General features: G+C 37.7%; 13 protein-coding genes, 1 long non-coding RNA gene, 3 other non-coding genes and 6 pseudogenes across 38 annotated transcripts; 10 read left to right on the plus strand and 13 right to left on the minus strand.

Annotated features, from left to right (window-relative positions):
• Nucleotides 1–1,231: 1,231 nt before the first annotated feature.
• On the minus strand, nucleotides 1,232–5,243 carry LOC148694008 (ABC transporter B family member 15-like; annotated as a pseudogene). The gene is made up of 5 exons (XR_015966652.1): nucleotides 5,220–5,243; nucleotides 4,668–4,999; nucleotides 4,133–4,581; nucleotides 3,731–4,020; nucleotides 1,232–2,055 (listed from the first exon to the last, which is right to left on the minus strand). The product of XR_015966652.1 is annotated as an ABC transporter B family member 15-like (transcript).
• LOC137740900 (ABC transporter B family member 15-like) lies at nucleotides 5,205–13,562 on the minus strand. The gene is made up of 9 exons (XM_068480705.2): nucleotides 13,244–13,562; nucleotides 13,063–13,120; nucleotides 12,788–12,966; nucleotides 11,448–11,905; nucleotides 10,216–10,762; nucleotides 8,665–9,552; nucleotides 7,633–8,103; nucleotides 6,670–6,949; nucleotides 5,205–5,968 (listed from the first exon to the last, which is right to left on the minus strand). Exons 1-9 carry the CDS (start codon nucleotides 13,496–13,498, stop codon nucleotides 5,349–5,351), a joined length of 3,756 nt encoding a protein of 1,251 aa, XP_068336806.2. The 5' UTR covers nucleotides 13,499–13,562; the 3' UTR covers nucleotides 5,205–5,348.
• A 2,455-nt stretch (nucleotides 13,563–16,017) lies between these two features.
• LOC137739285 (spindle assembly checkpoint component) lies at nucleotides 16,018–18,407 on the plus strand. Of its 2 annotated transcripts, none has more exons than XM_088700777.1 (8): nucleotides 16,018–16,132; nucleotides 16,324–16,493; nucleotides 16,579–16,641; nucleotides 16,736–16,755; nucleotides 16,866–16,910; nucleotides 17,239–17,312; nucleotides 17,506–17,642; nucleotides 17,742–18,407. In XM_088700777.1, exons 1-8 carry the CDS (start codon nucleotides 16,060–16,062, stop codon nucleotides 17,859–17,861), a joined length of 702 nt encoding a protein of 233 aa, XP_088556903.1. In that variant the 5' UTR covers nucleotides 16,018–16,059; the 3' UTR covers nucleotides 17,862–18,407. The 2 variants fall into 2 exon arrangements, with proteins under 2 accessions (XP_088556903.1, XP_088556904.1); XM_088700778.1 differs by having other exon boundaries at nucleotides 17,239–17,300.
• A 69-nt stretch (nucleotides 18,408–18,476) lies between these two features.
• On the minus strand, nucleotides 18,477–21,380 carry LOC137740392 (type I inositol polyphosphate 5-phosphatase 4). Of its 3 annotated transcripts, none has more exons than XM_068480268.2 (8): nucleotides 21,245–21,380; nucleotides 20,870–21,096; nucleotides 20,661–20,751; nucleotides 20,459–20,569; nucleotides 19,759–20,340; nucleotides 19,210–19,473; nucleotides 18,898–19,087; nucleotides 18,477–18,780 (listed from the first exon to the last, which is right to left on the minus strand). In XM_068480268.2, exons 2-8 carry the CDS (start codon nucleotides 20,934–20,936, stop codon nucleotides 18,655–18,657), a joined length of 1,431 nt encoding a protein of 476 aa, XP_068336369.2. In that variant the 5' UTR covers nucleotides 20,937–21,096; nucleotides 21,245–21,380; the 3' UTR covers nucleotides 18,477–18,654. The 3 variants fall into 3 exon arrangements, with proteins under 3 accessions (XP_068336369.2, XP_068336371.2, XP_068336370.2); XM_068480270.2 differs by having other exon boundaries at nucleotides 20,661–20,794; XM_068480269.2 differs by lacking the exon at nucleotides 21,245–21,380 and adding an exon at nucleotides 21,185–21,243.
• Nucleotides 21,381–24,164: 2,784 nt separating this feature from the next.
• LOC137739286 (uncharacterized) lies at nucleotides 24,165–25,128 on the minus strand. The gene has a single exon (XM_068478839.2). The coding sequence runs from the start codon at nucleotides 24,833–24,835 to the stop codon at nucleotides 24,353–24,355; it is 483 nt and encodes a 160-aa protein (XP_068334940.2). The 5' UTR covers nucleotides 24,836–25,128; the 3' UTR covers nucleotides 24,165–24,352.
• Nucleotides 25,129–27,023: 1,895 nt separating this feature from the next.
• LOC137740299 (uncharacterized) lies at nucleotides 27,024–30,980 on the minus strand. The gene is made up of 4 exons (XM_068480159.2): nucleotides 30,822–30,980; nucleotides 30,506–30,682; nucleotides 27,894–29,576; nucleotides 27,024–27,322 (listed from the first exon to the last, which is right to left on the minus strand). The coding sequence occupies exons 1-4, from the start codon at nucleotides 30,837–30,839 to the stop codon at nucleotides 27,290–27,292; spliced, it is 1,911 nt and encodes a 636-aa protein (XP_068336260.2). The 5' UTR covers nucleotides 30,840–30,980; the 3' UTR covers nucleotides 27,024–27,289.
• A 1,416-nt stretch (nucleotides 30,981–32,396) lies between these two features.
• LOC137739804 (inactive LRR receptor-like serine/threonine-protein kinase BIR2 pseudogene) lies at nucleotides 32,397–34,885 on the plus strand (annotated as a pseudogene). The gene has a single exon (XR_015966398.1). The product of XR_015966398.1 is annotated as an inactive LRR receptor-like serine/threonine-protein kinase BIR2 pseudogene (transcript).
• A 2,856-nt stretch (nucleotides 34,886–37,741) lies between these two features.
• LOC148694009 (uncharacterized) lies at nucleotides 37,742–38,915 on the minus strand. The gene is made up of 2 exons (XR_015966399.1): nucleotides 38,775–38,915; nucleotides 37,742–37,859 (listed from the first exon to the last, which is right to left on the minus strand). It is a non-coding gene; the product is annotated as an uncharacterized LOC148694009 (long non-coding RNA).
• Nucleotides 38,916–41,156: 2,241 nt separating this feature from the next.
• On the minus strand, nucleotides 41,157–45,408 carry LOC137739660 (uncharacterized). Of its 3 annotated transcripts, XM_088699735.1 has the most exons (11): nucleotides 45,175–45,368; nucleotides 44,964–45,061; nucleotides 44,755–44,850; nucleotides 44,457–44,561; nucleotides 44,269–44,373; nucleotides 43,824–43,962; nucleotides 43,495–43,607; nucleotides 43,360–43,416; nucleotides 43,012–43,225; nucleotides 42,739–42,837; nucleotides 41,157–41,300 (listed from the first exon to the last, which is right to left on the minus strand). In XM_088699735.1, the coding sequence occupies exons 1-9, from the start codon at nucleotides 45,314–45,316 to the stop codon at nucleotides 43,115–43,117; spliced, it is 966 nt and encodes a 321-aa protein (XP_088555861.1). In that variant the 5' UTR covers nucleotides 45,317–45,368; the 3' UTR covers nucleotides 41,157–41,300; nucleotides 42,739–42,837; nucleotides 43,012–43,114. The 3 variants fall into 3 exon arrangements, with proteins under 3 accessions (XP_088555861.1, XP_068335415.1, XP_088555862.1); XM_068479314.2 differs by lacking the exon at nucleotides 41,157–41,300 and having other exon boundaries at nucleotides 42,679–42,837; nucleotides 45,175–45,408; XM_088699736.1 differs by lacking the exons at nucleotides 41,157–41,300; nucleotides 44,755–44,850 and having other exon boundaries at nucleotides 42,679–42,837; nucleotides 45,175–45,369.
• Nucleotides 45,409–45,777: 369 nt separating this feature from the next.
• LOC137739100 (uncharacterized) lies at nucleotides 45,778–49,410 on the plus strand. 2 transcript variants are annotated; one of them, XR_015966325.1, is made up of 10 exons: nucleotides 45,778–46,230; nucleotides 46,311–46,391; nucleotides 46,555–46,905; nucleotides 47,013–47,148; nucleotides 47,247–47,409; nucleotides 47,606–47,734; nucleotides 47,866–48,060; nucleotides 48,158–48,280; nucleotides 48,376–48,788; nucleotides 48,864–49,410. XR_015966325.1 is itself a non-coding variant. In XM_068478590.2 (9 exons), exons 1-9 carry the CDS (start codon nucleotides 46,080–46,082, stop codon nucleotides 48,484–48,486), a joined length of 1,440 nt encoding a protein of 479 aa, XP_068334691.2. In that variant the 5' UTR covers nucleotides 45,778–46,079; the 3' UTR covers nucleotides 48,487–49,410. The 2 variants fall into 2 exon arrangements, 1 of the variants encoding a protein (XP_068334691.2); XM_068478590.2 differs by having other exon boundaries at nucleotides 48,376–49,410.
• A 695-nt stretch (nucleotides 49,411–50,105) lies between these two features.
• LOC137739103 (transcription factor MYB35-like) lies at nucleotides 50,106–52,326 on the minus strand. The gene is made up of 3 exons (XM_088699645.1): nucleotides 52,060–52,326; nucleotides 51,813–51,950; nucleotides 50,106–50,995 (listed from the first exon to the last, which is right to left on the minus strand). Exons 1-3 carry the CDS (start codon nucleotides 52,182–52,184, stop codon nucleotides 50,185–50,187), a joined length of 1,074 nt encoding a protein of 357 aa, XP_088555771.1. The 5' UTR covers nucleotides 52,185–52,326; the 3' UTR covers nucleotides 50,106–50,184.
• Nucleotides 52,327–52,644: 318 nt separating this feature from the next.
• LOC137739102 (putative prolyl 4-hydroxylase 7) lies at nucleotides 52,645–55,715 on the minus strand. The gene is made up of 8 exons (XM_068478591.2): nucleotides 55,394–55,715; nucleotides 55,211–55,297; nucleotides 55,027–55,084; nucleotides 54,787–54,891; nucleotides 53,957–54,014; nucleotides 53,685–53,860; nucleotides 53,529–53,589; nucleotides 52,645–53,280 (listed from the first exon to the last, which is right to left on the minus strand). Exons 1-8 carry the CDS (start codon nucleotides 55,495–55,497, stop codon nucleotides 52,970–52,972), a joined length of 960 nt encoding a protein of 319 aa, XP_068334692.2. The 5' UTR covers nucleotides 55,498–55,715; the 3' UTR covers nucleotides 52,645–52,969.
• A 1,534-nt stretch (nucleotides 55,716–57,249) lies between these two features.
• On the minus strand, nucleotides 57,250–59,432 carry LOC137739099 (glycerol-3-phosphate acyltransferase RAM2 pseudogene; annotated as a pseudogene). The gene has a single exon (XR_015966219.1). The product of XR_015966219.1 is annotated as a glycerol-3-phosphate acyltransferase RAM2 pseudogene (transcript).
• Nucleotides 59,433–65,849: 6,417 nt separating this feature from the next.
• LOC137739214 (Protein kinase superfamily protein) lies at nucleotides 65,850–69,041 on the minus strand. The gene is made up of 2 exons (XM_068478762.2): nucleotides 67,914–69,041; nucleotides 65,850–66,810 (listed from the first exon to the last, which is right to left on the minus strand). Exons 1-2 carry the CDS (start codon nucleotides 68,585–68,587, stop codon nucleotides 65,937–65,939), a joined length of 1,548 nt encoding a protein of 515 aa, XP_068334863.2. The 5' UTR covers nucleotides 68,588–69,041; the 3' UTR covers nucleotides 65,850–65,936.
• A 1,590-nt stretch (nucleotides 69,042–70,631) lies between these two features.
• Nucleotides 70,632–71,838, plus strand: LOC137739215 (thaumatin-like protein). The gene is made up of 2 exons (XM_068478763.2): nucleotides 70,632–70,771; nucleotides 71,010–71,838. The coding sequence occupies exons 1-2, from the start codon at nucleotides 70,708–70,710 to the stop codon at nucleotides 71,726–71,728; spliced, it is 783 nt and encodes a 260-aa protein (XP_068334864.2). The 5' UTR covers nucleotides 70,632–70,707; the 3' UTR covers nucleotides 71,729–71,838.
• A 765-nt stretch (nucleotides 71,839–72,603) lies between these two features.
• On the plus strand, nucleotides 72,604–72,689 carry LOC137741221 (small nucleolar RNA Z199). Its single transcript, XR_011069250.2, has one exon. It is a non-coding gene; the product is annotated as a small nucleolar RNA Z199 (small nucleolar RNA).
• A 241-nt stretch (nucleotides 72,690–72,930) lies between these two features.
• Nucleotides 72,931–73,043, plus strand: LOC137741228 (small nucleolar RNA R64/Z200 family). The gene has a single exon (XR_011069256.2). It is a non-coding gene; the product is annotated as a small nucleolar RNA R64/Z200 family (small nucleolar RNA).
• Nucleotides 73,044–73,132: 89 nt separating this feature from the next.
• On the plus strand, nucleotides 73,133–73,258 carry LOC137741198 (small nucleolar RNA SNORD14). Its single transcript, XR_011069228.2, has one exon. It is a non-coding gene; the product is annotated as a small nucleolar RNA SNORD14 (small nucleolar RNA).
• Nucleotides 73,259–76,313: 3,055 nt separating this feature from the next.
• LOC137739213 (AAA-ATPase At3g28580) lies at nucleotides 76,314–78,365 on the plus strand. The gene has a single exon (XM_068478761.2). The coding sequence runs from the start codon at nucleotides 76,657–76,659 to the stop codon at nucleotides 78,232–78,234; it is 1,578 nt and encodes a 525-aa protein (XP_068334862.2). The 5' UTR covers nucleotides 76,314–76,656; the 3' UTR covers nucleotides 78,235–78,365.
• A 4,762-nt stretch (nucleotides 78,366–83,127) lies between these two features.
• LOC137740942 (AAA-ATPase At3g28580 pseudogene) lies at nucleotides 83,128–84,005 on the plus strand (annotated as a pseudogene).
• Nucleotides 84,006–85,978: 1,973 nt separating this feature from the next.
• LOC148694010 (uncharacterized) lies at nucleotides 85,979–89,473 on the minus strand. 11 transcript variants are annotated; one of them, XM_088700794.1, is made up of 7 exons: nucleotides 88,964–89,472; nucleotides 87,886–88,125; nucleotides 87,655–87,750; nucleotides 87,167–87,217; nucleotides 86,835–86,941; nucleotides 86,506–86,564; nucleotides 85,979–86,146 (listed from the first exon to the last, which is right to left on the minus strand). In XM_088700794.1, the coding sequence occupies exons 4-7, from the start codon at nucleotides 87,173–87,175 to the stop codon at nucleotides 85,986–85,988; spliced, it is 336 nt and encodes a 111-aa protein (XP_088556920.1). In that variant the 5' UTR covers nucleotides 87,176–87,217; nucleotides 87,655–87,750; nucleotides 87,886–88,125; nucleotides 88,964–89,472; the 3' UTR covers nucleotides 85,979–85,985. The 11 variants fall into 11 exon arrangements, 8 of the variants coding, with proteins under 8 accessions (XP_088556920.1, XP_088556919.1, XP_088556918.1 ...); XM_088700793.1 differs by lacking the exon at nucleotides 87,655–87,750 and having other exon boundaries at nucleotides 88,964–89,471; XM_088700792.1 differs by lacking the exon at nucleotides 87,655–87,750 and having other exon boundaries at nucleotides 87,167–87,233; nucleotides 88,964–89,471.
• A 3,188-nt stretch (nucleotides 89,474–92,661) lies between these two features.
• LOC137738661 (AAA-ATPase At3g28580 pseudogene) lies at nucleotides 92,662–94,454 on the plus strand (annotated as a pseudogene). The gene has a single exon (XR_015966296.1). The product of XR_015966296.1 is annotated as an AAA-ATPase At3g28580 pseudogene (transcript).
• Nucleotides 94,455–111,235: 16,781 nt separating this feature from the next.
• On the minus strand, nucleotides 111,236–114,853 carry LOC137739287 (beta-glucuronosyltransferase GlcAT14B-like; annotated as a pseudogene). Its single transcript, XR_015966919.1, has 4 exons — nucleotides 114,053–114,853; nucleotides 113,804–113,879; nucleotides 113,546–113,661; nucleotides 111,236–112,215 (listed from the first exon to the last, which is right to left on the minus strand). The product of XR_015966919.1 is annotated as a beta-glucuronosyltransferase GlcAT14B-like (transcript).
• Nucleotides 114,854–116,810: the final 1,957 nt, after the last annotated feature.

A 116,810-nucleotide genomic window follows, 5' to 3' on the forward strand; every position in this document is an offset into this window, starting at 1 on the left:
TAAAAATTAAGAACACTTCTGCATAAGAATGGGGAACATATATATGTGATATCCAAAGGCGCCACTGAAGCCACATTCCTAATAATTATCTCCTTTTTGTAGTCAAAATTTCACGCAGAACTAATTGAGGTTAAGGAGAGTCGATTGGTCATCAAATAATTGAAGACCTTTGGTTCGAATTGTTGGATTCCACATCAGCATTGCATGGAGAGTTCATTTCATCCAGATTGCATTCATTCATTCATTCATTCTGTCATATCAGTTAAAATCATGGACTCAAAGATTGACATACAAGATGAACAATTGAAGAAAGATCGATCGCATTTGGAATTCACGATCCTTATCGAAAGTGCAGTACATTAATTTGCAATGAAATAAGTGCGGGGTGGCCGGGTGGGTGGGTGGGTGTCCTTTAAGTTTGAGACAGTGTCTTAATACTGAAAAAACACAGAGCATATCAATACCTAACAAACCAAAAAAGAAGCATTTATTTGGCTTGCAGGCAACTTTACTCGTACGCCATACACTTGACAAAGTCATTCACCTCTTCTTTAGACAGTGCATGCATCGATTTTGTCTCCGGCTTTCTTTGGAAATAAACTTTCTTCGTTCTTTGTGAGCTTTAATTTCACCGGGCCTTTCATCAACTTCGCCACTGTATGTGAAAGCTTCAATTTCACCATGCGTATTCCATGCAATTGCATATATAAACTAATCGGATTGTTGTAATGAATAAACACACTTAATTCTCTCGTATGGAGAGGAGGGACGGGGTGGGGTGGGTTAGAGTGGTTTAAGTTTCCGTAATGGGTAATTCATTTTCTTCTTCGAATAAATGATTGTATATATACTAAGGGGGTAGAGGAGAGAGCTAAACCTTACAATTGGCTCGCCATAATAATGTGGTTCAACTTCGCCTTAAGCACAAATTTTCATTTGTTCTTTCAACAAACCTTTGAATATATATAGGTTTATTTATTTCAATACCAAACGAGGCCTAGAAGACGTACTTTGGATGAACTTTTCAATACCCTTTTTTCATTCCTCGAAACATGTATACAAGCATGGAGAACTTCAAAGACGGAAAAATATGAGCCAAACTGGCTCTTTAATATTCTAGTGAATGATGTCAACATTCGATTTGTATATTTAATGAAATTTCTTTTTGTTTCGAAAAATAAAGAAAAATACTCCTATTAGTAATGAAAAGTAAAGTGACAAGTTTATTAGAGCACACTTTATTGTAATTTCTCTTGCTTTTTCTACAATTTCTCCTATAGTTACATAATAATTTATTCCTTTTTATACATGTTTATTATGATTGGCCTGCACTACAACAATTTAATCACAACTTGTGATCAATACACCAATCCAATATTGCACAAACTCATTGTTTTCTTTTGTTGAAAGCACACAAAACTCATGTAACCACACCAACTAATAAGCTTTTTGGTAGCTAGTCAGCTAGGCTTCCGCAGTCTTGGGGATGTTGACCAAGCAGTAATAAGACCCTGCGGGCCCCTTGGCCAGCAGAGAAGAGTGGGACCCCTTCAGCATCGCACTTCTGTATGGTACTCAATATGTGCGCCGCCACCACGCTAGTCCTCCCCACCCTCAGTCTCTCAAGCGCCTCTTGCACCACCTTCTCTGATTGGCAGTCGAGCGCGCTGGTAGCCTCATCCAACAGCAATACCGTTGGATTTCTTAGTACTGCTCGGGCTATTGCTATCCATTGCTTTTGTCCCCCGGATAGCTGCACTCCTTTGTCCCCTCACGACGTGTTGTATCCGTGCCTTAACCCGCTGATGAAATCGTGAGCGTTGGCCGCCTTGGCCACCTCCACGATCTCCATCTCGTCGACCTTATCGTCGGAAGATCCGTATGCAATGTTGTCTTTTATGGTTCCGGCAAATAGCGTTGGTTCCTGGCTGACCAATGCAATCTGTCTCTTCAATGACCTAAGGTTGTATGATCTCAAATCTCGACCGTCCATTTCCAATAAACCTTTGATTGGATCGTAGAATCTCTCGATTAATCCAATGATGGTCGATTTACCTGTAGGAAGTTTTGTTTAGGTCACAAAACATTTAATGGAAATAAAAAAAAAAAAAAATTTCTTGTTTAACATACCTTATATCTATAATATTATCAAGGACATGGGTGTATTAAAAATAAATATTAAAGAGAGGGAAAAGACATTGTTGACTCTAAAAATTACAAAACCTACGTGCGCGCGCAGGCCGAGTAACTAATAAGCTAACTACGTCCTTCGGTTGAATGCGGGGCGTGCCAACTCGTCGGCCAAGCTTGGCCGAGGAGTAAAATTTGTTGATGTCGCGTTGAGCGCGTCGTTGACTTCTCTATCTTGCGATTGCGACCGAGGAAGGAACACTCTCGGTCTCTGGGTTCTATAGCCTGAAGACAAGGCTACTAATTTTGCGAAGTTCAATATCAAATTCAGCTCTTAGGTGCCGAATGTAGTAACCTGGTAACATCTCACTTTGCCCAGAAGGCTAATGAGATGACCTCTGCCAATAAGGTTTCGAAAATCCTTCTCGACCGAGACTTGGATAGATAACCAGCCGGCCTCGATGCAGTGCTGTTTATCCAAACTGAAGGTGTTTCGAGAACGGCTGATTCTACGGCAACAGTGCTGTTTATCCAAACTGAAGATGTTCGCCGGTTGCCTTCACAGTGCTGTTTATCCAAACTGAAGATGTGTTGGCGAGAAAAAGAAAATAAAAAAATCTCAAGATGTTTTGAGAGGTTTTGCGCAGGACAGTTGTGTGTTGAATTGGAGGTCCCCCTAATGTTGCACAATGTCTTGTATTTATAAGGACGAGTACGTGGTTCTATATGTGATTCTCGTGGAACATCCGTAGCTGGCCACAATTTGAATCTCTCGAAGATAAGTACTTCATACAAATAAAAACTCTTGATAACCATCCCAATAGCCGTTTAACAGTGACCCATCCTCATTGGCTATTGGATTTGATGGAATCAGACCAATTTGCATGCACATGAAACTCTTTCTATAGCATCTTCCTGAGGAACCATGCAATGTTAGGGCCCATGTTTGCATCCAAGTGCATGCATCGTCAAAATTTAAACACTTTAGCCCATGCCGTGCTTGCCCCTGAAGAATATGCTAATTATTAGCATAAAATTATGTGCTAATAATCATCCCAACTCGGAATATGCCGCACCATTATCTTTTTGTGATCATCAGATATCACCATTAACCAAAAGATAACCTTCACGCATGGTTAACCGACTCCAAGCATACGTCTAAATGCCAAGAATCCCCAATCAAATTGAACTGCATACGCGCTTCCAAGTTGGAGATATAATTTGTATCCTATTTATCACGTATAAACGATCCGCTGGATATAGCCAATATTAGGCTTAGATAATCCAATATATATTATGAGATAATATTATGATTAAAACCACAATATTATTCCTTAATAATAATTGAAAATTATCTCAACCACTTTATCATCCAACGGTCTAGAACTTTACTCATCTAACGGCCTTGATTGTAAGGGCCGATAGCGTAAATTTAGGTCCAAACAGACATGAAAGGGAAAATATAATGAGTTGAAGAGGAAAACTAAATAGAAAAAGGTAAATTTAATTGCTAACCTTCGATCTAAAACTAAACATAAAAAGGTAATTTAATTGATTCCTAATAAACAAAATAATTTTTGGCATAAGACAAAGTACTTACCTGATCCACTTTGACCCACCAACGCCGTAGATTTTTCTGCTTCAATTTTGAATGAGAAGTCTTGGAAGATCATCACATTCGGCCTAGTTGGGTATGCAAAATAAACATGACAAAATTGGATCATGCTCCTTATCTTTTCCACTTGGGAGTTCTCAGGAACTTGGGACTCAATTTTTGTGGCCCTGTCCAGAATACTAAATATCGAACCGATTTCATACAAACCAATGGCAAGGTCCGACGTCATCCGACGTCATACTTCCAGCATCGGCAATGGTTCGACCGGTCGTCACCTGAAAGAGGAAATTAGGTCTTTAGAATTGTAAATAAACCATCATATTTTTGTTCAAAAATGCTGCCTACTAGTACCGTTTCGTATTATGATCTAGTGGTATTAGCACTTACTAAAATGAGGATGGTTTGAAACACTGCCCTTGATGCGACGTGGCCGTTAGAGACGAGCATGCCACCCCACAAAAAGCTCATGCCCCAGTTGAGGTCGATGATGCTATGGGCAAACCCTAACACAATGCCTGTGTACCATGATCGATTGATGTTCTCTCTACGCGGGCCCACTCGTGTCTTTTCCAGCATCTTGAGAATTCTGTTTTGGGCGAGAAAGCAGTGATGGTCCAGTGATTCGCAACTGCTTCGGCCGCAAGCTTGGAGCTTTCCTCTTGGGCTTCCACGGCTCTGGTGGAGGTCGTTTTGAGCAGGACTCGCTTTGCATAAAAGCTCGCAATCACTAGTGGTTGTACGGCTATTATGACGATTGCAAGCTTCCATGCGATTATTAGACCCAATGTCCATGCTATGGCTACGCTTGTGAATATCGCAATCACTAAAGATCTCACCTGCCAATCATCAAAGCATGATCATTTTTTCATAAAATTGTCAAAAATATTTATGAAACAGTTTACTATGTTATGTTATTACCTACCATTTTAGCGTCTTTGGTCAGCCTAGAGCAAATGGCACCAGTAGAATTGTGATCCTCCTCAAACCATCCGACTTCAAAAGTGAGTATCTTGGAAAGCAACCTCCCTCTAATCCGATTAGTTAAGCACTCCCCCACGTACGCAAAATTGTAATGCTCGACGGTATTAATCCCTATTGTAAAAACGGACAGTCCAATAAAAATTAACGCAAAGGTTCTTATTGTCTTTAACCTCGTCATAATCCGTCACAAAAAACACAGACAACATGCCCCCTGGATGAATCCAAACACCGGTTGAATTGCTCCGAACAACCCGCACTCAAACACCCCAAAACCTGTATTTAATGAAATTTTCTATTGTTTGAAAAAATTAAGAAACTAGTAATGAAGACTAAAGTGATAAGTTTTTAAGAACAAACTTTATTGTAATTTCTCTTGTTTTTTCTACAATTTATTTTTTTATAATAAAAAAACAATTGATTTCTTTTTATATACATTAAGTATAATTGACCTGCACTACAACAATTTATTAGTCTCAAATTTTGATAAGTGTACCAATCCAAGATTGCACAAACTCATGGTTTTTTTTTATTTTTTTTTATTTTTTATTATTTTTATTTTTTGTTGAAAGCACACGAAACTCAAGTAACCACACCAACTAATAAGCTTTTGGCAGCTAGTCAGCTATGGTTCCGTCGTCGGGAGGTTGACCAAGCAGTGATAAGCCCCCGCTGGCCCCTTAGCCAGCAGAGAAGAGTGGGACCCCTTCTCCACCACCTTCCCCTTTTCCAGCACAACTATGACTTCGCACTTCTGTACGGTACTCAATCTGTGCGCCACCACGACGCTAGTCCTCCCCGCCCTCAGCCTCTCGAGCGCCTCCTGCACCACCTTCTCTGATTGGCTGTCGAGCGCGCTGGTGGCCTCGTCCAATAGCAACACCGCTGGATTTCTTAGTACTGCCCGGGCTATTGCTATCCGTTGCTTTTGTCCCCCTGATAGCTGCACTCCTTTGTCCCCGCACGACGTGTCGTATCCGTCCTTTAACCCGCTGATGAAATCATGAGCGTTGGCTGCTTTGGCCGCCTCCACTATCTCCGCCTCGTCGACGTTATTGTTGGACGATCCATATGCAATGTTGTCTTTTATGGTTCCGGCAAATAACATTGGCTCTTGGCTTACCAATGCAATATGTTTCCTCAATGATCTAAGGTTGTATGACCTTAAATCTCGACCGTCCATTTCCAATACACCTTTGATTGGATCGTAGAATCTCTCGATTAATCCAATGATGGTCGATTTACCTGCAGGAAGTTTTGTTTGGGAAACTTTTAATAATGGAACAAATATATTCCTCGTTTGACATAGCATATATCTATAATATTATTAGGCCTAATTGGATTAATAGTCTTCGTGATAATAAGGTAGTTGGAAGATAGGCGCTGTGGTGAAAAAAAAAAGATTTAAGCCTTTGTGTTAAAGTTTGTTATGATTTATGCCCAAGATTGAAAATTTCGTAGATTTTCTGTTAATTATTAGCATGTGAGCCACACCTAAAACAGAACACTCCATACACATATTAAGCTAAAACGGGCATCTCTATTAGTTGTTAACACGTGAGGCTGGCTCATGTGCTAATAACTAATAGAAAGTTGACAAAATTTTTAATTTTGGGCATAAATCCTAACAGACTTTACCACAGGAACTTAAATTCTAGTTTTTTTTTTTTACCACATGAGCTATCTTCCAATTACCTTATCATCACGAAAATTATTAATCCAATTAAACCATATTAATAATGAGGGGTGCACTAAAAAGAAATATTAAAGAGAGTAGAAAGACATAAACGCAAAACAGAGTGATCAGTTGAAGAGGAACACTAAATAGAGAAAAAAAAAGTAATTTAATTGTTAACTTTCATCTAAAACTAAACATAAAAAAAAAGGTAATTTAATTGATTCCAAATATTAAAAATATTTTTTGGCATAAGATAAAGTACTTATACCTGATCCACTTTGTCCCACCAAAGCCGTAGATTTTTCTGCTTCAATTTTGAACGAGAAGTCTTGCAAGATCATCACATTCGGCCTAGTTGGGTATGCAAAATAAACATGACAAAATTGGATCATGCCCCTTATCTTTTCCACTTGGGAGTTCTCAGGAACTTGGGGCTCAATTTTTGTCGTCCGGTCCAGAACACTGAAAATCGAACTGATTGCGTACAAACCAATGGCAAGGTCCGACGTCATACTTCCAGCATCGGCAATAGTTCGGCCAGTTGTTACCTAAATAGGATATTAGGTTTTGGTCGCAACTCCTCAGAATTGTAAAGAAATCATCATATTTTAATTTGTTTGAAAGTGCTTTTAAAATGACTAAAAACGTTTCTAGAGAAAATGTTTTTAAATTTGAAATGTACTTAAAATGCTTCATGCAGGAAACGCCAATTAAAATATTTCCAAAAACATTTTCACCAAAAACACTTTTAATTATTTTTTAGCACTTCACATGAGCCCATTGTTAGTATATGTCACAAGTAAACCGTTTATTACACTTTTCAATAACTTAACATTTTCCCCTTTAAAAAGAAAACAAAGGTGACACACATTTTGTAATGTCTTAGCCTACTACTAATACTATAACTTTTTTACTGTAAAATTATTATTCAATATGATGCTAAACAAAACTTTCATGATTACTACAAATGATGAAAGAATTACCATTTAACTTTAATCTAAGCTAATGGAAAAAAAAAATAATTTAATTGCTGCCTACTAGTGTTATTCAATATTATGATCTAGTGATATTGCTCTACCTTTGTAAGTGAGTGGTCTTATGCTAGAATCTCGTAAATGATTACTGCACAACTAATTATCTCTCCAACCATTTAATGTAAATATATTATTGTACAAAAAATTAAGGTCTACTACTTATACTATTTTTTGACCTAAAAGAAATTAGCACTTACCAAAATGACGACGGTTTGAAACGCTGCTCTTGATGTGACGTGGCCGTTAGAGATGAGCATGCCACCCCACAGAAAGCTCAAGCCCCAATTGAGGAGGGTGATGCTCTGCGCAAACCCTAGCCCAATGCCTGCGTACCATGACCATTTGATGTTCTCTCTACGTGGGCCCACTCGCGTCTTTTGCAACATCTTGAGAATTTTGTTTTGGGCGGAGAAGGCTGTGATGGTGCGGTGGTTGGCGACTGCTTCGGCCGCAAGCTTGGAGCTTTCCTCTTGGGCTTCGACGGCTTTGGTGGAGGTCGTTTTGAGTAGCACTCGCTTTGCATAAAAGCTCGCAATCAGTATTGGTTGTACGGCTATCATGACGATTGCAAGCTTCCATGCGATTATTAGACCCATTGCCCATGCTATGGCTACGCCTGCGAATGTTTGTACAAGAAAGCCCACTCTGTCACCCCCTAAAGATCCCACCTGCCAATTGCCAAACTATGGTTATTCTACAGATTAATCTTTCTACAGAACTAACACATTTTTTTATTTCTATTTTTTTTAGCGAAGAACGAATTGTGGATAGGCTGTTGATAATGTGTTATTATCAGTATCACCAACAAAACCTCGCAATATATTACCAATGCATTTTTAACAGATAGATATCATAGTTAAAAGTAAATAAACAACGGATAAAATTTCTGATAGATTGGGGTAATGAAAGTATTGTTTTGTATGCAAAGATTGGTGATATGCAGTTTATATTCTATTGATATTTTGCTAATATCAACATAACATAGATAATGTATATGCATTATTATATAAAATTGAGCTAAAAGGAACGAATGGTAATTTTCACATTCTAATTTCGGGTTGCATTATATTTTTTAGTCTTTTAATTTTCTTTAGAATTATTCATTTATAGAGCTAAAAACAAGATGAGAAGTGTAGAAAGAGGCACGACAAAAAAAAAATGATCATTTTTTAAGAAAAGTTGTTAATAAATATTTGTCGAACAATGTAGTATGTTATGTTATTACGTACCATTTCAGCATCTTTGGCCAGTCTAGAGCAAATGGCACCACTAGAATTTTGATCCTCCTCAAACCATCCGACTTCAAAAGTGAGTATCTTGGAAAGCAACCTCCCTTTAATCCGATTAGTCAAGCACTCCCCCATGTATGCAAAATTGTAATGCTCGACGATATTAATCCCCATTGTAAAAACGGACAGTCCAAAAAACATTAACGCAAGGGTTCTTATTCTCTCTTTAACCTCGTCATAATCCGTCGCGAAAAACACAGACACGGTGGCGCCTTGGATAAATCCGTACAGCGGTTGGACTGCTCCGAACAGAACCGCACTCAAACACCCCAAAACTGCTTGCTTCCACTCTGGCTGACAAATCGGCAACAATCTCCAAAACGACGAAGTGTGTTTGGACTGGTTAGTCATGCTATTTGGACATTCTCGGGCACTGCTAGTACTATCAAATGCAGCGACCCTGGGACTCGAGTCCGGTTGATCAGCCAATAATAAAGGACTAGTACTAGTACTGTTGCAATGAAAGGACATACTTGCGGTGCATTCTTCTGGATTTTTTATCGTTTGTTGGAGACGGACAAATGAGGAGTAGAGGCTGTTTTGGCTTTGAACCAGCTCTTCGTGTGAGCCAAGTTCTATGACATTACCGGTTTGCATGACTGCAATAATGTCAGCGTTTCGGATTGTGGACAAGCGGTGTGCGATGACTATTGTTGTTCTGCCCACGGCTGCCTTGTGGAGGGCCTCTTGGACGAGCCTTTCGGATTCTAAGTCCAATGCGCTGGTGGCTTCGTCGAGAAGGAGGATTCTGGGTTTCTTTATTACTGCTCTTGCAATGGCTATTCTCTGCTTCTGTCCGCCTGAGAGTTGCATGCCTCTCTCACCAACCTGCAGTTCATATCTTTTGAATTTTTACCAATTTACTATAAGGTGATTGTAAGTCTTTGTGAGTATATAACTAGTGTAAATAGTTGTTTTAGGGGTAAATTATGTCGATTATACATCAATGTCACTCATTCAGGAAAAACTTTGATAAGTAATGTCCTTTGTAGTTATATTTTTATCAATTGCAGTCCAAATTAAACCATCAGTCTAAATTCCAAGAGCAAATATATCATTTTGAGCCTAATTCAAGAATCTGACAGGCTTCAATGCCTTAAAACTATTTTTAATCACCCTCGAACGTGCGAAAACTAAACAAATTTGGATACATGGTTCGGTTTGGATTGATAAGAAACATACATATGAAGTATGGTCAAGAGTTTTTCCATCACAAGAGTAACATCTACATATCACCCATCTCACAAGAGAAAGATCTTCATTCCAGACACCCGTATACAAGCACACGGTGTTTTGTGTGTGCAGTTGGACGTGGGGAAGAGTGGAAGAGTGGAAAAGTAGAACACCAAATTGCAGCGACTAGGGTGTTTTGTGTGTGTAGTAAGACGGTCACGATGATCCAGTTGTGCAGACCCCAAATTTCTCTCCCTCAAATGAGTGATTTGTGCAATTTCACGTTGTTTTAATTTCTAGTAGGGAATGTTAATTTACCTGAGTATCGTATCCTTGAGGCAGTTGACATATGAAATCATGGGCATTGCTAGCTTTGGCAGCCTCAATCACTTCCTCTATTCCACCATCCTCCTCCTCCTTCCCAAAAAGCACGTTCTCCTTAATGCTGGTTGAGAAAAGAGAAGGCTCTTGGCTCACTACTGCCATTTGTGACCTAAGCCACTTGAGCCGCAACTCATTAATGGCAATTCCATCCAGAACAACCTCTCCCTCAAGTGGGTCATATAATCTTTGCAGCAAAGATATCACTGTGGATTTTCCTGAGCCACTCGAACCTACCAAGGCAACAGTCTTTCCTGCTGGTATGGTGAGGCAAAATTTGTTGAGGATGATGCTATCTGGCCTTGATGGATAGGCAAATTTGACACCCTTAAACTCTACTTCTCCTGAAATATTTTCTAAAACTTTGCCTCCCATGTTGTCTGAATCGATGTTGGGGACTAGTTTTATGGCCTCCATTATTCTCTCACCAGCTGAGCATGCTTCAGCAATGTACTTCAGGTTGGATAGTGCAGCTCCCATTGCTCTGTTCACCAAAAACAAATTAGTATGTACAAAAAACCGGTTAGAATTTATTCTCTACATCATAATTTTGTTGTGTGGGAAGAGGAGGGTGGGTGGGGGGTTTGAGAAACAGGTATGCTCAATGTGAATACTGAAAAATACCGTTGTACGTTAAATCACCTAATAGGTCATTTGTAGTTGTTCCTACTTTGAAAAATTCGTTACATAACATAAAATAGTTCTGTTGATTCTAAAAATTACAGAGACTTCTTGACGTGTAGGTGGAAATAACTAGAAGCTAACTACGTCCTTTGGTGGCTTGTGGTGAAATGCGTTGTTGACTTCTGAATTGAGCGACTTCAACTGAGGAAGAAACGATTTGGCCTGACTTCTATAACCTGAAGATAAGGTTATACATCATTGTGAAGTTTGAAAATGGTTCCGCTGTCTGTCTGTTGAGCTCTAAAAATGATACCTCATTTCGCCGAGAAGGCTAATGAAGTGACCTCTTTAGGCGAAAGAATTAAATACTCTTTGTCGACTGAGACTTGAGATAATTAGTAAGCCACAGACTCGGGAGAGTCCCCGTCTATTCAGTTGGCCGAGACTCCTAAACCAAACTGATTCTACAACTCTGGCCCTGTCTATTAGTAAGCCACATGAAATGATTCATATTATCATCATAAACTGAGGAGAAATTTGCTTACAATCCGCCGTTGACGATCGAGAAGCCGACTGCGAAAACAGTCCCACCTAAGGCACCGTGGTAAATAACCATTCTGCTACCGGAGTAGGACATGACAGCCCAAATGGAGAAAGCAATGCCGGAGCTGCCAATAGCCAAGCCTTTAACCAAACCTTCCTTTAACCCCAGCTTTGTCGTCCCGTGCAGAGCTGCACAAAATTGCGCTATAGTCTTGTTCTCTCCAACGAACGCATAAACAGTTCTAATGGAAGATACTGCCTGCTCGGCTATTGTCCCGGCCTTAATGTTCTCTTCTCTTCTCTTCCTCGTTAATCCGGTTAAAGTTCTTCCGCAAATCCAACCTGGGACAACCAGAAGCAATGCGAAAGGGAGTCCCACCATAGCCAGTTCCCACAGCAGTACAAATGCCACCATGTAACCCGCGATGAATGTTGACACTTTGCTTAAAAAATCTGGCACCTGGTCATTCATATTTTAGAAATTGGACTTTGGACTGTACCAATTTCATATACTGCGTGCGTGCGTGTGTAATTCTCTAGACAGGACGTCAACTTGAATTTGTAATTGTATTGGTTAGTCCAATTAATTTCAATTCAACAAATACAAAGCCTTTAATTTTTTTACATTAAAGATTCGAAACTATATTTATATAATAATATTAGTTGATCATATTCTCTGTTTCTTGCCTATATACAATTTTTTACCTTTGCTTGTAGACTATTATTTTGGTTAATTTTTCATTTCCCTCTATTATATCATTCAATGAAGAAGAGAAAAAGATTTCTTGTATCCAAATTAGCACAAAAAAACTTCAAATTCTCTCGTGTCTAATGTTGTTACAAAAATGTTCTCTTGCTCACCATGAGATATGAAATACATGATCACTCACCATTGAATTTGATATCAAGAATGAAGAATAAATGGATATGCTGTTAATGTTTTATTTTCAAGTCTTGATATAGTTGTCCATGCACAAAGAAGAATAAATGCATGGTCACTCACCTTTGAATTTGATACCTAGGTGCCCCAAAGAACGACAGTTTAATACTAAGGAGACTAAATTTTTTAGAACTAAAGGACATGGAATGTTGATGATTTGTTTATTACTTAAGTGTTGATAAATGTGCTTATTCATATTAGCGACACATCATTTAATTTACAAATTTTATCTCCAAATTTGATCTCCTTAGCATTACTCTATATATGAACGGTTTCATTTATAGATAGTTGCCCATATATATTATGTCCATTTTAGTATGAAGTGTGACCATGCTAACATGAATTTCTGACTTTGTGATTGTATATAATTAGAATTTAGAAAATAGGTTTGTAGGATCAAACCTTTTCACCAAGCACGTCTTGGATGACCTGAATGTCGTTTGAGATGCTTGTGATGACCTCGGCTGTGCTTGTTACATGCAAATCAAAGTAACCTACATCTTGCCTTAACACTGCTTTCAAATACCTGCTTCTCATTCTTGCAGTTTGTCTCTCCCCTGTTCTTGTCCAACAATAACCCTCTAAAACAATCACAATTACACAAAAAATTATTCAAAACAAAACAAAAACCATAAGACTCGTTTGACGCTTAAGATTGGATCGCTCGGATTGATTACCTAAGAAACAAGCAACCCACGACGCCAAAGCTAAGTAAACGAAAGCGAGTATTCCGTCCTGCATGAGGCCATTGAGATCAGAAACCAACGTTACAAACTTGATATTGGATTTTCAGTACTGGTTTTTCAGTGTTTGTGTTTATGCTTGTGTGGGGGGAGAGAGAGAGAGAGAGAGAGAGACCTTATTGATATAACGGTGCAAAATATGTGCGTCGAAATCTGAGGCTCCATGTTTGTCCGCTCTCCCCATAAGGTTAAACAACCTGCTAGAGAGAACGGCAAGCAACCGCGAGGTCAATCCATCAAAAATGGCTCCGAGCAACCCTAGAGTCATCAACAACATGTCCACTCCATCTGCATGCGCGAAAATGGAGCGTATCGACCCGTTTTTCTTCTTCTTCTTTTCTCCATTACTACTCTTCTCTACACTACTCATTTTTTTCTGAGTCTCTCTCGGAGATGATGACAAGCAGTAGTAATTAGTAACGCAAAAATAAACCTGCTGGCCTGCTTGTTTATAATGGCCACTGGATAGCATCCGTCTCCTGCTTTATTGGTAGTTGGCTTATAGTGCACACTAACAAATAATCCAACAATTTATAAAGTGATTTGGATAGAAAAGTCCGGAAATTATTTGTTCAAGTTGGTGGAACATAGTACTTAATGCATGTAGTGTCACATTTTGTTGTTATTCAGACGGAAGAAAATTGGAATTGAGTCCAAATTAGTCTTATGGAGTCTCGCTCCAACAAAAGAGATTGTAAAAGACAATATGTTGGTCTCATATTCAATTCAATTTAATACGAAATATGTATTGTTCATTTCTTTTTTTAAGTGGAATTTAAAACATTTTATTTTTTTCATGTGAGGAGTGACATTGAGAATAATAGGGATGTGAATTTGCAAAATTTAGCATATTCGAATCCACATTTACAAAGGCAAATGTTATTCTATGGTTCTAGTGTGTGTGTGTCTATATATATATATATAAAGCAAAGTTTATACAAAAGTTAAAATATCTACAAGGACTCAACTCAGGGATTAAACATTTCCATTGGATTATTGTTAAAAGTATAATTTGGTATCTTATAGTGGGAGACGAACTAAAAAAGTTTCAAGACATACAAGACACTCAGTTTAGCATCATTGTGCGCCACCAATTAATCTATCTTTTAATAATGCATCTCGAATAAGTTAATAACATTAACTCCATGTTTACTTCAATGGAATATGATTCTCTTCCTTCAAATTTTTTTCCTCTCTAATCCTCTTATTAAATAGTCAAGATTAAACACGTGAACATGTTGTGTTAACTCCAACTTAGATTCCTGTTTGTATCACTTCCTTAGCTAGGATTGGATTAGCTAGGATTATAATACCATGTTTGATGTGCTGAAGGACTAATTTAAATGAGACTATAAGTGACTTATGTGGATTACGGGTAGGTGGTCTAATTTAGTCCTACGCGGAAGGGTGTTGAAAACAAGACTATAATTTTTTTTTTTCTTTCAACAGTCGTTATTATCTACGCTAAGGGGAGGGGGTAGGCTCAGCCTCACAATAAGCTAACAATAATGTAGTTCAAATTCGCCTTTGGCGAGAATCGAACCTAAGTTTTTAGTACTACGGTCTAGTGGTATTCCTCTTCATTTGTAAGTGAGAGGTTTTAAGTTCGATTTTCATCAAAGCGAGTTTGAACCACATTATTGTTAACCCATTGTGAGATTATTCTCACGCCTCCTCTTAGTATAAATAATATCGTTTATTAAAATAAATAAACAAATAAACGAGATACTCCTAATTTGTAGGCAATCCATATGGATTCCTAAAGAATAGGACTTCCACTACTTGTTTACAAATAACTAAACATCAATAATTAATAAATCAACGGTATGCTCGACAGACATCTCTCACACTTTATGTGAAGACTAATTGCTTCACTAACCATGAGCACGAATTTCGATTGGATAAACGTGGTTGAGTTGACAGCCAACTAAATAGACGAGGTTTTCCAAAGTAACCATGAAAATGACCGATTGGATGGAAAGGCATTTTCCTAAGTCTTTGGTTGCCTATTTATCTTAAGTCTCAGCCGGCAAAGAGTCTTCGATTTTTTCACTGAAAGATGTTTCTTTATCAGCTTTTTCGTGAAGAGTGAGTCTATGTTTAGTCACTCTCAAGTCATCTTTAGAGTTCAGTACGCAAACGTTCGAACCACTTTTACAATAAAGACAATCATCTCCTTTGAGTATTTTTGTTCATACAGCTTGATATCGATTCGACAAGCCTACATTCTCACCAATTTAATCTAGGCTACCGAACCTGGTGCAAATGATTCATAAACTTCATAGCGATTTGTATAACATTGTCTTCAAGTTATAAAACCCAAGGCGAAGAGTATTCCTTATTCGTCCGATGTCGCTCAATTCAAAATTTAGTAGTGCGTTTCACCACATTCACGTTATTCGTTCAGCCGATATGGGCAACGAATTGGCACACGCTCGCATCAATATTCAAGCCACCGAAAAAACGCATTTAACTCCTAATTATTTCGGCTTGGAGGTCCCATGAGCTTTGGTATTTTTAGGACCAAGAAAGCTATAATGAAAATAATTTTCCTCCCCATCTATATTCAATTTCACTTGCCAAAAATTTCTTTATTAACTCAATCTTAATATAGAAAATATTTTGTGAGAAATTCAAACAAAAGCGTAGTTTAGTAAACAATATTAATAACTTGAAGGGGCGGATACATGAGCAAATACGACCTTTGTTGAAAATTGAATACGACCTTCTATTTCCAAGTGTTGGTACTGGGCCTTTTTGGGCCTGACCCATAAAAAATGAAAAAGGGAAGTGGGCCTAGTCTTGGGCTTAAAGAAACAAATATGAATTTATGATCCCTCATACAATAAGAACATCCGCGGTCGGGTATGGTCTGAGACTGTTGAGCACTACATATTTGCAGAAGAAGCGCGAAAAAGAAGCACACAAGTCATGGCGGGAAGCGACGCTCGGAAGCAGCTTCTGAACCTAATTCACGATTTCGCATCCGAAAAGTCGCACGGAGGTACAGTTCTTACCTGCACACTTTTTCCCGTTCTGCATTCGCTACTCTGTTTGGTTCCTGAGAAAATGTAGAGGAAAAGGAAAATTTGAAAAATCAATTTTCACCTGGAAACGAACAAATAGAGTTCCGATTTCTTTGATTTTCAAAATTCAGCTAAAGGACTTTGCATGTGCATGATTTGAGAAATGCAGAGCGAAGAGTGGTAAGTTTGAGGAAGCGAATCGAAGAGCTCGGATCCGAGCTGGAAATTGCAAATGCGGAGCTCGAAGAAGCCAAGCGCACCAAGGAAACCGCCGAGCAAGAGGTCAAAGGCTATGAAGTCGAATTGGCGATGAACGAAGCAACGGTTCAAACGCTGAAGGTTTGTTTGTTATTTTTGCGCATTGTTTGGATTGAGTGATTTTGTTCTTAATTTGATTAGGTTCCGATCGGATTTTCAAATTCAGTTGAGGATTTCTCATACGCAAGACGAGATTTCCGCCGTCGGATCTGAAGTAGAAGCTCTTAAGGTAATTGAAGTTTCAGTTTCTTGTAATTTTGTTAGCTAAAATCTTTGATTACTGATTCTAATTTTATGCTGTTTTTGTTTGGATCATGCAAAAGTACGAAGAAGCTGCGTCGAGGTATGAAATTTTCATCTCAATTGTTTTTTCAATTATTTTCCACGTCTATTTTTCTTTTCGAAAATTCTAATTGCTTTCCTTCGACTTATTTTCCATAACTATTTACGCAGAGACAAGTTTATAAGCGAAATGTTTGAGATCAACGCTAAGATAAGGTTAGCCTCATTTCAAAAGCAAAATGTTGTACTTGTATGCTCCATTTAATGCATATCTTAAAGGAGAAGAGAAGGCATTTTCGTATTCTTGACAGACATATTACCGAATTTTGCTTTGATCAATACTGACATTTTATACAACTTGAACGACCGCGACCAAGCTGCAGTTTGTAACAAGTTCACAGATAATTTGGAATACTCGACATACTTATGTGCCCCGTTTATAGTATACTTTCACGTGATTGATGCGAGTCATATTTCAAAAGTGTTCAGTGCCTTCCTGCAGTTACTGAATTACTACTGTACTTGTTAAAATCTATGAATGTAGAAAGTTCCAAGAGTCAATTGCTGGCCATATTCATGAGGAAGAGTACTGTGGAAGTGCAGAAGGTGATGGCCTACGTACGTTTTGCCATTAACCTGTAGAATTGATCTCTTGACATAATTCAATTTGTTGAATCTTCTATTTGTTATGGACTAAACTCCTCCGTCTCTCTTTTAATCTTCAAAACAAATATTTCTTGTAAGAGGAACAAAATGATTCCGTAATGTAGTGTGGGTAGCAACTAAAATAAAATTGCAATTTTTGTTCCAGAAGAAGATCCCAAGCTAGGAGAGGAGGAGGTTACTGAAGGTGACTTAAGAGAACTTGAGGATATGCTTGGTGGTGTGGTGTCTCAGACAACCAAAGCGGAAGAAGAATACAAAGCTGAACAGAATACTCAAAAGCAGGTGAAGAAATCGGTCTTGGAAACATTACGAATGGGTCTTTACGGTTCGCTACAAGCTTAGCTTAAGTAATTGGATTGTATGGCACTTCTGCCTCTGCAGGTCCAGCAGGCGCTGGGTGATTGTGAAAGGAAGGTGTTCTTGATGGAGGAGACGTTCAAGGCAACGAAAGAAGTGCATGATTTGACAAGATATCCTTTTCAAGAATGCATTGGTTACTGAAATTATTCAATGCTTAAGCAAAAAATATATTATTCCTCCGGACCATCGAGAAAATTTGAATGCAAAGAAAACTAGGCATCCGATATGGCAATTATTTATTGATCATAGGTGAATGATTTTAAAGCATTCCCAATGCTTATAAATGATTATGAGAATAGTCAAATGCACTTCGTAGGCCGTTTGAATGTTTCATCATTTGAAAACTGCCATAATTGAATGCAACCCTATCCACAAGGGCTATTTGTACAAGCTTCTTGGACAGCTTTCTTCCGAAGTGAATGCCTGTTTTAGTCATGAAGTCTAGAATTTAATTTGCTATGCTGGATTTTAAGGTCTAGTATGTCGTAAATACCATATTTGTGAGCATGACCTACATAAGTTTTGCCTTTGACGGGAAACAAGCAGAGTTCAGAATTGGAACAGATCTGTGCTACCATTGGTGAGACGTTGCAGAGCAGATGCGTGTGTCCCAGTTGTCATTTTGACAACGTGGACGTCCTGGGTGGATTAATTCAGTCAAGTGAGGCAAATTAATTTTTTGTAAGTAATCTACTTCACTTAACTACACTTTATATGTTCGTTGTACCTAACATGTAATGTACTGCAAATGAGAACTTGTAGAACTATAAATCTATATGCAATTTAGCAATGACCACAGTTTGCCTCTGAGTTTTTTAAGGTTCCATGCTGCTGAATTTAAACAATTGAAATTAAACGCCTATAACTATATCATAGATAATTGCTTACTACACTACATTGGAGAGCATGCATCCAACAACACACTTGCCAAATGCTAGCTGCAACCACTGTCATCTATTTGTTCTATACAACTTCCATTTTGTGTTGGTGATTCTTCGAAATCCTTTACGATCAATGATAAAAATGTAGAACTGGCCTCTTCATCACAGTTGCTCTGCACCTGCATTGATAAATTTCTTCTTATTATTCCAACAACAAAAAGCTTCATCTTCTTACAAAACTCAAATTGAACTTGACATATAGTTTACTGAACTTGACCTTGTTAGAGAGAACTTACAATTTCTTTAGGAGTTGGTATGGCGGGAAGAATGGTATGCATTGAAACCATTCTTGGATTAGTAGACTGCACTACGTCTACCTGTGTTGAGAATAGGGCAGAGACGGGCCGATGGTCTGAGAACTTACTTTCACTACGGAAATAAGAGAGCTGCGTCACCCCTTTTCCATACCACAGAATTCTGTCACACCTGCCACCATAATTAAATTACGTCTTTAGTTTTTATGTAGCAGAAGAAAGTTAAGGTATTTGTTGATCAAGGCTCATGGGAGGCCTATCGGGGGGTAGACAACTGATTCCCGTGGTTCTTACCATGCTGGAGTCCTTTGCTTCTCTCCTGATCTGCCTGGAAGCCCACCTGAATAGCGATTGCAATTTGATGAAGAATACTTATAGGTAGGTGCAAATTCTAAAGCTCCCTCCTTCCAACCCTGAAATACCCCACCATATTCTCGTTCCCTACGAAGTTGATCAAATTCTTGCAACGCTGTCCAGTCTAGTTTCTTTATCATCTGCCTGGCTGAATTGTCCTCCAAGTATAGCCTATAGTTGAGATCCCCGAACCAGAAAATCCGACTGTTTCACAACAGAAAAATTAGCAGTTAAGGATGACTTCTTCCATTCTTTGATAATTTTGACTCATTCGGTTAATTGGGTCATCCAGATACCTTATTGGTTTTAAAATCTGGTTAAATTTTGACAGACTCCTGTGAGTATTGAGTTTTGGTTACGTTAAAGCATACTACTAGTTGTCAAAGCTGTCCTATTAATATCAGTTTTAGGAACTCTTGTAATTATTGGGTTGAATAACGAATAACTGGAAAATTTTACTGCTACATTTCTACTGGGAGGAACACGTACTTGTGTCCTAAGATGGTGAGAGGATGACGAATATCGTCGTCTGAAGAGGATCGAGGGAAAGCCGTTCGCTTAAAAATCTCTGCGACTTGATGATTCCTTCTACCTTCATCTCCTTTCTTCTCTCCAGAAGCTAAATGGGCAACAACAAAGCAAAAACTAGTTCTCTCGATTGTCATGCTAACTGAAACCGAACCTTTGTTTCCCAAATAACCCATGATGCCACAGGCCACGGAACAAACTTTAACATTTGAAATGTTATGTTTTCTGACCAATTCACTTTTCATCCATACACTAATGAAGACTCCAACCATCTTCTTGCTTGCAATTAGCTTGTACTTACTCACACTCTTTGGCTTTTCTTGTAGGGTTCTTGATTGCTCCCTCGTGATTTCAGGTTCGAGTTCAGAAACTTGCACATAATTGTAGTTCTCACTAGAAATTGGATGAACAATGGGCGTCGACCAAGGGCATCCGAATTTTTCGTTGAGAGTTTTCCCTATCAGCAGGTTCCAGTTTCTTGCTTCGGTTGGGTCTTCCACTCCTATCACATTTCGGGTCTTCAAAGGTACGATCTCCTGAAATCTGCAAGCGAAATATCCGAGTTGTGATATCCATGCTACTTTCTCATATTAGTCAGATAAAAAATCAAGGAAATATGAACACTATATGTAATGTTGAGTTCCAAGTTTATATAACATACCCGAGAACATACATGTCTGCCGCGTCCTTAAGATTCAACCACTCATCCAAATCTACTGCCAAGCTCCCTCTGGGAGACCTTCCAGCAACGTTCCAAGTTCCCACAAAGATTCTAAAACATACGAAAATGGTTATCAGACGAAGGACTATAAGATCATACACTTTCCTGTTGCTTCTTTCTTCCATAAATCGAAAAAAATTACCTCAACTCACTAGTTGAAGTGCATGGATCCATCTCCATGGACTGAAAGAGAATATCATCCAAGTAATCTGCGCTTTCATCTTCGCCCCCATCTGGAGAAAAATTCAGTAAACTTCAGTCCGGATTGAACTTACTCTGTGGACAGAAGAAGAATAAGAACGCGAATAAGAAAGAAGTCGGTATCAAATCCATAGTTAGAAGAAACAAAACCTGAAACTTGACTCAGTTGATAGGATTCAGCTCTCTTATGCTTTCTCTTGAACCACTTTCTAAACATTCTTCCCCTAACTCTCCGGTCTTCGTATGTCCATACATCAACTACAAAATAGGTAGAGCACTAGAGGATCGCCGTTGTGAAACTCCGTAATACTCCTGCGCCTTGCTGATCAGATGAAAGCTGTTCCCCTCCTACCATGGCGGCCTCTAGCCGCATTGCTCTGGACACAAAAACAAAACGCGGGTTTAGCTGTAAGAACATCGTATAGCCCGCCGTGTTCGGAAGCGATTCAAAGCATAGGAACAGACAAGCGCAAGAAGCTGAGAGAAAATACGGATCCGGCGGCAAACACAAGAGAGAAAACATACCGTGCGTGTGAAGGCAGAGATGGTTAAGAATTAGGATAAGTAGGGGAGGGTTAAAAGCACAATGGCTCTTTCATTTGGTTTGATTATTCGGGTTGGTTAGGTTGGTGGTTGTCACGTTCGTGTCGTGGGATTTCTACGTGACAAGATTGTAACATGTCCAAGTCAAATAATTAAAAAGCCAGGTTATAGGCTTACAGCATTGGGTACACCTACGAGGGGTCCAAAGTCCAATCAACAAGCTAGAATATCTTTGTACATATCTGCCCCTATAGGCTTCTTAGACTACACTAATTCTGCATTAACTAGCTAAATGGTGTATCTTCCATTAATTAATCACAAGTTGAACTATGTGGCTGGTTGTCAGTTGTTGATACAAGTCTCACGACCTATCAATAACTTGTTGGACTATATGAGTTGGTCTGGAAAACAAGTCGTGTTTGTCATTTTTGTGTTATACTTGTTATCTTAACGAGTCGTGTCAAACTCATTATCTTAACGAGGCCTAAACAGGTGATCCGATAACGATCCAATTTCTTTATGGATCGTGTTATTTCATGTCAGGTTGACAGGTTATGCAAGAAATTTTCATGTCTAATGTCTATATCTGACAAACGATGTCTCATTGGGTTCTTACCCGATAACAACCTAACTCGTTAATTAATCGTGAGAGAAATTAACAGGTATATATATGAGTGACTGTCAATCATGGATGAAGGTGAATTTCATGACTCACCAATCGTCGATGAGAGTGAGGCCGACGATGTCACATCCCGGCCCGAGGTGGATCACTTCCCGGGCCCGCTCCACCACCGTAGCACGATATTGTCCGCTTTGGGTCCCGATCACGCCCTCACGGTTTTGTTTCTGGGAACTCACACCAGAACTTCCCAGTGGGTCACCCATCCTGGGAATGCTCTCGCGCACTACTCGCTTAACTTCGGAGTTCCAAAGGAACCCGAAGTCAGTGAGCTCCCAAAAGGCCTCGTGCTAGGTAGGGATGAGAATATACATTTAAGGATCACTCCCCTGAGCTACGTGGGATGTTACAGACGATTCATCAACCACTGAGCTCTTTCGGTTTATATGTGATAAGTTGTTGTCCCAACTCCTAGTAAGGATTAATGGCCAAAAAAAAAACTCCAAAATGAAGATCATCTCACCATCGGTCCATGTGGGAGCATAGATATGGGGTCCAAAGTAGTAATGACGCCAGTGACTTGTACGTTTGGATTTATTGTACAAGCACATGAAGTCTACAGCATGCAAAAATAGGTTAGACAGGTGGTATGAATGAGTACGGCGATCAGTAAAAATAGCTTAGCTTCAAAGTTTGAAACTTTCAATATAACTATATAAAACCTGAAGGCAGATTGTCTGCCATCCTGTTTGTGTATCATTCATATCCTTTCCTAATTTATGCTGTCACAGTTAAACTACGTTAATATTTTATATTTCTATTACTTTTTGTCTTATTATTTCTATAAAAAATAAATATAAAATGTTTACATAACTTAATCGTGACCGCACAAAATAAGAGACGAAGGAAAGTACAAACAATCTGCCTCCAAACAAAAGTTACATTTTTCGTCGGTTGTGCAGGCTGGCCTAGAGTTAAAATCTTCTGCACTTTGACCTTTTGTGGCCTCAGTGTACCTTGCAGATTTGAACTGGCGGATCGGAATTAATTTGATCCACACTTATCCTTTGGAAGCTGGATTTTGACGTATTTTAATTAAATTCTTCTTGTTTTCATGGGTTTGAGACATTCTGGCGGGAGAAGTGTATGCGATTATAGTCTTTGCAGATAGCTTTCTACCTCAAACTATAATGAGATGCTTACTCCTCAACCTTCCTTCCTTGGGGACCATTTGATTCCTTTTCCAATCATTACTCGTAAAATGACGATCTTACCCTCCCATTCTAGCACCCATCTTCATAGGAATTGAAGAACAATACTTAGCTACTCAAAGATGAGTATGAACTTTTACTTAAAATTTCTTAAAAATGTTCGTTGTCAATTTATAGAATTTCGTGTTTATAATCAGAACCGTTCATGTTATAAATCACCCTATAAAGATTGTATTTGCAAAAAATCAATTAAAACTAAGATCGTTTAGTCATCAAACTATTTAAAAACAAACCAACGGTATTTGTAAAAGCATTACGAATTGTCTATGTATTTGCTACAATAAATTGACTAAACGACCTTAGTTTTAATTTATTTTTGCAGAGATGATCTTTACAGTATGATTCATAGTATGAACGATTCTGATCATAAGCACAAAGCTCTGTGATTAAAACATTAAGAGTTTCAAGTAAGAGTTTCTACTCATCTTTGAGTAGTTAAGTATTGTTCGGAATTGAATACCTTGTCAAGTGTTTGGAAGTTTGTTTGGGTGGGAAAATTAACCTTGTTAATTTATTTGATATTGTTGCATCGCATATATGGCAGGCTCGGGTTTGTATCTATATTTCTTTTCATGTAATCTCTTACATGAGAAAACGTTTTCATTACGTGAAAAAAGAGAGAGATACTATAATATACGCCCAAATAGATGCAAGTCTCTCTACAACGTTATAATTCAAAAGGTACATACAAATTTCCGTCTCACTTAGTCACACAATGTTCATAATGAATTCCATATTGATGGACGAAAGGACATTGCATGTGTTTATAAGTAAATTAGACTACTCCTAAATTGTCAATTGGTTTTATAGTAGAACCTCAACTTTTTTCATAATATTAAAGCAGGTTGTCCCTCGTGTGAAACTCAACTGCCACACGTGCTCCACATCCCCCCTTGTGTTATCCACGTGTTAGGCTTGAAAATTCACACATGTACTGATGAAACATGTTGAGAATGAACACTACATTGATGGGAGGAAGGTTCTTGCACCCATATTGTCATACACATTGATAGGAGGAAAAATCTTGCATTCATATTACCAATTGATTTTATAATGAAATCTCAACTTTCTTCGTATATGAGGCCCTAAACCCCTATTATTACACTCTAAACAACTCCTTCCAACATCACTAACTAAAACATATTACAAGTTTAAAAATCAGAATGCTGGTTTTTTAAACCCTTAACCCTACAACCTTAATCAGTTTCTTGCATCGGAAACCAAATGCTGCCGGAACATAAAGATGAAGGCTTCCACTCTCTCATTCAAATCCTCCTTCGACAGCTTCCTAACCTCCTCGTCCTCCGTATCGTCTTCAACCCGCTCTTGCTCGCTCTCGCCGCCGCCACTCGGCGATCTCTTGCACACTTCATTCTCACATACCTTAACTCGTTCAACTATTTGAGAAGCTGATGGGCATCGATATTCTCTTCTTTTTGCTCCTTCATTTCTTTTGAATCCTTCGGCATTGTTTTTGCATTCGCGATTTCGATCAGTATTCAACGTCCCGGAAGAAATGGAGGTGAAAACAATGGCTAGGAGGACAAGGTTGAGCAGAAGGAAAACCCACGCCCGCCATTGCTCCATGAGAAACACCATTAACATAAAACGTTTCAAACATGCCATCAACACAGCTGCTCCTGCTGTGAACAAAACTGTGTTTACTCTCCCACTCTCTCTCATCTTCTCGATATGATATCAATGTGTTTGGTTTTCTCAGATGTTACAAATTGTGATATCATCTGTTTGGTCTGGTTTATATATACTAGGGGCAGCGGGTGGGGGGATGGGATTTATCCGTGGGATTTTGGGTTGCTGAGCAGGAGAGGATTTTGTGGGATTTGTGAGTGCGCTTCACCTTTTCAAGGGGCAGCTGTGATGATCAGAGAGACGTGACTTAAGCTTGCTTGGGGAGGGGAGACATCTAGACATATATTCACTGAAGCCTGCAGTCCATGTTCTTCCCTTCAGCAACCTGCATTGCAACCATATGATGAGTTCTCCAATTTGGATTTAGTCTTCTAGCTGGTTGTGAAAATATTCTTACGTGTAATCATTCTATCACTAGAGCAATTTATATGAAACGGGTTTACCGTCACTGCCACATGGCGTCTTTTGTCCAATAATACATTGACATGTGCACCGCTACGTAGCATACTGATCTAATGATACATTGCTGTGTGGGGAAAAACTGACACATGACAATGTATTATTGGATAAATAACACCACGTAACGGTGAACATGTTTCATATAAGTTTTTCTCCTGTTTCTCTATTACGTGAGGAGTAAGTATGATAGAGGATATCCTCAATTACACTCAAATGTTTTCTTGACTTTGGAAACTTAGCTTGCTAAATTCTCTTAATATATGTTCAATATGAGTGTTGTCATAGTCATGCAGGAATATATTCTGGACAATTTCTCGACCTTAGATTTAACCATGCAAGTTTTTTTATATTTGGTTTTAAAGACATTCTTACACGTAATCAAATATGTTCATCACTCCATCTCACCCGTTACATAATTTAAAGTAATGAATGAGATTGTGTGACAAAATATTCTGTTAAACCAAAAAAAATTCTCTTAATTTTGGCGCTGGATTAAATTCCAGCCAGCCAAAACAAAAGTCATTACTTTTGGGATTATCAAGGTCGATCTTCTCCTTGCTTGTATGAAAATGGAAGAAAATTATCTCTACTAATTAATAAAATTCTCTTTGTCAATCAAGAAAAAATGAAAAGACAAATTAGCATTTTATCACACAAAAATAAAATAAAATAATGGGCAATAATGTAATTTCACTTGTTCAAACTTTACTTTTTTTTTTTTTATTGAAACCTCATCTCCAGGTGATGTTAAAATATCTTAACTATTAAAAAAAAAAAAAAAACAAAAAACCTCTGACTCCTCCCACATTCTCTCTCTCTCTCTCCTTCTCATTTTCTAAAAAAATATGTTCATACACATAAAGTGGGTAGACAAATACTAGTTTGATTTAAGTTAATTAAAGCTTAGGTTAGGCGAAATTCTAGAGAAGTAGTAAGGAAAGGCACATGCCTTTTTACTCGAATCGGAAGTTGGAACTCGGAAAAGCGGGCCTTGCCGCGTAAAGGAGGGGCAACGAAATTATAAAACGTGAAGGTCGAAAAAGCACGCCTGTTTGCTTCATCATAAAAAAAAACGACCCCACATCGCACCGTAATATACATCACCACCACCGTCACCGTCACCGCCGTCAGCGGCAGCAGCTGTCAGCACCAGAGAATCATTCTTTTGGTTCTTTTGGGTTCCTGCGTTTTTTCAAATTTTCATAGAAAGAAGAGATTTCAATCTACAGGTCTACAAGAATCTCTCGTCCAATCAATATTCAGTCTTGATATTGTCGCGTGTTTTTAAAAGTACATTCAAACGCAAGTGCCGGCGTTAATATGGTCCAACCAACCAAACCGCTCAATCTGAACCTGATTTGGTCTGGACATAAAAATAAAAAATAAAAAAAACATGAACTATCTAAAACCAGACACTGAAGTGCATCGGTTTTTAGATTGAACCTGATTTCAGCTTAACGAGCTGAAATGCAAAAATCAGCTCGTTAAGCTGTGGGCAGACATTTGGTAGCGAATTGCATCGGTTTTTAGATTGAACCCTTTGCGGACCAAAACAGAAGAAAAAAGAATCAAGTAAACAAGAAATGGCCCAAACTTTCAGAAACTAGACACTGAAGTGGTTATCATTCTAAACTGCTCTAATTTTCCGAGGGGATTGAATCGGATGCAAGCAGGCGGACACACTATCTTTAACCAAACTGATCTAACTCACATGATGACTTGTTCGAGCAGCTTCCTGTGCTACGAGAATGAGATACAAAACATTCTAAGCGTCAGCTTGCAATATGCTTACTGAAAATCACAGACGATAAATGTTTGGAGGCATCTTGGAAGAAGTTTTGAGAGGAATTGGATTTGTAAAAATAGTATTGAAAAACTGAGAATTAATGGACATTACTGCAGATTTTATAAATCTCTCTTGCCCCCCCTCTCTCTCTTTCCCTCTTTCTCCCCTGATGCTATGCAGCCAATTGTCTGTCAAATTTTTGTCAAAAAACATCCTTCGAAAACTACCTCTGATCGTGGTTCTTAATCCCATCTCTTCCCAGACAATGATATGAGCTGCCAACAAATGAAAGATTAAGAGAGATCAATGACCCCGTAGCAGTAACTTAACAAGCATATAGATTATAGAGTGTAGTCCCCAAAAATAAAGATTTCACAGACAAACCATATATCAAAGCATAAATAAGTTTGGAGGCAACAGCGGCTAAGTTCCCGTATTTAGCAATCTTGTTATAGTTCTCGCCCTGGGGATTAAAGCTCTACAATATACTTCAGGTCATTTCAACCAAAGATCCCGAGTTTCAATGGAACATTACAATATCCAATTGTATTTGTTTTGCTCTGTGAAATTTAACAAATATGCGTGAATTGTAACACATTTCATGATTCATGGTTGCCTAATTGACCTACTTTCCTCCCCAACCTAAGTAAACTTTTCCCAAACACAGTGCACAGTGACCTGTCGAGCAACCTAAGTAAACTTTTCCCAAACACAGTGCACAGTGACCTACTTTCCTCCCCAACCTATTGGCGTGCTCATACAATTCACGGATATGAAAAATAAGGTCAAGTTATCTCAGTTTTCAATTCAAATTTGGAATGAAGAAAAGGATTGTTGGCAACCAACCTGTCGAGCAACCTGAGCCAGTCGCCGGCTGTCCCTAGATAATTCATCTGTCGTTTGTGGCTGTTGTGCAACACGTTCTTTCTCTTCCATCCTCCTCTTAGCAGTGATCTCTTCACCAGGGTTCCTTGAAGAATTCTTGCGCTTCCTCTGGAAAGTGTACTTGAGAAGTCTGCTGTTGTCCACATGACTAGGAGATCCATTTGATTTTTCTGATGCTCTGACGTCTTTTAATTCAGAACTCATCAATAATGCACTTGCATCTTTTAATTCAGATTTCATCGATGATGCATTCACATGTTCTAGTTCAGAATTCATCAATGACACTTTGACAGTTTTTAACTCGGAGTTCATTAGTGATACATCAACAGAACAAAGGTCGAGTTCAGAACTTGGGGCCTCTGAATTCTCAATACCATCACTTTCCGTCATCAACACAGGCACATCTATCAACTCCATGTCCTTGTCTGCTGCATCCTGGACAGTTCCAGATTTATTCATCCCCTTCATGCTCACCGCGACACTAGCTGACCCTGATATAGGATCCACATCATTTCTCATTAATCTCAACCCACGATCCAGACGGGGCAATGGCTTCATCTTAGCCGCATTTTCAGTTGTGATTGGTTGATCTTCCCAAGATTTCACACCACCATAAAGTAAATACGCAAAAGTCCTGCAGCGGGACAGAACAGAAGATGGCTGATCAGTAGTCGTGAGTGAGGTTGTAATGTCATCCTTACTTTTCATTTTCCTTTTTCTTTTTCCCTTCGGAATATTCTTAACTCTGTCCATGAAATAGCAGCTACTATGCTGCAAACTTTCTTCCAACCCACTGGAAGTTCCTTTCATGTCTACATTCTTGGTCTCGATAGAGGGCAGGATGCAAGCTTCTTTTTGAGAACTATCATTTCCATTGACCGAACATACTCTACAACGAGAAGGAACAGAAGTTTGTTGGTGAGATTTCATGAGCTCACTAGGACGATATCGGCCCGAGGTTTTGGCTTTCCCAAATCCAGTCTGCCTTCTTCGTAATGTGTGCACTTTAGCATTCCTTTTGGTCTCTTCCAAAGATGGGCCATTAACTACTTCCACGCTGTTGTCGCTAAAAGAGGGTGAATCACACTTTTCTTCCTCCTTGTCATTTGCTTTGATGACCAACTCATTCTTCTCATGGCAAATGCTATTGTCTACATATCCAGAGGGCAACGGTTTATCATCAAGTAAGTTTCTTTCAAAAGCACGAATTCTCTGTGTGCATCCATTTCTGAGCAGCTCAGGCTCCTTGGGTCTCATGATTATTGAGGCAAGGTCAGAGTCAGGTGCAAAAAATTTATCCAAATCAGAAACACTTCGTTTCATTTCATTACAGCACTTATGCTCAATACCTCTATTTACTTCGATGTTCTTCGGGCCAGAAGTTGGAATAGTTTCATGTTCTGAAGCTAAAGAAGATAGTATGATGGGCTCAGGTATCGGATTGTAGGAAAATGATGCATCTTCAATCGTCATTTGTTCGTCCAAAGGCTTCACTTGGTTGTTATTTACCCTCTCCAATTCACTCCATACTTGTTTCAACTCTGATCTCAGATCAGTTATGATATCCTCCGCTTCTTGGAGCTGCGCTTCAAGCTCTTCAATCTTTCTTTGTTGGCTCAAAGAAGTTATCTCTGCTTCACTTGTCTGCGTCAATTGAAATGTCCACTAAGTAAGAGCACTTAAAGTAAATACAATGAGTGAGTGATCAGTATAAATTCCATAACATATACAAAAAACTCTTGCATCACTCAATTTGCACGTGGGTATATTACATTGAGAATCTATAGAACCTTCAAGCAATACCAGACGACGCAAGTATAAACGACCAAACATCACAAGGAGTAAACCCTGCAAATTTAGACAAGGCATAATGGATGCATCACAGGAGTTTCAAAATGTGTAGATTGATTAAACATCAACAAAGAGCTTACTCCTAAACGACGAAGTTGACAGTCGAACAAGTAGTTAGCACTTGGGAAATACTATCTAGCTTTTTGGAAAATTTAATTGCTTGAACAGAAGATGCAAAGGGATTTCTTGCTTTTTGAAACGTGAAGCTTCTTCAAAGTTAAAAATACCCGAAAAAGGCTTTTTCATAGCAACGAATTGCAATTACTCTCAAATCAAAACACTCACGTTCCATCCAAATTAGATTACAAAGATTCTCGTCAAAGTTCAGTATACCTAAAGATTAACAAAGAGCCTTCGCTTTTGGAAATAGAAAACTGCTTTTACAGCACACAAAAAGACACCCAATTTCGAAATAAATGTTCACCAAAATTTCGAAAGTGAAGCATCATCTAAGTTCAATAGAACAGAAAATGGCTTCTTTCGCGAAAACGAATCGCAATTACAACCTCCAGAATTCCAACACATTCACATTCCATCGAAACAAAATCACAAAGATTCAAGATTGATGATTCCATTTGGTTTTGACAAATGAAAAAAAAACCCTCTTTCCAACCAAGAACAGGAATCCGATCATCAAAACTAGTAAAAAAAAAAAAACTTTAAACTTCAAGGATGCAAAATTCAGAAGGGAAAAAAAAAAGAATAAAAAGAAAGAAGCAAACCTTGGAATCGAGCATTTGCTTTAAGCGGCAAAGCACGCGAAGCGCCTCGTCTTTCGTAAATTGCAGATCGTGCTGGTACCGGAGAGCCTTGCGCTCCGATGCCATTACTCTCGCCGCCGCCTCTTTCGCCGTGTTCAGAATTATCTCCGCGTACGCCTTCTTCAGAGCCTCCATTTTCTGCATCATCATCATCATCACCCACAAACCAAAGTAAATCAGCACCGGATTTTACAATATAAGATGAAAAGATTTGAAATTTGAGGCGGCGATGGCAGCGGCGCCGCCAGTAGTGGTGGAAGGTGGTTGGGAATTTCACCTGCGCCTCGTCGTCCATTTTCTCTTGGGGGCCAACTAACTAGTGAGAGTAGTGAAAGAGTAGGCGAGAGAGAGAGAGAGAGAGAGAGAGAGAGAGAGAAGGGGGGAGGTTTTCGGTTGTTACTTGTTAAGCTGTGCCTGTATGGCGTGTGCCCCTGTCAGTTAGGTCTTGGGGGTTAGTTTGGTCATTTCACCCGTTTAGGCGCGCAAGGAGGGAAAATTGTGGGGCCCACTGATGGCATAAAGCTGTTTCCGACAGTTTAATACGACGCGGGTCGCGGTTCTTCTGTAAACGCGCGGTCAAGGTCACGTCTCCGCTGGAGTGTTACTGGGCTTCTATTGGGCCTCGTTTTCGTTATTTATTGGGCTTTGATGTCAAAGTATATTTTGGGCCAGGAAAGATTCAACTCGCATTCATACGATAGGAGTCGGTTAGATATCGCCAAATTTGTTTTCGAGATCTTCGATCGAAAGAGTGTGAAATTATGAATTAGGATTATCTTACTTTAAATGTTTTTATTTCTTGAATGTTAAAAGTTAATAAAGAAATGTAAGCGCACGTATTAGTTTCGGCCAATAAAATCTTCTTCTTTTTTCCGAATATTGACACCGAGATTGACAGTAAGTCAATTTCTTCTCATGTCGGTGATATTTTCACGATATTGTCAATATTACATAATAATTTCAATAGCTTGATATTAGTTTTTGTTTTACAAGATAATTTGGTAGAGTAATTCAATTTATATGGATAAGAATGCAAAGGGCTAACACATTATCGATGTATACATATATGATATCAACGGTAAACGAAATAAGAATAAAATAAACGCAAGTAGTTATAATATGAAACAAATTTGATTGAAAAAAAGCACATGAAACAAAAATAAAGATATGACCAAAATAGAAGGGAAACAAATTTGACAAATGGAGCGATACTAAGATAAATTCCATCCTATCAATGAAAAAAAATTTCAATACGTCGAGAACACGACCTAAGACACTGAATGTCATTTGACTAAAAAAAAGCACATGAAACAAAAATAAAGATATGACCAAAATAGAAGGGAAACAAATTTGACAAATGGAGCGATACTAAGATAAATTCCATTCTATCAATGAAAAAAAATCTCAATGCATCGAGAACACGGCCTAAGACACTGAATGTCATAATATAAATTTTTTTTAAGTGTCATTTTAAACAATGTCCAAAGTATGTGCTCATATTCCGAACACATTAAAAAATAGGGAACTTTAACTAAATGTTTCCGGTACTGTTTATTTTAATGAAAAACCATATTTTTACACTAAAAACTCAATCCTGATACCATGCACTCTACCCTTTATTTTATCATTACCGTTAAAATTCAAAATTTTTAAACCTTTTTATTAATTTTCTTAAAAAATATCTCTCAATCTACAAGCTAGTGGCAGTCAAAGTCAATGATGCATATTCCCAAACCCTGATTGGCTGGGCACTAAGGGACAAATCAATACAGAAGAATAAAACACACATTAATTAGAAACTAATTGGAAGTTAGTTAAATAATTGAAAGAAGTATCATATTCGGTTCATTATGTAGTTTAGTAGGCAGCCCCTTTTGGTCAAATAATCCCTCAATTAAAGTTAATTAAATTAAACACCTGCCAACTAAACCAAGATTAAAACTTTATCAGAATTTTCAACACTCAATTTTCAGTCACACATTTCGCAGAGATTCGTCCAATTCAACCCTAAATTTTCCATGCCACTATTTGCCTGGAATGTAGTGGTAAATTGGTAATTTCCGACTTTCAGACAGGGCGCAGAGAAGTCAATGGCCCTCGCTTTCTCTACAAGCCTACCTTCTTCTTCCCCACAGATTACGCGCAAATTTGACTAAAAAGTCCGGACCTTTGAGCATTTCAGACCTCAAGGAGCAGAACCCACAATCTGTTACCTGCTGAATTGGCCGGATATGGATTCCCGTACAGCCAGGATTTGGATTCCGGTGTTGTTTTTGAGCTGTGTGAGCACCTATTTCTGCTCTTGCGCCGCCGTGGTCGAAGACGACTTGAGGTGCCTTCGGGGGCTGAAGCAGTCGCTGCATGATCCGCTCGAGAAGCTGGCGTCTTGGGATTTCCGGAACACCACCGTAGGAGTCGTCTGCAAGTTCGTCGGCGTCACCTGCTGGAACGATAAGGAGAATCGGATTGTCAAACTGGAGCTCCGAGAGATGGAGCTCACCGGCGCGGTTCCCAAGGAGATAGAGTACTGCGCCAGCCTCACGAGTCTGGATCTCGGCAGCAACGATATTTCCGGGTCGATTCCGCCGGATATTTGCGATTGGTTGCCCTTTTTGGTGACCCTGGATTTGTCCGGGAACGACTTCTCCGGCCCGATCCCGCCGGGCCTACAGCACTGTAAGTATCTGAACAATCTGATCCTTTCAGATAATAAGCTTACGGGTCCGATTCCCTATGAATTCTCTAGCTTGGGTAGGCTTAAGAGGTTTTCGGTGGCGAATAATAAGTTGAAGGGAGCTATCCCCTCGTTTCTCGACGATTTTGATAAGGCGGATTTTGCCGGGAACAGCGGGCTTTGCGGCGGGCCTCTCGGGTCCAAGTGTGGTGGCTTGAGCAAAAAGAGTCTTGCTATTATAATTGCTGCCGGAGTTTTTGGCGCGGCTGCGTCTTTGCTGGCGGCTTTGGGGCTGTGGTGGTGGTACCATTTGAGGCTGAGTAAGCAGCGGAGGACGGGAGGCTTTGGTGTTGCGAGGGAAGATTGGGCTGAAAAGTTGAGAGCTCATAGGCTTACTCAAGTTTCCTTGTTTCAGAAGCCACTTGTGAAGGTTAAGTTGGCGGACTTGATGGCGGCTACCAATAATTTTAGCCCCGAAAATGAGATCATTTCGACTAGGACGGGGACTACTTACAAGGCCCTGCTGCCTGATGGGTCGGCGCTGGCCATTAAGCGGCTTAGTGCTTGTAAGCTCGCTGAGAAGCAGTTCCGGTTGGAGATGAACCGGTTAGGACAGCTTAGGCATCCGAATTTGACCCCCCTTTTGGGTTTCTGCATTGTGGAGGAGGAAAAGCTTTTGGTATATAAGTACTTGTCGAGTGGGACTTTGCATTCGTTGTTGCACGGAAGCGGTGAGGGATTGGATTGGCCGACTAGGTTTAGGATCGGTTTGGGTGCTGCCAGGGGACTTGCTTGGCTTCACCACGGTTGCCAACCTCCGATTATGCATCAGAACATATGCTCCAATGTGATCCTCCTCGACGAGGATTTTGATGCTAGGATAATGGACTTTGGATTGGCAACGCTCACGGCTTCTGATCCTAAGGAGAGCAGTTTCGTCAACGGAGACTTGGGAGAGCTCGGTTATGTAGCTCCAGAGTATCCGAGTACTCTGGTTGCTTCACTGAAAGGGGACGTTTATGGACTTGGAATTGTGCTTCTGGAGCTGGCGACCGGGCAAAAGCCTCTCGAAGTCAGCACGGCTGATGAAGGTTATAAGGGCAATGTTGTGGATTGGGTGAATCATCTAGATAATTCTGGTCGAACCAAGGATGCCATCGATAAAGCTCTCATCGGAAAAGGGCATGACGAGGAAATTTTGCAGTTTCTGAAGATTGCTAGTAGTTGTGTGATTTCTCGGCCTAAGGACAGGTGGTCTATGTACCAGGTTTACCATGCATTGAAGAGTATGAGCAAAGAACACAGTTTCAGGGAACAAGATGACGAGTTTCCATTGCTCTTTCGCAAGCCAGATACTGAATAAGGATACAGAATTCCGTATTCAGGTAAGTTTTATTATAAGGTTCATATATGTAAATGGTACTATGGTACGATGTGATCTCTATTTTAATTAGCCGGTTTTTCCTTATTTTTTAGTTAGCTGTATAATACAATAAACATCCTAAGGTCCTGCATCCCACGAAACTATTTGTTTTAAATCCAGTGATGTTTGCAATATGCTTTCCAGTTTTTCGCCATAGAAAGTTGGAATTAAAGATCGAAAAATGGAAGTTCCAGTGTAATATATTATATGCAAACAGTTAAATCCTTGCATTTTATCTGCTCAATCTGTTTCTTTTACTGCTTGACACAACGAAAATATTTCAGAACGTCTAAGTTTATCTGAATCGTGCTGGACTCGATAGACTACTGTGACCTTCACATTCTCGTTGTTCAGATTTAAACAAGATTTTGTGTCGCGTGCTGATTCTACCGTTTTCAACTTCTTACGACCTCCTTTGCATATTAACTGTGTTCATGATTTAAACAAGATTTTGTTTTCACTCTTAAAGACTGTTGATGATCAATTTATGTATTCGCAAAAAGAGTTGTGGATAGCTTAGAGGCCTGAACTACAACTCATAGAACTGATGCCGACCTGGGTGCTAGGCTAGAACCAAAGAAACAGCGCAGCTGGACCCATTCGATACAGACCGAGCCTTTCTACTTCTTGTTTAGACATGCTCATTAGGAGCTGGATTCAGTGATGAAAATATCCAAAGTGGTAACACATTACCAATTGGTGTCCACTTCCGAGTTCTTATACATCACTTTAAATGCCGACTGGTACAGGAGCAACATGGGGTTTGTAGATTGATGGTTTCCGTACAATTATTTAGGTAGATCAGCATCGAGCAGGAGAAGAACCCGGCTGTACATGTTGCACACAACCGGGATATGCTAGTTCTTTCTTGTTAAGCAGCGATAGAAACTCGTAGAAAAATCGTTCATGCCCCCGAACTTACAAGGTTAGAAATAGAGGTGTTGAGTGTAGTTATACAACAGCTGGAATCACAAAACACAGTGGGAAAGAAATAGTCTGAGGCACTGAATACAGTAGTCTAATCTGATCCTTTCATACCACTAAGAATTTAAGTTGTGTGCGGCAGGCAGTCCAAGTCTAATCCGTAGACTTAGGCCACTGCTACTATCACCACATTCAGCACGGCACCACCTTGATTTCAACTTTCATCATTGACAAATAGTAGCATGAGATGAGTTGGGCCATTATACTTTCTAATTGACCAATGTCATCACTAGTAATTCTCGAGTGCTTGGCTAGATGTGAGTAACTGGTCGATCGACACTATATAACCGAACGACCAACCCTCACATCCAGCAACAATCCTGCAAGATTTGTCATGCATAGTGCCATTACCACTTTTGTGTATGTTCATTACAAGTACGGTTATTTAGCCGTACAAAACTGATTATATCAACGACTCTTTAATACAGGTGGATCTTGCAATAGTAAATGCCCCCACCTCTATATTTGAAAGAGTGCAGACAATGTCGTTAGTTTTGTCTGTCTAAGTAGTGTTAATTTGAGTGGAATAGTTTGAGGGGAAAAAATCTTCTTTTTACTGCCTTGATTCTTTAAAGCAAAGCAAAGGGAAGGGAACGGGCACTGCACGGGAGGGGAATCTGTGTCCCATGCAACAAGCAAAAGAGACTTTGGACCCAGTCTTCCTTCTCCCTCTCTCGAATCAATCAAAATCAAACGACAAAAGGAAGCAAAAGTTAAAGCAAAATTCCACATTTTTTAGCTCCTTCGTTTTCACTTTTGCAATTCAGATCGTCTTTGGATCTCGCAGTCCGGAACCAACGAACAGAGTAATCGAGACCGTTTTTAATAGACAGAGATTTGGACTCTTGATTTGTATGACAAGTGGAATAGACTAATAGCCAGGAGGATCCTCGACAGATCCTCTTTGTGAGGATCCTGGGGATCCTCCAATCATAGTCATTCATCGTATATCGTGTGGTCAGAAATCAATGTAAATTTTTATTTAAAATTGAATATAAACAATACCTAATATAAGATGAACAAATGTAATTGAAAGATTCTCAGAAACCTTACAAAAAAAGATCCAGTAAGGATCCTCTCTCCTCTGGAACCATAGGATTTGAACAAGTGATCTGGATTGCACGACCCGTCGGCTCTAGCCACGAGATCCCCAGAGGGACTCGATTATTCACTTTGCATATTCATCATCTCTTTGAATTCAACTCGATGCGTTTCTTTCTACTTTCTCTTTTTTCCCTTTTCTTTTTTAAATCAATTTTTTTTTTAATTTTTATTGGTGGGTTATGCTTTATGTTCTACCCACCTTTTTTGGATACAATCGAAGTTAAAGGAGGGGATTCGATTCGAAGCCCAAATATCAGATACATCGATGAACGCTCTTAAACAAGTTCAGGCCCCGCGCGTTCAACTTTTTTCTTTTTAAACATGAATTTGGAAAAAAAAAATTAAAATTAAAATGAAACGGCAACATTATCACAAACACTATTCAAGGATTCTAACCTTTATTGAGAGGGAACTGCTTTACTTGGGAAACACAAACGACAAAAGCCACTTGAAGAAAGAGGAGAGAGAGGAATGATGAATGAGTCATACAAGTAACAAGCCCACTCCTCTCCAATACTCCAATACGTACAGTGCCAGATCACAGGATGAGTGAGATATTCACGAGTGACATCAACATATATTGTATGGGGGACCGAGGCTTCAACAGGCTAACTCTCACATCGTGTGGAACCAGAATAGGATTTTCCTCGGGCGGTGTTCCAATTTTCTTATAGTATATCGACTTGGTCTGTTTTTTTTTCAATACAAAAGCAAAATCCACTCCATAAACTTGTCTCCAAAACATTTTAAGCAAATACCATCGAGATACATTTCAAAAGTTGTTTCTATCTTTCTCAAGATTCTTGAACGTGTATAGTTTGTTTGAGATAAAGCTTTGGCTTCTTTCCATGCCCACGAACAACTTTACCGTGAGTCTGCAACAATGCTCGGAACTTGGAAATCGATCAAACTAGTGAGCTTAAGCTTATTCTTCTCCGAAAAAATCTAGTAACTAATCACTCCACAAGTCCTAATTCCTACGGGCGGGGAAAATGATAACTAACTGAAGGGTAAAAAATGCAGACTGCAGATATATAATTAACTTATTGTACATGCCTGCTGCCAAGTTCTGATGCTTCAAAACTCCGCATGTCTAGGCTCGCGTAGGTGGTTGTCTAGTCTTCACTACTCTGTATACACAAAAAAGAAAGCACTAAAAAGATGAGGCGAGCAAATGGTATGGAAATTGGGAAAACATGCCGATTATGAAGAGTTTAATACTATGCCGCTGCGCTCAGTTTTGCACCAAGCCTTCCTAAGATTAAAATTAATACCCCAATTTTAATCTCGAATTCATATGGGGCAAAAAGAGTAGATCGACACTGTAAATATATTAACAAAACTATCAAAAGAAAAAGGAGAAGCTAGTTCTTTATGTTCCCTCCCACAACAAAAAGTTGTCAAGTTCTTTCTCCAAGGCCTTTATACGCGTTCCTTATAAAAATAAGAGAAAGCTTGGTATATAAAGAAGCTTTAAATAAAGAGGGAGACAATCCTCAATTTCCATATAAAATATACCAACAAACAAAGAAAGAAACAGGGATGCATTTCTTTATACAACCCCACCCACCCACCCCCCAAAACAACACCACAAAAAAAAAAAAAAAAAAAAAACCAATATTTCAGGATGATACCAAAGCCAGTGAGCCACTTGTAGGCAAAGAAAGTTCACGGTCGCGTCTCCGAAAACCAGAGACCGAATATATGAAATGAAATTTATGGAAACAATATATTCTCTTTCCAATTACTGTGATTTGGCTTTTCTCTATATTGGTTTTCTTTCTTTTGGATCTTTCTGTAGGAAAGGACTTACCTACACCCAGGGATGCCATTTTAGCGTCCCAGACCAATGATACAATGCCACGAGTTTTAAATTCCTCACATTGCGTTGTATTATTGATCTGGGGTGTAGGGAAGTCTCTCTCTCCTGTCTCAGTATGCATGTCCCCTCCCTCATAATTAAGCAGCTTTTAAGTATGCAGCAGTAAATTATAGTGCTACAGAGAAATATACTAGTAAAAATTGATAAAGGAAAATATAAGTACCTGTTATGAATGGGATCGGGTCCATTTGGCACTCTTCTTTTGCTCACGTAAATAAAGGTGGAATCCCAGACAACAGCATGCTTCTCTCTTCCAATCAACTTCCAATGCTTGAAGATTTCGGTGGATGAAACTGTAACAGCTGGTTTTTCGGCACTGCGGTTTACAAGAATTCCAGCAAGGAAAAACCAGAAGACACCCAAAAGCAGAATAGCTCCAAACATAGCTCTTAAAACCTTCCTGCCACTTGCCATTATATATCTCTCCTCAGCCCCCTGCGGCTTTAAGTTTTACCTACTGGCTTTTCCACCAAGCCTAATGGCCGGTCATTTGAAACCAAGATAAAGAATGTACCCAAAGACCAATGCTTGTGGCGAGAATACAAAGATGAACTCTCAGAAAAGCAAGCACAAACAGAAAACAGAGAGAGAGAGAGAGAGAGAGAGAGAGAGAGAGCAAAAAGAACAACAGAATTGAACAAATGATTAGGTGATCTTTAACTTGGCGGGTAGAGTTGTTGGTTCTATTTAAAGTCTCATACAGGAAGGTGCTCTATGAGAGGTATTTCTGTGAGTGAGAGAGAGAAAGAGAATAAATGGATAATAATAAACAGAAAAGTTCATTATTCCTTTTCTGTGTTGAATGGGTCCATTTATGCCCTCTTTCTCTGCTTTGGTTTGTGTATTTTCATGCAGCTAATAGGGGACCCCACTGTCCTCCTAATCCTTGCGTACTCCCAAGTTTCTAAAAGACATAGAGCCTGGAGCTACCCTATCATATAACATTCGGGACTGAGGAAGTTGGAACCCCCTCTTTACTGGTTTGTTTGTTCCCCTCCCTACCGGAAAATTCTAGGATTCAATTGCTGGACCACGTAACCTGTCCGACCCTCCCCACAACAGAGCGGGACCCCCTGTATTTGGTCCCACCCAACCCCACGCTGGTTATACACCTTTGAGTCAGCTACCCTATACACTAGCTTCCCGCGAGCTCCTCCCTCCCCACCTATGATGAATACTTGGCTCCAGAGAACAAGCTACCCCCTGATTTCTGAACTGAATTAAACTAAACCCTAACGCCCTCACCCACATTATATAAACGACTTCACCCAAACAACAGAAACTAAATGATATTTATAATAATAATAATACTAATAAACAGAAATGCGTCAGGCTAAAACTTTGGCTACGGTTGAGAGTTTCCTTGCTTCGTAAGGATCTCAACATATGCTTGTCTGTAATAAAGTAGAAATAATTAACAATAAAAAGTAAGGTCATATGCTACTTTTCATTCAAATAAAGACAATAGCAAATTGGATTGGCACTAAGTTTCAGATCAATGTATTCTGGACTTGATAATGTACCAGTCTTAGTCGACTAGACAATTTTCCAAATATGCCCTCAAAATGAGGTGAAATCTCCAAACAGGTTTTAAAAGTCCCACCAAAAAGAAGCTAAATGCTTTAGAACTATCAATTAAGCCATCAAGTATGCAATTACTTTAATGCAATCGATTCATTAGAGGACTATAAGGTATATCTGTCCCCTAATCAGTTGCAACACTACTCGACATCAGTCGGTCACATGAATATATGATAAACGATGTATCACAAAAGTGTACGCTACTTACTCCTTAAGCGTCTTCAAGTAAGGATGATCTCGTAACAGTTTGAACTAGTTTCATTCAAATGCATGTGGATGTGCAAAATTTGAAAGCTTATAGAGGAATAAGAGTTGAATAAAGAGATGTGAGCACATAATTAATCTACTAAGTTCAGTAACAAAGATACAAACTGGAGAGGCAAACACAAGTACATCTCTAAAATCTACCTTCTTATTAATCATAACACCAGAAGGGTATAATAGGGGATTACCCATCAGACTCGTCAATGTCGGCAACAACCATAGCATTATAAGAAATACAACCAGAGAGTGACAGTTAAAGGACGTGCCATTGCAATCCAAGTGGGGGGACCAGACACAAATCCGTAAACATAACACTAAGTGTCGCAAATAATCGAGGAATCAGAAACATCGATACCTGAAAAAAACCTGGTGGTGTTTTTACGAAATCTGACGATTATACCATATATGATTGAACAAATATCCATGGTCACTACTTACAGAAACTGATGTGTACTAAAGCTTGGCAGCTTGCCCGACGGACAATATAAATTTAGTGACAGATAAAGAAATGCTACCAGTAATGTTACCTATCTAATAGTATTTAATTATTAGCTTTAACTACTTTATGTTCAAAGTTCTCCATGTTACTTTCAAGGCTAGAGATATGTATTACATCAACAAATTCTTAATCCATGGCTCCATTGAAAGAACTATGGTTCAAACCAACATGTGGGGGCAACTCTTTCAATCATATGAGATATACGGTCCACCAAAAGGTCCCAACTCTTTCTTCTTAAATAAGTACATGTGGAGACTATAGTTTATTAATTAACTGGGTTCCAACAACAACAATTTACCTTTTTGGGTCCCAACTTCCACTTAGCCCAATTAGTTTCTCACAGTTCTGAAGAGAGAAGGGAGAGGGGAAATGGGGCAAACATTAGCTATGAAATATCATCAGTTCAACGAAATGCAGATAGCTCCTGATATGAAGCAGCAATGCAGATGCTATTCAAAATTTCAAACCACATCTAAATCATTCGCAAAAAAGTTAATCAACTTTCAGATGTTGTGAGATGCCCACTTAATGCTAACTGCCCTTTCCTCAACAAAGATTGGAGTATAAGTAGCAAAACCTAGAACATGAAACACATAATCACCAATCACAAACCTGAAAGAACTCAATTCTCTTGCCAGAAAGTAAAAGGAAAAAATGAATACTGAACTTGACTTGAATTTTAGACATTTATCTACCCGATTCTACAAATATATCCAGTCAGAAAATGTTTGTTCTTTGTGATGCACCATATGCGAGCGAGTGTAAGTGAGCTAATCAATTTGACATACAAATGAGATTAACAAGTCACAATGAATCCAAACATCAAGCCCTCATCCCACAATGAAGACATGAACCTAGTTCAAAGTTAGTATTTCTGTCCAAAATGAGTGTACCCTACATGTCTGATATAACGCCTTACTGATTTCTACTAGTTTTCCCCCTCCCTATGCAATGTCTTTGTGCTTTCAAACTTGCAATTACAAAACTCAAAGTATTTATTAACGCCCACCATTCATCATTTGATCAAAATTCACCTCTCTTTATGAAATTTGTACTTTTACATACAGTCACCTCTATTAGGTGAACATATATTGTGCTTTCAAGGGCCCAGTTTGATTCTCTGATACTAAAACCAACAGAATCAAGTCAAAAGTATTTCCTTTACCTTAGATCTTAGAAGCATAAAACATTTAGTGGGGTCAACCAATTTGATACTAGATGCTATGCGCTCTTCTATACCTCCGTTACCGGCCTTGAATGGAGTAAGACCACACACCAATATGAATAAGATAATGCCACCATCACATCAGCCAAAAAAAAAAAATAAAGGAAACCAATTTTTGAAGAATTTCTAAAGGAACTGTTATGCTACAAATCAACTACATTTTGGGAATGATAAGAGAAGACGATAGTATAGGTAGATCAAGAGTTAGGCTATGAAGCACTTGTATACATAAATCTTGCGATCAAAATGAAAAGAATTTTCATATAGTTATAAAACAAAATTTATAACTATAGCATTGGAAGATCAGGACATGACTATGTAGCACATATATATCCTGCATACATAAGAAAAGACTTCACAAATATGGCAGGTATTGATATGGACCAATTTTGGTGCCATTATTTCATGCAAAACCAAATGATAAGCTGGTCATAAGACCTAATAATTTGAGCAACTCAGATATTGGGAGTTGATAAATACTTAAGGAATAACTCTACCTACACAGTTAACTTTCCAATAAAAGAAATATATATACAAAGTTAGTTGCAGATTTCTTACATTCTTGACAAAACTCAGCTTTAACATAATAAAGTTTAACTCAATTTCAACAGTAGTTGATCATCCAGGAAACTATAATTTATCACCGAAGTCTTTGACCTGCAATATATAGGTCCAAAAATCAGAGAGATGTAACAATATGGACATATACATAATAGTAACATATATGGGACCATGTGGAAAACACAACTCATATATACTGCCCGTGAAACAGCAACTTACAATGCAAGTTCATTAAAGCTGATGCAGCATGACTCAAAGTTACAAGCTCACCTTCTCGACATGGCATTAGAGAATGTGCAATTGCATCATCTGAAAAATCATCACAGTTTCAGATTTCAGTTTCCATGATCCCCCTCCCATAGATAGACTTCCTTCAAATTTCTACTGCTGCTCCTCGAAGTGACTTTTCTTTCTTCTTCTTCTTCTGGGCCCACTTGGGTCCATAAATAGCCAAGTGTGTCCTGCCAAACCGTCGATCGGTTATCTGCAGTTTCATATGAAACCATTAGCAATTAAACCCATCCCAAACATTCTACAGTTATAAGGTCCGGATAGCTATCACTATCTCACATTTCATAATGCTTTATCCATTGTAAAACTGCTGATAGTTTACATTACCTTCACAAGGCATCCACATGAATCCAGCATGTCAGTCCTTAGTGGGTACTCAACTACCTAGACCATGAATTTGGAAGATTAGTGAAGAACTGGCAAAAATATAAGCAATAACAGAAATAGAAAATCACAACTTACTATAAAGGTATCTTCTCCAACTAGATCTGAACTTGATATTTGATCCATCAGTACTGCATAGTCAACTTCCATATACGGTGGGGTAACGCTAATGTAATCAAATGGTTCTTTACCTGCAGGAAATTGATTTTATTTTGTAATGACTGGATACAAAAGGAGAATGAAAGATGGTATATATGTTGTAAGAAATATGACGATAACGAATCTAAGATTATAACAATGTTTGTGCACAATGAGGTCTCTTCTAATCAGCACTTAAACCTTTGTCTATGGTTACCACACACACACACACAGAGAGCAAGATAGAAAGAGAGATTATTAGCACATACCTGCAAGTTTCTGTGCACGTTCCATGAATTTTTCAACACGAACAGTATGTATAACTGACATATTAAGAAACCCAGTCCATTCCAAATTTGGACGTAAAACATCTGAAACGACCCATGGATCCATCTCAACAAAATGTACCTGGAATTTGTAATTGTCGAAAGTGGGAAATTCATCAAGATGTAAGTTCTTGACCCAAAGACACAAAAGATATAATATGCTACGAAGTACAACAAAAACAGAAAATAAATGAATTGCAAAAGAAAAAAATTCATAGGAAAATCCACATTCAAACCCCAACTTCACCTAAAATTAGAAGACTGCTTTAGACTGTCGTAGGTCCAGATATGAATTGAGAACTCACTAAAGTACATACATAAGTCTATTGTATTAAACATTGAACAATTTTGTAGTACCAAGAGATATGAACTAATTTATGAATGGTACCTCGGAGCATCCTCGGCTAATAGCTTCAATTCCAACTGATCCAGTACCACTGTACAAGTCTAACCAACGGCCAGGCCTCAAAGATGCAGGACAACCACCAGCAGCCTAAGATTTGCAGCACAAATATTAATTTACAAGCACAAATGTTGAATACAAGCACATATGTCGTAGGCACAACACTTACTTACCTGCAGGATATCAAAGGCTGCACCTTTCACAACCTCCATCATCGGGCGCACATCCATACCTTTTGGACTTAGCAACTTCATTCTCCGCGCCTTTCCTCCAAGCACCTACATTGGCCGAAAACATTAGCCGCAATTTTAGACTGAAGAAATATTACTGTAATTGGTATTTCACTATTTCCAACTGCCAAACATGTTATTGTATACCTCCGTTTCGCTAATCAACAAGTAGCAGCTAAATGTGTTCTTAACTTGCATTAAATTAAGAAGGAAAGACACAAAATTTGGAGAAATTGAATACAGTAAGCAACTTATGGGTTGTTCGAGCGGCCTTAGGCTCCTTTGGTGTAATTTCAACGCCCCGTCCAGACTCTTTCAGCTTTTTCTTCCTCTTTCCCTAACGTTCCAATTCCCAAACGTAAATATACATATATACATACATATATATATATATATCACCAATCATAATCAAACAGATTAAAGGAAGAGAGAGAGAGAGAGAGAGGGTACGTTTGGAGAGGGCTCAGGAGATAAGGCTTCGTCGGGGTTGAAACCGTACTGCTCCATCAACACTCTCTTGGCCTCACTCCACGACTCTTTCTCCGACTCTGCAACCATCAACACAAAAAAAAAAAAAAAAAAAAAAAACCTTCAAATGTCTAATAAAAACGACGAAATTTCAATCGAATGAACCGAGTCGTATAAAAACGACGAGGTTTACTGGAAGCGAGGACGACGGCAGGTGATTGCCGTCGATTGTTGCAGAAATTGATGCGAGGAAGAGTGGAAGAAGGTGAGACAAATTCCGTAGCTGTTATCTTCATTCGGAATGGAGAGAGGATCGGAGAAGATGAAACCGCCATTGCCGCCCTGAGCTCAGAGCTCCAACTCAAGCTGTAGACTGTAGAGTGAAAGCTTCTCACTTTGTTATCTTTTTCTTTCTATTGGGCTGAATACGAGCTGGGCCTATATATGTGGGCTTTTATTATCGAATCATTACAAATCAGAAAAAGGGTAGATGGGCCTACAATTTTGGTCGGCTAGCCCAACAACCAGACCCTTCCTCGAACCCGGTGCCTTGTTAACGCGTCCACACGTGTCCGAATCTATCCACCAATAACGTCACCAAACGGGATCTCGCAAACTGAGACACGTCACTATACACTAACACATAGAACACGTGGTGTCCAGCCATCACAATCACGATCACCCCGCCACGCGGCATTCCCTCAGCCGTCAATTTCATGCGTGTGAAGACCGCTTCACAGAAACTGGAAAACAATTTCATTGCGTTATAAATATCGATAGTACATCGCGTCATCGCGTGTTTTTATTAGAATAATAATTAATTTTATTTTTGAAATTATTAACTTTTTAACTCGGCTGTATAATGACACGTCCGTATAGCGGTGACACTGAAAAATCACTAAACAGGACTCGCCCACCAACTCTGCCCAGTTCCGAAGCCGCAAGCGAGAGAGAAAGAGGCGTCGAATCTTGATTAATTAATTAATTAGTTAAGTATTTAATTTTTAATTAATCGATCGATCAGAGAGTGGAGGAGCAGTAGCCGAAGCACAAGCTGCCCAATCCGATTGGAGAGCGAGGGAATTTAGTTTTGGGGAAATGGGGGCTTGTGCTTCGAGGCCGAAGGGCTGCAGTTTCGGATTCAAGAAGAAGAAGAAGAATGACGGCGGCGCCCGCCGCCGGAGGCGAGTCATTCCCCGGCGCGTTTCGTCGGCCTCCGATCGCTCTCACTCCGTTCATACACTCCAAGGTTTTTAATTTACTCTTTTGATTCGTTGGGTTTTCTTTTTTCTTTTTATTTTATTTAATTGGACGAGTTCTGACCGGCAGGAAGTATGGATGCATCGTTTTTTGATGCGAATTCGGCGATCGAGTCGGAGCGAGATGACGAATTTTACAGTGTTCATGATGGTATTTTCATTTCTAAATTTTCAGTAATTTTTTTTTCCGATTTTTTTAAATAATTGCGTAGGAATTTGGCCTGAATTTTGTAGTTAAAGCGAGTTTGTGCAAGAGTAGTTGTAGGAAGTGAATGGTGGAGTTGAAAAGTGGGTTGCTTTGTATTGGTTTGCAGATGTGATGTCATTAAACGAGTCGGAAAGTGCATCCACATTGAGTGTGTCGTCACCGAGAGGTCTTTCTCGGCTGGCACTGAAACCGCCGCCGTTGCATTCCACCTCCGCTGTGTCTGCGGAGGTGACCGTGGATGAAATTGGCGGAGGGGACAAGATGCAGGGACTGGATCATTGTGGGATTCTTCAAAATTCTTGCTTGCCTTGTCTTCCTTCCACTTCCAATAGCCCGTTGGGCGACAAAAGAATAACCCCGGCCGCGCCAAGTTTGAGGAGGAAAGTCCTTTCCTTTAAATGGAGGGAAGGGCATTCTGCTAGTGCTGCAGCTGCAGCTGATTCCACCCCCCCATTACGTGAGTTTTGACCGTATACTTGCCGTTTTGTTAGTGTTGTGATGTTAAATCGTGCTACTTAACAATGTGGACTGGCAGCTGATCTTAATCTTCTGTGTTTGTGTTAGTTTCCCCCAGATCGCTTGCGAAAAGACCACTTGCCGGTTCTACAATTCCGTACTGTCCCGTTGAGAAGAGAATTCCAGATTGTTGGTCACCTCTTGAGCCAAACACATTCAAAGTCCGGGGTAAAAATTATCTTAGGTGAGAGCTTAGTACTTTTGATAGAATTGATCGATTTCTTTTTTCTTGGAACAATCTGTCTGATTTGTGTGTGTATCAACTCTTCATTTGCTTGACAGGGATAAAAAGAAAGAAATTGCTCCGAGTTGCGCTGCATTTTATCCTTTTGCCGCTGATATTTTCTTATCTCAGAAAAAGATTGATCACATTGCTCGTTTTGTGGAACTTCCAGTTGTGAGTACCACCGGAGACGTCCCTTCTATTCTTGTTGTAAATGTTCAGGTGCCTATTCTTCAAAAATTATCCTGAACTTTGTACCTCTTATTTTGTTTCGCTTTAGATAATAATAATGTTCCATGCTGAACCTGTTGGTATTTTCATAATCTGTTCGTCCTCTAGGTTTGGAAATCCTTTTTTTCTTATGCTAAACAGTCTTCATAATTTTTCCCTAATTCTATGTGAATCTTCTATGCTACAGATACCACTTTATCCAGCCAATTTTTTTCAAGGCGATAGTGATGGAGAAGGAATGAACTTGGTTATGTACTATAAGATTTCTGAAACTTATTCCAAAGAGCTTCCCCCTCATTTCCGAGAAAGTATCACTGTAAGCTGCATGAAACTCTAGATGTGTCCGGTTCCTGATTATCGCATAGTAGACTCAAGACTCGCTCATCGTGTTGATTTAGTATGTATAGCTTATTAATTATTTTGTGTCCTTGGTTAATTCCGTGACAGAGACTAATCAATGACGAAGTGGAGAGAGTTAGAGGATTCCCTGTTGATACAATTGCACCCTTCAGGGAAAGATTGAAAATTTTGGGCCGAGTGGCAAATTTGGAGGATCTTCATTTAAGCACAGCCGAGAAGAAGCTAATGAATGCTTACAATGAAAAACCTGTTCTTTCACGTCCTCAACATGAATTTTACTTGGTAATTTTTGGTTTCGATTCTCCACCTACATAATTATCGGAAAACACACCATATATCCCCATTTAACTTTTCTTTCCCGTCCATCATACTCATACAGGGAGAAAACTACTTCGAGATCGATTTGGATATGCACAGATTCAGCTACATCTCTAGAAAAGGTATTGAAGCGTTTCACGAAAGAATGAAGCTGTCAGTATTGGATTTTGGTCTCACAATTCAGGTAAACAATATATTTCGTTAATCTGAGCATGGCGTATTTACCTCATACTTAAGATCGACGCCTAATCTGTGCTATGCATTGTGATTTTCAAATAGGGGAACAAGCCAGAAGACTTGCCTGAACATTTGTTATGCAGCATACGGTTGAACAAAGTTGACTACAATAATAAATCATTACCAGGAGTTTTGAATCAAAAGTCTCTGTAATCCCAACACGATTCGAGTTCCTCAAATTAATAAATAACTGAAAAACAAGTTCTACGATAAAATCTGTATTCATACTTCCGTGTCCAGTATGCTTTCGGTTTCTGTTTGCAGCTTCTTGGCAGCAAGGGGTTTGGCTATAGATCGGAGCAAGAACCAGAATCTTCTCCTCTCCTTCTCCTGCTGCTGCTGCATCTACGGGTCTCATTCCCTCCCCTCCATTTAAATCCACTGATTGTATCTGGAAGCTGCTGCTTTTATCTGCACGCTGATGATCGATAATTTCATCTTTCCAGATGTGCAAGGTAAGAAAGTAAGAAATAAAGATTTTCATTCATAATTACCGCCGCGAGGCACTTATAAAACGAGGTTCCAACTAGGCTGCAGGAGGCCTCATACATCGCCCGAAAACAGTAGAAAACGAACATTTATGAACACTTTGAGCAGGCTTAGAACGTAAAGATGAATCTGGTGGGGAATGTGAATCAGCATCCTTTCTTTCTCGAGACCCTTCGTCTGGATTTGGATGTTCTTCCCCGTCACTTTTGTTAATCGAAACTGTGACCTTCAGAGTCGGCTTTTTCTCGACAACTTGAATCTTATCCTCCCAAATGAGGCCGGAGGAGCCCTGCCGTCGAAATGACATCGACGATCTCCGCAACGCAGTCATTGATCGATACTTTCGGCCTCTTCCCTTCCTCGGTCAATGGTCTTGTTTGGTCTCTTCCTTGACTTGGAGGATGATATTAATAGGCTTTCCTTTTTCAACTAACAAAACAGTTTCTTGTTTTGAGTTTGTGCCCACTTACTCATAATTATAGCCACAATATATTCTAGATGCAATTACATTACTATGCATTGTACCCACATTCCAGTACCACACAATAATTTATGAACGAGTGAATAAAAAGTCGTTCATTTTGTGACCATCATCTTTCTTTAGTTTTGGTAACTTGTGAGTCCATGTTATAATATGAGTGAACAACGAGTTTATATCTTAGGTTATAATATTAACAATAATCCACCCATATTAAAACTACGTGATGTTATTCTAGTACCATATAATAATCTCTCGTTCAGCGTCTCGGTAGAGTTTGATTCCGTAATTGCTCTAGAGTTGATATCACATGGTGCAATTGATAATATCTTATCGGTGAATTGGTTCAAGCTTGTCGTGTGATGTTACTGTGTTACCGGAAATGTAATACACGACATATCGATCGTGAGATGAATTTTGCTGATGATCAATTGGCCAATTTGAGTCTCGCTCAGCCTTTGGGTCCGGTCTATTTTGAGTAAGCTCTATCTTCTTGTAAGTAGTTATTATTGTCTGATATTTTTGAGATCTCTTGACCTCGCGACGTTATTTTGTTATTTCTCTTCTGTGTAACCAAACCTCAACCTTAAATAATTTGATATTGATTATTGCGGGCTCATCCTTGGTGGTAAGTGAAAACAGATGCAGAAGTTATGGAAGGGTATAAACCATATAGGATTAATTGGATATGAAAATTAAAGCTTTCATTATGTAGTTAACGGAACATATTAAAGCTAAGACAAGAAATTAACTACATTAATGCACATATGAGTTATTGCGAGTATAATGGTAGTATGCTCGCCCGTTGCATCCAAATTCGAATCCTCTTTTTCTAAATTATAATAGTTTATAGGATATCCTCATATCAAAAATAGTTTAACTAATTAATAATCGAAAGAAGCATCCAAAAGTTGAGGAAAAGCTGCCTGCATCTCACTGTCTTGATCCAAGATAGTCTCCACAAACGAACACATGGAAGTCGAAGAAGTTTGGTGATCAGGCAAGCCATAGCTTCTTTGACCTACAAAATCACATCCCTCAATTGCATCGGAGCTGCCTTGCACTCCAAGTGTAGGGTTTTCAGAAGATGACATCATCACCCCATGCAAATCTTGTTCTTGCTTCAAATGATCAGCTGATGTAAAAGGATCGTGCAGAAGATACTCCCTCCGATTAAACGAAGAAGAGGACAGCGTAATCTGAGCCTCGTGTGATTCCCGGCACGTGTAAGTTGGTTGCGAAATTAATTGATGGTCTGTGGCACGAGGAGAGGATGATGAGGAGCAAGATGAGGTTACTTCATTTAAAATGTGTGGCTGCTCAATTTGCACTCTCTCTTGAAACCGATGAGCCAAAAAGCCAAGTGTGCTAGCAGAGGAATTGTACTCTGATCCTTGTCCATTAATATTAGGGTTCATGATCACATTGGTGTATGGGGTTCCTGTGATGCAGGAAGAGTTTAATTCGGGTGCGAATGTGCTTTTCGATTGCTTGAAAAAGGACGAGAACGGATGATTCCCGGCGGTGCTTGGGAGGCCGCTGATGTTTCCGTAGTCGGAGAGGATCTGAGAGTAGGGTTTGTGGGTGACAGGGTCAATTCCCATCTTGGAACGCTTCTTTTTGAGCTTGGTGTTCCAGTAGTTTTTGACATCATTGTCTGTCCTTCCTGGTAGTCGTTTTGCAATGAGAGACCACCTGCACTACATAAGCATGGAGTGAGAGAGAGAGAGAGAGTCGTTGTACCTGCACTTCTAACAGAATTAACACAGGCTGTTAAACAGTTAGTTATATATACATGTATATATATAGGGTTAGGATCCGGGAACACGCTTTTGACACACGGCTTCTTAGGGTCATTCTGTAATGTCTTTTAACGATCCAAATTATCTATCTTTTAGGTCTTCCTCAAAGATCATGTCTACCATAAATCACCCAAATCCAAAACCACATGACCGTTGGATTAAATTTAGTGACGTAGAACTGTATTCGTCCATTTTCTTCACTACAAATGAATGTCTTAATGGTTTTGGATTCATCTAATTTTTTGTTTTGATACAAGTGATGGTGAGACAGGGTAATGTACCTATGATTTCGAGTGCACAAAGAATAATGATCATCTATAATCACTTGAGCTACAAGTCCCTTATTCCTAAAAGAATTTGTTAAAACCAAAATATCACACCAACCAAGTTAGGGGAAAATACTGTTTGACTCCTTACTTAACTACAAATCACAATATGACGTCTAGCTACAAATCACAGTATGACGTCTACAATACTATTAACTCATTAAAAACACAGAATTTCTTTTACATGTACATTAAAATTTTTAATTTGTTGTTTTTATTGGGAAATTCACTAATTTTCTAGATCCTTTATTTACTTCTTCTCATGTTAATCTGGGTTATTTTCTTGGTTTTTATATACTTAAAGATATAATCTTGGTTATTTATGTTATATTTTACCAGTTACGTTCACATGAAAGGAGAAAAGTAAAAGAAAAATTACTCCACCTGCTTCTTATGGCCTTGTGCAGGTCAATGATGTGCTCTTCCTCTTGAGGAGTGAAGTTGTCATGCTTGAGGTCAGGCCTCAGGTAATTAGTCCACCTAAGGCTGTAACTCTTCCCACATCTGTTGAGTCCTGCAGACAAACACATCATGCAAACACGTAAGTTTTAAGCGTTGGAAGAACTAACGAAATAGTTATCAAACAGACGCTATATAAACAATTAACGAACTTAACCATAAAAATCGAACCTGCTTTTTTAACGTCCAATTTCCGACTCCATGTTTCGATACATATGCAAGAATTTTTGCATCCTCCGCTGCAGTCCAGAGGCCTCGCTTCACGTTCGATTTATCGCAGCAAGGCGGCCTTCCCATTGAGAGAGAGAGAGAGAGAGAGAGAGAGAGAGAGAGAGAGAGTAATTATGTAATGGTGATGCAAGTTCCAAGCTTTGCAAGTGCAATTTAAAAAGAGGAAAGAAATTAGCAAAGAGAAGAAGGCAAGGAATGCATGCTAATAGGCTCTCAATTAACCAGAATTGCATGAACATTATCATCTCTTAGAAGAGAAATTTTTAGTGTGCTAAGAACACGGTTTGGTAAACGAAGTGTCATATTACAATTGGTTGAATTCTTTATTTCAAGTTTCCAACCAATTATATTATTACACTTGATGTACCGAACAGTATTTCTGACACATTGAAAAATCTCTCTTTGAAAACGGTTTAACATCACATCACAAACCAACCTATGCGCTCTCTCTCTCTCACCCAGCTGTTTCAAATTGTATGAATTATTTGGTTAAAGGCACAAGCAGAATAAATAACAATGAAACAACTAGAGGGAACAAGTTGAAAGTTAGCAATTCAGAATTAAACAGTTGGACATAAGCTTTTACAGCTCGTGATGCTTCAACGGATAAGGGATAACCGTTTAAGACTCCCAAAATGTCCTCAACGTAAAAGGTGAACAGTACCATGAGTGTTTCGTTAAGACTCCAAATTAAAATTTTCATCTTTGTAATAGTAAACTGCGCAACAAATGAATAATGTTCTAAAGTTTCGATCTGGGCACAGCAGCTCCGAACATATATCTCACTATGGCAGAGCTCAATGTTATGTACACCTAAGCATTTAACCACGCTCTGTAAATATTGACCTCCCCTAGGACGAACACGCCTCGCAACTCTTCCTGCAATATCCAGGAAGGCCCTGTGTGCCTATCATATAAGTCGGGTTCTTTTGACATTCACCGGCTTTAGCCCACAGGGGGCAGTTATCATTCTCGTCTGAACAACCCTTGCCAGTTGCAGACTTTAATAGCGACTTCTCGAAAGATCTCACATGAATCCACTTGGTTGCAGACCATTTCTCGCCCTCAATGACAGGGCAACTCCCGTGCAAGCTGTTTGGATCGATGGTTGCATTGGGATGGAGACTGAAGAACATCAGGGCATCACCCTTGTACGGTTTCACTGTAAGGATACATAGACATAGTAAATAAGTGGCTACAACACAGATAGAACAGTATAACAGCACATATGATGCGTATAGATTTCAAAATATAATTCACTACCCCCTCCCGCACTGTACATGGGACATGAAATGGTTAAATTGTAAGTATCGACATACCCCCATACCCACTTGTGAATCAGTTAAAAGAGAATTAAGCAGAAAATTTCAAATACATTTAGTTTACATGACCATATCATAATGTGATTACCTGAATAGCCGTCTCTAGCACAATCAGAAGCGTCATCATCCTTAATTTGAGACAGTTTCCCCTGTCAACGCATAAGAAGATGAATGAAATTCAAGAGGTAAGGAAGGAGAAAGGAAAGGAGGGCAAACTAATTCAGTCTTGCAAGTAACCAATTACCTCCGAATTAGGAAAGACTGTTTCCCCACCCTTTTCAACATTAGAGAGATACATCAATACTGTGGCAATACGGTGGCCACCCAATTGTTGGTTAGCCTTGTCATGAAAATAATCAAAATGCGGTTCGTACTTTTGACCGTGTTCATAGTGCAGTATCTGAATGGACTCCCCATTTTCTGATTAGAAAAGAAAAGGAAGTTCAATAAAGATGAAATATGGCACTTTCTTAATAGTCCAATAAACTGTAAATCAAAAGCGCACGAGAAATTTACCAACTGGAAGAAAGGTCCATGCAGCAATCCTGGCTTCAATGTTAGCAACTACTTCATCCTAAGGTGAAACATAGAACACCAAGTAAACCGTCTGAATTCAAAAGTCAGAGAAAGCGAGACACTATAGGAACGGAACATGGTTTTCATTTTCTAATAAATGCAAAAAAAAACCCATCCCAGTGGCTACGTTTACCACATAAGCTTTTGCACATGATGGGATTATCATCTAATGTAGAAGCGTAATGGGTTTGAATCTCAGGGCATAGTAAGACAGGATTAATACTTGACAGCTAAACAAAAATAGAAACTTCTCTTCTTCCGAACACAAATATACGAAGGTTTGGATCAATGATCACGTTCAGACTTTTTTTGATATGAAAAGTCTACAGCTTAAGTTTATTTAAATAAGATGCAAGAAGATGATCGTGTTAACGCATACACTTGCTCTGAGTTCAATTGTCTATCAACGACCGAGGAAAAAAACATAACTATTAACCCAATGAATGTTAGACGTTTCAGTTCTAATTCCACAAATTGGACAACACCAAATGCAAGTTAACCATTCCGCTGAACAAGTAGGTTCAAAACTGCGTGGAGGAACTCGTACGAGTTGAAACTACTGTTTACAGTATAAATCAATACGTAACATGGTATGTAGACGAACATTCAAAAGTACATTGAATTATAAAGAGTGAAGGAAAATAGAAACACACCACATTAGATCGAAACCATTGCGGCATTAATGAAGTAATTCAAAATCATTGGACGAAGTAAAATGACTAATTCAAGAAAGCAGAGAGATTGACAAAAAAACAGAGGACTTCACAAACCTGAGCTTTCAGAAGGAACATTCCGGAGCTCGTCCGGACTTCACTCTCTATACTCTTACCAGACTCGTTATCGGCCACCATAGACTTTTCTAGCTTATCCTTCGCCTACTCCGCGAAATTCACACAAACCAAAATTCAAATTATAACCAAATTAATACTGATTAGAGACTCTAATTAGTGAATTCTAGATGGACTAAAAACACAAAATTCAATGAAAATATAGGAAACAAAATCATTTACTATTTCAATTAGATGATCACATTCCTCCTCAGAAAGAAAACCCTTATACAAAAACGCCCTGCAGATTGTCGATCACACGTAAAATTAAGGGAAAAAAACAATAAAATTAATGAAACAATAATAAAAAGATAAATTCAGCAGAAATTATTAGAAATGCAATTGAGAGAAAAATAAAAAAACCCACCTTGGACGCCATGAGAGCTGACTGACACGAGTCGGATCGAAGGTAGCAGATGAAGCTCCCCTTCTCAATCTGATCACCGATCCCTCCCTGAAAATTCACACAATTTCCAAACAAAAATTAATTCAACGAAACTACGAAAATGTACACCAAAAAATACGTAGAGAGTGAGAGGGATAGGAATACGTTTTCTCGTCGAGCGATCCCGGGACGCGGGTTCTGGAATGGACGAGGTGAGGGAAAATGCAGAGGAAACAGAGAGAAAGTGCGAGAGAATATCCACGATCCATGAGAAAATCTAGGGTTTTGGTAAAGGTCTGCAAGAAATGTCACAGAATCGGAGGGAGACGAAGATGGAAGACTTTGTCCCTTCGTTGGGGGTTTATGCTGAAAATGTACTAAATTGATGGGTTGTTTGGCAAATTAAATAGTTTTCTTGCAAAAAGTTAATTAATTAATTCGATTTTTTAGCTTTTTCTTCGGTTGGGACAAATAAAATGGGCGCCCACTGCACCGTTTTGGTCCGGTTTTGTTTCTGTTGTCCGCGGTCAAAGCCCCCAATTGTTATTTTCTGGAAGGTTCCGTGAGTTTGAGGTAATGTAGGGTTGTACAAAGTCAAAAGGCTAGTCCAAAGAAAGAAAAACAAATAAAGGGTCTCTAGAGAAATTTCGGTAGAATTGTTTGATTGGATAGCTCTCACATATAGTAGATCAGTGCAGTGTTGGATCAAACTCATGTTTTGCAGCAATGTTGCATCGTCTTACTCATCAGGGGTCTGAAACTTATCATGACACCAAGGTATAGGTCGTTCGCTTTAACGCCGTCTGTTTTCGGGTTCGTAACTAGTTGATTCGGCAGGTTAGTTTATTCATGTTCTTTATCGGATTTGAATTTTCATGGCCATCGTCCTGCTGTTTAATCGACCAACACTCTTTATAAGTTATGAGTTAGGCGTAGTTAGGCAGTACAACTAAGTCAACTTCTCATTCATCCCAAACTCTTAATTATACTTAAAAAAAATGACCCACGCGGAACTCTCGATTCCATTGGTCGTATGAAATATCCAAATATTATGCAGCCCTCATCTTGGGTCTCAACGGCAATTTTATAACAAATATCTGGGCTTGCATTGTGCAACACAATGTTAAATATTGGGCCTAGAAATATTGTGGGAATTCCAACTCCCAGGGACATATTTTGCTCCTACCCGACCTCTTTATTGTTGGCCAGTTTATATTGACTTTCGGCCACACTTTTAACTTACGTATGTTTCGAAGATAAAAAAAATATTCTTATCATATATTTGCACAATTATTTTTATTATATTTCTCATAAAGATGAGATTTCATGTATTGGTGGATCCCATCTCTATTAGAAATATAATACAAATGATGATACAAATATATAGTAAATGTAACATTACTCTTTAAAGATTGATTAATTTCCTGAGACAATTTTGTCCGAACTTGATGAGTTTTTAAGCACATTCTAAAAGGAGATGTCAAATGTAAAACATCAAATTTAAATTTATAGGCTTATATGGCAATTTGGTATCCTGCAAAACTTCTTACTCTATCGATATATTAGAATTTTTCATTTTATATTATTTTCCTTATTTATTAAAGAAAGTGGAAAGTAATAATTTCAAAGAAACCAAAACGGTTGTATTTATTGTGGACCCTATCTTAATCAAATTAAAAATGTTTAGGAGCACCTGCTTCAATTTAAGTCAGCATTTGGCTCATCAGTTGGACTGTTGGAGTCACTTTTGCTATTAAAAATTTTTGTTTTTGTCCAACTGACATTTTTTTTACATCTCCTTAATTTGGGGATTCTCTAGGGATATTTTCTGGCTCTAGGTTTTTTTATCAGTTAACCTTTAAATGTGTTCCCAACTAACGCGATATAAAAAAACTCTTTGGTTTTAATCAGCATTTGAATTTGTGATATCTTTTTGACAAACTATGATAAAGTTCACAAACAAATGCAATAGCGACATTTGTATTGTCTTGCACGAAACCTCTAAATCAAGGCGAAAATATCAATCAAAGGAAAAATATTATTTAATGGGGCAATTAGCCTTTGGCTAATCAAAATTAACTCCCAATTGAAAACCTCTAAATCTAGGTGAAAGTACCAAACCAAAGGAAAAATACATTTAAACTGCTACAATATATTAATTAATTAATTAATTGCCATGCATGAGAAATTTTTTAGTGTGTCAAGACCACAATTCGATACTATTAATGTCATAATCTGACTGTGTTTTTGGCACACTAAAAAATATATCGACATGCATTCCCATGCATCCGTTGTTATCCAATATGCATGTGATTATCTGAGATTAACTTTATGAGAAGGAACAAAAACAGAACACACACGCTAATTTATATATAATTTATGTCTTAATTAATCACGTTATGGCTAGCAGCCCATAATTTTCTCGGCTGCAGCCGCGCGCTTAGACTTTTCCTCGACGATGCCGTCATTCCCCGCCAAAGCCCTGTACTTGTCCTTCCGCGTGAAGGTGGTGCACTCATACGACAGGCTCGCCGCGATGTTCCTCTGTATGTAATTCGCCACGTCGTGGCTCGACTTTCCGGCTCCACAAGTCAGCTCGTACGGCAGCTTGTTTAAAAACGTGACTTCGTACGCCGGGCTCGGGTTCATGAAGAAGTAGAACGGGTCCATCCCCTTCCACCCTCGGGCCGTCGTCCCGTGGAACATGCTCATGCGGTTCGACATGGCTACGGGGACGAGCTCGTCGGTCAGCTCTGCAAACAGGGCGGAGAATCGGAGCAAAAAGGGTTCTCGGCACGTTGTTCCCTCAGGGCATATGACGAGGTCGCCTTGTTCTAAGAGGTCTTTAATCTGGTTCGCGTCCTTGACCCGGTTCCGTGTGAGTCGGACGGTTTTAATTGGCGAGATGAGTTCGGAGAGGCGGGAGACAGAGTAGGTCACGGCCGGGATGGGCCGGCCCAGAGCGATTGAGAGAAAAATCGGGTCGAGGAGAGTGCGGTGTGAGCAAATGAAAAGGACTCCGGTGCGGCCTGTTGATTTCTTGGCGGGAGGCGGTGGGGTTCCTTTAATGTACACCCGTACGCCCAACGCCCAAAACGCGTAGTATACGACGGGCATAGGAAGCAGTGAGCCAGCTGCTATTCTCAAGCAAGCTAAAGGAAAACCGACCGGGATCCAAAGAATTATGAGCAAAGCCAAGAGCGGCGATGGCTTCTGAACCAGCCGTCCGTCGTGAAATACTATCGGTTTTGGCAATTTGTCGAGGCTCACTGCCTCGACTTCCGGCGTAGCAGGAACTACATAGCTTTCCTTGCATAACTTCATGAATGCGTAGTCCGTTTCTCGGTCGCCAAGCCCGACATCAGGAGCTGATGAGGGCTCAGTGCCGAACGCTTTGGTAAGTGCGTTGGCCTTGCCTCCGTCGACCAGAACCCCAGGACTGAGGACCCAACCTGTGGCTCTGCTTTTGTAGGTGGCGATCTCAGTCCCGAGAACCATGTCAGCGCCCAAAAACTCCTTCAAAAACGGCTCCACCATTATCCTCGGGTTTGCGGTCAGAACGCAGCGTTTCCCACACGAAGAAAAGACTCTCCACGTCTCGGGGTGCAAGTCGGCGGAATAGAACTTGGGGAGGATCGCACGCGCCACAGATTCTATGTCGGAGACTCTCATGCCGGCGAAAGTGGCGAAAACCATGACACGAATGCCGGCTGACTCCGAGACAAAGTAGTACAGCAGACCAATGAGTGGAGACGCCAGTAGCAGAAACAGAAGCCTTAGTATGCCACCGGCCTCGAAGGCGACGAGGGCAAAGTAAGGGAAGGAGCTCCGTCCTCTTAGCAAAGTGCCGTCCATGTCCGCCACGACGGTGTGTTTTTCGCGACCGATTGAAGGGCAGCGGTCGATTGCCGGGAAGGTAGGAAGAGAACCTTCCTTCATACCGGTGGCCATGGAGGGGATCGAAAGCTTTGCAAATTATACGAACTTGGCTATGGAAAAATTGTTGGTACTAATATTTTTTTTTTCCTAGTGTTAATTTGTTATTAGCACCTGCCTAATAGGGTTTGTCTGTGGATATATATATAGAGAGAGAAATAGGGTGGTTGCTCGAATGTTTTGGCTTATGTGACCAATGACAGTGTCGCCGAGAGTTCCTAAGACAAGGGAGAATGGTGACACCATCATTGGACTCATCACCCATTTGTCTTTGTGTTAGTTGCGTTGTGTATTAGGCTTAAATGCTTAATAATGAACGAGAGAAAGAAGATGCTAATTATTGTATTAGGGCTTAATATTATGGGCCAAATTATGGGCTTCGAAACGTTACATTATCACGTTGCATTACTTAATACTAACATGTTTATATTATAACATGAATTAGGTATAATATTAATAAAAAATATAAATGCATTATCATCGTGTTATCATATATGTGAACCGACTATATCACGTCGGAATTTGATTTATTACCAAAATGAATTGATTTTCTCGTCATGATATTGAGTTGTTAGCCATATATGACTTAAATGACGTAGATGTTGATCTTTATTACATTTTTTTTTACGTTTTTATTGCGTTCCGATGAAAGAACTTGAAAATTTAAAACGGGCACCTTCGTACGTCCCGCCGATGGGCTGTCGTGTCGTGGATTCGTACATGTCCCTATTCACACGATCATGGAAAGTTGTTGCGTGATATTTGTTTTCCTCGGCCCACCGGTGGCCCAATAACCATAACCTAAATCATTGACTTTTCAAACCTGTCACTGATAATGTGGGGATAGCAAGAGTGTTGGCAGTAGTTGGGAGTTACATGACTTGTAACACATTCTGTTAGCTAGAGGTTGACCCCCCCTGTCGGGCCGAATATTAGACTCTTAGGGGGCGTTTGTTTGCCCTTACTAAGTTGGACTGGACTGGACTGGACTAGCTATTAGTCCAATACTGTGTTTGTTCCATGCTGGGATTAACATTAATGAGACTAAAGGGGACTAGCATGGACAAAACCCTTCATTAAGAGGTCTTAGCGAGACCCCCCAATAACCATGGGACTAGCTAAGACTATCCTCTCTTTCTCGTCCTCGTCATGTTCAACGATCACTCCCGATAGACTCCTCATCATCTCTGGTCACCTAGATCAATCATTAACTTTCCGACTCTCTTTCAGATCCATTTCACAACCAATTTTCATATAAAATATACCAAATTGAAGCTGGGAGTGACAAGATTACGATTTTACCTGAATCGAGGCCAAAATGTGGTCGAATGTGGCCGGAAAATGGCCTGGAAGTCTCGCCCTGTTTGGGTTTCTTCAAATCCATGATAGATTCGAGCATTCAAAGCTAAGATCTCGGTCCAGGGATGGTGATGAATTTTTTGGTGGTGCTAACTTCATCCAATTTAACGAGGGTTGGCCGGAAAACACATCAGGAAACCTGCAACTCGTCGGGAAAATTGGAGTCGTGAGGTTCCGTTCGAACAACGTATAGCTAGAGAGGGAGGGAGGACAGAGAAATAGAGACTGAAATCAATAAAGAGTTTGACCAAGAATGAGAAAGAGACATAAATTGAGAGGTCTAAGAGGAAAAAAAGAGGGAGAGGGTGGGACGATGAGAGAAGAGGAAAAGAGTGGGACGAAAATGGTAGGAAAAGATGGAGAAAAAGATAAGATCATAATAAAATATTAATAATTTATATATTAAATAATATAATATTAGAATTTGTTATTATCCAGCTTCTTAGTCCAATACTACACCAAACGCTTCACTAAGTTAGTCCAGTTTAGTCTAGTCCAGCTTAGTCCTTGAAGCTAATCCAGTCCGAGATAGTCCGGCACAACAAACGCCCCCTTATTTCATACTGTTCGGTTTGAGTTCAATTTATAGTGTTAGTGAATCATACATAATGGTAATTAAAAAATGTTAAAATGTCTTTGTAAGTTTTTTCAGCTCCTTTAAGAATAGACTATCGTAACTTCTCCACTAACTGATCCTTTAAAAATAAAATTGTGTAATAGTTTTTTAGAACGCGTTTAATATAAAATGGATAGTATGAAAATTATATCCAAAATTTATGGTGTAAGACTATTGTCCCAGTTGTGTCTCAAAATATTGCCTTAATGACTATGAAAATTATATCCAAAATTTATGGTGTAAGACTATTGTCCCAGTTGTGTCTCAAAATATTGCCTTAATGAATAAAGTCTTTATCTTCAACTTACTACTTTCATATTCAAACTCTTTCTTTTTTATTTTTTTTTAAATTTAAATTAGAATAATAAGATCGCTTTATTCTAATAGAAAGTTATATTTTTAGGTTTCACTAATATTTAAATACTTCATCTTATTATATTTTTTTAATATAAAAGGTATCCAGCTGCACATTGAAGCCAGATTAAATCCTCCTCCTCATGCAGTCTAACTCACATGAGGCGACAATGTGTTTCAGCCCCGAGATCAAACAGTACGCCAAAATAAAGTCGGTAATCCCAAAAAATGCACTAATAAGAGTTCAAACTCAAATTAAAGATTCCAAATCTTTGATCGTTTTTCACTAGACCAACTCTTTAAGATTATCCTATCAAATATTGTTGGTGGGAAAGAAGACTGAAAATAATGATTTGTTGTGTTAAGTTGGAGTAGAGTATGAGCAAAGGCTAATAAATGTAATTAGTGAAGAATTGAGCTCATGGATTGGGTGGTTTGGTTCGTTTCAATACCGTCGACTAGTCTAACTTTGAATGATGACCAAAAAATGTTATATGACTTTCAAACATGTCATTTGATGATACAGAGGAGAGGTGAAGGTTACATAACTGTTTTTCTTGTTTGTTTATGGGAAAGATAGAGGAAAGAGGGGAGTTTACTAATTAATTAAGCTATAATTGTAAGGTTCGTGCGAAGATAATTGAACTTAAAATTATAATAAAAGTGATACTTTTAGGGTATATAGATTTTCGCCCACCATTTTTAGACTCTTGCCTATTTTTGGTAATAGTCATAGAAGTGAATAAATAAAACAGAAACAATGAAAAGATCAATGAGAGGTAAAAAAAAGAAAAATAATGTGTTTTTATCATTTCTCTATTTTTATTACATTATAAAGGATTTTTGTTATTGATAAACAAAGATGCAACGACATTCAATATGTAATGTTTATACATGCTGTGTTGCTTGTGTGTATTGCGCGTTAGTGGAAGATTACCAAAAGTTTAGGAGAAGAGGAGGCTACCCCTGTCTTAGGGTCAGGGTATATCACAAGCCTCTTTGTGGGCTACAGAGGGGGGCTCAATCCTTTTTTGTTGTTTTTACAGAAAACCCATCGAATGAGATTGCTCGTAGCGAGACTCGAACCTATGTCTTAGTTTATTAAAAAGAACGATCTTTACTAACTCAATCAACTCTTGTTGCCAAGAAAATAGAAGTTCAAAGTAACAATTGAGCCTTGTATATTTAATTTAATTGGGCTTCAGAGGAGACGTGAAGCCAAAACCAAGAATGCTAAAGGGGTAAAAGTACATGTTGTTGGTAAATCATTGAGCTGAATTCGGATTGGTTTATCGCAACATTGTTCGGATCCTTTTGGTGAGGATTATGGGATCCGTAAATTATGTATTTTCATCGTACATTGTGTGACATCCCACATCACCCAGGGGAGTGATCCTTAAATGTATATTCTCATCCCTACCTAGCACGAGGCCTTTTGGAAGCTCATTGGCTTCGGGTTCCGTAGGAACTCCGAAGTTAAGCGAGAAGGGTGCTAGAGCAATCCCATGATGTGTGACCCATTGGGAAGTTGCTCGTGAGTTCCCAAAAACAAAACCGTGAGGGAATGGTAAGCTCAAAGCGGACAATATCGTGCTACGGTGGTAGAGCGGGCCCAGGAAGTGATCCACCCCGGGCGGGGATGTGATAATTTGGTATCAGAGCCTAACCCTGGCTGTGGTGTGCCGACGAGGACATCGGGCCCCTAAGGGGGGTGGATTGTGACATCCCACATCACCCAGGGGAGTGATCCTTAAATGTATATTCTCATCCCTACCTAGCACGAAGCCTTTTGGGAGTTCACTGGCTTCGGGTTCCGTAGGAACTTCGAAGTTAAGCGAGAAGGATGCTAGAGCAATCCCATGATGGGTGACCCACTGGGAAGTTGCTCGTGAGTTCTCAAAAACAAAACCGTGAGGGAATGGTAAGCCCAAAGCGGACAATATCGTGCTACGGTGGTAGAGCGGGCCCGGGAAGTGATCCACCCCGGGCTGGGATGTGACACATTGTACGGTCAGTTTTTGTCAAGTACCGTTTATGTTTAATTCTAAATAAAAATATTTAAAATAATTTATAAACGCACGATATATGATGAACAGACATAATTGACGGATTTCCGAGATCCTCACAAAGAGGACCCGAATTCCTCCTTTTGCATTCACGTTTTAATCTTCGCTTTTGTATATAAAACTCAGAGTAATTAAACATATACATCTTATTGTAAAATAAAACTTTGTATACACATTTCTTCGTCTTTTTTTTGGTAAACGATAAATTTTACTACTAGCACAATATACGTACATAAACAAAGGCCTAATTACACACAAAGCACAAAACAAAAGTTGGACCCCCAATAGAACGACAAAAAGATGCCTAACCCGATAGTCGAGCCCAAAATAGAAAAACACACAATGAAATCCTAGCCGCCTCATTCCTCCACCGCCGACCAAGAACCAGCCCCTGCATACGCTAGAGATGAAACCCAACCAAGCCCCAGAAAAAAATAAAATAAAAATAAAAGAATAAAAGAATAAAAGAAAAAGTAGACTTCGTCGTCCTCAATCAAACATCACAAAGATCTAATCTGCAGCCATCAAGGGGATCCAGTGGGAAATTACCTCCCACATCCAACAATGCTGATTGACACACAAAAAGAAAGTGATGGTGTAAACATCTGAGTTAAAACTCTACACACCTTCCGATAAAGCCGTGAAACACGGAGGAACGAAATGGTTGCAAATCAAAGCAATTGAGAAATGAAGAGTGAAAATGGTTTGACTAGAGGCATGTAGGCTAAAACTCTACATTTCTTCATATTTTAGTGAGTATCCATTTTCACTATCTTCTTCTTTTTTCTTTTTTTTTTTTTTTTTTTTTTTTTTTGTGTAAAATCATTTTCACTATTTAGGAAAAGGACACTGATAAAGTATAATCTTGAAGAAAGGCTGGCTGCACTGGAAAAAAAATAAAAGCAAAGAAGCACATGGAACAATTCAATAAAAAGCAGAATCCAACACTGATAAAAGCAGATTATATAAGAACAAAAGAGATCAAAGTGCCAGGGAGACAAAATCACGGTTCTTTTTTCCACCCTTTTTTTGTGTCGTCTCGTTCTCAATCTTCTTTTCAAAAAGTGCATTTCCAGCCAAAGTTTCAGACATTTTACATGTCAATTCAGACTCCAGCACCAGTAGATGGAGAGCAAGGCGGAGTCAGGATTTTTTTCTTGAGTGAGCTAGCTGAAATTAGTACCATAAAATCATATGTTTATTTTTTTGCTTATATAAAATTATATAATAATCAATATAAAAGAACAATAATAGAATATAAACTATTCTTAAAATCATAACCCTAACTGATAAATTCAAGGACCATGTAAATAATTAACCTACTAATTAAATCAAGAATAAGTAAATAAAGAGATTAAGAACGTATCAAAGGTGACATTCATTGAAAAATCGCAACGGAAAGTAATTAAGGAATTGCGGAAATAAGAGATTTTATTGTGGTTTAAAAAAGTTATTTTTTTTTTCTTGAAAGAAGCACATAGGTTAAATCGCATATGATAAATGATCATTTTGTTTTACGAATAGGATAAAAAGGGACAGAGGATAGAACTAATTTGTCATTTTTAGCATAAAACGTATTATTTATTACCTATCATCTACTAAATATAAATTAAATAATAACCTCTATTGAATAGTTCTATTCACACAAAAGAATAGTGTTATTCACACAAAAGAATAGTGTTATTCACACACCTATTTTTACCTCCAATATACCCCCTTATTAATTTTTTGTCATTGATCATCTTCAATTCATTCGATCCAACAGCCAATAATTGAGAGAGATGTGTGAGAAGTAAAAATGAGTGCATGGATAGCACTACCCTAACAGAAAACCTCCCTGTTTGACAAAAATAAAATTAAAAAAAAAGCTCCCTGGGCTCCAGCCCACCTTAGCCTTGTGGGTGGCTACGCCATTGATGGAGAGAAACTTACAAGTGAACAAGAATATGGACTATTCAGTAGGGCTGCCGCACTAAGGCCGTACGTACAAAAGGTAAGGTTCAAGAACAATGGGTGTGACAAAATACATGGGGACGGCTGGTTTTGTGTGAGGGCGAACGAGGCAAATAGTATGTGCCCGATGTTTTTCTCCACCACCAATAGAGTGAGAGAAACTTAATCACCTATAAATGAGATGTAACTATAACTGTAACAGTATTTTAAACCAATATAAAGTGTCATGTTTTAACTTTTTCATATGTCAGTGCTTGATCCACTTCATACCCCGCCATCGTGGCACAATTATGCTTTTTAGCATAAACCTCCCCATGCAAGGGGTTGAATGAAACAATTATCTGAAGAAAATATTTCATTGAGAACATGAATAATGTCACAAGAAAAATGCTACAATCCTTTTTTCTCGTCCCATCAAAATTCATCAGAAAAATTCAAAATCTAAGTATGGACCCGATGATCGATTCGATTCGGTAGCCACCTTGTTGTTTTGAGGCACCGCGGACTTGAATGTGGGACTTAGAGTCGCAAGATCAAACGGTTTTGGAATCTCCGGCGGGCGCGTGCCGCGGATGAGAGCCCAATTTACGCTTGCAAAGAAGGGGTGCTGTTTAATTTCTGTGGCACCACGTTTAAATCCCAGTCTCTTTTGAGGGTTCTTCACAAGTAAGCCCCGGATCAAATCCTTTGCAGCGAAACTAACGTTGGATCCATCCGGAAACTTGAGAGACTGACCGACCACGTTGAACAATGTCTCCCGGTTTCCATTCCCTTTGAATGGCGTCTTCCCATGCAGCAGCTCGTACAAGAAGATACCGAAAGTCCACCAATCAACCGAGCTACCATGACCGTCACCTCTGATTATTTCTGGAGCTAAATACTCGTGTGTCCCAACGAATGACATAGAGCGCGCACTCGTTGGCTCAGCAATAAGTACAGGCAACGAATCCGAATTTCCAAAACCTACTCTTTCGGTTTTCTCCTTGGTTGATTTGGAGCTAAGAAACCGAGGCTTAAAGCAAGAGGGTTGCAAACAAGCCGGCTGAACACAAACCGGCAATTTGCACGAGGGATCAATGCATGCTGGCTGAATGCAGTATGCAGATATTCTGCAAGATGGATCGTCGCTGGACCGAACGAGAGTCGGACTCACGTAACATCTCAACGATAAATCGAAGTCGGAAAGCATGATATGGCCGTCCTCCCTTACTAGTACGTTTTCGGGTTTTAAGTCCCTATACACCACGCCCATCATGTGGAGATACTCGAGGGCAAGAAGCACTTCTGAAGCATAAAACCTGCAAAACAAAGTACAATTTGATTTGATCAAATGTTTTTACTGTTTGATTGAGAAGTTAGCACCAAAATTAACCGGAATTAGTTATCAAATCATTGGTGGTGGTAGATAATCTTTCAAGCGTTACACTGAAAGAGATTTACATAAACCGGATACTTCACTATGAATGTAACCAATACACACTGACATGTAAGAACGTTAAAACACATGACATTGGTCACGGCTACATGGCTATCGAGCCGACGGTTTCGGGATCTAGGTCCAAGCACATAAAAGGGTGTTGTGGCTATGAACATAAAAAAGATTGTTGAAAAGTGAAACAACTCGTGAGTTTGCTATACCTATAAAAGCTTCAAAAGTCAACGAAATTTCTAAACATTTTGATTGCAAAACCATTTGGAAGGAGAGAGCTTTTTCCCAGTGTCCAGAGCACAAGAGTTAAACTAAAAATAAATCACTTTTAAGTATAGTAGTTTTTTTTGTCTGAAAAGGGACTGATGGTGGATTCGCTACGGTAGTCTATCTTTTCCAGGGTCGAAAGGCTCCTAGAGACTAGCATTTCAACCTCCTACTGACCTGACCACCAAGCTTCTTTCTCCTGATCATCATCGTGTAAATCACACATAACAGGAATCGAATTCAGAACATGTTGCCTAGAATACTGGTCTAAAATTAGTCCTCAACATCTAGGCCAACACATGGCTAGTTTGATATTGTTGTGCTGAGAAAATAATCACTTTATTTGTTGCGTAAGATTGAAATTTTTTTTGGTCTAAATCATGTTAATAAATTAGCTGTGAAAAAAAAAAAAACAGTTAAGCCTAATCAAAATTTAAAAAGGTTCATTTTAACCACGAAAAAATTAGAATACCAAACAGACATTAAGAATTTTTCATCTACAAGAAGATATTATAAACCATTTTAATTTACAAAAAAAAAAAAAACGTGTAGCGACGAAAACACTGCCTTGACCAAAAAATTACAACGTCCTTAATATCATCAGACCTATATAATATGTTGCAAATTATGGGACAACAAGACAAACACACACTGTGAGAAAGTACAAGGACAAAAGGGTAAATATCAACAGCAATCGTCACTAACCTCGCTGCTTGTTCAGTAAAATGCTTCCCGGGCTGGCGCTGCCGCAGCGTATGCAGATCGCCGCCGCAGCAAAACTCCATTAACAAGCAAGAAAACTTCTCGGTCTCGAAATTCGAATAGAGGGTCGGAAGAAACGGATGGTCCAGCAACCCCAATATGTCTCTTTCCGTCTGAGCTCTGATCAGCTTCTTCCTTCCCGCCAACATTCCTCTGTCCATTACTTTCATGGCAAAGAAGCAACCCATCCCTCTCAGCTCCGCCAAGTAGACGCTTCCGATGTCACCGCAGCCGAGCTTCTTCAGCAGCTGGAAATGGCCGAGTCCCAAGTCTCCGTCTTTGGATTTCACTGATTGTATCGCGTCCCACCGTGCGTCGTTGCCTTTGTGCGGCTTCGACGGGCAGAAACTCCGGAAGCTGCTCTCGTTCGGGTCGGACCGGTTGGAATTTCCCAAGTGGGTTAAGCTGCTTTTGTAACTTTCGTCTTCGCAATCGGCATTTTCGGCGTTCTTGTTTGCTTCCGGAGTGCCATTGCTGCTGACCTTGGTGCTGTCGGACCCAGAAACGGTGCTACTACACATGCTGATGCTGAAGCTGTTTTTGAAGCTGAGATATTGGAGGCTGCTGACGACGGATTCGCCGTCGTGGGATTCGGCGGAATGGGGCGGTTTGTCCATGGTTGAGACGTTGCGGAAGAGGTGTTCGATGAAATGTCAGAGAGAAAAACCTGGGGTTAAAAATGGGGGTTGGTGGTGGGGTGGGGGATGGATGGGGGTGTGACCGAGGTGGTCAAAGGGAGGACGAGAGAGATGCGGGCGCGAAGAAGGGAGCTGAGCGTAGGGACCCAAAAGAGAGTGTATAAAAACGGTATTCAAATTTGAAATCAGAGTGTGAGTGTGGGAAGAACGGGGTGAGATAACCAATGTCCATTTTCTTACTCTCTGCCCCAGAAAATGTTACAGCTTGGAGACAAAACACAACACAGAGGGAGAGAGAGGGAGAGAGAGAGAGAGAGAAGGAAACAGAGAATCCCTGTTTACGAGGACGACAAAAGCCTCTCAGATTTTTCTAATGAAACCAAAAGTGCAAATGTATATTTTGCACCTCCTCAGCCAATACCGTTATGGCCTTCCCCCTCTGGTTTGAGTGTACGGTGCCATGTGATAAACCCACATCAGGTCTCAAGTTTGGGTTGGTGGGGTGTTCGTGATTAACTTGAAATATCGTCGCGATGACATTTCGGTGTATAGAAGTTTATCTCGTGACGGATTATGAACAGTTTCAATGTACTGTATCCAGAATTGAGTAGATGGTGAATAGCAGATTTGCAAAGTGCAATTGATGCAGAGGATGCAGTGCGTATACCATTGGATATTCTTGACAGCTAAATGTGGCAGGAGAAGGAGAAGGTAAGGTAAACCACCCTGGACAATAATTACTTTTCCATGTATGTGAAAAGATTTTACTAAAAAGAGGCAATTTTTTATTTTTTAAATTTCTGAAACACATTTGCAGAGACCAGAATAAGAAAGGAACTCATTATTTATTATTTTGTTATAAAAAGATCACCATTGTTATAATAAATAGGGTGATGTCATTCACACTCATTTTTAAGTCTTACACATAACTCTTAATTTTCGACTGCGAATCAAATGAATTAATCGAAGGACAAAGATTAGCAAGAAGTATGTAAGAAGTAAAAATAAATGTGTAAATAACACTATCTTAACAAATATTATTTGCACTCCGGAAAGAATAAACAATGCACAAAAACTGAGAGGGTCAGGTCAGAATCCTGGGTTGAATTTCTTGGTTACCACATTAATTGCACTGATGATTATCTGAGAGTTTTTGTATTATTTCAATTTTGAAAAGAAAATAAGTTTATATTACACAAATCATCCATCATCATTGTCTAACTGTTGTAAAGCTTTTGGCTTTCTCCTTTCTACATAAAGCAAAGAAACTAATGTGCGATCGGGTGTATATTTTTATTTAAGAATTTTAATGAAAAATATGCGGTATTATTTATTTTAACAAAAAATTATATTTTTACATTAAAAAGTTAATCTTGGTACTATTCATTTTACCCTTTATTTTGTCCTTATCATTAAAACTTAAAGTTTTCAAATCATTTTCATTAGTTTTTTTTTTTATTTTTTTTTTACCTATCTCGTTTTTCACATGTCGTATCACATAAAGAGAGATATGGGAGGAATAAAGACAAAGTGATATACATTCGGGTGTATATTTTTTTTTGTGCCTGTCTCACTCCTCATGTGCCGTATCACATAAAGAGAGATATAGGAGGAACAAAGACAAGATGATATACACTTAATTGTAACTAGAAATTTTTGCTTTGAAATGAGAGAACTTATGGTGCAACAGATTTATATCATCGTGTGGCTATCTCTTTCATTTGATGATAAACACAAAATATACAACCGGATTCACCGAATAATTTACCCTTTCAAAGAGTGACTTTAAAGTTGGCACTACTGACAATTACCGCTCATCCGATGTTTTACATGTGACCTATATTTGGTGATTTTTCTCTGCAAAAGTAATTAGACATCGTATTGATTCTCATCATTTGTCAACAGAGGTCAATGTCCAAATGACAATTTAAGAAGGTTGCTTAAAGGGCAACATTACTATAATCTTGTATTAATTATCTACAAAGATTGTCCCACATCAAACCTTGAAGTGCAATCCAAGAAGGAGCACCATTTAACTTTACCTATATATGTAGCTCCTAAGCAACATTGCATTCCACCTGAATATATGCATCCAAACCATGAAGTCGCCTGACTTTGTTGCTGCTTTCCTTCTGTTCCTAGTGTGGACTTTCATCTTTTTTGGTAATTTCATAGAAACAAACATGTTCGTTTAACAGTTTTGTTTGTCAGGGTAGTGATTTTCACACTCACGTTTCTCTCGGTATGTACTCCTCCCTAAGGGAAACAATGTTGGGGGGGGGGGGGGGGGATGGAATGCGAAAATCGGTTTCCTTTGTTAAAGTAGATTCATATTTTTCAGTGTCTAAACTGTTCTTGAACTTTATTGTTACTAGTTTTGAATCAATATGTTATATTGCAGGTCATGGAACGGCACAGACAGTTGCGTTTTACATACACAACAAGTGCCCCTTCAACATATGGCCAGCAACTGCCCCCAACGCCGGAAAGGCCGTGATAGCTGATGGTGGCTTCTACCTCCCCGCTGGCAAGACTAAGCGCGTTACTGCCCCGTGGTCATGGAGCGGTCGGATTTGGGCCCGAACGGGATGCGACTTTGCTTCCAAGGGGAAGCCTGCTTGCGAAACAGGAGATTGTGACGGACGATTAGCATGCAATGGGTTAATAGGCAATCCACCAGTGACACTAGTGCAAGTTTCGGTTCAAGGCGACAAAGGCAAGCTGAATTTCTATGATGTGAGCGCGGTTGATGGATACAATCTTCCGGTCACAGTCTTATCAAACCCACTAAAATCCAATTGCACCATCGGAGGGTGTTTGAAAGATTTGAAAACTCGGTGCCCCAAAGAGCTTAAGGTTTTAAACAAGAAAGGGGAAGTTGTGGCGTGCAAAAGCGCCTGCTTGGCGTTTAATACGGATGCGTATTGTTGCCGGAAAGAGTATGGAACCCCAGAAAAATGCAAGCCGAGTGTGTACTCAAAGTTATTCAAAGAGGCTTGCCCTTCGTATTACAGCTATGCTTATGATACACCACCTCCATTGGTGACCTGCAAGGCAAGTAAGTATGTGATCACATTTTGTCCTGCAGAGTGGGGTGCTGCTGGGTACACCTCCATGTAGGTTAAAGACTAGTTTGCCCCATGCTGTGTTACTTTGAAATTCGGGTGTAAAGGCTAATGTACAATTGATAATCAACACCACAAATAATGTCGTTGGAGATTTAACTGTTATGTTTATTTTCGTTGGACGCTCAATTTCTCCAAATTTTAAAGGGAAAAGATCTAGGAGTAGTTTGACAACCGTCCGAACTGTTCAACTCTGTCAACCCAAACCAATTTGAGCAATTTGGTTCAAATTTTACGTTAAAGCAATGAAATCTTATACAAACAAACTACTCAAAATTGACTATTTGGAACTGGCTAAAACTGCACTAAATTGTCAATTTTACTTTTATTATTTTCTTAACACTTACATTGGGTCGGTGTGGAAATTCTTCCTCACCCTTTTTTCTCACAAGCTTAATTAGTTAAATCTCAACCATTCCTGCTTAAAAAAAATATGAATGAGCAAAACTCTTGAGTCAGTATGAGATTTGAGGGTTTAACCGAACCAAACCGGATTGCTCCCGGCCCACCTCTAGGTTAAACTAGCCCAAAAGATAAGTTTTTGGGTTTCATTTGTGGACCTTATACTATGTAGTATAGAGACAGGCCGTTACATTATGAATACGTATTAAGTGAAAACAAGGCCCATTTATGTCTCACGGCCCATATCAAAATTTAGGGTTTTTACACCTCAGCCGTCACCTTATAAATATTCTCTCCTAGAGTTTCAAACCGTCGTCTTCTTCCTCTTCTTATCACTCTAGGGTTTCTCTTCAACCTCTGCGCGCGCGCACACGCACACGCAGACACACTCCCTCCGCCGCCCCCAACCCTTCCTCCGCCGTTCTATCTCTTTACGTCCCGATTTTAGTGTTGTGATGTGGAAATTGCGAATCAGGTGATGAAGAAAATACTGCAACAATATGATGGATACGCTCCATTTTCTATGATTCCTAGTATTTAAGTCTCTGATGATGTCTTTCCACTCTTCCATTTTTTTTTATTTCATGAATTTCACAAATTTAAAACCTATTTATTTTGCAAAACTAATTTTTCAATTGTGATATGATGAGGAACTTATTGGTCCGTGTTTCTGATTTAACCGTGACCGACAACCCTTAACCATCTCTGATCGCTCTTCCAATTTTACCAATTTCAAATTTTCGTTAAAAATATCCGAAAGTTTTCCAATGTTCTTCATTTTTTTTAAAATTTTAGTTTCTGCTGTGATGATTTCTGAATTAATTCACATGTCAGACTTCAGAGATTTGTTTTTTCTTTAATTTTTTAAAAATCAATGAGAATGAAAATTGAAATTATCTGGGCAGATCGGATTCACAAAAAAAAAATTGTTAATTTTTGTTTTTTGCATTTTTGTTGTGAAATTTTAAATCATAATTTGTATGTATAAATATAAAATTATCGATGATGACAAAATCGAAGGCTTGTTTCTCAAGAACATTCGCAGTGGCCGCCTAAGAGCTTTCGCCTTTCACCGGGCTTGAGAGCTTATGCTGCTTTTATCCTTCCTTGGATGTCTGAAATTTACTTCCTTGCCATTTGTTTTTATTCTGTTTGATAACGATTTCGTTTTCGTTTTTAATCGATTTCGTTTTCGTTTTTAATCGTGCCAAATTTGTGAATTTTGACCCGACCAACCAATTTCTCTTAGGTCAAATATAGTCATTTGATAAAAAACCATCTCAGGGAAAGGATTAAATGCCAAACATAATTTATTATTTTAATTAAATTAATATGATTAATTAAATTAAATTATTATATTAAAATAAGATTTTTAGACATATTTTGAGTGTTATTTATTGCCAAATGAATAAGCTTTTGGATTTCTTTTTATATAATCTCAATAATATTTTTGATAGGATTTTGAATGACACGTGTTGCTAACTTAAATAACTCTCTAGATTTTTTATCTTTATGTAATTTTAATAATTTTTCGAATAGAATTTTAAGTGACGTGTTGCTAAAGTGAGTAACTCTCTAAATTTCTTATCATTATTAAGCTTAATAATTTTTTCGATAGAATTTTGAGTGCCAGGTGTTGAGATGTAATTGGTTGTGCAAATTTTAGATAAGATTCTTATCTACGTGACACTTATTATCTTCAACTTTCAATGTTGTATGAATGATGTAGGTATTTATAGGAAAAAATTATAAATTTTCTTTTTAAATTCGTTCAAAAAAAAAAAAATCAAATTCCAACTATAACCTGACGGCAGCATGACGTTAGCTAGCCATTTGCATTCAAATGGACTGAGCTGGAGGGCTAACAAAGTGTCAATCTTGACATTCTAGAGCTGGAGGGCTAGTTGGCTGGCTGGAAATGGCTAGCCCACTGGCCTAATTTGGGAGTTTAGGCTCGATGGGGCCCATAAGCCCTTAGTTGTAGACGATTTTCGTGTCATTTCGAGTTATTTTTAACCCTATAACCTTTTGGTCGGGTCGGTTGGAGATAACCTTATAAATACATTTGGGTAATGCCAAATTTCTCTCATGAATATATTTGACAAAATTAAGAATATTAAATTCGTATCAAAATTTTTTAAAACAAAATATATAAAAGGAATTGTTATTGGCACTCCAAAAATCTTATTCTACACTTTCTATATTTGGAATGAAAAATACATTTGTGAGGATTGTAGAATGAGATTTTTGAAGTGCCAATAATATTTTCCTATATAAAATATACTAATATAAAAACAAAAATGCCACGTTGCTTTAACAATTTAATATCTTAGTTTAAAAATAAAAATGATATGAAATATATTTTAAAAAAAATTGAGTGTTGAAGTGTGTTGCGGAGAACGGAGAATAATTTATATTGTGTTGGTCATGCCGACGTATACTGATTGGTGACAAATACTAATAGAAAACGTCGCTTATTAATAGAAAACGTCACAAGGCGGTGTACTGATCCTATTTGATTAGTGTGAACCAGTGAAGGTGAATCGGCAAAGAAAAAGAATAGTGGAGGTGATTGATGTGACAATCCAAATTTCTAATTATTACACCCTCACAAATTTTTTGATATTCTATGTTTACTATTAATTAGCATGTAAAATTTTAATAATTATAATGGTCCATTTTGATTGAGGTAAATTAATAAACTGTTTATATAAAATTATATTATTTTTAAAGAGGTGTGTTTAATTGAGATTTTAAAGAATTTTGATGAATTAAAATTTATGAATTTTAAAGTAAGATGGAAAAGATAGTTAACCAATTTAATTTTTGACAGCTTGTTCTAAAAGGTAATGAAATAGGAAAGGCATCATTTCTAGATTCTTTCTTCTTAATCCACCAAATCAGTGGATCCATACTGTTGAAATTTGATCCAAACAAGCAGGTGCCTACTTTAAAAGTTATAATAACTTTAGCTTTTAGATCAAATTTCAATGATATGAATCTACTGATTTAGTGGATTAAGAGGAAGAGATCTAGAAATTATCCCTTTTCATGAAATAGCTTTGTAAGCTAAATTAGGAATGCCGTTACCAATTGGTAGGGCGGGTGAGATTCCTCATGTTAGGTGGGAATTAAAAAGAACAATGAATGAAATTGTTCTGTGTGGAAGTACTTGTTTGGAATATTTTTAAAATGATTGAAAATAATTTTTTGTAAAAATATTTTTGGAATTAATTTTTGATAAAAACGTAAGTAAATCATTCTCTCATGAAGCATTTCAAGTATTTTGGGAATCAAAAATTTTTTTTGTCTAACAACACTTTCAATAATTTTAAAAGCACTTCCAAACAAATGCTTGTTTAGAGTATTTTTAAAATGACTGAAAATAATTTGTTGCAAAAATATTTTTGAAATTAATTCTTGGTAAAAACGCAAGTAAATCATTCTCTCCAAAAGCATTTCAAGTGCTTTGAGAATCAAAAAACATTTTGTCTAACAATATTTTTTCAATAATTTTAAAAGTACCTCCAAACAAGTAATCATCAAATGCTCCTCACGCTCAAAGACCCAAAACAATTCCTTGAAAATTGAGAAGTAAATGTTATCGTACACAAAAATATTTCAGTAACCAAACTAATTTTACTTCAATTTTCTCATGACCTATTTTAAAGCGATACTCCACGTGTTAAATTTTTTTTTTTTCTTCGTGTTTCTTTATATTGTTGTAAAATTGACGGTGTGTGCAGCGGAATAAATAAACAAGACATAAAATTTACAAGGTTCCTCTATAATCAGTGTGACTAGAATACGTCGTCAGGACAGTAGTGATGCTTTCATTATAATATGAAATAATAAGATTACAAATATAACTCTCTCTATTCTCTTCTCTCTTTTTCCTCTCTCTCCCATGAGCCTTCTGGCTTCTCTCTTCCATTTCTTCTTCTATATATTTATTCTCTTCGTATCTCCTTTGATTTATAGGCAAAGCAGGAGCACCAAAAGCAAACAGTGGCAGCTTCTAGTGGAAGGACATGTAAAGTGGGATGAGCGGGATGTAATAGGTTGGCCATCCCAGATTGAATGACTCATAATATTATAACATATATATATATATATTTTTATAACATATGAAGTATTCGCTTAAATATCAATACTTAAAAAGAAAATATCTTATAGTCTTGGTCATTTCAATTCCATGTATGTGAACGTACACAATATTTTGCATTGGTCAAACTTGGTAGGCGTGGAAAAAGCTAAATTCAGATAAATCAAAGGTGGCCAAATGGAAACTGCCAGGAAATTGAGTTGAACAGAGCGTTTAGTTACCTGGTCACACTTTCCTCTAGACAGTCCTCTGTCTTGATCACCAAGCCAAACTTCCTCATCGTCTTCTCTATATAACTTCGCCTTCATTATCAAACCTTTATCAAAGAGATTTAGAGTGTGACTGTCGTATCGTTACGTGATTTCTTCGTGAGAATACTGCTACTGTCGGACTGTCACTTGATTTCTTCTTCACCGATGTTGAAAATGGGGGATATGTGGGGGCAGCTCGGCTCGGTGATGGCGAGCATGATGTTTGCTTATGCCATGTTCAAGCAATTCTTCCCAGACAATCTCGGCGATATCCTTGAAAAATACGGTCAGAAATTAGTAGCCTATGTCTACCCCTACATCCAAATCACCTTCGACGAATACGACAGCGACTTTTACCGGCGGAGCGAGGTCTACTCCGCCATCCAGAACTACCTCAGTACGAAATCCTCGACGCTGGCGAAGCGCCTCAAGGCTCATGAGGTTAAAGGAAGCAAGGCTTTGGTTTTAGGCATGGACGACAACGAGGAGGTCACCGACGAGTTCGAGGGTGTCAAGCTCTGGTGGGCGTCCAAGAAGAGCGCGACGAAAAAGGCATCCTTTTCGTTCTTTCCCGATTACGATGAGAGGAAGATGTACAAGCTGACGTTCCACCGCCGGCATAGGGACGTTATCATGGGGTCGTATCTTGACCATGTGAGGCAGGAGGGGAAGGCGATCGCGGTTAAGAACAGGCAGCGGAAGCTCTACATTAACAACACCGGAAAGGGCACGAAATGGAGCCATGTGGTGTTTGAGCATCCGGCGACATTTGAGACATTGGCGATGGATCCGAAGGAGAAACAGTCGATAATTAACGATCTTTTGAAGTTCGGAAAGGGGAAGGACTACTATAAGAAAATCGGGAAGGCTTGGAAGAGGGGTTACCTCCTTTACGGGCCACCGGGGACAGGGAAGTCCACCATGATCTCCGCCATATCGAACTTAATGAATTATGATGTCTATGATCTAGAGCTGACCGCGGTCAAGGACAACACCGAGCTGAGAAAGCTGCTGATTGACATATCCGGTAAGGCGATTATTGTGATTGAGGACATTGATTGCTCGCTTGATCTTACCGGGCAGCGAAAGAAGAAGAAAGTAGAGGAGGCCAAAGATGGTGATGAAAAGGATCAAATTCTGAAAAAGCCGGAAGAAGAAGAGAACACAACTAGCAAGGTGACTCTTTCGGGGCTGCTGAATTTTATCGATGGCATTTGGTCTGCGTGTGGAGGGGAGAGACTGATCGTGTTTACGACTAATTATGTGGATAAACTTGATCCTGCTCTGATTAGAAGAGGAAGGATGGACAAGCACATAAAACTGTCCTACTGCTGCTACGAGGCGTTCAAAGTTCTTGCTAGGAATTATTTGGATTTGGAAACGCACGAGTTGTTTGGAACCATTGAGCGCTTGTTGGGAGAGACCGACATGACACCTGCCGATGTTGCGGAGAATTTGATGCCAAAATCTGATGTGGAGGATGCTGAGTCGTGTTTGAAGAACTTGATTGAAGCGCTCGAGGCTGCTAAGGAAGCGGCGAGAGTGAAGGCGGAGGAGGTAGCAAAACAGAAGGCGGAGGAAGAAGCGAAACAGAAGGCGGAGGAAGAAGGGAAATTGAAGGCGGAGGAAGAAGAAAAGGACAAGAAAGACAAGAAAGATGAATCTACCAAAGAGGTAGTGAAATGTAATGGAACATTAGCTGAAAAGGTCGAGGAAAATGGAGTCACCCCATTAATAATCTAATCTAAACAAAAAGATTAGTAATTTGAAGTTTTTTAATGTTTTCTATTAATTCATCATTACTTATTAAAGTTTCTTAGAAGTTCTAAGACTGTACTTATCATTTATATTTTCAATTGACGAAGTTTCATCAATTAGAGTAAGTAAATCATTATGATTAAGACAATAAAATCGGACAATTGTTCAAAAAACACAAGTATTTACGTGGTTTGGCCAAATTAATTGGAGGCTCGGATGTCAAGAGCTTGACATTCATCATCCCCTTGTGAAGGTGAAAGAATGAAAAGTATGGAGTGACTTTGTGACATCCCACGTCGCCATGGGAGTGATCCTTAAATGTATATTCTCATCCCTACCTAGCACGAGGCATTTTGGGAGCTCACTGGCTTCGGGTTCCGTAGGAACTCCGAAGTTAAGCGAGAAGGGGGCTAGAGCAATCCCATGATCGGTGACCCACTGGGAAGTTGCTCGTGAGTTCCCAAAAACAAAACCGTGAGGGAATGGTAAGCCCAAAGCGGACAATATCGTGCTACGGTGGTGGAGCGGGCCCGGGAAGTGGTCCGCCTTGGGCCGGGATGTGACAAATTTGGTATCAGAGCCTAATCCTGGTCGCGTGTGTGCCAACGAGGACGTCGGGCCCCTAAGCGGGGTGGATTGTGACATCCCACATCGCTCAGGGGAATGATCCTTAAATGTATATTCTCATCCCTACCTAGCACGAGGCCTTTTGGGAGCTCACTGGCTTCGGGTTCCATGGGAACTCCGAAGTTAAGCGAGAAGGGGGCTAGAGCAATCCCATGATGGGTGACCCACTGGGAAGTTACTAGTGAGTTCCCAAAAACAAAACCGTGAGGACGTGGTTGGGGTCCAGAGCGGACAATATCGTACTACGGTGGTGGAGCGGGCTCGGGAAGTGGTCCACTCCGGACCGGGATGTGACAGACTTGCACTCTTATTAGTCACTTACCTAATTTTTTGTTTTCCGTGCACCTTGGACCAACCTGTCAAACAGAGTCAACAGTGGAAGAGCAGCTCCCATCTGAAATTTCTTAAAACTAGTCTTTAAAATTAGAGAAAAAGAGATTCGAACTCGACATAATAAAACACATCTGCTCTAAGTACTTATTCACCAGCCAAAGGAATGAACCAATGCCACCTTTTTTTTTTTCCACCATTCATTAGTCGTGACAAAAAAAAAAAACCTAAACCTTCAAAAGGTTCCGAAAAAAAATATGCATCCACTCTAAGTAGTCACTATTTTGTATTACCGTTCGACTTTACAGCGCAACAGAATAGACGACGGGCGGTGACCGTTTGCGTATTCTCCGGCCAACGGATGAACCAAAACCCAGGGCCTTAGCGAGCCACAGGACTGGCTGTGCTACAGCCCGTCCGACATTTTTTTCTTCTTCTAATATCAATTATTGGGTGGAAAAAACGAAGGATATATGATCCCACTTGTTGGGTTTTGTTGTCTTCAGTAGCTCTTGCTTTTGTTAATTTATATGTCTTTTATTGTCCTTCGTTGTTTAGGTTAGTTTTATTTTCTTCTTGAATCATACATGGTTAATTACTCTTGTCACTTGATTAACAAGTTTTGGTTAATTACCTTTGACTATTAGGATTAAGCTTCGGTAATATGTTATTTAGTAATATGGTCTTGACTGTCTAGTAGTATTCCTTTTCACAAGTTGGAAGTCTTAGGCTCAAACTTTTAAACGACAAATTAGTTACCACTTTATTATGACTGGACCATTGTATGAACTAGGGCTAGTTTGAGCTTTGGTAAACTTTATTTTTAAAAGTCTTTTCAGTATGGAAAGGAGTGTAAAAGTGATTGGTAAAACTTTGGTGTAAAAATGATATAATTGTATACAATGACAAAAATGGACATGATTGTGTGAGCGATGACCATAAGAATAGTAGCAAGGGCAATAGTTGTGATGGTGATGGTGGTGGTGGTAATAAATGGGTGTGGTTGTTGAGCTGCAGAGGTCACACTGGTGGTAGTGGTGACAACAACATTATTAACAACGATAATTGTGTTTATGATGGTGGCGGTGGCTTCAACGATGGTAACAGAATGTAAATGCATGCATTTTTCCTTTGCGAACTGTTATTGGCACTCCAAAAATCTCATTCTACACTCCTCATAAATGTATTTTTCTTTCTAAATATAAAAAATTAAGAATATAAAATGAGATTTTTGAAGTATCAATAAGAATTCCCTTCACTTGAGAAACAATTTTTCCAGCACACACGCCTTTGAATTTCTTATTGCGTCCTCTTCTTTTCCACCATTAAAAATGACTTTCTTTTTTTAATTTAAAAAAAAAAAATTTCACCTCGTATAACGGAGTTTCTCTTAAAAATAGAAAAATAAGCCAAAAAATAACTGTCCTTTGTCAACAATGGCGGCTACCTTCGGAAGATCGCAGCAAACTTCCTCATTTTTTTTCCCTTTAGTCACTGTGTTATCGTAAACAACTAAAACTTGGCTTCCAAGAAAAGAACAAATCCTCCACTCCATATAAAACCATGTCTTTCATTGAGCAGAAACAAAATTAAATCGCTAACATTATGTTTGGCTGAAGAAATTTAAGATTATTAAGGAATTTTAAAATGACGGAAATTGAAATGACGGGATTTTATTTCCTGGTATTTGTGAATTTTCTTGTTTAGTTAACTTAGAAGAACAATGGAATTGAATACGGAATATGTTATTTTTAAACTCTTAATCATAGAAATTAGGAAATGACACCTATTTACATAGAATTTAGGGGGATGTATTCAATTGAGAATTTGAGAGACTTTAATAGATTTATAAATCCATGGATTTATATGGAGTTTAATTGATTTGAAGATATTCCATATAAAATTTTGATTCAATTCCCTCAAAATCTCATGGGAAGATGTGAGATTTGTGGATGCTTAAAATACACTATGAAATCTCTCAAATTCCCTCTAATTTCTCAACTTTCTCAAATTCTTTAAAATCAATTTCTAATTGAATACACTTGCAATGTTATAAACTTCTTTAAAATCCTAATTGAATACACCTGAATTTCTAAGGATTTTAATAAATTATCTTAAAATTCTAATTGAATACACCTTGAATTTCAGAGAATCACTTAAAATCCTAATTGAATACCTCTAGATTCATTAAAAGAATTAAAATCCCTTAAAATCCCAATTGAATACACCCCCCTTAAACTTGGGAATTGGAGGTTCCAAATTCTAAATTTTTTTTCCACATGGAATTTCTAAATTTCCATATTTATAAATCCAAACAAGGGAATTAGTGCATATCAATTTATAAATTCCAAATTTATTTTCCTCATTCAAACATAGTGTAAACCTTCAAGAGATTCCGTAAACCCTTCGGCCAGAAACGAAGATGATTGGGGGAATGTGGCCTCAAATGGGCTCGGTGATAGCGAGTGGTGTTCGTTGTCACCATATTTCAACGATACCTTCCCCGCCAACTTCGGTACCATGTCGAAGGATACACTAAAAAATTAGTGCGCTTTGTCTACCCTTACATACAAATTGTTGATAATTGAAATAGAAAAGGAACGAAGTTATACGAAAAATGTAGAAGTCATGAGTGGTGAATGATTTTTGGGATGAGTCGCGGACTAAGTCGCTTTCTTTAAGACGTTTCGCGGCTCTTCCCAAAGTGTGCAAGCAGTTCACAAACACCACATCGTCCCCAGGATAAAACAGCCCAGAACCTTCTTCTTCTGATAAAGTTCTTCATTGCACAGTAGAAAAACCTTCGAACTGACACCCTCTCAATATGTTGCTTTTTAAATCAATATTTGTAAAACTTTTTAAATCAATATATATATATATATATATATATATATATATATATATATATAAGTAGACGTTGTGGGGTGTACGAACGTAAGAAATGAAGGGAGTTAATGGGGATTTATGGGGTGCATAATTGTCTGCAATCAAATGCAAAACCGTAGGGAATCAAATGCCGAAGAAAACAAAATGGACAAAATCAAAACGTACAAATCACAACGGAATAAAAATTATGTAAATAGACTTGATCTTCTTCTCTATTCAGAGAAGGAATCCCATCTTTTCAAACTTAAAAGAGATAAATTCTTATCTAATTGAAAAGTCAATGACATGTTTCAAACTTAAAAAGCTAAAATCAATTGGCTGTTATGCATAGAATAATGATAATAAAACAAAATATTATATATATAATATTGATAATAAAACAAAACATAAATATATAAACATATATATTATTAAATAAAAACATATTTACTCCAACACAAATCACCTTTGATGAATTCACCAATGATTTTCGCAACCAAAGCGAAATCTATTCCGCCATCCAGAGCTACCTCGGCACAAAATCTTCCACTCGGGCTAAGCGTTTAAAAGCTCATGATGTCAAGGACAGCAAAGTCTCTAGTCCTTGGCATGGACGACAATGAAGAAGTAACTGATGAATTTCAAGGCAACGAAAGCTCTACGTTAACAATCCTGCACATAATTGGTATTCCTACAGGGGGACAAAGTGGAGTCCTGCAGTGTTTGAGCACCCGGCAACATTTGAAACCCTAGCAATGGACCCAGAAAAGAAGGAGGAAATCATCAATGACCTACCAAGTTCAGGGAGGGAAAGGAGTACTATGCGAAAATCGGGAAGGCTTGGAAGCGGGGTTATCTCCTTTACGGGCCATCAGGCACGGGAAAGTCTACCATGATTGCTGCCATGTCTAATGTAATGAATTATGATGTCTATGTGTTGAATATTTTAAAAATAATATATATATATATATATATATATATATATATATATATATATATATATATATATATATGGGGCTGTTTGACGGGAAGTTGGGTCATTGACCCAACAATTATATCTTGAGTTAACGACGGTGAAGGACAACACTGCGCGGAGGAAGCTACTGATTGACACACCAAGTAAGTCTATAATTGTGATTGCGGACTTTGATTGCTCGCTTGATCTTACCGGACAGCCAAAGAAGAAGAAGAAGAAGGACAAGGGTGAGGGGGACATGGAAGTAAAGGATTCAGTTCGAAAAATGATGGAAGATGAAGAAAACACACCGAGCAAGGTGACCCTTTCAGGGCTGCTAAACTTTATCGATGGGATTTGGTCAGCTTGTGGAGGGGAAAGGCTGGTCGTGTTTACGACTAATTATGTGGACAAACTTGATCCTGCGCTCATTAGAAGAGGAAGGATGGACAAGCACATAGAGTTGTCCTATTGCTGCCTCGAAGCATTCAAAGTGCTTGCTAGGAATTATTTGGATTTGGATTCACACGAGTTGTTTGAAACGATTGCACGTTTGTTGGGCGAAACCAATGTAACTCCTGCTGATGTTGCCGAGAACTTGATGCCTAAGTCTATTATACAGGATGCTGAGTCTTGTTTGAAGAACTCGATCGAAGCACTTGAGGCTGCAAAGGAGGAGGCAAGAGTGAAGGCCGAGGAAGAAGCGAAATTAAGGGCAGAAGAAGCAGAAAAATTCAAGGCAGAGAAAGAAAAGGAGAAGGACCAGTCTGCTAAAGTTGAAGAGAAATGTAATGGAACATAAGTTGCAACGCGAAGAAAACAAAGTGCTTGAATGTGTACGAAATATAGTGAAATGTTGTGCTTGTACAGCCTGATCAGTGTGTGGTTTTAATTAATGTGTAATAAGAATTATTTTATGGTGTTGTAATAAATCATGTATGGCACATAAGCGTTTTCGATCATCAAGGACATATGTAACTTGTGCTGCAACGAAATCGTTCAGAAAAAGCTTTTTATGAAGAACAATTGATCTCTACAATAAAATGTGTGTATATATACATATATGTCAATTAGAAAGCTCTGCGATGAGCCAAAGAAAATTTTGCACACCAGTTTCTACAGGCAGGAATTCATCACCGGAAGAAAGCATGAGTCCAAATGGTAGACTAAAGCGCCGGCCTATACGTAAAATACTAAAAAAAATGAAAAGAAGAGTGAGGAAAAGGCCACGAAACAAGTCAGGTTCACCATCCATGACGCACATTGACACCATTCGGTTATAATGTAAGTTAATATAATGAATCAATGATATCATATTCGCCAACAAAATAGGTGCATGGTTTTCCTACCAAACATTCTAGTTCAGATTAACTTTGGGACCATACTAAGACGCATTTTCTTTGCCACGAGCTACAATTCAAACTGAGAGGAAAGAACCATGTGACGTTGAACTGAAAGATGATGATGACATCATTGTTATTGACGTCATGGAACTAATAATAATTTCCATTGGCTTGTTAACCTATGGAGCAAGTAAACGAGTCCACGACTCTTCCACACTAACACACACACACCCCAACTTCTTTGCATTGAGACAATTCCACCAGTCAATGTTTGGACCATAATGTTAAATTATATTCACACAGAATAATCAATGCCGACTCACCGCAAAACCCCTTTTCCATTAAATATATTTTAATTAATCTCATGGATTATGATGTCTATGATCTTGAGTGAACACACTGAGCTGAGGAAGCTACTGATTATCTCGCCGAGTAAGTGTATAATTGTGATTGAGGACATTGATTGCTCTTTTGATCTTACCGAACAGAGAAAGAAGAAGAAGGAGAAGGACGAGGAGGACAATGAAGAAAATGATCCAGTTCGGAAAAAGAAGGAAGATGAAAAAAACAGACCGAGCAAGGTGACTCTTTCGGGGCTGCTACACTTTATCGATGGGATTTGGCCAGCTTATGGAGGGGAGAGACTGTTCGTGCTTACAACTATATATGTGGACACATCAGGGCACAAAAAATTCTCGTATCAAATATTCAGCGAGTTCTTGAAAACCTTCACATGTATCCTTTCTATGCTCGTGCTGCGTCAATTGGTATCAGCATGCCCTATTTTAATGGCAATCAATCGTGAAAGAAGTAAAACCCTAAACGACTTTGTAAATGAGTACCAAATATTGAAGGGAACACATTATAGGATTCGCCCATGGCCAACTTCATCAATTTTTCATGGAGGATATTCCTTATTTCGAAAATTGTGAGTGTAGTAAGATAATATTTCTCCTATAGATTGAAGATGTTGAGTTGTTCTTTAAAATTATGGATTAGGAATATTGCTAACATATCATGGAAAAAGTATAAAGAAAGCTCGTCAACAGGGCAAATCAGAAGTCAACACAGGGAGGAAGACGAAACGAACGACTATTGGTGGAAAAATTGCTTCCTTATGATTACGATTTGTATTTATCAAGGAAATATCCAAATCGCAAACAAGCTAAGCCAATTGTCGAAGCAAAGAAAGGGGCAGAATATCGAATGAAGGTGATTGGAGAGCAGAATGATGAGATCGTATTTGAGTAGTCGACAACGAATTCTGACACAGAAGTTGAATCGCCAATTCACACTACAAGAAAAATGAGCACTGCACACAATAAATTATCTGTGCCCTTTGAGGCCAAAAAGCACCAACAATTGTGCTCATAGACCAATAGCAACAATGCAGCTACTATCTTTGCGTCTGTGCCCTCTATGGGCGTCACCATTTGTCAAAGGGCACAATATGTTCTTTGCTGCCCAAAAGGCTCAGCACAAATAAGGGTTTTCTGTGCCTCTTTTCTGACACCATGTCAGATGACTTTTCGTTAGCACAAGTTTGTTATTGTGCCCAATAGGATAAATATATAAAAAAATATATATATTCAAATACTAATACCATCAATAAGAAATTATTCATACATATAATGAAAATAATTCGTAATACATTTTTTATTCCATGAAAAACTATTAACTAAATCTAAGAACCTAACAAATACCATTACTCTCGAGTTCCTCGCATGCCAGACAACCCTCAACCACCGCAAACAACCTTCAGCCCCTGCTCCAGCCTCTGAAAATGAACATGAGTGAGAAATCTATCGAGCAGTAAAGGCAGCGATGCTGATGCATTGCTACTTTCTTTTGAAAGACTATGTAGCAAAGTTTTGACAGAAACGCCAACCAAAATACATAAATATTTTTCAATCATTGCCTAAATACACATACCATAAACTTTAACGATTTCTTATGTAAGAGAGTAGCTAAATAGCAAGTTGTTACACTAGTCCTAATTATAATAGTAGAAAGATATACTCTTGGCAGCATAATGCAAAAACCAGCCAAATTGAAGAAAAGAGCAAAGAATAAGTAAAAAAACAAATAACCAGGCAAGCACAAGCTAATAAATAAGTTTTTTGAAATCTAACCTGCTTATAATCAAGTAGCTTTCAGCTTTGATAATGTCTTTCGTGCTTCCACTCGGTAGGGAACTATACAACAATATGAAAAATCATTATAATTTATCAATTTATTATAAGTCCGAAGAGAGGAAAGGTAACTTATCAATTCTAATACACAAAAAAAAAAAACATGTAGTTACTCTCCAATGGAATAACCAGACAAAAGGAATCACCAACAGGAAATAATAATGCACTTAGTGTAGCATATACAGAAAGAACAAACTTTTATAATCCAATACAACAGAGGAGAAAACATATACCCTTAAAAGAATAAAATTTACTGGAAGGCGAAAACCTAACCTGTTATGGGATGGAAAAATCTGAATCTTAGCATAGTCCCAAGGTGCACTGGCATCAATTTCCCCTCCATTTTCAATGCGCTTAAAATTGAACCCAAGCAGAGCAACCTGTATGGGAAAAAAGGGAAACAAAGTTTAGGTAAAAAAAAAATTCAAATGCGGATTTACAAAAATTCAGCACTTAAACAAACTAAAAGCCTGCGAATTCAGTGTAGTAGATACACATACATACATACATCCGTACGTACATATACATATAAATTCAAAGATAAAGAAAAACCAAATAGTTTACAAGAGCAAAGAAAATGAAGGGATAAAGAATGAAAGATATACCTCTATCATCTGTGGGAGGACTCATATTTGCTTTAGGGGCCTTTCCACCACCTGCTTAAAGATGATTCTTATTTCACAACTCCACCATCCAAAACAACCAACAATGGAAGCAGAAGATTAATAGGGGAAACTACAAGTACTCCTCATAAAAAATACATTTACAAGCAAGATAAAAAACAAACAAAACTTCTAAGATTTTCTATAAAGCAGTTCACACAACCAACAAGAGGGGAAACTACCACATATTTCCAGTGATGTTCAAGGACCAAAAAACTTTCAAACATTAAAAACTTAAAAATGCATTACTAGGTTGTTCAGTCCCATAAGACTTTGCACAAGGTTACATGGCTAGTTGCTCAATGATCAGATTCGTTATAGATAAATATTATCATCTTCATTTTGATTCCAGTATTCAAGCAGAGACTAGAGAAGTTTCCTATCCTTTTAAGTTATGTAACAGACCAAAGAAATTGACCAACTGGAATTACCGTTATTGAGAGCGACCATGGCAAAAACCTGTTGAAACCGACTGACATAACCCTTTGCTTGATGTTAGTGAATAAAAGACCCACTCGGCTAACAGACTACAATATTCATTACAAAGTCAAATAGATACACATTCATTATATAGTCATCAAAACGAATATAGTCGAATTCAAAACCATTCCCACAATCAGTTGAAAATGACACCAAAAAATAGAGTTAATTAAAATCAATACCTAGAAGTTCCAGATCTGCCATGGAGTAAGGCTATCTCAGCATCTTTCAGAACTTGCAAATTCAAAATGTCTTAATCAAGTATATAAAAAGAAAAATCAGGTAAGCAAATACAATAGCTCTGAAGGTTAACATCATAATCCCCTGTTTGTTGTAGAAGCCCTTTGCAAGGTTTGTGCTTTCTTGTGCTTCTTTGGATTAGGACGTATGGAAGTTCTTGTCGGGGAAATTTTAGATGGAAGCTAGTTGGAAATTAACAGCATCATATCAAGCAAATTGATTAGAGCATACAAAAGCTAGTTGGAAATAAAATTAACTATAAAGGGAAGATTAGGAGAAAAATTGGAAGAGACTTGAACAAATAAACCATTTGCCACTTCCAATACCATAGCAATTTGACAACATATCAAAGTACAACCACTGCCAGTTCATTTGCTTTCTAAGAAACCCCTTCTCTTTCTAGATTGTAAGTTCATCAATACATTATACATACTACTACCAGTACCAATTCATGCTTTATTTCCTAAACTAAATTACTCTACCAGTTCAACTTCCTTAAAGAATCATTGCCTACTGTTCAAATACGAAAACCCACTCGTTGTACAATCAACCTGAATTGTACAAATGCGTTCATAGTGACAAGTCACAAATATGAACAATCAACCTGAATTGTACAATCAAAGAGAAATATGAACAAATTCGAGCAAAATGGAATAACAGCCTTCCAATTAATTATTGTGCCATGAAAAAGCTGAATAACAGCTTTCCAAAGCCAAATATACCATTGGCTAATACATTAATTAGTACATATACAACTCAATATTTGTTAATTCATAAAAACAGCCAATCACCTTCCAGTATAAACCTATTCGAAGTGACAACAGGTCACTTCCCATTCGAAGCAAAAATGGGTATGTTTGAATATGAACCAGATCAAATCCCCTTTTGATTACCCAAAAGAGAAAAACGCTCAGTTCCCTTGTGTTTCAAACGAACCCTAACCCTAACCCTAACCCTAAAATTAATTACAAATTATTAACTAAATTAACCAATACAAGTTCTAAACTGTTACCATTTTACCTGGAACGAAGTGGAAAGGAAAGAATCCCATTATACAGGCATTGAACTGAAGGGGAACTCGGGATGAGATGAGAGTTGAGGCCAACTGATTTGTAGATTCTGTGTGAAGGAGATGGATTTGCAGAGTCTGAGAATTTGTGAACTCGACTGAAGATTTGAGTTGAGACCCACCGATTTGCAGTGTGTGTGAAATTTGAAGGGGAAGGATTTACAAATTCTGTTTCTGCGTGAGATGTGAACTCCGACTTGAGAATTGAGATGAGAGGCAAGAGAGACACAGAGAGGGAAATAGAAAATTTTGGCGAAAATAGATAGAGAGAGAGAGAGAGAGAGAGAGAGAGAGAGAGAGAGAGAGAGAGCCTAGGGTTGAAGAGAGGCTCGGAAGGGGAGAGCCAGAGAGAGAGGAGAGGCGGAGGAATTGAGGAGAGGCTGGGTTGAAAGGGGAAACACAGAGAGGCGGAATGAAGGAATGAGGACAGAGAGGCGTGAAGATTGAGGAAAATGGCTTCTTATTTTGTTTAAAACATTATTTTAAACAAAGGGCACAAAAAATCTACTTTTACTTTAAATATATTAAATTATAGGACACAATTATATTTATGGTGTCATTGCAAATTAATAAAAAATTTCCATTGCTGACATTAACGGCACAAAAGTCATGGTTCTGTGCCCGATAATGTGTTTGTGTCCACTTTTCTTAACATTGCGCACAAGTCATGGTGGCCATTACCAAATGAGCACTGTTCCACCTTATTGGTGTTTAAACAAACACAAACACCTCGTTCGTGTCCTTAATTTTGTGCCCAAAGGCCATTTTTCTTGTAGTGTCAAACTGATATCGTGATTGAAGAGGAAGCCATAATAAAAGAAGACAATCAAGTTAGCATCCATGACCGACAAGGTATTGATAAAACTCAAACTATTGTGGTTGAAAAAGTTGTATGGTTTTAGAAGATAAGCCATTATCAAACACGAACATGAACTACTAAACATGTGAACCCAAACAAGAAGATGAGTCAACTACATATCAAATCTTATTACGGAATCGACTACATGTTAGAGACTATATATGATTATCTAGCTTCATGATCCCTAGTATCAGAGTCAATTTTTAAGACGAACTAGAGGTTGAGTTCCATTCAAGTGGAGGATGCTAATGTAGGTGAAGAAAAATAAAGAAAATAAAATGTTTCAAATTATGGAAAAGAAGAATTAAAGTTAGGATATATATTTTTTTCAATTGATATAGCGACATATATGGTAGCAAGAAATATTTAGATGTCAGAAATTGGTGTATAATATGTCTTTTTGTAGAGAATCGCGAGCAAAAGAAGACTCATGAATATGTCATGAGCCTGTCATGTTTAAGGCCAAAAACGATAGTTTCAGCCTCCAAAACAACGTTTTAATGTTTGTAAAAAAGTTAAACTTTCGATTTTCCATCCAATTAATGTCTTTTATATTTCCTAAGACCCCTTGAACTTCCCGAGGGTCAAATTAAATTTATTTAAGCCTTATGGATTCTGTTGTAATGGAACATTCAAGAATTAATAAAAATAAAAACCCTTTGAGATTTTATCTCTAAACTAGTTGATTCCAGCCTTCCGGATCTTGGGTTTACGTTTGTATCCATTTACTACACTCGTGCCGCATCAGAGTTAGCCTTGAATTTGTGGGAAAGAGAGTGTCCGTAGAAATTAGGTTCTCATTCTTCCTTTTATTACTCCATTGATTAAAATCTACTTCTTTTCAATTTTTGATCAAGGTTTTTAGGTATTAATAACATCATTAATTATTTTAATAATAATTTTGTTTTAATTTCTAAATATATTCATTTTATGTTAAAAATATTACAATTAGTATATTTATATTTATGACTAAATTTTTTATCATATATTTTTAGTTTTAGTTTGTACCCATTTTTAATTTGTAATTGTTTTTTTAATTTGTACCAATTTTCTTTTCAATTTTAATTTGTACCCATATATTAAATTCTTTTTGTGTCCATATTTTCTAAAGTTTATTTGTATTTGTACCCATATATATATTTTTATTTGTACTTTTTATTTTGCTAAATGTACCCATGCTAATTATATGTACCCATTCATGTAAAACTTTTTAATCTTAAAATGTACTCATTCTTAAATATACCAATTTGTTATATGTAAAATGTACCCTTTTTTAATATAAAATATATTCAATTTTTTTCTAATTCATTTTTAAACTTATATGGGTACATTCTTTTTTCTTTGATTTTAAATTGTATCCATGTCAAGTTTAATCTAAGAAATTTACTAATGTTATTAAGCCTAATATTTTTTTTTTATTTTTTTATTTTTTTATTTTTTTGTGATTTTGAAGAATGTACCCATGTTTTGATACAATAATTTTTTTGGTTAATTTTGATGGATGTACCCCTGTTTATATACATACACACACATTAGTATATTTATATTTTAATATTTTTAATCCCACAAATTATGGTTTTTTTTTTAATTTAAAATCTCATTTATATAAACAACTAAAATTTCTAATATTTAATTTAAAAAATATAGTAACGTACATAAAAATAAATTATTACATTAATTTCAGGGATCTCGATCAAAATTTAAAAATCAACAGGATTTCAATAAAAAAATATTCATAGCTAAGGACCGCATCCAAAGTCTCCATTTTCCTAATGTGTAGTAAGAATCATTTTGTGTAGCACGTAAGCCTTTTCGATCATAAGGAAATAAGGAAACTGCTAAAAAGGTGAAAATAAGAGCCGCAAGGAAATCGCTCAGAAGAAGTTTGTGAAGGAAGTTTCGAAGAAGCATCGTAATTAATAAACAAGTCCGGTACTTCCAACTGGAATTGCGTCATGAAAAATAAAAAAAACAATCGATTGGAAACCCGTCGCGATCTGCCATAGAAGAACTGGAGGACTACATTAATTTCCAGCCGCAACTGAAATACTTAAAAATACAGAAAAAGAACTGCCATGGAACAAGTCGGAACCTTCCTTGACACACTGACATCGGTCGGGATAATGTTTTATACTCTCCATCAAAGTTATTTATAGTAAAGCTGGTAGCCTGTCACCTTCGTTCTTGCGCCCGCACAGTTTTGTTATGGAGATGTGAGCATATTTTCGTAGTAAGAATACTGTGTGAAATTTTTAAGAAAGAAGTCGGGGAATTTATGAAGAAGCTCTTCAGGAAATAGTGTTTCTGATTCCTATATATACTGTATTTGCCAGTAAGTTTCAACCTTAGTGTTAACTAGAGTAGCAAATCTTGACTACAACAAGAAATCTATGTAAATAATAGAAGAGGTATTAGTTGATTTTTTTTTCCGAACTTGTAAGGAGCTGTCAATTTTCTCCTTACCTTTAATTCTAACTGATTACCCTCCTGAGCTTTTATAATTGGGCAATAATAAAACTAAAGTCCAAGGGGAAATTAATTAATTACAAAATTCAGAGACGAATCTGCTAAAACTAAAATTCAGGAGAGAAATTGGTCAATTATGAAAGTTTTGGAGGTAACTGACTAAAATTAAAATTCAGAAAAATTTAACTCCTTACAAATTTGAGAAGTCGACAAATGCCTCTTAATAGAATAGTTGTAAGCATTAAATGTAGATAAATTTGCTGCTCTTGTTAACGCATTAAAAAAGAAAAACCCTGGCGCTGCCTGTAAATATATAATGGAGGACTTGAAGCCAAGAGAGAAGCAAGAAAAGAGTGAAAAGGAGGTTAATTAGCACCCATAAACAGCAATTAGCGAAACAATGTCTTCGTCTGCGTGGGCTATCTTAAGAGAATTCTGCTTTGCCTACGGTTTTCTAAGACATGTTGATATGCTCTTTCCAGTAGTACTCGGTTCCATTTACTATCCTTACATCCAAATCAAATTCAGTGAATATTCTGGAGAACATAACCTCATGCGCAGTGAAGCCTTCTCCGCTATTGAGAACTACCTGAGGTCCAAAGCTTCCGATGAAGCAAATCGGCTGCGTGGTTGCGTGACAAACAACCAGTCCCTTGTGCTTAGCATGGATGCAAATGAAAAGGTTGCTGACGAGTTTGAAGGAGCCAAAGTATGGTGGGCTTTCGGGAAAACCAATGTTATGCAAAGGAGTTCGTCGCACCATCCAGTTCCTTATGAGAGATGGTACTACAAGCTCACTTTTCATAAGACGCAGAGGGATCTCATTATCGGGCGTTATATCGAACATGTCATGAAAGAGGGCAATGCAATTAAGTTGAGAAACCGGGAAAGGAAGCTTTATACCAACAATGGGGTACGTTGGAGCCATGTTGTGTTTGAGCACCCTGCGACATTTCAGACACTAGCCATGGATCCGGTGAAGAAGCAGAAGATTGTGGACGATTTAATGACATTCAGCAAAGCGGAAGAGTTTTACAAAAGCATTGGGAGGGCATGGAAGCGAGGGTACCTCCTTTATGGCCCCCCGGGAACTGGGAAGTCAACCATGATTGCCGCCATGGCGAATCATTTGGGCTACAATATTTACGATCTTGAGTTGACTTCAGTGAAGAACAACACCGAGCTGAGGAAGCTACTGCTTGAAACATCGAACAAGTCTCTTATTGTGATTGAAGACATTGATTGTTCGCTTGATCTCACTGGGCAAAGGATTAAGAAGAATGATAAAGCGAAAGAGGACAAAGATAAAGGTCATGGAAAGGAAAACGGAGGACAGGAAAAGGAAGCAAATATACTGAGCCAGGTTACTCTTTCAGGGCTTCTGAACTTCATTGACGGGCTCTGGTCAGCCTGTAAAGGAGAGAGGCTGATAGTATTCACCACCAACCATGTGGAGAAACTCGACGCTGCACTCACTCGAAAAGGACGGTTGGACAAGCACATAGAACTATCATACTGCACCTTTGAAGCATTCAAGGTGCTCGCTAGAAACTACCTTAAACTTGAATCCCACCATTTGTTCCCCACGATTTGCGAGTTGCTGGGGAAAACTAATGTGGTTCCAGCTGATGTCGCAGAGCATTTGATGCCCAAGACACTTTCTCAAAGCGCTGACATCTGCCTGCAGAACCTGGTCCAAGCTCTCAAAAAGGAGAAAGAGAACGGAAAGTTAATAGCCGAGGAAGAAAGGAAATACGGTAAATACGGAGCAATCAGCTGGAAGTGCATGACAAGCACACAAGATCATTTGATAGAAGACAAAAAGAGAGCCAAAAATTAGGATTTAAGAATCAGATCCTCTGATGCTATGTTTGTTTATGTAAGTGTGATGTTTGTGTACTATATTTTCCACCTTATATAATTTCCTCATCATCTTTTATATACAAGCGGTATGAGGATGTGAGGGAACCGAACTCAGAATCCCGAGTTCAATGAGCGAATGCTCGTAGCAGACCAAGCTACAAAGTTTACAAACCCTTTTTCTTGTATATGTTCTACCTTTTGTTAGTGTGTAAAGAGAATCATTTAATGGAGTTGTAAAACATTTTGTGTAGCCACATAAGCGTCTTCAAGTATATGGTTTGCAGCCACTTTTTTTTTTCTTTATCTTTTTCTCTTTTATCTACAATATAAGTACAAAAGAGTCAAAGGCGAGGCACAAAAAACTTGTGGGCAGCAATGCAAAACAAGTTAATCTACAAAAACTCTTGTTGCTGTGAAGAACAAGGTGAAAGTAAGTAATAGTGTCTCTAATTATTGAGATTTTCTTACTGCAATACATTCCTGAATTACTTTCAGACCAAAGTATACAGTGAAAATAGGTCTCTCGTTTGAAAGTGGCCTTTCTTACTTATTTACCAATAACAGGAACTGAGAGAATGAGTTGGAGTTATTTTAGATACGGGAGAGTTAAAAGAATGAAGTGTCATTTAATTAAGAAAAGTAAATGGAAAAATGGGTAATTCAGGGGGTTAACAGATTATTTGCTGGTGCCATATCAAGAAAGTTTATATTTTAGGCTTTTCAAGTTGTTCGGATGAATGTTACTTTCATTTGGCGTGTCAATTTTGGGTCTGTAAGATATGAATTTGAAGAAAACGACGACATCTACAAGACTCGTTGACGCCCAACGAGCCCAGCTGAAATTTAGGCTAATTGTGTTGTATAATGTGTTTAATTCGGGTTTCAATATTTTAGAAATTTTTTATTTGTTATTTGTTTAATTTATTTTTTATTTGGAGCTAGGGTTTGTTAAGACTATTTAAACAACAATTAGGGTTGTATTTTAGGATCTTTCATTCAATAAAATTCAGAAATTAAACCGGAGTTCTCTTTCAATATTTGGTATTCTAGAATTCTATCCAAAGGTGACCATTCGTGATACCAAGCCTGTAACTTCCGCCGTGTCACACAGTTTGATATGCATGTAATTTATTTATTTATTATTATTTTTTTTTGCATTTTTTAATTAGATATTTATGCACTTGTCGCAATATGTGATTTACAGGAGGGTGCCCTTAACTATAATTGAAACTGAAAGTGAAGCAGAAAGAATGCGTACGATGGGTGTGGGCTTAAACTAGGCTCAGATATCGCCGGTGTGATGTGCGTGTGCGCCCTATTTCAAGAATTTATTTTATTTTTTTGAGAAATTTTGGCGGTATGAAGAAATTTATTGATATGAAAAAAAAAATGTTAAACTTAGTCAGGAGAGGACATAAACCTTATCCCTCATAAAGCAAGAAAAATAAAATACAAGAAAAGTGGGGTAGGGGCATACAAGAAAAGCTTATAATTTTATCAATTAACAACAAATTGTCTGCAATTTCCATCAGATTTGGTCAATATAACTAGAAATGTGATTAGTTTCCTTGTTTTTCTTTGGCTTGCATGTATGTTGCTGTTAACTGATTGTCAACAGCAAACGAACATAACTGATTAGTTTCCTTGTTTACGGTTAGTTGTGGACTGCTTGCCCGTATTTGTAAAATACAGAACCATGCAAAAAAAGCGGAGTTTAAATGGCGACTCCAGCAGACATAATTTGAAGAAAACAGTCAGCCTGGGGGTGGGGTGGGGGTTTTTCAACCTTATTTCTTCCATTGTACACCCTGATGAATGTGGCTGTTTATCTTAATAATGTAATAAGAACTTGGGTGGAAAGAGTTCATGACTACCGTAAACCCTAATACATCGTCAATCTCACACATGTTCTTGTATTGAAGGTTCAAAATACAAAACAAGGGGAAGACATACCAATTAACGAACCTCGTAAGAAAGGATTAGAAGGTGCACAGATAGGCCTACTCGAAGTAAGTATATCAATAAGTACAGGCCCTTTAAGGGAAGAGATTCTCATTTTGTTTAAAGAATGAGGATTAGTTGTAAGGCCCACACCACATCGAGCTTCAATGATTTGAACTGTCGATTTTATAAGTCTCGATTCTTTGATGCATTCTTGCAAAAATTCAATTCAATCCAAAATCATTTGCCTATTTAATTGTCATGATGAAATTCCAATATTTCTTAGATCATAGTGTTCGTCAATTTTTTTGAACTCAAATTAGATGCTTCAGATATTTCCTATTTGGCTAATATTTTTACAAAAATGATCTATGGGGTGCAACTTGAAAAATAGGAGGTTTGAATTATTGAAGTTCGATGTGGTGTGAGCCGTACCACTAATCCCCAATTTTTTTTCAAAAAATAGGAATATCTTCCCTTAAAGATTATGTTTAACATAGTTACTAATTGATATTTCCGTACTCGTCTAGTTATGGAACGAACATCCATCTAATATATCGCATCAGTTATGTGTGGATATCATAATCGCCAACAAAATAAGTACATGGTTTTCCTACCAAACATTTCAGTTCATGATTAATTTTGGGACCATACTAATTGGCATTTCCTTTGCCACTAAGTGCAAATCAAACCGAGAGGATATTACCATGTGATGTTGAACTGTTGAACTAAAAGATTATGATGACATCATTGTTATATGAAGTCAGGGAACTAATAATAATTTCCATTTTATAAAAAACAAAAAACACTCCATTTTTTTAAAGATAATATTTTCCATTGGTCCACTTTAAGCTAACCTACGGAGCAAGGTAAATGATTCCACGACTCTTCCACGCAGACACATACACACCCCAACTTATTTGCATTGAGACAAATCCACCAGTCAATTTTTGGACCTTAACGTTTATTGTATTCGCACAGAATAATCAACGCCGACTCACCCCAAAAACCCCTTTTCCATTAAATATATTTTAATTAATCTCCACAAAATTATACAAATTTTAACATTTTCAGCAAGATCACGCAGAAGAAACCCAAGAACAAGCAAAAAGTTTCAAACTTTGAACCCCAAATCATGGTTCTGGCAACCATTTTCGCTCTCCTCGGATCCACGGTCGGCGGGTTAATGTTCGTGTGGGCAATATTCTAGCAGTTCTTGGGGAGGTTAATATGACTTTACTTACCTGAAGTTGGGTATCCATAACCCATATATAAAAGAAACTTTACTCACACATGGAAAGACACGGCGGTTATATCCCAAATCTATCACAAAGTTAAAGTGTGATTGTCTTTGGGTAACGCCAATGTGGTCCTAGTTCTTCCCCCTAATAACCAGCTTGCATAGGGTTCTTTAGATTTAAACCCTTGCAACTCTTAAACTCTAGACAAAAACCCACATATATTATAACTTCTAAATAAAACCCAAATTTTAAAGATGATATCATGTTAGATCAAAGATGTCCATGAATTTGTGTTTATTTACAAAATCATGCCACCAAATCTCTTATACATTTCTTTTAGCTAGACATTTAATTTGTTTAGTATATTTTTTATATTGTGTGAACTCCTCCAATCCAAAATCTAATTAGATCAAATATATACGGACATATATTCTACATTTATGTATACTAATACCATAAAAAGAAGTAGGTAAATTAATTTTGTTACAAATTTAAAAAGTAGGCACATTAATTTTCATGTAATTATACAGTAGGTAAATTATTTTCATAAAATCAAACAATAATAGATATTGTTTTCAAAAATTAATTTTCATAGTAGGTAAATTTTTTCATGCAATTATACAGTAGGTAAATTATTTTCATAAAATTAAACAATAAATATTGTTTTCAAAAAATTAATTTTCATAATAAGTAAACTATTTTCATGTAATTATATTGTAGGTATAAAATTAAACAATTGATATTGTTTTCATAAAATTAATTTTCATAGTAGGTAAATTATTTTCATAAAATTAAACAATAGATATTGTTGAAAATAAACACTAAATTAGGTATATTCAAATTGAAATTTATTGTCGAAATTAAAAAAAAAAATCCACATTAATTCCTCTATCTAGAACCATATTTCATGGCTACAAGACCTTGCCAAATTCAATGCACGTGATCAATTAAAACCAAATTACAAGAACTTTCCATACTAGCTTAGATGGGGTATATTAGGGATCCAAAAAATATAAAAACGGACACACAAACTTAATTTGGTAAGTTGCTTAGTTGGATCCTAATCATTGGGTTTTATTCGAATAAATATTTTATGATGGGCTAGAGGCTAGGAAAAATGAGTTTGGAGGGGGAAAGTTAAATTTTCAGTAACTATATTTACCTATAATTGTGTCAAGGTTTGAGCAAGGCAATTGTTGGGCATGTCAGCCTCATGTTTAAAAAATCTATTCGGTTGTACATCCACTGTTTGAGAAATATCCAATCCAAAAGGAATTTATGTCTGTCTCGAACCATGAATATACAATCGGGCATAACTAAGATCCTAATAATCCCCTCTATTCACACAAATTTAACTAGCATGTGGTGGACACTCAGTTATTAGGGAAAAAGTGCAAATTTGCACCAGAACGTAATCCAAAAGAAGCACAAATCTTCGACACAAAGCACAAGCAACAACATAAGATTCCAGTAGGCCGCTTTTTCTACAGTATTATATTGAGGATACTACCAATGAATTTCGCACTGCATGATGATCCTGCTAGGAATCTTACAGCGTGTTCATGCTTTCCCGGCATTGGACAAAAAACTGATTGAAAATGTATAAAGTTAAAAAGAAATATTCCCCACATGTCATGGTTCAGTATATATTACATAAATTATACGTATGTACTAGTTAATATATTCTCCAGTCAAAAGAAAGGGAGTTTTATCTGAGGAATGTTGTATCCAGACCAGAGTGCATGATTGCTCACAGACCGTATATGTTTAATATTAAGCACAAAAATTAGCACTGGATGCCCATAACAAATGAAGCACCATCAAGGAGGGGTTGAGGTATCTATTATTTTTCTTTCAAGTTTGAAGAAATTTTGGGATCTGGCAATCATATCGCCTGTCTGTGCGGTCCCAAGACACAAAAAAATCCACCAGTCCATCCTCATGATTTGTTATGCTAACCTAGGACCGCTCTTTGGTCCTACTTCCCTCTCACATGTCCCTAATCCGGCTTCTCCTCACAAGACCCTCTTCAAAGTTCGAGTATCATATACAGGAATGGCCGGCTGATGACTAGATCCCAAGATTAATATATGGAAACACCAATAGACCCAAAAAGGATGTGATTAATCTTTGACAGATACAGGTAATTAAGCAAGAAATGTGGTTTCCAATTTGGTTAATCAGATCGATGTCTATGTAAAATTTGCTTAATTAATTAACGTAGATTTGTTGAAGGCAGCATGTAAACTTGTGGCAGATTAGTAGTTTCCTAACTTGAATCTTGTATTCGAAAACCAATCAGTTGATACATCAGTCTGAATCTCATATATCTTATAGAGAATGATTGCATATTTATGAACAAACATGTCAAACTGGAAACAAAGTGATAATAGGCAACTTAAATCCCCCGGTTTTGTAGTAGGCTTGGAATCCTGGTGCTTGAATTTCATACAGAGCTTGTCTTCGAAACACCACGCAACCCTCGAAGAGCGCACAATGTGTACACCCCGCAACCAGAAAATACTCGAACGAAAAAGAGTCACAAATCAGTGTATTCAAAGTAAATTCGAACCCCATGCCATGATGTGACAATTTGATTAGGTTTAGACCTAGGCACATTTATCACAATTTGATCTATTCGACATTCAAGATTCCACGTTACATAAGTCTATCAAAATCCATAGAAATATGCTATATGAATCTTCTCAAATCTTCTTCACAAGTACCACAGTGGTAGAGAGAACTGTTGTTCTTACATCACGGTGTGGGTTCAAATCTCATCGGCTCACTAATCTAACATTTAATCTAACAAATTTATCATTTAACAAAAAAGTCAAATCTTCCAAAATCCATATTAAATTTCTAGAAGTGAACATAATGAAAACCGTCAATTAAAAAAGTCAATTAAAATCCTCTTAAATCCTATTTAATTACACCCCTCATTTCCTAGCTATTTCTTAGACCAACTTACGGATCAAAATTGTCTCACTTTTCATGAGAACTTGAAATTTCATTGGTAAGAATCGTTTTACAAGTTAAACTCTGTGATTTGTTCTAATATATGACTAACATTATAAAAAAAAAATCTAGTCCAAGCCAGAATGACGCAATCATTCGAAGAGTCTAACATCATTTTCATTTTCTTTTGATTGGCTATGGAGATCTATTAGGAGATATGAAGGTCTCGACGAAATTGTGTGCTTGTAACTTTTATTATTTTCCATGGAAAAATGAACCCTGTAAATTACTAGTGAGTTTCAAATTTGTGTGGTTTGACCAATTTTCCAAATTTTAAACAAGATATTTGATTTTGAATAATGATTAATTCATTAGCATATGCCAATTTATCTCACTTTCTATATTATGTAATCACGGGCAAAGTCCTTGAAAATTAAAAGCAAACTTCATGGAAATGTGCAGGTAATTTCCTGACATTGTTGATAAACCTAACATTCTCCGAGTACATAGAGAAATATCGGCCTAGCTTGATGGCTATAAATATGGGGGCTATCTAAGGTCGTAGAGCATTAACACATTGTATAGAGAAACAAAGAAGAGATAAAAGAGGTTGAGGGATTCTTGTCGCATGAGAGATGGTACGAGCTGCGCTCTAGCTAACAACATGTTCCATCCTCCTGTGACATGAACCCCTTTATTTCTTTATGTAGATGCAATAATTTCTTCATTCTATTAAAGAAAAATGCAGCATTCTCCAAATTCATTGAGAGAAAGGGAGAGAGGGAGAGAGGTACCTCTAGAGAAGTGATGGAATTAAGAAAGGTTGGGGGATTTATGTTCGCAGGAGAGATGACACTAATTGTACCGCAATTGCACCAACAGTTGTTGCCATCTCTCCTGTGACCAAAAATCTCTACACAACTTCTACAACTTTTGATCTTTCTCTAAATGGGTATCTAACAAGAATCCAAAGAGATAAAAAAAAGGTATATTGGTAAGTTGGCACGTACCAACTCCATCTTCAATATTTGCATCCATATATCTATATTGTAGTTGTTTATTCACAGTCATGTTCTTATTAAATTTCATGATTTTTTTTCTTGTCTTTGTTATTTCTCCAAATACTTTTGTCTTGCTAATTAATGTGTATGCAACAAACTAAATTAACGTTTTTTTTTTTTTGTCGAACAAACTCAATTAACTTGCTAACAAGCCATTTGCAGTTTTCCCGTTAAGTTTGATCTCTTTTGTGACCAATTTTTAGTTCTCGTAATTATAAAACTACTTTATGTGCCATAAGGTTGCTACTTTAATTTTTCATCCTCGTTGTCCACGTTCCAATAAACTTGTCCTCCTTTCTTCGTTCATTTTGTCATCAGTCAAATTGTCAAAAAAAAAAGGTCATGTCGCAGTCCATGTGGTTAAAAATGATGAAGCAAGTTGAAAGCTTGTCTCGTTTCTTCGAGGCAAATTTTATAATCTGGAAATTTCACGTGTGAAAGGAACGACTCCTCCAAATGCATGTGTTTGCAGGGAAGCTAACATGTTCCACTAACCTAACTATAAATATAGGGTGGATGTGCCTTCTGGAGCTGATCGATCTCTCCATCTAGAAGCTATCATTATCTGTGTAATTCTGCTACTAATTTACTTTCTCAATAAATAAATAAAAATACATGGTGGAATGGACTGGGAAAGCCGAAAGATATGTAGGGTTTGCTTTCCTACTTTGTTTACAAGAATTGCACCACACAACTTTCTACTCAACGACTTGTTAATGTATATATCGATGCCCAATCAATTTCTCCAACTTCCTACTTTCCATTCACACAATTATTTTTAAGGAAAACTAATGAAAATGGTTTGAAAAATTTGAGGTTTAACGATAAAGACAAAATAAAGAGTAAAGTGAATAGTACAAGAATTGATTTTTTAGTGTAAAAATGTGGTTTTTCGTTAAAGTGAACAGTACCGTGAGTTTTTCGTTAAAGTTCCCTTATTTTTATCTCTTACACAATATTTGTTAATTTCTATTATTTTATCTTTTTCAATTAATTTGAACTGATGTCAAAAATTAAAAAATTTGTGTGAAAAGTAAAAAGTAGTATAGCGTGGATAGCACCACTCTAAACATAAAAACGAGAGAGTACGAGGATTGGAAGGCAAGGTTTAAACTTCAAAGAGAAAACATGTATAGGAGTTGAGGACCCTTGTCAGGAGGAATGGCACTGACGCCTTGCTGCTGGCCTTTAAGCTAGTGACGATCAGATACCCTACAACTTCCGTAGACTGTAGTCTGTGTATATAAGTACACGTTAATTGGATTCTTTTTGGTCTTCACATTTTGCGACTTCTTATTTTGGGATATTAAGGTCTGGAAACTCCATTGATTTCCAGAACCACACTCCATAACTTATATAGATCAAGCAAATATTAACGTTACAACATTTTAGCTTTTTTTTTTCAACATGATTTTTATCTTATGTTTGTAGATTAATTTTTTGATTAATATACTCTCAATAACTTTGTCAAGATATGATTGTTTTAACTAGGTAATCTACTGCAGAAGCCATATATACATTGTTAATTAAAACAGGCCTATCATGATTATCATAATCTGATGATTGATCAAACCGCACTAAAACGTGGATTAATAATAAAAAGTTCCTTCTATTTGGAGCTGTAAATATAATAAGTTGGTATGATTAGATGATGGAATTCTTGGTGATCTCATATATATTGCAGTACTAATTTATCATTCAGACTACGTCAAGATATTACTAATCAACTAATAATACTAGTTTTGCAGATCGATTTCATCTCACAACTGTTTTGCGTTGACAAATTTCATGAATAATTCATCAACTCATATGTATGAGCTTAGGGCTAGGTCTTAAATCTAAAAATAAACATATAAGTTGGTATGATTAGATGATGGAATTCTTGGTGATCTCATATATATTGCAGTACTAATTTATCATTCAGACTACGTCAAGAGATTACTAATCAACTAATAATACTAGTTTTGCAGATCGATTTCATCTCACAACTGTTTTGCGTTGACAAATTTCATGAATAATTCATCAACTCATATGTATGAGCTTAGGGCTAGGTCTTAAATCTAAAAATAAACATATAGGTACTGCTGAGATCATATAATGACATAGTTTATATATATATATATATATATATATATATATTTTTTTTTTTTTTTTTTTTTTTTATTTTATGAAAAAATAAATTTATTCACCCAAGGACAACCCTTCCTAAATATAAGTTTATATATTTGTTTCATTTTATAATATATATTTATATCCAAAGCTGCACTAAATATGTATTGTATATTATATTTTGTGTCCCTTATCCATGACCATGAGGCTTTCATCATTGTTTGTGAGAGAGAAATTTGGAGTTTATAATGTACGAATAATAGTTATTTATAGTACCAGTTGCACTTTGTTAAAATAAAATGGAAAATGAAGAAATACTATACTGGCTCTTTCATGCCTATATATAAAAAGCTGCATCATGAGGATTCCGGAGAAGAGATTTAGCCAGTGGATCGAAAACCCGTACTAAAAGCGAGATCGAAATATCAAAGCGTCGGGACTTCTGTCGTGGGTGAGATGGAGCCGATGCCATGTAATTCGGGGCAGTGAGCTTCATCTCTCCTCGACAGAAGCCTCTAATGCTTTGATTCTACGGAAAAGAAAACCCATCTTTAATTTTTTGCAAGCTCGGAGAAAGATCAGGTGAAGTAGTATTGTTTTACCCTTTTTTTTTCTGGATTTTGTTGTCTAATTTTATTGTATTCTAAGATTTTGTTATGAACTAAACCTATTTTCTTGGATCAATGGATCATGGTAGGTGCTTATATACATGAAAGGGATCGAAAGAATAGAAAGCGCATATATATATATATATATATATAATATTTTGTATGTATGTATTTGTGTCTGTAAAAAGAAAAGAGAGTACCTAGCAAATGTTTTCCAAGATCCAAATGCACTTTGGTTTTTCCTCTCCTTTTAGCTAGATCCGGCCACCTGTGACGTCCTCTTCTACATGGGCAACGGAGAATCGCATGGCCTGGTCGGCGGGGGTTTCGCTCATTAGCTAGCTAGTGAAGGACTCAAGCACATTATTTCTTCTGAGAAGGGTTTGTATACTCCCTTGTCGAGATGAAGGCTAAAGGATGGAGAGCTAATTGAAGATCTTGTGTTCACAGGGTTGGCCGCAAGTATAGTCATTTTACATGTGATTGCAGTGTTAATTAGGACTTAAAAATCATTGTAAGCCTGCAATTGGTGTTTCTCTATTATATTTTGCTAAATATTCAAGCCAGCCTATATAGTTTGGAGATAGCAGCAAACCCTATTTTCTCTTATTTTAATTATTATTTGAATTCAATTTTTCTGGCCCAGAATATTATTGAACGTGTATATATGTAGATAGATGTATGTATATGTTGTTAAAGAATTATCTTTTCTTTCCAGTGTTGTGCTCCATAAATATATATATATATATATATATATATGAGGAATTGTTATTAGCACTCTAAAATTCTCATTCTACACTTCAAATTTTCTATATTTAGAAAGAAAAATACACTTATAATGAGTGTAAAATGAGATTTTTGAAGTGAAAATAACACTTATCTATATATATACATACATATACATACACACACACTTTTGTGGTCTCAATGATTTTATATATGGGACTATGTACATACTTTTGCGGTCCCAATGATTTCATGATATATGCTTTTAGGGGTTTCTTTTTCTAGTGTTGGGAGCTTCTCCCTCTATCTTGGACGGGTGGTGGTGGTGGTGGTGTTAATTTATACACTTGTAATCGATGATGGTGATGGTAGTAGTGCCAATTCATACATTTGTAATCAGTTTAGTTTATATTTATTGTTTTTTTTTATAAGCATTTAGCCGATCGTAATTGCAGTAGAAAGTATTTTCTCTTTCTCGTTACATTTGCACGGTAGAAATTTTTCTTTAGATAGGTCGTAAAGAGGTAAATCAACTATTTTACGATGCCGAAAGTTTGATTGAATGGTGTACGGCTGAAAAAAATGGCAGAAAGTTTGATTGAATTAGATGGAGGAGCGTCAAATCAACTGACTAATGAGAGTTTTGTTTAGGAAATGATCCATTTCCAATTAATTCATCCAATCACCTAATCTGGACACTTGAAATTTGATCAAACGGTTAAAATTATTATAATTTTTAAAATGACCTCTTGTTTATAGCCGTTGAATCAAATTTCAAAAACCCAGATTGATTGATTGGGTAAATTTGGTAGAAAGGATCTGGAGAGATCCCTTTCCTTTTTTTTATATATATCGTTAGTGCCAATAGGATATTTTCCGATTTTTTTTTTGTGAAGATCTAGAAATTTGTTATCGTGTCCGTTTATTATATATCGTACGATTAGTTTTAGTTAAATACTATTTGTGTTTAATTTTAAATAAAAAAATTTACAAATATTTGTAACTGCACGATGTACGATAAACGAGCACGATTTACAAATTTTTGAAATTCTCTCTAAGAGGATTCTGACTCCCAAAATATATCATAATATATCTTTCACTTATTATATCATGAGTGATATAGATATAAACTGATATATTCTCAATTACACAATTCAAAATATAATTACAAAGAGATATATCACTGATTATACATAAAAAAAACTCTCCCAAACAAGAACAATCAAATATAGTAATACTAGGGAGACTAAATTTTAGATAAAAATTTGTAACTTAAATGACATGAAAGTTGATGATTAAATTATGACTTAAGCATTGATAAATGTAATTATTTTTATTTGTGATACATCATTTAATTTGTATATTTTGTCTAAAAATTTAGTTTCCCAAACATTACTCATAAAACAGGAGGAGGATTCTCTACTTTCCTATTCTCATCCCCTTCCATCCCCTCCTCTCACCCATTGCTTTTTGTTTTATTATCTCTATAAAAAAAATATAAGATGTTGACGTGACTTAATCGTAATCGTTGAAATAGGAAAGCATGAAAGGGTAGAGAGATTAGAGCAACTCCACCATGGTGGATTGCTCAGGGGACAGCCCAGAGAAAAAGGCCCGAGGCCTTATGGCTCGACTCTAGCGTGAAGGAGCCCGAGTGGAGGTGGAGGCTCGAGCTCCGGGCCTATGAAGAATTGCCAGCCCAAGAGCCCGAGTGGATGTGACACCAGGGTTGACGTCAACCTGACGTCATGCCTTTTTTTATTTTTTTCTATTAGGCGCGTGCACCCCACTCGCATGTGGGGGCGCGTCACCGACACATTTTCAGAAAAATCAGCCGATTCAAATGTTACCGTTGGGAAGCCACGTGGCTTCCCACGTTGCGTTCGATCTTAACTGTAAAAAAAATAAAAAAAAGTCTTATTTAATATCCACCGTTCGATCTGAGATCAACGGTCGATATTAATATGATTTATAAATAAATAAATAAAAGAAAAAATAGTTTTAAAATTAAGAAAAGTTATCGTTGTGACACGTGGCACAATCTAGAGTGTTGGAATTTAAATTTTTTTATATCCAACGGCATAGATTAATTAGTTGAAAAAAAATTTATAAAATTGTAAAAAAAAATGTAAAAAAATTCGAAAAATTGTAAAAAAATTCTACAAAAAATTGTTTTTACTTTTCTATAAATACCTTCTCATTATCATCTACCTTACCCCATAATTTCATATTTTCTCAACTACTTTCAATCACATTCCTTTTTTTCTCTCAAAGTTTCAATCCATTTTTTTTCAACAAAATGAATACTGATGCATGTACGAATTGCTCGCTTCTTGAAGATGTTGCGTTGTGTACTAGCTAGGTTGAAGTTACTCATAGTTCGCTTACGGGTAATGAGATGCAGTTGTGAGAAATGTGGAGTCTTATTCAACCAATTATCTTGAGAAAATTGGTGGGAAAAGAACCAAAGAATCAATGTCCAATCATTGGAAATTACTTAGCCAATAGTTTAGTACGTGGAGAGACGCCTTGGCACAAGCTAGTACTAATATTCGAAGTGGGGAAAATTACTCGGATTAGGTACTAATATATTATTTATTTGTTTGTACTATACCCAAATTTACATTATAATTATTTGTTTGTATTATTTATTTGTTACCTACTTACATTATAATTATTTGTTTGTATTATTTATTTGTTACCTACTTACATTATAATTATTTGTTTGTATTATTTATTTGTTACATATTTTCATTATAATTATTTCTTCTCCCGCATTGTGTAGGAACTTCAAGTACAAGCTTGGTACGGTGCCAAAACCAAAAGCAAAAATAAATCATTCAACCGGTGGGAATGTTGGAATATTGTCAAAGATTGTCCTAAATTTAGAGTTGTGTCTGTCGGTCCAGGAGTTTTCATGAACAACACCCCTCTACACTCTACACCTGATCATGGCTCGCATGTTCATGAAGATGATGCAGAAGAAGTGCCCGAAAAGTCCCTCTCTGAACAAGCGTCAAGTTCGACCCGTTATCCAATTAGACCTCAAGGTAAGAAGACTTCAAAGAGAAAAGGGAGTGCTTCCAAGAATGATTATGCAAAGTTCATGGAAGAACTTACTCGCCAAGGTGAATTGACTTTGGCGAGGGAAATGGCGAAATATGAGGCTGATAAGGTTAGAGAGGACACAAAAGCTGCAGCTATTGAGAGAGAATTTCAGGCTAATGAGAAAGAAAGAGCGCTACTTAGGCAAGAAAGGGAACATGTTAGAGAAGAAAGACGGGCTCAACGAGATCGTGAGATTATGAACACGCCTTTAGAAGGAAAGTCTTCAAATTCTAAATTTTTTTGAAAGTCAGAGAAAACGGACATGGTAAGAAGGAGGTGTGTAAGAGAAGCGAGAACAAGCCAAGATGGTCCTAGCACCACAAGAGAAGATCATCCTAGCACCACAAATTGGTTAAGTGATGATGAATAGAGTAGTTTTTGTAATCGGAGCCCATAATTTTCCAATCACTTTGGGTTGTAATTTATTATTTATTGAATATAGTACTTTATGTTGTTTCCAATTTATTGAATATTTATTCAAATGAATTTGGTAAGTTATTTATACTAAGAGAATATTTATTCAAATGACAAAAACACACCAAATAAAATTACATAAGTATACCGAATAATAAAAAACTCACTAAAGCTGAACTAAAAAAATTACATAAACATACCAAATAATAAAACACACCAAATAAAATTACATAAACATACCAAATAATAAAAAACACAATATATGAACTTAATTATCTTCAGCTTGTTTCAATGCCCACTGGTGCTCTATCAAGTCATTTTGCTGGGCATTGTGCATGTCTAGCATTTGAAATGCAGTATATCATTGAATGATCCTTTCATTGTAACGTTCATCCCTTTGTAATGGCTCATGTTGCACGGGCTCATTGGTGGCGTCATTGTAAAAAAGAAGCATAAACTATGAATAATGATAGAGATTTTTGTGAAGAAGGAAGCAGAAACTATGAATAATGATAGAGATCCTGAGAAAATTAGTGTGAGATTTGTGAGGATGGATGGTGGATTATATCGAGGATTCATAAAGGATTAGGTTGTAGATAATGCCACATGGCATGCCGTCATTCGTTAAAAATCTGATGAAAATCTATCATCAAATATTGTAAACAGATTATGACACATGGCGCGACGTGATTGGTTAATAATCTTATCAGAAATCCATCACCAATAATTGTATTTTCGGATAATGACACGTGGCATGCCGTCATTCGTTAAAAATATGATGGAAATCTATTCTCAAAGATTGTAACCAGATTATGACACATGGCGCGACGTGATTGGTTAATAATCTTATCAAAAATCCATCACCAATAATTGTGTTTTCGGATAATGATATGTGGCGCAACGAGTACGATTAAAAATCTTATCGGAAATCCATCCCTAATAATTGTCTTTTCGGATTTTATGACAAGTGTCGCAACAAGAACGATTAAAAATCTTATCCGAAATTACAAATAAAATTATTTTGTATTATTTAATAATACTTCGGATAATGACACGTGGCATAACGAGAACGATTAAAAATCTTATCCGAAATTACAATTAAAATTATTTTGTATTATTTAATAATACTTCGGATAATGACACGTGACGCAACGAGAACGATTAAAAATGTTATCCGAAATTACAATTAAAATTATTTTGTATTATTTTATAAATAAATAAAATACTAATATTTTATTGCTTATTGTCAGGGCTATTGAAATGTAACGGTGAAGATGCAAAATGTAATTACTGTTCATTAAAGACAGTTATTATTCATCAGATGAATTGAATAGTGAATAGCCTGGAGAAAGAGCTCCTATGCTGGAGTTACTTTTAGAAGGATAGAGAATCCTCCTTCCACAAAACATATGTTATTGACGTGAATTACGCGGAAGATAATTATTGAAAGTGGGGCCACTATTTGCTTCAATGCTTGCTTCTAAATTGCCTTGCATTCATGGACCATATAAACACAAAAGGTGTGTGTGTTTTTTTTTTGGGAAGAACAACACAAAACGCGTTTGGGATCAATAATTTTACATGAAAAGAAAATGATTGAAAAAAAAAAAGAAGCTAGCTAGCATGCACAACACAGGTGTATTGAAAACCACACCCGTTTGCATTATTTAAAGTTATGCAATGAATTTGGCTAGGAAAAGTATCACTCCACAGTCCTCTGTAGGACATCTAGACATGTGGTCTAATGTTTTAGTGTACGAGTGTTAGATTTTTATCTTTGTATTCCTGATTTGAAACTTATTCTTTTATTAAATAATTGTAATAGTTTTGAACTTTCTTCTCTTCCTTAATACTAATAATATTTTTTTTTTAAATCCTTATTCCTCTATAGGTGTTAGTATAGGAGAATTCAATTAGGATTCTCATGGGCTAGGTTTTGTAAATTCCTGTGGATTTAAGATTACTTGTATCTCAAGACAGTTAACTTGTATATATTTGTAATATTGTGACATAAACTACATGAGTCCATCACTTTATGTTTTGCTAGTTGCAGCAAACCCTAATGTTGATGTCAAGTCCCCTTCAACCTTTAACACCATGCACTAGTGTTCTTAATTACTTTCCATCAATGAGATTGAACAAAATCTTAACAAGAAAAGAGAAATAAAAGTTTTTTTAGGAGTTAATAATTTTATGTCCCTTTTAGAGTTAATAATTTCTCAAAGGCACTAAGGTTAGCCCGTGACGAGGGTGAGCGTAGTGTAAAGTGATGGGTATGAGTAGCCTGAATTCATAATCCGAAACTCTGCAATGTAACAGAAAATAAAATCTCTCACAGGCAGCAATGGAGTTTGAAACCTTTTAGTGGACGGTAGGGCTGGTTAATGAGTAGCTATTTAGTTAAATGAATGTCCATTTTTAAGTGTTAAATATGTGTTAACTGTGGTGATGGGCACCACCATCAACATTGATTTTATTCACATTTTAATGTAAAACTCATTTAATTGCAATATAATACATCAGTTGGAGGGATCACACAACACGACTTGAAGAGTTATTCTACAAAAATACTAACAAAACTATAGAAGTTTAGGTAAAAAGAAAGAAAGAGAGATTTTCTCCCGGGTGGGAGGAAATTCTTGAGTGTAATCAGATGTACATCTATCATGTGAAATGAGATGATAAATATTGAGACGGGGATGTGTGTTAGAATCTCTCCACGGCAGGGGAACGTCATGGATGGCCTGTGCCCAGGAGGATCCAAAGCCGAGGTCATGGGCTTCAATTCATAGGCATGACCAAATGAATTCTCATCCAACAAACCAAATGATGGCAGTCGAAAAAAGAAAACCCTAAACGTAACAAGACGAGCAAAACACAGCCTTTATTTATTTATTTATTTTTTTGGAAAGAAACAGCTTTAGATCCACAGGTTTGCACAGGATCAGAGACAAGTTTTCTTTAGATTTCCTCTTTCAAATATACATCTTTCCAGCAGTTCTTACACTCCCGTCATCATTTCAAGACACATTTTACTGCAGCATACGACATGCCCGGACCGTGACAAATACAGTATCCAAAAAGTTTAGAACGAAAAAAAGGTAAATGGGAAATGGTGGGCTAACCTATAAATCAATGATACATACCATGCCACACTATAGCGGGAAGCACTATAGCTCATCGGCAGTATGTGCATACATTCAGCCATCTCCTCTTCCAACTATATCGAATACCATTTCCCTGATCATGCTGTATTCCATCGTCAATTGTAAACTAACTGAACTGGCGCGGGGAAGCTCTTCAACCAGCTTAAACAAGCATGTTTGAGTTCTTGTCATTTGCACTGTTTTGGTCGGAATTTCTCATTGGACAGTAGAGAGCTGATCAAAACTTCGAGCCTTTTTGCTCCAGGGGTAGGCCTGAGGATTGTGGTACAGCCAATATCAGAGCATGGATCGGACCCATTGTCCCTTTTTCCTATGCACCAGCCACCAGGAACAAGCATACCAGGACCCTTAAACAACAACTCAGAATCAATTTTGTCAAGCACTGGATCATCTTGGCGAAACTTTCTTGCAAAGGGAGCATTGCTGTCGACCATCCTTTGCATATCTGCAAGGTTAAGGTGGTGAGGATGTTGCTTGGGAGGGTTGTCCCACGTTATAAAATGTAGGTCACTATTCACAGTTGTGTTGCGGAACTCTTGAGCATTACAGATGACAGTGTGAAAGTATCCCTCCGGGGACGATACAAAGTTTGCGTAGTACATGAGAACAGCTCGAGGTAGGTTGTCCCAGCCCCATATGCAGTAATCAACAAAAGGCTTTGAAAGTGCCATCCAAGCAGAACCTATGAGAGAAAGCAAACGTTTGGTCAAATTAAACTTATGGCAACAGGAAATGGTTCTCAATGTAGAGCTTATGGATATTTTTCAAGGGATTCTGTAAGGGCAGGTAGCAGTTGGAGAGGAGCAACAGGTGGAGAATTGATGGGAAATTGGCAAATCTCACTAAAAAAAACCACATTTTTTAACTTCCAAAACCTACAAAGGCCAAGGTCAGGCTAAAAGGAACTATAAGAGTGGTGTGTAAAGAAATTAGCTAGCACCCTAGGGGACCTCTGGACTATATGTTTTCAATGTGCAGAGTACATGAAATCCCAGCGTCGTATAAGAGACAATTTAACAATCACGCAACATGGAATCAGATTATGTAGCTTAATGCTTTGATGTCGTTATTAATCGTGATAATTGATCCCATGGTGAGGAAAAAAAAAAAAAAAGGCATACTAAGTTACTTTTATGCCTAATAGAGAATATCGGCTATAAAAACAAGGGTCCAAATGCACATGCAACTATTATGAGTTGACGGTTTCAGAACAGCAGAACAAGAGGATATAATCCACACACATATACAAATTGTTTGGTTCAGCTGCAAAAGACAGCAGGTCGACACACTTAGGAATGCATTTGTGAAAGTTGTTAAATAAAGGTCATTCCTTAACTGCAACTGTTATTGAGTCATCAATATGATGTTCTGTTTTGTTCCTATTTTTCACTTCAGGGTAAATGAAATTGAACAGACGTCTTCTCATGATACGAAAGATGTTTTAGGAGTTGCTTTTTCAAAGAAAACAACCAGAAAGGGCTGAGACATATAGCCTCATCCACTCGGAGTTGAACTCTAATGTTTCCAAGCAATCCCATGTTGTCAGCAGTGTAGTTTTTCACAAACACCAAAGCTGAACGAAGGTAGCTAATTATTGATTCTAATGCACTCTGCTAATTATTGATTCTAATGCACTCAACACAAAAAATATGTTTCAATTGCAAATTCTAATAGCTACGGGACATCCTTTGTTCCTCTCATGTTTTCTTGTGACAATTGAATTTTTTTTTCAAAAAAAAAAGCAAAGGGTGTCATAAATTTGGCAAAACCCCAAGGGTGTCATAAATTTGGCAAAAGCCCATTTGTCATACTTCTTAGCCATAATTTCAAGACAATTTTCAAATCCATAGACTACTAAACAAGTTCATTTGCTGAAAACCGAAGTAGAAAAAGGGAGCCATTTCCGTTCCTAACAATATATGTATAAATTTACGTACTTTATATATGTTTAGGTTTCTACTTTCTAGGTCCTATTTAGTCCTTCGATATGATTTGTCATCTAAAATTTGTACCTGTAAAAAGTTTGAAAGCTGTTGGCACACTCCTTCGCTGTGTAACCCAAAAAACATCAGTTTTCTTGGTCATATACAACCCCGGATCCACAATTATCGGTTTCGCTCTTTGATACCTACAAACAGGCAGCATTACCAAATCAATCACACAACTTTACTCACTCAGAAAAAATAAATGAAAATAAAAACAGAAACTTTATAAATATAGACAACAAAATAAAAAAATAAAAAAAAAAAGGGGGCGGGAGTTATGCATACTCTTTCCATCCAATGTTGCTTGTACGATCGATGAAATTAAGATCCCGCGGCAAGTATGAGAACGTGTGCAGCAGATCTAATCGACCAAAATAATCAAAATCCAGTGATTAATTAGTAAAAAAAAAGTCCAAAAATCCCAAATTTTAAACGAAATCAGTCCAAAAGTCTTCACATTTAACACACACAAAAAGTCCAAAAATCCCAAATTTTAAACGAAACCAGTCCAAAAGTCCCAAATTTTAGACTCACTATCCTGAGTAACAAGTGGGTAGTCAGAAGCGCTGAGATTGATGAACCAATCCCAATCGCCGCCCTCCCTCAGCAAAATGGCGGCCGCGTAGTCGGGCCCCTGTAAGTGACGAGGTTGGCCTTGCTGATCATCTTCACATTCCTAAACCTGACAAAAACGGGGTGGGTAGAAGCGTAATTCTGCAGATCAATCCGCTCCTCGGGCGGCGACTCGAGGTCCAGGTGGACGACGTAGCAGTTGTGCGTGTGGTAGAGGGCCTGGAGGGTCCGCTTCAGCATGTTGCCATCGTCGATGGAGCCGGAGATGAAGTAGGCGAAGCGCCGCGGCGGCGGGAGGGAGGAGACGGGAATCAGGTGGAGCTTGGATTCGATGAAGACGGAGCTGGAGATGGAGAAGGAGCGGTAGAAGGGGACCAGCGGCGTGCCGTCGGACGACGTGAGGGTGGTGAGGAAGAGGAGGAATATAACTAGAAATGTGATTAGTTTCCTTGTTTTTCTTTGGCTTGCATGTATGTTGCTGTTAACTGATTAGTTTCCTTGTTTACGGTTAGTTGTGGACTGATTGCTCGTATCTGTAAAATACAGAAGCCATGCAAGAAAAGCGGAGTTTAAACAGCGACGCCAGCAGACATCATTTGAAGAAAGCAGTCAGCCTGGGGGTGAGGTGGGGTGGGGGGTTTTCAACCTTATTTCTTCCATTGTACACCCTGATGAATGTGGCTGTTTATCTTAATAATGTAATGGGAACTTGGGTGGAAAGAGTTCATGAGTACCGTAAAACCTAATACATCGTCAATCTCACACAAGTTCTTGTATTGAAGGTTCAAAATACAAAACAAGGGGAAGACATACCAATTAATGAACCGCCTAAGCAGTGGCGTATCTAGGATTTTAAACTCGGGGGTCTCAATAATAAATGTCAAAAAATTTATAAACAAAAATAACCTTAAAAAGTTAAATATAATACATTTTATTCAAAATCATACGCAAAACAACATTACAAGCTATAAAATCACGAAACAACAAATCGTCGCTTTTTCTTTGCATGCAAAGTGTATGGAAACTCATGCTTTGTAGGTCTACAAGGACCCATTTGCAAATATGCTCTTCGAACCGCATCTTGAATATTAGAAGAATAGTCCTTCATTCGAATTATTTTTCTTGGGTCTCTCTCAAGATTATTAAAATCAATGTCACGCTCATTTTGTCTTGAGATCGAACTACCCGAACAAATAAATGGTGCTATTGGCTTTGAAAGGAAAAATCTTTCCATATTTCTTATTTCTAAACTACACATTTAACAAAAAATACAAAACATATATCAATTAACCAATAAACAAAAATTCCATCTAAATTCCAATGATAAAATGAGTATACAAACATAAAACATATCAACAATCATATCAATAATAGACTAAAAATCTCTATCAATATCTAATATAATTTAATTGAGATTAGATTAGAATTCCAAAAAACTTACTTGAATTTTGAACCAAATAGTGGTGGAGTGGAGAATTAAAATAAGTGGAGGTATGATATTGGACTTACGTAATTATAATATGGGATTGGGTCACGGGTGGGATTAGAAATTTAGGGTTTTGAAATGGGGGGGAAAGAGGGAACCAAATAATGGGGAATTGGGGGAAAGGCAGTGTGTAAAGAGAGAACTTTGGGGAAAGATGTGGGGCTCAGGGCTGGGCTTAAAATTAAAACAATATTGAGTTATCAGGCATGGCAAACAACAACTTTTGTCTCCCTCTTATTTATTTATTTTTTTTAAACTTAAAACAATTGGCCAAAACACTGCCATTTTGGACCAATTGTTAAAAATCCCTATTTTCTTTCTTCTCTCTGCGGTGTCTTCTTCTCCGCTGCTACCTGCAACCTGCACAGCAGCTCAGATCTTGTGTTAGAGGGGTCCCTCAGAAAATTTCTAGCAGGGATTTAGGGTCACCGAGGAGTCCTTGGACCTTCCAGGTTCCTCTGTAGATCCGTCACTGCTCCTAAGAAAGGATTAGAAGGTGCCCAAATAATCAACTAGGCCTACTCGAAGTAAGTATATCAATAATTACAGGCTAATCAAAATTATGGGTCATTTAAGGAAAGAGATTCTCATTTTGTTTAAAGAATAGGGATTAGTTGTGAGGCTCACACCATATCGAACTTCAATGATTTGAACCGTCAATTCTATAAGCCTCAATTATTTGATCATCCTTATAAAAATTCAATTCAATCCGAAACCATTTGCCTATTTAATTGTCACAATGAAATTCCAATATTTCTTATATTATAGTGTTCGTCAATTTTTTTGAACTCAATTAGATGCTTTAAATATTTCCTATTTGGCTAATATTTTTACAAAAATGATCTATTGGATGCAACTTGAAAAATAAGCGGTTTGAATAGTTGAAGTTTGATGTAGTGTGAGCCGTACCACTAATTCCCACAAATCTCCATTTTTTTCAAAAAATAGGAATCTCTTCCCTTAAAAGTTATGTTTAACATAGTTACTAATTGATATTTCCGTACTCGTCTAGTTATGAAACGAACATCTGTCTAATATATCGCATCAGTTATGTGTGGATATCATAATCGCCAACAAAATAAGTACATGGTTTTCCTACCAAACATTTCAGTTCATGAATTTTGGGACCATACTAATTGGCATTTCCTTTGCCACTAAGTGCAATTCAAACCGAGAGGATATTACCATGTGATGTTGAACTGTTGAACTAGGGACGCGTTTACTAATCCGTAA

The sequence above is a fragment of the Pyrus communis genome, chromosome 9 (assembly GCF_041283825.1).
Source record: "Pyrus communis isolate YQ-2024b chromosome 9, ASM4128382v1, whole genome shotgun sequence".
NCBI classification, from domain to species: Eukaryota; Viridiplantae; Streptophyta; class Magnoliopsida; order Rosales; family Rosaceae; genus Pyrus; species Pyrus communis.

What these genes read in the sequence shown, in the direction of transcription:
- LOC137740900 (XM_068480705.2), bottom strand. Translation starts at nt 13,498, where the DNA reads ATGAGTAGTGTAGAGAAGAGTAGTAATGGAGAAAAGAAGAAGAAGAAA. An exon ending in TCGATCGTCAACGGCGGATT is followed by an intron (nt 10,763 to 11,447) that starts GTAAGCAAATTT and finishes TTTGGTGAACAG; the next exon opens with AGCAATGGGAGCTGCACTAT. An exon ending in TTCAAACCGTCGTCATTTTG is followed by an intron (nt 6,950 to 7,632) that starts GTAAGTGCTAAT and finishes TATCCTATTTAG; the next exon opens with GTAACAACTGGCCGAACTAT.
- LOC137739285 (XM_088700777.1), top strand. Translation starts at nt 16,060, where the DNA reads ATGGCGGGAAGCGACGCTCGGAAGCAGCTTCTGAACCTAATTCACGAT. An exon ending in ATCCGAAAAGTCGCACGGAG is followed by an intron (nt 16,133 to 16,323) that starts GTACAGTTCTTA and finishes TGAGAAATGCAG; the next exon opens with AGCGAAGAGTGGTAAGTTTG. An exon ending in CTGAAGTAGAAGCTCTTAAG is followed by an intron (nt 16,642 to 16,735) that starts GTAATTGAAGTT and finishes ATCATGCAAAAG; the next exon opens with TACGAAGAAGCTGCGTCGAG.
- LOC137740392 (XM_068480268.2), bottom strand. Translation starts at nt 20,936, where the DNA reads ATGTTTAGAAAGTGGTTCAAGAGAAAGCATAAGAGAGCTGAATCCTAT. An exon ending in TCAACTGAGTCAAGTTTCAG is followed by an intron (nt 20,752 to 20,869) that starts GTTTTGTTTCTT and finishes ATTTTTCTCCAG; the next exon opens with ATGGGGGCGAAGATGAAAGC. An exon ending in TACCAACTCCTAAAGAAATT is followed by an intron (nt 18,781 to 18,897) that starts GTAAGTTCTCTC and finishes TTATCAATGCAG; the next exon opens with GTGCAGAGCAACTGTGATGA.
- LOC137739286 (XM_068478839.2), bottom strand. Translation starts at nt 24,835, where the DNA reads ATGAGAGAGAGTGGGAGAGTAAACACAGTTTTGTTCACAGCAGGAGCA.
- LOC137740299 (XM_068480159.2), bottom strand. An exon ending in AGCAAATGCTCGATTCCAAG is followed by an intron (nt 29,577 to 30,505) that starts GTTTGCTTCTTT and finishes CAATTGACGCAG; the next exon opens with ACAAGTGAAGCAGAGATAAC. An exon ending in TGGCTCAGGTTGCTCGACAG is followed by an intron (nt 27,323 to 27,893) that starts GTTGGTTGCCAA and finishes ATTTGTTGGCAG; the next exon opens with CTCATATCATTGTCTGGGAA.
- LOC137739660 (XM_088699735.1), bottom strand. Translation starts at nt 45,316, where the DNA reads ATGGCGGTTTCATCTTCTCCGATCCTCTCTCCATTCCGAATGAAGATA. An exon ending in TGCCGTCGTCCTCGCTTCCA is followed by an intron (nt 45,062 to 45,174) that starts GTAAACCTCGTC and finishes TGATGGTTGCAG; the next exon opens with AGTCGGAGAAAGAGTCGTGG. An exon ending in CAGCCTTTGATATCCTGCAG is followed by an intron (nt 44,374 to 44,456) that starts GTAAGTAAGTGT and finishes TGCAAATCTTAG; the next exon opens with GCTGCTGGTGGTTGTCCTGC.
- LOC137739100 (XM_068478590.2), top strand. Translation starts at nt 46,080, where the DNA reads ATGGGGGCTTGTGCTTCGAGGCCGAAGGGCTGCAGTTTCGGATTCAAG. An exon ending in CTCCGTTCATACACTCCAAG is followed by an intron (nt 46,231 to 46,310) that starts GTTTTTAATTTA and finishes TCTGACCGGCAG; the next exon opens with GAAGTATGGATGCATCGTTT. An exon ending in ATTTCCGAGAAAGTATCACT is followed by an intron (nt 47,735 to 47,865) that starts GTAAGCTGCATG and finishes ATTCCGTGACAG; the next exon opens with AGACTAATCAATGACGAAGT.
- LOC137739103 (XM_088699645.1), bottom strand. Translation starts at nt 52,184, where the DNA reads ATGGGAAGGCCGCCTTGCTGCGATAAATCGAACGTGAAGCGAGGCCTC. An exon ending in AATTGGACGTTAAAAAAGCA is followed by an intron (nt 51,951 to 52,059) that starts GGTTCGATTTTT and finishes CATGATGTGTTT; the next exon opens with GTCTGCAGGACTCAACAGAT. An exon ending in CACAAGGCCATAAGAAGCAG is followed by an intron (nt 50,996 to 51,812) that starts GTGGAGTAATTT and finishes TATGTAGTGCAG; the next exon opens with GTGGTCTCTCATTGCAAAAC.
- LOC137739102 (XM_068478591.2), bottom strand. Translation starts at nt 55,497, where the DNA reads ATGGATCGTGGATATTCTCTCGCACTTTCTCTCTGTTTCCTCTGCATT. An exon ending in CAGCTCTCATGGCGTCCAAG is followed by an intron (nt 55,085 to 55,210) that starts GTGGGTTTTTTT and finishes GACAATCTGCAG; the next exon opens with GGCGTTTTTGTATAAGGGTT. An exon ending in CAGTCTTTCCTAATTCGGAG is followed by an intron (nt 53,590 to 53,684) that starts GTAATTGGTTAC and finishes ATGCGTTGACAG; the next exon opens with GGGAAACTGTCTCAAATTAA.
- LOC137739214 (XM_068478762.2), bottom strand. Translation starts at nt 68,587, where the DNA reads ATGGACAAACCGCCCCATTCCGCCGAATCCCACGACGGCGAATCCGTC. An exon ending in TTTACTGAACAAGCAGCGAG is followed by an intron (nt 66,811 to 67,913) that starts GTTAGTGACGAT and finishes TTTGTTTTGCAG; the next exon opens with GTTTTATGCTTCAGAAGTGC.
- LOC137739215 (XM_068478763.2), top strand. Translation starts at nt 70,708, where the DNA reads ATGAAGTCGCCTGACTTTGTTGCTGCTTTCCTTCTGTTCCTAGTGTGG. An exon ending in GTGGACTTTCATCTTTTTTG is followed by an intron (nt 70,772 to 71,009) that starts GTAATTTCATAG and finishes GTTATATTGCAG; the next exon opens with GTCATGGAACGGCACAGACA.
- LOC137739213 (XM_068478761.2), top strand. Translation starts at nt 76,657, where the DNA reads ATGTTGAAAATGGGGGATATGTGGGGGCAGCTCGGCTCGGTGATGGCG.
- LOC148694010 (XM_088700795.1), bottom strand. An exon ending in ATTTTTCCATCCCATAACAG is followed by an intron (nt 86,565 to 86,834) that starts GTTAGGTTTTCG and finishes ATTGTTGTATAG; the next exon opens with TTCCCTACCGAGTGGAAGCA. An exon ending in TGAAAGCTACTTGATTATAA is followed by an intron (nt 86,147 to 86,505) that starts GCAGGTTAGATT and finishes GTTCATTTTCAG; the next exon opens with AGGCTGGAGCAGGGGCTGAA.